The 108,774-nt window shown below is 51.4% G+C and overlaps 6 protein-coding genes and 2 long non-coding RNA genes across 20 annotated transcripts; 5 read left to right on the plus strand and 3 right to left on the minus strand.

The window, feature by feature from the left end:
* Positions 1-3: 3 nt before the first annotated feature.
* Positions 4-2,392, plus strand: SLC25A34 (solute carrier family 25 member 34; the record flags this gene model as incomplete). Its single annotated transcript, XM_062634660.1, has 5 exons — positions 4-402; positions 946-1,011; positions 1,695-1,847; positions 1,942-2,076; positions 2,159-2,392. Coding segments are annotated over 5 exons (936 nt in total), but the record flags the coding sequence as incomplete, so codon positions are not given.
* Positions 2,393-2,642: 250 nt separating this feature from the next.
* On the plus strand, positions 2,643-5,907 carry TMEM82 (transmembrane protein 82). Of its 2 annotated transcripts, XM_062634663.1 has the most exons (6): positions 2,670-3,192; positions 3,275-3,347; positions 3,594-3,768; positions 4,643-5,051; positions 5,184-5,371; positions 5,472-5,907. In XM_062634663.1, exons 1-6 carry the CDS (start codon positions 3,123-3,125, stop codon positions 5,532-5,534), a joined length of 978 nt encoding a protein of 325 aa, XP_062490647.1. In that variant the 5' UTR covers positions 2,670-3,122; the 3' UTR covers positions 5,535-5,907. The 2 variants fall into 2 exon arrangements, with proteins under 2 accessions (XP_062490648.1, XP_062490647.1); XM_062634664.1 differs by lacking the exon at positions 3,594-3,768 and having other exon boundaries at positions 2,643-3,192.
* Positions 5,908-6,186: 279 nt separating this feature from the next.
* Positions 6,187-11,135, plus strand: FBLIM1 (filamin binding LIM protein 1). 2 transcript variants are annotated; one of them, XM_062634661.1, is made up of 9 exons: positions 6,188-6,639; positions 7,734-7,887; positions 8,666-8,874; positions 9,232-9,365; positions 9,451-9,562; positions 9,654-9,823; positions 9,939-10,117; positions 10,209-10,326; positions 10,618-11,135. In XM_062634661.1, exons 1-9 carry the CDS (start codon positions 6,555-6,557, stop codon positions 10,729-10,731), a joined length of 1,275 nt encoding a protein of 424 aa, XP_062490645.1. In that variant the 5' UTR covers positions 6,188-6,554; the 3' UTR covers positions 10,732-11,135. The 2 variants fall into 2 exon arrangements, with proteins under 2 accessions (XP_062490646.1, XP_062490645.1); XM_062634662.1 differs by lacking the exons at positions 9,232-9,365; positions 9,451-9,562 and having other exon boundaries at positions 6,187-6,639.
* A 5,364-nt stretch (positions 11,136-16,499) lies between these two features.
* On the plus strand, positions 16,500-21,880 carry LOC134171987 (uncharacterized). Its single transcript, XM_062634659.1, has 5 exons — positions 16,500-16,526; positions 17,060-17,685; positions 18,904-18,944; positions 20,854-20,961; positions 21,738-21,880. The coding sequence occupies exons 1-5, from the start codon at positions 16,500-16,502 to the stop codon at positions 21,764-21,766; spliced, it is 831 nt and encodes a 276-aa protein (XP_062490643.1). The 3' UTR covers positions 21,767-21,880.
* A 4,390-nt stretch (positions 21,881-26,270) lies between these two features.
* Positions 26,271-92,699, plus strand: SPEN (spen family transcriptional repressor). Of its 6 annotated transcripts, none has more exons than XM_062634667.1 (15): positions 26,271-26,460; positions 45,309-45,629; positions 48,981-49,457; positions 70,188-70,348; positions 71,522-71,722; positions 72,514-72,665; positions 74,951-75,076; positions 75,651-75,764; positions 76,947-77,060; positions 78,757-78,857; positions 81,323-89,246; positions 89,822-90,235; positions 90,965-91,159; positions 91,653-91,811; positions 92,475-92,699. In XM_062634667.1, the coding sequence occupies exons 1-15, from the start codon at positions 26,378-26,380 to the stop codon at positions 92,604-92,606; spliced, it is 10,674 nt and encodes a 3,557-aa protein (XP_062490651.1). In that variant the 5' UTR covers positions 26,271-26,377; the 3' UTR covers positions 92,607-92,699. The 6 variants fall into 6 exon arrangements, with proteins under 6 accessions (XP_062490651.1, XP_062490652.1, XP_062490653.1 ...); XM_062634668.1 differs by having other exon boundaries at positions 81,326-89,246; XM_062634665.1 differs by lacking the exons at positions 26,271-26,460; positions 45,309-45,629 and adding an exon at positions 45,652-46,960.
* On the minus strand, positions 53,801-54,435 carry LOC134171993 (uncharacterized). The gene is made up of 2 exons (XR_009967799.1): positions 54,101-54,435; positions 53,801-54,015 (listed from the first exon to the last, which is right to left on the minus strand). It is a non-coding gene; the product is annotated as an uncharacterized LOC134171993 (long non-coding RNA).
* Positions 92,700-96,423: 3,724 nt separating the features above from the next.
* Positions 96,424-107,907, minus strand: ZBTB17 (zinc finger and BTB domain containing 17). Of its 6 annotated transcripts, none has more exons than XM_062634673.1 (16): positions 107,772-107,883; positions 107,189-107,306; positions 103,868-104,074; positions 103,541-103,717; positions 102,525-102,665; positions 102,269-102,397; positions 101,712-101,950; positions 101,492-101,634; positions 99,876-100,176; positions 99,693-99,780; positions 99,125-99,241; positions 98,905-99,025; positions 98,680-98,810; positions 97,717-97,932; positions 96,888-96,977; positions 96,424-96,810 (listed from the first exon to the last, which is right to left on the minus strand). In XM_062634673.1, the coding sequence occupies exons 1-16, from the start codon at positions 107,775-107,777 to the stop codon at positions 96,530-96,532; spliced, it is 2,505 nt and encodes an 834-aa protein (XP_062490657.1). In that variant the 5' UTR covers positions 107,778-107,883; the 3' UTR covers positions 96,424-96,529. The 6 variants fall into 6 exon arrangements, with proteins under 6 accessions (XP_062490657.1, XP_062490656.1, XP_062490661.1 ...); XM_062634672.1 differs by having other exon boundaries at positions 102,525-102,668; XM_062634677.1 differs by having other exon boundaries at positions 101,712-101,942; positions 102,267-102,397; positions 102,525-102,668.
* LOC134171995 (uncharacterized) lies at positions 100,171-101,071 on the minus strand. The gene is made up of 3 exons (XR_009967800.1): positions 101,044-101,071; positions 100,737-100,771; positions 100,171-100,295 (listed from the first exon to the last, which is right to left on the minus strand). It is a non-coding gene; the product is annotated as an uncharacterized LOC134171995 (long non-coding RNA).
* Positions 107,908-108,774: the final 867 nt, after the last annotated feature.

Consider the following 108,774-nt stretch of genomic DNA (forward strand, 5'->3'; position numbering starts at 1 on the left):
CCCCGCGTCTCAGGGGGTTCCCCAGCCGGGGGGGTGCCCCCAGCCACCGACCTGGTGCTGGGCGCCGCGGCCGGGTGCTTGGCCTGCGTGCTCACCAACCCGCTGGAGGTGGTCAAGACGCGGCTGCAGCTCCAGGGCGAGCTGCAGCCCCCCGGTACCTACCCGCGGCCGTACCGGGGCGTGCTGCGGGCGCTGGGCGCCGTGTGCCGCGCCGATGGGCTGCGGGGGCTGCAGAAGGGCCTGGCCGCCAGCCTGCTCTACCAGGGGCTGATGAACGGCGTCCGCTTCTATTGCTACTCGCACGCCGAGGACGCCGGCTGGACGCGGTACCCCGGGGGTACCGTGGCCGCCGGAGCCATCGCCGGGGCGGTGGGAGCCTTCGTGGGCAGCCCCGCGTACCTGGTGAGTGCCTCTGCCCCGCTGCGGGAGGAACTGGGGGGTTTGGGGGGTTCTATAAAATAGAACGTATTTGGCTACCCTGGAGCTGGCTCCAGCCTCCGAACAGCGCTCGGCGCATCCCTTCTGCCCTGCGCTGCTTCACCCCCCGAAGTGAGGGTCTGATTTCTGCATGCTTTTCCCTTCTCCCTTATGGGAACTCCCCCTTCCCCCCCCCCCCAGATCCCTCCCCTCCTGGAAATCTGAGCAGAGAACTCCCTCATAAGGGAATTGGGGTGTTTCTCCCCCCACACCGGTTTTTAGGGTTGCAGAGCTCAGAGAGGGCTGCAATGAGCGCTCACAGGATCCTTTTGCTGCAGGCTGGGAGGGTGAATACAGGGGGTTCAAAGTCTGGAGGTGCTGCTTGGCACCACATCTGGGCACCCCACATCTGCCAAGGGGCTCAGAACACCCCAAGAGCTGCTGAGAAGAGATGAGGAGGGAGAACCCACGGTTTGTCCCGGTGGGGATTGGGGGGGGCTTGTGACACACATCTGTGTCCCCCCCCAGGTCAAGACCCACCTCCAAGCCCAGACACTGTCCTCAGTGGCCGTGGGCCACCAGCACAATCATGAGGTGAGGAGTGGGGTCTTGGGGGGCGTGGGTACCCATGGTTTGGTGGCACCGTGGCCACGCACGCAGCAGGACCCGGTGGGGACGGTGCTATTTTGGGTGTTGAAAGCTGCTGTTTGGCCCGTAGAGATGCTATAAATAACAGTGAACAAGGAGGGAGTGACAGGAACATGGAGCTGGGACACTGGATCTGGGCACCCCACGGGACCGCTGGCACCCATACAGAGCCACGGTGGCTTCGTGCCACCAAGGGGGTTTTGCACAGCAGGGTGGGAAATTGTGCCAGGGTGGGATAGAATCATGGAACCATGGAATGGTTTGGGTGGGAAAGGATCTTAAAGCTCCTCCAGTTCCAACCCCTGCCACGGGCAGGGACCCCTTCCACTAGAGCAGCTTGCTCCAAGCCCCTGTGTCCAACCTGGCCTTGAACACTGCCAGGGATGGGGCAGCCACAGCTTCTCTGGGCACCCTGTGCCAGCGCCTCAGCACCCTCACAGTAAAGAACTGCCTTATCTCCAACCTGAACTTCCCCTGTTTCAGTCTGAACCCATCACCCCTTGTCCTACCGCTCCAGTCCCTGATGAAGAGCCCCTCTCCAGCATCCCTGTAGTCCCCTTCAGGCACTGCAGGCTGCTATTGGAAGGGATGCGCTGTTCCCATTTTTCCCCAATTTCCTCACTTCCCAGAGCATCTCCGGAGCGTTCGAGAGCATCTACAGGCAGCACGGGGTGGCAGGGCTGTGGCGGGGGGTGACGGGCGCCGTGCCCCGCGTGGCGGTGGGCTCAGCTGCGCAGCTCGCCACCTTCGCCTCCGCCAAGGACTGGGTCTGCGAGCACCAGGTGAGGGCAACGCGGGATCCGGAAGCCATTGATCCAATGATCCCCCCATTCCCTGTTTTTGGTGGGAGGAGCTGATGCCCACCGCTTCCCGCAGTGGTTCGGGGAGGGCAGCTGGGCCGCGGTGCTGGCGGGGGGCATGGTGAGCGGCGTGGCCGTGGCGGTGACGATGACGCCTTTCGACGTGATCAGCACCCGGCTCTACAACCAGCCCGTGGATGCCGACGGCACGGTAAGGCCATGTGGGGAAGGGGATGGTGGGGAACACGGCTTTTCCCAGGATCCATGCGCCACAGGGGCTCCTCTCTCCCCAGGGCAAGCTCTACCGGGGGTTTTTGGATTGTATCCTGCAAATCTCCAGCAAAGAGGGGCTGCTGGGCTTGTACAAGGGCATCGGCGCCGTCTACCTCCGCCTCGGCCCGCACACCGTCCTCAGCCTCTTCTTTTGGGATGAGCTCAGGAAGATGGTGCAGCACCAGCAGCCCCCGGGGCTGTAGGATGGGTCCTGGCCCTGCTGCGCCCGTCAATAAAGGGGTTTTTCTAGTTTTTGGCGTCATTTCAGGGTCTCTGGGGTGGTGCAAATCATAGAATCACAGAATGGTTTGGGTTGGAAGGGACCTTAAAGCTCATCCAGCTCCAACCCCTGCCACGGGCAGGGACCCCTTCCACTAGAGCAGCTTGCTCCAAGCCCCTGTGTCCAACCTGGCCTTGAACACTGCCAGGGATGGGGCAGCCACAGCTTCTCTGGGCACCCTGTGCCAGCACCTCAGCACCCTCACAGGGAAGAGCTTCTGCCTTATGTGCATCTTAAATCTCCCCTGTTTCAGTTTGAACCCATCACCCCTTGTCCTATCGCTACAGTCCCTGATGAAGAGCCCCTCTCCAGCATCCTTGCAGCCCCCTTCAGACACTGGAAGCTGCTCTGAGGTCTCCAAGCAGCTTCTCTTCTCCAGGCTGAACAGCCCCAGTGTTCTCAGCCTTCAGCGAGGGCTGACCTGAAACGCTGCGCTGCGTCAGGCTGGAAAGAACAATGGTGATGCCAGGGGCCAAAATGCTCATGATCCACAGACCCCATCGTGTCCATCCCATTGCTGCTTCCCTCTGTCCACCCTAATTTTCCCCTCCATGGGGCAGCTGGAGCCCTGGCTGGAGGAGCTGAGCTCCAGCTGCCCTCACTTGCCCCAGCAATGATTTACCAGCCAGGGGGAGGCTCCCGGCCTCCACCCCTTGGACCTTGGAGCCGGGCCCTGGCTCTGCTGTGGCTCCTCTCCATCCGGAATGTTTTCCCTGGGGTCGTGGCTGCCGGGGCTGACATGGGGCTGGGCGCTGCTGGATGCGCTGCTACAAGGTGAGAGCCCCCGGGGGTCCATGGGGACAGCTTGGGTATGGCTCAGGGACACCGGTGACCTGCTGCTGCCTTTTCCCTGCAGGGCTGGTGGGTGCCTGCGCCGTCTCGGTGCTCTGCAGCCTCCTGAAGGTTTATCTTTACATCCAGTGCCTGAAGTAAGCACCAGCCCCTCTTTCCCGGTTCCACAAGGGGGTTTTGGGATGGATCTGCCTTTGGGATCCACTACTGGGGAGGGCAGCTCGCAGCACCCATGCGTGCTGGCAGTGGCAGGGCAAGGGCTGTGCCCTCTTCTCCCTGCTGCAAAGCACGGGGGACCTCTCGAGGCTGTCACCCTGCTTTTGGGGCGGCAGAGGAGGGAGGGGACATCCCGCCCGGCTCAGCGTCCCCCTCGCTGTCCCCAGTGACCCAGAGGGGCAGGCGGAGAAGGAGGCGATGCGGGCGCAGCGGCGGGTGCTGGAGCCACTGCATGTGCTGGTGCTGACGGGGCTGCTGGCGCTGGTGGGCTCCCGCGTGGCCGCGCTGGTGGTGCTGGAGTTCTCCCTGCGCGCCGTGTCCACCCTGCTCTCCCTCGGCAAGGTGAGACGGGACACGGGGGAAACCGAGGCACGGGGGGCTGCGGAACCGAGCCTCGCTTGTGGGTTTGCCTGGGGAGGATGGGGAGGGGGCATGGACTGTGTGTGGGTTTGCAGCACCTGCAGAGAGGATGAGGGCTGTGGCGTGCCCGAAATAAATCCCCTCCTGCTGCTTGCAGCACCCATGAGGCATATGGGATCTGCAGCATCGAGGATGCTGTGCATCTTCCCGCTGCTTTGCAACCTTTGCAGGGAGGATGAGGATGGCTGGCATGGAGAAAACCATGTATTGTTTTGCATGCATGCATGTCTGCAGCCATGTATCCCCTTGCTGCATGCAACGCCTGAAGCGTTATAGGGGGCTGCGGCATGGAGAAAACCACTCAGTGCTTTGCAACTGTGCATCCCTGCTGCATGGAGCATCTACAGGGAGGATGAGGATGGCTGGCATGGAGAAAACCATGCATTGCTTTGCATGCATGCATCTCCGCAGCTATGCATCCCCTTGCTGCCTGCAACATCTGCAGGGCTACAGGGGGCTGCAGCATGGAGAAAACCACTTGCTGCTTTGCAGCCATGCATCCCCTCACAGCTCTGCAGCACCTGCAGGGAGGATGAGGATGGGTGGCATGGAGAAATCCATGTATCACTTTGAATGCCTGTGTGTCTGCAGCCATGCATCCTGCTTTGCACTGCAGCCAAGCACTGCTTTGCAACACCTGTGGGGAGGATGAAGATGCATGTCTTTGCAACTGCATCCCCTTGCTGCCACCAGCGCTTGGGGGGTCACAGGGATGCTGCAGCATGGAGGAAGCCCTGCATCCCCTCGCATCCGTGCATCCCTCCCTGCTCTGCTGACAGCGTGTCCCGTCCTGCAGGGCTCCCACAGCACCCAGCTCTACCTGCTGTGCCAGTACTCGCTGGGCTGCGGCGTGTCCTGCGGCCTCAGCTTCCTGCTGGAAGGGGCTCCCCACAGCACCTGCAACCTGGCGCTGGCGGCGGGGCTGGCGGGGCTGCTGGCCTGCGGCGCGCGGCGCCTGGCGCGGCACGTCTGCACCCTGTACGAGCTGCACAGCCCCGCGCAGTACTGCGGCGTCTGCATCCTCCTGCTCAGCACCGGGCACCGCATCCCGCGCCTGCTGCGCCAGGCGCTGGCCATCACCTTCACCGTGGCGGACCTGGCTGCCGTAGCCCTCATCAACCGGGATTTCCTCTCCACGGGGGAGGCCATCCGCTTCTGGACGCCGCTCACCATCTGCTACACGCTGCTGATCATCTACATGCAAGGTGAGGAGGAGACCCAGTTACGGGGGTTTGGGGGGTATGTCCCTATATGGTGCATCTGTAGCATCCCTGAAGTGTCAGTCCCTGGCTGTGGGGCAGGGACAGGGTCCCACTGTGGTGGCCGTGTCCTTGCAGAGGAGCCGCAGCAGAGCAGCGGGAGGCGGCCGGTGTTCCAGACGGTGCTGGTGCGCATGGGCGGCCTCTTCATCCTCCTCCTCACCGTTGGGCACTGGGTTGACATCTTCCACGTCCTCATCTCGCTGTTGGGAGAACTGTGGTGCCTGATCCATGCCCGTGTCATGCTGGAGGCGTGCTGGAGGCAGGTGAGGTGGTGACACCGCCACGACGCTGCAGTGAGGGACTGTGGCAGCCTTGAGACCACGGTGAGGGGCTTCTCTGCTTCTCTCCTTCCATCTCCCATAGGATTTCACGCAGCATTCTCGGTTGGATAGGCGGCCAAGATCGGGATCAGAGGCGGCATCCTGATGGACACAGGGTGTAACTGGGCATCAGAGACTCAAAGTGGTTTTGCCTGGCTCCCCAAAACACTTCCACCCACCCCACCCCCCAAATCCTCCCCATCACAGATCCCCCATGGGGATGAAGGAAAAAGGGCTCCTGGAAGGTGCTAGACCCCATCCCACAGGGTGGGGGAGCTCAGAGGGAGACTCTTGTATCCCCTGTTTTTGGGGGGATCCCATGAGGTTGTGGCACTGCTGGGGACTGGCTCCCTGGTCCCACTGTGGGTCTGGGATGCTGATGGACGCCCTGGCCCTGGTGGCTGCAGGGCCACACTGTGGCAGTTCAGGGGCCTCCAAGGGCTTGTAAACCTCGGGAAATAAAGGTTTTTCCAGCAAAATCCAGGGGCAGAGTGAGCTGAGGTCCCACCATGCCAGAGCGGGGTGCACAGAGGTGGTGTGGGGTGTTCTGGGAGTGTACTGGGCATCCTGGGGGCAAAAGGGGGCACAGCGGAACATGTGGAGCTGTACAGGGAACTATGGGGTTATCCTGGGGATAGAGGGGGCACATGGGGCATCCTAGGGGTATATGGGGTGGTTCACAGGGCACCCTAGGGGTGTTGGGAGCATCCAGCACTGTATGGGGCAACCTGAGAGGGCCTGGGGTAACTGGGGGGGGGGATATCCATAGGACAACCAGGAGTGGGGATGGGAGCATGGGTCATCCCAGGGCACACAGGGGCACCCAAGGGGCTATGGGTCACCTCGGGATGCAGGGGGCAGTCAGAAGGCACCCTTGGGTCCATGAGGCACCCTGAGGTCCCATGGAGCACCCTGGGGTGCATGGGGCAGTCGGGGGGGCCTATGGGGCACCCCATGTCCTATAGGGCACCCTAAGTTCCTATGGGGCACCCCAGGGTGCCCCGTACAGCTCCGGATCCCCCGAACACCCCTAGGGTGCACTGGGCGCCCCACTCGCCATGGGGCAGGCGGGGGGAGGAGGAAGGAAGGAAGGAGGAGAAGGAGGAGGAGGGAGGAAGGGGCGGTGATGCCGGGCGGCTCTGCCCCCCCGCTGCCCCCGCCGCACCGGGCGCGTCCGCGGAGCGCACGGAGGGACCCGCACCGGATCCCAGGTAGGGGACAGGGACAGGACCCCCCCCACAAGGAGCTGTGGGGCCACCTCAGGGCAAGCGACACCCCCCCCCCCCTTAAGGACCCCCACAGGTAGGGGACAGTCCAGGTATGGGGTTGGGGACCCCCCAGGTAGGGGACAGGGACCCCCGCCAGGTAATGGGCAAAGGGCTGCAGAGCCGTCCTGGGATGGGACAGGGGAACCCGGAGCCACCCCCAGGAAGGGGACTGGGGGGTCTCAGGTTGGGGGGGGCATGGTGGGGCCACCGCCATACATGGGATATGGGGCTATGGGGGGGGGGGGCGGTGGGAGATGGGGTTGTGGGGGACTGCAAGGCCACCCCAGGGTAAGGGACATGGGGACAGTGGGGCCACTCGTGAAAGGGACCAGGGGACACCCTGCGCTGTGTCCCCCCGCTCTGCCCCTTCTCCTTTGGGTGTCCTCGAAGTGCTCTCCAAGAGGTCCCCAGGGCAGGGCACAGAGTTGGGGGTCACTTGTAGGATTCCCGTGTCCCCTCCTAATTCTGGGTGGATTTCGGGGTGCCCCATAAGTGGCCCCACCTGGGCTCCCCCCCCCAGGAGATTTTGGGACGATGCTCGCAGGAAACCGGGAAGGCCCTTCCCAACATGGCCCATCCCAAACCAGGACAGGGCTACGTGCAAGGAGCAAGGGAACGAACCCCATATAAAATGGGGGGGGGGGGGCACCCCATTACTGCACCCCTCAAGCCTCGACCACCCTGACGGCCCCTGGCTGGGGGGGAACCGGGGGTGCCGCGATGGGGCCGCCGGGATCCATCAGCCCGGCACAAAGAGGAATGCGCTGAGCACATGGTTCCCATTAGCCCCGGCGATCAGTTTTTTTACTTTTGGGGGATTTTTCACCATTATTACCGGTTCCCCCCCCTTTTTCCCCTGCAGCGCTGCTGGGCAGGAGGAGGAGCAGCGCCGGCTCCCGCGGGCAGGGTTTGAGCGGCTGGGCCAAGGCCGGCGGTGCTGGAGCCCGGCTGGGGTTGTGCCGGCGGGGAGGGCGGGAGCGAAGCCGCTTGGGCTGGGTTCGAGTTCCCTTTCTAATCCCTTCCCCTGCTTGAGTCAGAGGCTGAAGTCACCGGTGTGAGCATCCCGAAGCCCTGCACCCACCGCAGGGGGACTGTCCCCCCCCAAAAGGATGCACTGGAACCAGTGAGAGGGAGTTTGGGGGCACGGAGCCGCCCTGCACAGGGAATGAGACCGGGCAGCTCGTCACACAGGTACTGCTCAGGCTGACAATCCACCAAGGGGATGAATCTTCACTGCTGCAGCTCCCGGCTAAAGCCTCAGGGCTCCCTGCCCCCCCTAAACCATCCAGTTTGGGAAGGGGAAGCTTCGCCCCAGCTGCTTTTCCCGTTGGGAAGCTGAATAAACAGAGCTTTTCCTGCCCAAATGGGGTTTATCGGGATCAGGCGCATCCTGCCTGTGCTGCTGGGCGATGCTCAGGGGCCTTTTTGGTGATGGGGGGATGTGGTAATGTGCAGCATTGTGCCTCAGTTTCCCCATCTGTAATGCTAAAGCGGGGGATGCCCTGAGCTGGAAGTCATTAGCAGGGAAATGGGGGTAAGCAGGGAGGGAATGGGAAGCCAGGGGACATGGGAACACTCCCAAAAAGGGTTTGCAAAAGGAGATCCTATCGCAACCCTGTTTTTAAGAGGAAAAGTGAGATTTTTCTGCTGCCCACCGGGAGCTTAATCCCAAATGGGGGCAAAAAGAGGGAATAAAGGGGATTAAAAGGCCTGCAAACAGGCAGGGCTTGGCCACAAGGGCCTGAAAATGGGAGATTTTGGCTGCTGCCTCACCGGGACCCTTTACCCTGTGTCCTCCCAGGCACGAGGCTGTTTATTGCCATGACGTGGGATGGGGACACTCGCTCCTTCTCCCTTTCCGGGAAGGCGAGGAGGGAGGCGGGCTGAGGCTGAAGGGCAGCAGGGCCTCGGGAGCTCCCAGTGTGCCCACAGGTTTTGCTCTCTCATTTTGCCCTAAAACCAAACCCAGGTCCGGCCCGTCCGTGCTTTTGGCGATGCTGCCGGGGAAAGCGGAGAAGAGGATGGTTTCATCGGTCTTCATCACCCTGGTGCCACCGCGGAGGGAGGTGGCCACCAAGGAGAAAACCCAAAGGGAGCTGCGGCCAGATGGGAACAAGGTCCCAGGCACCCATCACCCCTGGACCCCGCTGCCCCGGCCCCCTGCGTTGCCCAATGGAGGTGAGTGGTGGCTGTGGGGTGCTGCAAACGGTGCTGGGAGGATGGTGGTGCGGAGATGCTTTGTGTCTCCTTTGCATTAAGGGATGTGTGTGCAGGCAGGAAGGGATGTGGGGGGTTTGAGGGGGTTATTCCTCAAATCCCTGCACCCATCCCTGAATGGATCTGGCTGCTGGGAACAGCCTGTGTTTGCTCTTCATCACTGGGTGCTTATCGGCCTTGTTTGTCCCCTCGGCTGCGGTGGCGTTTGCTTTTGGGGCAGGTCGGTGCAGTGAGTGTTGCTGCAAAGTCGTCAGGGAGCTATTGCAATGGGGCATTCTTGGAGCCCCCTAAATCCACCACATCTGGCTTTTGCCACAGAAACCTGCCCAGCAGCCCCTGTGCCTTCATCCCCAACCGTCCTTGTCCTCTCCGAAGCTCCCCAGCCCTTGTCTGCAGAGACACTGGTTCCAGCGCTGCAGCAAGTGGACCTTGCAGCACCCACCACCCTCCAGGTTAGGACGCATCCCACCACTGCCTCAGTTTCCCCACATGCAAGGGCATAAGTGTGACATGCCATTGTCTTCCTGCACCCGCCAGGCCCCTTCTGCCCTCCCTGCCGAATTGAGGCCACCCAAATTCTGCCAGGAGCAAGCCGGCAAGCCGCAGCGGCGGGATGCGGAAGGGTACCCAGAGAGGGACAGCTCCAGAGGTAAGGCGGGGATGGAGCTGCACTGTGAGCTCTTCCTCAGTTGGGGAAACTGAGGCACGCAGCACCAAACCCCTCTCCCTTCTTCCCGAAGACATCTGCGCCTTCTGCCACAAGGCACTGGGGCCGCGGGAGCCGACAGTGGAGGCCATGGGGAAGCAGTACCACGCCGAGTGCTTCACCTGCAGGATGTGCCCCCGGCTCCTGGCCGGGCAGCGCTACTACCAAAAGGATGGGCGTCCCATGTGCGACGCCTGCTACCAGGTACCCATACTCCCATGGGGACAACCAGCACCCTCGGGGAAGGGGGGGGGAGGGCAGGAGATGCGGTCCCTGAGGATGGGAGCAGGGATCTCATGGTGTCCCCCCCACACCCCAGGCCACACTGGAGAAATGCGCCAAGTGCCAGGGGCTGATCACGGAGCGCATCGTCCGTGCCCTGGGCAAAGGCTTCCATCCTGACTGCTTCTCCTGTGCTGCCTGCGGCCGGGCCATCGGCACTGAGAGCTTCGCTGTGGACGAGCAGGATGAGGTGTACTGCGTGGCCGACTTCTACAGGTTGGGGAGCATGAGCATGGCAGTGCTGGTGACATGCAGCTTGTCCCCATCACCCCACAGCGCTCATGCTGCTCCCGTTTGCTCCCATCAGGAAATACGCTGCGGTCTGCAGCGCTTGTGAGCGCCCCATCATCCCCCACGAGGACAAGGACACCTACAAGATTGAGTGCCTGGGACGCAGCTTCCACGAGAGCTGCTACTGCTGTGAGGTACGGCCCCGATGGTGCCCCCCAAAAGCACAAGGGATTGGCTCTGAGCCTTTGTAAAGCACAGCCAAGGGGTCTGCAGCACCCCGGGTGCCATCAGTTTACCTTGCAAGTGGTGGTGATGGGGAGATAAACAGATCTGGTGAAAAGGACAATGTGCTTAGCCAGGAGAAGTTCAGCTTTTCCTGCTTTTTATGGAGTCTGCTGCTTTGTCCAAGCGCTGGTGGGTTTGATAGGATGCAACATGGCACGGGGCCCCTAACATGTGTCCTCCCTTTTCCCTCTCACCCCCAGAGCTGCCGGACACCCCTGTCACCAGAGCTGACAGAGGATGGGTGCTACCCCCTGGACAACCACCTCCTCTGCAAGTCCTGCCACATCCGCTGGCGAAGCGAGTCGTCCTGCTAAAACCCCGTGGTTCAACCTCCATCTTCCAGCACCAGACACCAAACGGGGTGCATCCACTAGTGTCCACTTCACCCCCAAATAGCTGCAGGACTGGGGTTTTCATCACCAAAACGAAGCTTGGACCCTGACTCGCTGGGCTGGCCCGGGGAACCACAGATGCAGTGTCCCTGTGCTCATTATGGACATAAAAAGCCCTGGCAAAGCCTCAGGGACTGAGGAGCCAAGGGTTTATTCACTCATTTCTTTTTTTAAACTCCTTTTCCGAGGCCAGTTTGGTTTCTTGGGTGTTTTTTCTTCTTTCTTCTTGAGCCTCCTTGGGGTTTCAGTTAAATGTTTCTCTCTGCGGTGACGCAGAGCGGGCACTGATTTAGTTACTTGCAGTTAAATAAAACCCCGAGTTTAAAGCCCCTCGTTTCTCTCCTCCACCCTGCATTCCAAACCCATAACATGCACGTTTAGAAAGACGGAAAAAAGGACATTTTAGAGTTTTTAGAGGCGTGGCAAGAGTTGGATCTCTCGGAGTGAGAACACGGCTGGGTTTGGGGTGCAGCGATGCTGCTATCGCCCTGGAGAGAGCAGAGGGTCGTTTTCTGGGGTAAGATTCAGGGGTTTATGGTGTGGGTGGTGCAGAGGAAAGGGGGTTTGGTGGCTGTGGTTGGTTTGGGGTTTTTCTCGCTGACAGCCCGCGCTGTCTGGGCTTCACCTCAACTGGGTCGGCAGAGGGCAGCCGGAGCACAAATTCCTCCATCAGGCAGAAAAACTCCAGCTAACCGTTCTGTGCTGCAGCCGACAGCGCTGCGATTCTGGGAAAGACCACCAATTCCCGTTTCTGCACGTTACCCGAGATAGGATCGCTCTGCCATCAGGCGGGTTTTGCTCTTCTCTCAGTCCAAGCTCCGAACCAGCAGAAATTAAACTATTTGTAAGCATGCCCAGCATCTGTGCGACCGATGTCAGCAGGGTTTTGTTTGTGAGGGTGTTGCAAACCAGCTGGAAAAAGAGTTTTCCTTTTAACTGGAAGTGCTTAAAAAGGTTGGAACTGAATCTTTAAGGTCCCTTCCAACCCAAACCATTCTATGGAATCAAGAGGAGAAAACAAAGAACATCTGAGGTGATGGTTAACACGTTCCCTGATTGAAAAAAAGGGCTAAAACCAAGCAAAGCAGCAGCCATACGTTTCTAGGTCACATAGGATGTCTCTGCAGCATGCTCTGTATTTACAAATGAAAGGGTTAATGTATCATTAATGTAAGCACCGGTTGATTAACCACATTAACCCACAACTATTTCCTGCTGACTGTTCCCCATCTACAAAGCCAATTACTCAGTGTTTGCTAATGTGAGTCTACAGCCCATCAATCAGGTCATAACTCGCTATAAAGTTATTATTATAAATAGGATGTTAATGCACAGCTGCGGTCTGTCCCGGTCACGTAAGTAGGTGGCTTTGACTCTGGCGTGTCCCATGCTCCAAGGCAGCTCTCACTTTCCAAAGCCTCTTGCCCTGTGGGGAAAACCAGGCACCAAATGATGCTAAAACAGTAAAAAGAAATGGGCAGACTCAGCGGGGGGTAAAGAGTGTGGGGAAGAGGAGCCCCAGAGAGCAAAGGGCTCCTCCTTTCTTTGCAATGTGGGTGATTTTCCAATCAATGTTGGGGGAAGATGGAAACGCTGATGCTGAGAGGTGTTTTGGATGAGTTATTACATTGCACGCTGGCTTAACCCCTCTGCGCAGCACCCTTGGGTGCCCAGCAATCTATGCTACCCCTCTGCAGGGCTAATGGTGGGAAGGGTTGGGTGTTTCTCCTGCAGAGCAAGCCAGGACAGGCTGTTAGGACCATGACTGTGGCAGTTTCTGGTCAGAGGTAGGCAGGGAATGTTTTTTATTGACATGAAGCATTACAGAAGTTGCTGGAGGGCAGGAGAAGGGCAACTTCTGCAAGGCTTCACACTGGAGAGTTTGGCAGCGTGGCAAAGGGACAGAGAACTGGTGAGATTTGGCATATTCTCCAGGAAAAGAGGATGAGGAGGGACAGGAATGGATGGACATGGAGGCAAGAGGAAAATAGACTGACTTAAGCCATTTTCTCCTATGGTAAGGGGAGAAGCACTGCGAGTCGAGGCACAGGGAGCGTCGCTATGCCTGAAAAGCACAGCCCCGTGTTTTCTCCTGGGAGCACCTCGAGGAATTTCCAATGCTGGCCGAGCCACATGGAGGAGATTTTGCAGGGTGAGGCTGCGGGAGACGGGTCCCATCCTGCTGCTGAGCAAGCCCAGGTCTGCTGCGACAGCTCCGCCTGTCCTCGGGCTCTGTGCCCTGTTGCAAGCGCTTTTACAAGCGCCCAGGTTTGCTTGGCAAAGACTAAACCAAACACAAATCATGCATGGAGCAAGACAAAGCTCTTGCTCTGCCTTAGGAACATCCCAAAGCCTTGCAGAGCCCCCCAGGGACCACCATAGGCATAAAACCCGCCCAAGGTCTTGTCCTGCTCCAGTGGCAGTGCAAAAGGGCAAAGAGGATCCTACACCCTTGGAGTCGCACGGGCCGGCCCTGCCCTTCCCTCGGCTGCTGCAATAAGCCTGCCTTGTCTTGCAATCCCTCTTGGCAGGCCCAGGGGAGCGGGGCGGGACGTGGCTGCCCTCCAACGAGAAGCAAATGCAAGCATTTCTTCACTCCAGGCTGGGTGCGGTCCGGGGATAAGATTTCCCTGGGCTTTCCCAGCAAAGGCATCTAACGCCATACCCTGCTGTGAGCTGGGAAGCGCAGGAGCAACCGGCTTGGAAAAGACCTTTAGGATCATCCAGTCCAACTGTTCCCATCACTGCCAAGGCCACCACTAACCCATGGCACTGAGGTCTCGTCTCCACGGTGTGTGAACACTTGCAGGGACGGTGACTGCAGCCCTGCCCTGGGCAGCCTGTTCCAATGCCTGAGCACCCTCCGGGGCAGGAATTGTTCCTCAGCTCCATCTAAACCTGCCCTGGTGCAGCTTGAGGCCATTTCCTCTTGTTCCTCGGGAGCAGAGCCCAGCCTCCTCCTGGCTCCATCCTCCTGTCAGGCAGTTGTAGGGAGCCATCAGGTACCCCCTGAGCCGTCTCTTCTCCAGACTGAACCCAATTCGTAGCCCATAAAACTCCAAAGGTTGTCTCTCTCACAAACAACTGATCTTTGAACAGCTTTTAAAGTTTTTAAAGAATGAGCTGTCAGGCTCACCTGTAGTGGTTTTACATCAGTGGTGGAAGCTGTGCTTTGTTACAAATGAGGCCTTTTCACAGGTTTTGTTTGTAAGCCAAAGGTTTTGGTGTAGTGCAGGGAAAGCAAAGCCTGTAAAGGGAAACAGGCTCGCAAGTGCCTTTTCCCTCAGCATCCCCCATGGTCGGCCGTGAGAAATGCAAGCGCAGAGCCGGAGAGATGAGCCAGATTCCTCTCGTGCCTTCACTCTGCCATCACCGCCTCCAAGGGGCCGGGAAGGAGCTGGAGGGGAACGCTGCAGGAGGGGAAACCAAGGCTGAAGCAGCTGCCAGGGCTCTGCTGGGAGGAGGGATGGATGGAGGCAGGGAGGGAGGCATGGAGGGACTGATGGATGGGTGGTGGATGGATGAAGGGAGGGAGACAAGGATGGAGGGAATGGACGGATAGATGGAGGAAGGGACAGATGAAGGGATGGAAGGAGGGAGGGAATGGAGGGAGAGATGGATGAATGGGGGATGAAGGGAAGGAGGGAGGGATGGAGGGAAGGAGAGATGGATGGTGGGTGGATGGATGGACAGATGGAGGGAGGGAGAGAGAGATGGCTGGAGGGATGGGTGAATGGGGGATGAAGGGAGAGAGGGACAGATGAAGGGAGGGAGGGAGGGAAGGAGGGAGGGATAGATGGAGGGAGGGCTGGATGGATGGGGAATTAATGCTGCTGATTTGTTTGTTTTTCAGAGATGAAGGAAAAATGGGTTTTTTCTTCTGGTCTGACCAGAGGAAACCATCTCCCATCATCCTGCTGCAGTGCTGTCCTTCCCCACTGTGTTTGGAGCCATTTTCTGTGCTGTCACATCGCAACACGACATAAACCCCTACCACTCCTTCAACGAGAAGTGGTCTGATCCTGCTGACTAAGGAGAGGGGGAAAAACCAGCAGGGATTCCTCTGGGAGCAGCCCAAGTCTTGGATTTCTTCAGCTTCATCACGCAGCATGGATATCTATATATATTAAAAACCTCAATATTCCCCTTTCCCCCCCATTTTCCTGCACACCTGACCCACCAGCAGCACGGGCTGTATTTAAAGCCCTCTGGGTGTTCAATAACACTAAGTTAAACCAATGCAGCCGTTTACGCACGCGCGTTACCAGGCTCTGGTTATTTCAAACCAAACCAACCCAACCCCAACCCTCTTTCTGAAAACAGATGCACGGATTTGACCTTTTAGATCCCATCTTTCCCTCATATCCGAGGCGACCACAGCATCCCGCAAGCCCTGTTTCCCCAAAATGAACTTTTTTTTTTTGCCCAGACCGGTTTGTATCATCTCTTTGCTTTGCTGCAGCGTCCATTAGAGCCTGTAGATGAGGCGTTTTATTTAACCAAAGAGATATTTCTCTGTTTATCCCCTTTGTCAAGGTCGCTTATTGAGCTGGGAGATTTATCGCTGGGACAAAATGCTGGAGGGGAGGAGGAGGTGAGAATGGCTCCTAAAAAAGAATTTATCCCTTCACTCCCCGTGCGGCCACACTTTCCCTCACAGCCGCGCGAATACTTTGATCTCCTTTACCGGATTGCTTCGTCTGAGGCTGAAGCTTGCTTTGGCGACCGGCGCTTTAAGGGCACGGCGTTTTGTGAGGAAAAAGAGAAATAAAACACTAAAAAGAAGCGTTCTTGAGGGCGAACACGGGCAGGAGGAGGGCGAGGGTCGAGGCTCCCCCCCCGGCTCCACAGCGCCGCCTCACCCGCGCCTCGGCGGGAACCGCTTCACAAAATGGCCGCCCGGCGGGGCCGCTGCGAGCGGCGCTGAGGCGACAAAATGGCGCCGGGCGGGCAGCGCGGGGAAGGACGGGACGAGGCGCGGCTGAGCGGGGCCGGGGCGGCGAGCGGGAGCCGCGGCCGTGCCAAGAGCTCGGCGGAGGGGCTCCTCCTCGTGTGCGCATCCCCTCCGGGCGGGCGGTGGAAGCGCTGCGGGGGAAACCCGACCTCCCCCCCCGCCTTTTTCCTCACCGCCTTGACAAAAGGAAGCTGAAATCCGCCAGGAATGCTGCTTCAGCCACCCCCCCGCGCAGATGGCCGGCACCGACCCTTAAAATCTCTTATTTTACCTCATAGCCTGAAGGTTTTTGGCCCCGAACTGCCCGTTCCCTGCGCTCCCCCCATCCCCACCACACGCACGCCGGGGCGGGCAGGTCCATGCCTCCATTCCCTTCCACCGCTTTTCTCCTTCGAGCCGCCACCTCCCGCTCTCCTCTCGGCGTGGAAAATACCCAAACGTGCTTTAAAAAGAGCAAGAATCAACCCCAGAACACCCGAGGATGGACGTGCCTGCCGAGCCGGAGGCGTGTGGGGAACAAGAAGCCGTCGCCGCTCGTCTTGCTCCCGACGACAACCTGCCCGCCATAACGTTAATTAAAAGCATATCCTTCGTGTGGTCAGACGTGGTAATACTCTAAATATAAATGTTATCTGTATCTATCTATATATCTATATATATACACCCCGTAACATCCAAACGTTCGTTGTTGGAGGCTGCAGCCAAGGTACCACGTATGCTTTTAATACTGCTTTTAATGTTGCCTTCCCTTTTTCCTACCCCAGTGTTGTTACAGGGTGCATTTTAACATTGTCCCTTCTTTGTTCCAAACCACAGCCCTAAACCACTGCTGGTTTTTAACCTGGAATGAACAGATTTAGGCCCATGCTTATGCTATTTCTACACACACGGAAGTATTTCTAACGTATTTCTATATACATCGGAATCCCCTTTTTTTTCTATGGACTGATTACAGAATATCAACCCCCACACCTAAACCACTGTGATTTTATTCTATATAACCACTTATTTTGGCCCGTATATACGTTTGATTTTATATATATATATTACCTTTGTTTTCCTCCATTGGCTTTCTACTACAATACATCCTAAAAGCAGGAGAAAAAGGAAAAAAAGCCATCAAAAAAAGAAAGAGAAGAAAAACCAAGAAGGAACTCAGCTCTTTTCTACAGTCCGTGGTGGAAGTGTGCCTGAATGTTTTACTTGTTCCACAGAGATGGAGATTTTGGGAGGATTTTTTTTGCCTTTTTAATTAAAACAATTTAAAAACAGCAAAAAAAAAAAGTTTAAAAAAAGAAAAAACAAAAACAACTGCACAGAAACCCCGAACATGAAGCTGCAAATCAGAGAGTCCGGATCAGACAACTCATTGCGACAGAACGAGAGGACAAACGAGCCCAAGCGCAATGGCAGATCCGGGAGGAGGGATCAGCTCCTTTATCCCATCCTCTACCGCTCCACACACCACCATATTCCCTCTTTTTTGTGTGTGCTCTGTGTTGGGGTGTTTGGTTTAAAAGCCGAGCCGGCTGCAAAGCCGCTTCTGGGCTACATTTATATCTATCTATATATATCTATGTATATGTATATATATATCTTTACCCCCCTGCACACAACCCCATCCTTGTGCAATCCTCTCCCGTTTATTACGCGCTCCGCCGCTCGCTCTCTTCCCCCCCTCTCTGCGGGTATAAAGGTTTCTCTCCTCTTTCCAGCTCGGCTCCTTATTCCAGAAGCTTCTACGGGGGAGGGGAGCACCCACTGCGGAGCCTTTGCCGCAGCGCCCGGCAGGCGTGGTCCCTGCCGGAGGAGGAGGAGGATGAAGATGATGATGAGAAGGATGCACCACTTCTCCCTGGCATTTCTTCCCCCTCGCTAGATTTCCCCATCCATGACAAGGGTGCAGGGAGGTGTTTGCGAGGGTTTGTTTCTTTTTTCTTTTCTTTTTTTTTTCTTTTTCTTTCACATAAATTTGGTTTCTAGTTTGTTTTTTCCCTTCCCCCTTTGCTAAATGAATTAAAAGCAGGGCTGTCTCCTGATGGAGATGGATGGGGCTGGCTCACCGCAATGGGGTTGCTGCTCGCTTCATCGGGCGCAGCGAGGGCATCGATGGCAGAAGTGACCTTTCCCAGGCGGTGGGAGGGCGGCAAACACCCCCCCGCCCCGCCATGATCCTGCTTGGAATTCATTTCAGATAGCAGGGTCGTTATTTTTCGGTTTCTCCTCCTTTCCCCTTAAAGAACAGCTGTTTCACTGATGATTGTTTTTTTTTCCTTGAAGCTTCCTCATGATCGTGGGGGTTTTTTTTTTGTGTGTTTTCAATTGCGTTTTTAAATTGCCCAGCTGGAGACAAGTCTTGATTAGAGTTGGAACAACAGCTCCATTTTATTAATAATGGGGAGGATTTACAATCCTACAGCACCTTCCTTGGAAGGCTTTCAAAACCATTTGCAAACACTCCCGAATTGTAAGATTCCACAGCCCTTGGCTGTGAGGTGGGTAAGTATTTAACGGTACCACCACCAGGAATCACTCTGGTGGCAAATCTCTGCTTCTGAGTGCTTAAAAAGAGGACAGATTCGGTGGGGTTTAGGGCTGCAGAGCCGAAGGGGGATGGTGGGGGTGAGTGGGGCTGGCTAAAAGCTGTAACCCAAATCTGTTCAGTGTTCTCTCTAGATGCGGATTGTTTTGCTGGGAACTGGGCTGGGATTTCTCCGCCTGCTCCGTGCAGGCAGCTCTGCAGCTTGCCAGGGCGAAGCTGTGGACCTGCCTGCTCGTCAGTAAACATCTGCTTACAGATTGTTCCCTCCCCTCCCCCGTTTTATATTGTTTTAGTTCATTACCTTTTTGCAGTCCCCAGGTGACCTCCTTCGGTGCTGGCTCTGCTGTGGTTTGACCACAGCTCTGCATTAAAGCTGGCTGCTAGTGCTAATGCGCCCTGAGAGCCAGCGCAACCTTGCATGGGGGACTGGCCCCCACCGAGCTAATGCAGATGCTCTGTTTCCATGACAGAACCCTGCACACCACTTTTTCTCCTACACATCCCTTCTCTGACCCAGGTAGCGCAGGGGGACGTGGCAACGTTATGGGTGGAAGCTTGTCTTATGCCTTATTTTTTCCCCTTTTTTCTTCCTTTCCAGGGGAACATGGGATTGTTTGTGTAACCCCTCTCCACACCTTCGTAAGTATTACAACCACGCAGTGATCTCAGAGCCTCCTGGGCAGTAGGAGCTGGCCTTGCGGAGGAGCAAAAAGCATGGTGCTCTGGTTGTGTAAGTGTGTGTTGTACACGGGCCACAGAAACCCACAATGTTTCTGTGGTTACTTCTGTCTGGATAGCACGAGTAGGTCCCAGGGCTTCCCCTTCCCACTGCTTACTAATTCACAAAAGCAAAGGCTTTGTGGAAAAAAAGCTCTGCCCTGTGGCCTTCACCAAAAATAAATAAATAAAGTGCTGTGGATTAGTCATCCTCATTGTTAGAGGAAGCTGTGTTTGTCAGTCCTGTGCGTAACGTGGGGGGGGGGCATGAACCAGCAGCTTCATTCGTGGCGGCTGGTAATGTGCTCTGGTTGCTGCTCTGTGGAGTGGTGCCACTGAGGCTCCATCGAGCTGCTCCTGGCAGGTGGAAAAGGGACAATCCAGCTTTCCATACCCTTCCCTCCTCCATTTTCCTTCCTCAGAGCTGGTATCTCTGCCTTGTCAGGTGTGGAAACATGGAGATTAACAGCAGTGAGGACTGATGAGCTGTATTCTGGGGTCACTTCCAGTGCCAGAGAAGAAACCCTGGTGATTTATGTATACTGTTTTTTCCTGCCTGTGGTAGCTTTTACTCTAAGCTCCACTTGTATCACGGAGAAGACCCTTTTGGATGCTCAAAGCTGTTTTTAAACCTCAGTGTCCTTTCCCCTTCCCCATGGTCACATAGAAGAGCTGGGCGTGCAATTCAGTCGATACAGCGAAGACAGCTCCCTCCCCCTTTCCCCTTTTAAAAACCCCCTTCCCAAGCTGTGTGCTCCTGAACTGCTGCATAGGCAGAAAACATACAATGCACTTGTCAGCATTGTGCTGCTGTGTGGCACGTTAAAAAAAATACACACAAAAGGGGTGGGGAGAACAGTTGCCTCCAGGGAGTAAAACTGTGGGGCCCCTTTCCCTACAACGAACAGACCTACATGCACTAGCATATTACTCCTAATTTTGCTAGAGCAAATGGCAGAAGGAACATTGCAATGGCCTAAATTGTGTTGGTGGAGATCAGTGTCCCCTTGAATTACATTTTTTCCTCCCCCAGGAACTTATGCCTATAAGATGCTGCTGGTTTATTACTTGATTCCTCAAAGCCACGCTGGCTCACAAGAAGATCTGTCAGGTTAGATAGAAGCTCTTCCCTGTGAGGGTGCTGAGGCGCTGGCACAGCGTGCCCAGAGAAGCTGTGGCTGCCCCATCCCTGGCAGTGTTCAAGGCCAGGTTGGACACAGGGGCTTGGAGCAAGCTGCTCCAGTGGAAGGGGTCCCTGTCCGTGGCAGGGGTTGGAACTGGAGGAGCTTTAAGGTCCCTTCCAACCCAAACCATCCCGTGATGTTATGAAGAATGCCGATGATTCCTTACTGGGTACAGTTCTTTTTGTGGTGTCGTAAAAAGCACCCAGTGCTGGTCTTCCCGAGGTCACAAGTGACTTCACGGCACAGAGTCATTAGTGCACAGGGCGTGTTGGGTATCGGCACCTTCTTGTTAGCCTCCTGTAATGAGAATATTGGCATCGGTGTCGCGTGGCTGCCTCTGGCTGACCACAGAGAGGCCCTGCCCAGCTAAGCTGGAGCAGCACCATGTGGGAAATGCAGGATTCCCTGCCAGTGTCCCCCTGCTTGCTGCAGGTTTGTAGCACAGCTCTGACTTCATGCTTTTTTTTGGCACAAAAAATGAGTGGAGAGCAATTACGAGGTGTCCAGGCCAGCTTTCATACGGTGCTCCTGGGAAACCTGGTGTGTGGTGTCCTGTGAAGACTGCCAATAGCTCCTGCGCCTGAAGCCTCGGCTGTGCTTGAAGTAAACCACCATGGACAGGGATATGACTTGTATTCTCTCATCAGGGATGTGTTGGTTTGGAGATCCGCCTTGTGCTCCTCAGAGGCCTCTACTGGCATGGAGGGACCCTGGACTGAGATGCTGGCTGCTTGGGATGTTCCCACATTTTCCAGGTTGGCACATCATGTGGGACTTGGGATTACTTTTCTTTGGCAGTTTAGGACAAATGAGGGAGAATTGCCTTGTGAGGGCTGGACCTTCACCACCTCTGCTTTGGACTGAAGAGTTGCTACTGCTACATCCATGGCATTTCCAAGCTAAACACATTTCTGGTGCCAAAAAGCAGGTGAGCAATAGAAATCTCTGCTCCATAGCGGGGAAAACTGTGGTCTTTCAAGCTTTCCTGTTATCCCAAAGGTTAAAAGCTGCACCATGAGATCTGCAGAGGTGAAATTAAAGCAAAGGCCACTCACGGAACCCTTCTCCTGTGCTGTATTGCTGTTATTTTTCTTCAGTGCTGTTCTCTGAAGGGGGAGAGCCATAACCACACCAACGTGCATTCCGTCTGCCTCATCTACATCACCAAGTTGCTTCAGTATCAAAATGGTGTTTGATGGAACAAAAGCTCTGGTAGTGGCTGGCTCAGTGTTTATTTTGTGCTGATCAGTCTGATGGGGAATGTGGGGAAGAGCAGCCTTAAGCTGACAGGTTCGGACTTTGTATTAAAACCTTGCTCTGCAACAGCTCCAGTGTAATATCTGAGATTTTTTCTAGGGCACATGGGGCTTTTATGTAGAAATAATGCAACAGTAGTACAGGATACAGTGATCTATCCCATCCTAAGGGATTTATATCCATTGGAGTGGTCCTGTTTGGGTACCAGTTCAGACAGGGCTGGCGTTACTTGGTTTTCTTCTTTGTTTTTCCCCTAAAATGTATTCTTTTGCAGCCTGGAAGACTGAAGTCCTCTCTGTTTAGCTGATACCATGCCCTGTCTTTGGGAAACCCCTTTGTGAGCAGGTTCAGCTCTATGGTATGTGGTCACACAGAAGCTGGGGGGCAGGGGGAGCAGCACTGTGATAGTCCTCTTTCTTTCCCCAACAACAGGCAAAAATATGGGTTGTTATATATAAATATATATATTATATATAAATAAAAATAAATTCTAATATATGTACTAAGAATAAGCTCTTCTGCAGTCTTGTGCTGGCACACAGTGTTTCGGTTGTGTGGCTCGGCCATCACACTGGACTCTGCTGCTGGAGAAAACTGGAATGAGAAAAATAGAAAATAAAATTATTTAGCAAATAAATTACTAAATACAGGGTTTGGAAAATGTGGAGGGAGCATTCTGGGTTGAGTCTTCTCCTCATGAACAACTGGAACACTAACACTCAAAGGGGAACAAGCCAAAATGACTAGCTTTATTAATACAAATCCTATATTTTGTGTTGCTTAGGATCCAGAACCAGACTTCGTATCCAGAGCATTATCTGTGTGTAAGCTGATATCCTCTGTCTTGGCAACAAATGAGCCCAAATACCAAACAGCACCAATGCCTTCTTGGAGAAAATTATCCATCGCATAAAACGTTAATGGGTAAGCAATAAAATTAGGTCTGTAATTCAGGCTTGGCTTAAAACTGAGCTAAAAGCCTCACTGGCATTTGGGTATTCAGCTGCCATAGCATCGTTTTAATAAATAGAGTCAATGAGCAGGAAAGGGCTGTAAATAAATACAGTTTATAGTGACAAGATGGTGGCTGGGGCTGGGTGGCTCAAAGAAAGAAATGCTCTGCATGTTCCTCGTGATGTCTGAGGGCTCCCATATGGGTAACCTATGGTTTTCCAGTAAAAAACAAAGCAAGTGGGATGTGCACTGGATGCTGTTGGGGATGGTTGCTGTGTGTCACTAATGTGACTGCTCTAATCCATGCTGGATGTCACTGTCCATGTCCCCAGCTATGGAGAGAGGTGTAAATGCCTTCCTTCTTGACTCCAGCTGTGCTCCACAGAGTAATTGCTACGCTAGGACCCAGTGTAAGGAGTTACACTCTTGGCACATGGAGCTCCCATTGCTGTCCTTGTTGGTATCTAATCTTTGCTTTTGAAGTGTTGGGCAAGCCGTCCTGGTGACATGTGGCAATGAGCTGTGCTGCACGGGTAAGATGCTGCTCGTTCAGAACATAGATACTTGCCTTTTCTCTGGTGTTTGGTGTTCTGTCCTCGAAGGGAGGCTGTCTCTACTATAGTCTGCGGACCCCAAGGATGTTTTCTGATTCTCCTGCCCCTTTTTCTCTCCTCCAAACTGGTTGCCGCTAACTTTACTAGTTCTTTATAAGGCAGCCCCATTTTTTCATGCCTTTAATGGTTCTCTTTTGATCTGCCCTGTTCTTGCTTTGATTTTCTTGCCGTGAACACGGCGTTCAAGCTGAGATGGGTTTATAACCTCATTAATATATAGCCTGGTGCTTTAATCCTCTCCAACTGCCGATAAGAAACGTCCCAATGTTTTCACTACGGGGTTGACTGAGATGTCCGGAGATAGCTGGGTTCTCGGCTACACCCACAGGAGTAATTCATGTTGCTCCTCAAGGTGTGCCAGGCTCTTGTGTGTACCGAAGGCTGTTGGGCATTGGAGAGCTGCTGGAGTCCCCTTGTCCTAAACTCTCTGCCCCCCTAGGATGGGTGGCACATGGGGATGAGTGTCCGTGCCTTGCCCCTGGATGCTCATTGTGGTGTTGCTTGTGGCAGTGTTGGCAGCTGCCATGTAGGAGCAGTCCTTCATCAGGGAGGTGCCTTTTGCTGGGTGGATGGTTCTGCCCATGCTGGTCTCCAGCCTGGGTCTGTGTTCTTTAAAGTCTTCCAATGAGTTGTTACAGCAACATCCCAGTGTTGTAACTGGAACTGTTTCCCCTTCAAAGCATTTCAGAAGTACTGAGATGTTCCAGAGCTTTATCTGTGTCACCAGCTAGGCTTTGTGCTCCTCTTCCAATTGGCTCTAGCATAGGCAGAGCCCAGGAAGAGCTAATTTCAACTGCGTCCCTCCTGTCAGCAGAGCTGACAGCTTTGCTTGCGACAGCTTCCAGTCCATGGGCATCCCTCTCGGACCTTGCCTGAGGTTCCTTGAGAGACCTGGGAGCTGACGCAGTTTCCTCATGTCCCTTAGAGGTGCCACCCTGGCAGGGAGGGAAAAAATCAGCATAGAAAAGCCATTTGGTGTGTGGTTTAGGTTTCTTCCCCTCCCAGATGGGTGCCTGTAGAGCCTGTTGAAGATCTGGACATGTAGCAACCGCTACACGTGTGTACGTGGCTCCATCACAAGTTTTAAATAATAGATGGTTTGTGTGCAAAGATTCATTGGTTTTAGGTTAGGCTCATCAGTAGATCGTGCTTTGGTGGAGCAGCTAACACCCATCATCGCTGGGGAAACTGAGGCACGGGGCTGGTTTGGGATGGGCTCGTGGTTGAGGGGTTGGGGATAGCGCTCATGTTGACGTGCGTCAGAGGCCTGATTAAATCAGGAGAGCAGTGTTTGTTAAAGCACTGATATTGCAATGACTTTGACCACTTGTCAAGGTGGACTTGTTGCCAGGAGGTTACAGTGGTCCTTGGGAGGGGTCTGGCCAGACTGGAGGGGACCCTGACAAGAAAACATGGTTTGAATTGATAGAAAAGTGCTGTTGGGAGGTTTTGGCCAAGGAAAATGGGGGAATATTGGTATTCTGAGCTGAAAACTGCTAATGGGCTTCAAAAAAAATACTGTTGTGGCCATGGGTGTGTTTTATCCTGACCTCAAGCTGTGTGGTGTCACATGGTGGCAACTGGTTGGGTATGTTCAATTTAGGGTGTAGAAATGGGTGGTTTTATCTGTACAGCGGCACATAGAAGCACAGAGTAGTTTGGGTTGGAAGGGACCTTAAAGCTCACCCAGCTCCAACCCCTGCGACAGGCAGGGATCCCTTCCACTAGAGCAGCTTGCTCCAAGCCCCTGTGTCCAACCTGGCCTTGAACACTGCCAGGGATGGGGCAGCCACAGCTTCTCTGGGCACCCTGTGCCAGCGCCTCAGCACCCTCACAGGGAAGAGCTTCTGCCGGATATGCTAGAAAACAAGACCCTTTGGGCTGAAAACTCTTCTGCCCCATTGCAGAGTCTCCCATTGAGCAGCGCCATATTCACAAGCGTTTCCTTCACCCCATCTTTAATCACAGAGCCATGGTGGGTGGAGAAGGGGTTCAAGGACGTGCAGCTGAATCCTCCCAATAAGAATTCCCACGGCCTTCCCATTCTGGAGTCTATCTGCATATCAGGGCAGGCTTTTTGCAGTGCACCCCTTTATTTTTGGCAATGTACCCCCTTCATTTTTGGCAGTGTCTCCCACTATTTTTTGCAATGCACTTCTTTGTTTTGCACAGCACTCCCTTTATTACACAGCACCCTACTTTTTGCAATAGCCCCTTTTATTTTTGCAGTGCCCCCCCTTGCAATACAACCCCCTTTATTTTCTGTGTACCACCCCTTTTTTTTTGCAGTGTCCCCCTTATTTTGCAATGTACCCCCTTTACTTCTTGCACAGCACCCCATTTTTTGCAATACATCTAGTTTTGCACTGCACCCCCTTTATATTTTGCTATGCACCCCATTTACTGTTTGCAATTCACCCCTTTATGTTTTGCAGTGCAGCCCCCCTTTATTTCTTGCATAACACCCTTCTTTTTGCATTGCACCCCCTTTATTTTCTGCAGTGCCCCCCTTTTCAACCCACCCCTTTACACTTGCAGCACAGCCCCCTTCATTCTCTGTATACCACCCCGTTTCTCGCAGTGCCCCCTTTATTTCTCCCAATTCACCCCGTTTTTTGCAGTTCACCCTTCGTTTTCGCACCGCACCCTTAACTTTTCGCCCCCCCTTTGCAAGCCCCCCCTTTACCCCGTTTTTTACAGCACAACCCCTTGATTTTGCCAATCCACCCCGTTTTCTCATTGCCCCCCCCCCCCACGTTTCCCATCGCAACCTCCTTCCCCCGTCCCTCACCCGCTCGCGCCGCCGCGCACGCGCACTCCCCCCGCTCTCGAGGGCGGGACGTTGCGCGCCCGCGCTCAACCCCCGCCGGCAGTCCCGAGGCGCGCGCCCGTGGGGGGGGGGGGGGCAGTGCGCGTGCGCGGGGCAAGGAGCGGGGGGGGGGGGGAGGAGAAGGGGGGGGGGGCTGGGGTTGGAGCCGCGCTGCCGCTGACGGAGGAGGAGGAGGAGGAGGAGGAAGCGGGAGCGAGCGAGCGAGGGCCGCGGCGGGGGGAGGCAGCGAGGAAGAAAACCCTCGGCGGAGGGGGAGCCCGCGGCCCGGCAGCCAGGGGGCCCCCCCGCAGGGGATGGTGTCGTCCGCCGCGGGGGGAGGCAGCCGGCGGCGCTGAGGGCGGCAGGGCCCCGCGGCGGAAGAGGCGGAGGGCGGCGGGGAGGAGGAGGAGGAGGAGGCGGCGGAGGAGGAGGAGGTGGCGGCGGCGGCGGGCAGCGAGCGGCGGCCGGCAGCGCTGCGCGGGGAGAGGCGGCAGCGAGCCGGGGCAGGGGCGGCGGGCTCGCCCCGCGCCGCGCAGCATGGTGCGGGAAACCAGGCACCTCTGGGTGGGCAACCTGCCGGAGAACGTGCGTGAGGAGAAGATCATCGAGCACTTCAAGCGGTGAGTGCGGAGAGCGGGGGGGGGGAGAAAGGAGGCTCCGGAGGGGCCTTCCCGCGCCTTCGGGTCGGTGTCCGCGGCTGCCCCGGCCCTCGCTGTGAGGAAAATGAGGGTGAAAGCGGCCGTCAGAGATGGAAATAGCGGGGAGGGAGCGGGGAACGGGGCTGCCGCGGCCTGCGGGGAGCAGCAGGGAAACGAAATCGCTGTAAATAACCCCGCGCCATGGCGAGGAGCGTCCGCAGAGGGACGGCGGCGTGCACGGGCCCGGGAGCATCGTCGCCGTGTGATAACACCGGTCATAACAGCACCGACGGCGGAGCGCAAGGCGCAGGAGAAGGAGCCGCGTGTGGGAGCTGCGCCCGGAGTGGATCTCGTAGCGAGGGGTGCGCGGTGCCGGAGGCAGCCCCAGCTTGGCCATCTTGCTTTTCTAACCGTCGTTTTCCACCCTGAGCCAACGTTTGGAGTTTTGTCTCGTCGTTTCCCCGCCTTTTTGCCGTGTTTTTCCTCCGCCTTGGAGCCATGAGGATGCTGCGTGTGTGTGTGTGTGTGTCCCGTAGCGAGTGCTGGGAACCGAAGCGGCTGCAGCAGCGAAAACGTGACTTAAATCCCCCCCCCAAATCACACCGATCCCCATGAGGAAAACACGGGATTCCTGCCCGCGGGAAGCGCTCCGGACTCCTGACGATATCGTGGCTTTTTTCGGGTTTCTTTTTCCCATTTTTTGTTGTTGTTGTCGCCGAGGTTAATCCTGCTCATAAGGAAGTAGTAGCTGTTTGCATGGTTGTGTTTTTTTTCCTCCTCCCCGTGTCTTTTCATGCAAGGAGGAGGAGGAAGAAGAGGAGGAGGCAGCAGCTTCTCCCCCGCTGCCTCAGCAACACCTTTTTCTTCGGGAAATGCACAAAGTTGATGGAATCTTTTTATTTTTCATCATCATTTTAGGGGAAAAAGAAGGTCAAGAGCCCCGGGGTGGTTGCTCAGCTCATGGTGCTCCAGCAGGGCTGTTACACACGCATATACACACACCCCACTAAAGGAAAAGGATTTTAAAGCTTCCTTTAATCTTTCTGCGTTGGAAAAATGACGGCGCGTCCTTAATAATGAGTCACCATGGGAAAAATAGATGCGGTGACACTGAGGGGGAAGGAAGGTCCCGGCTCCTGCTCGTCCCCCATCCTCACAGCGCCCAAAATGGTGATGGGGACCCGGTTGAGGTGATGGGTGCATGGAGGCACCCCCGGGGTCTCCTTCACCCTCCTGGGCTGCATCTGCAGCAGCAGAGCTCCATCCCGGCATCACCAGCACTCGGGATTGCCCTGGTTTAACGGAGCTTGTCCTTTTATTCTCCCCCTAAACCCACACCACGGGGCCGTGGTTCAGTGCTCGGCGCGGTTTGTTTTGTCCATCAGGGCAGGTGACGTGACCCAGCGTTATACAAAGACAAGGGTTTTGGGGGTGAAAAACCCGCTCTGGGGTTGTTGGGTTGATTCCAGGCACGGCTGACTGAAGGAATAGGCATTGGAAAGTGGGAATGTGACATTCCTGGGTCTTGGTTTTGTCCAGGTCTTCTCCTTTTGTAAGATGTATCGAAGCAGGGGAAAAAAGTTGCTATGGTACTGTTGCTTGGAGATGGATGGGAAAAAATGGCAGGCGCTGAATTGTGAATTCCCTTTTTTTTTTTCTTTATGGTTGTTTTTACCTTCCCGAGTTTCAGTCGGAGGCTTGGGAAGGGGATTTGCAGCCAGGCAACCCCCCTGTTCCTGCCGTTTCTCACTGCCTGTCCCATACTGCTTTTGAACGGGGATTAGTGTGTTCGGAGGAGGCTGATCTCGTGCAAGTAAACACGGATAAAATAACGCTTCCCGTGGCTCGGCTGTGGGTGCAGGGGGGGGAATGACACCTCGGCTGTGTAGCGCTTTTGGGGGTGCCGACACCTCGACGTTTGTGGGTGTAGAAGGGGCTTGGGGTGAAGGTTGAGTGTGGTTGCGGGCTCAGTGCGTAGGTGCTGTAGGTGGACAATGGAGCAAGGCTTCCTTTGTATGCTGGTCCTCGCTGGGGGGAAGGGACACGTTACACAAGGATTGCGTGGCGGGGGGGGGGTATATCCATAGGGAAGGCGGCTGCCTCTGAGCGCCGGGGTGGGATGCGGGAGGCTCCCTCCTTGGAAAGGATGGTTTAGTTTGGAGAGAAAGTCATTTCGGATGGAGCTGGGCTTGGCAAATCCCAGTTCCCACCCATCCCCCAGCCTGGGAGTAGGGTGAGGAGCGAGCGGGAGGAAGGGTTTGGGGAATTGCAGCCGGGAATTCTGTGCTACCCCCAAAGCCTCTGTCCAACCCACGGCAGTGTTTGCTTTTCCCCTTTCCTTGGGAAACACCGTCACGTCCATATTAAACCCTCTCGGCAAGCGGTCCTGCTGCTGCACAGCCTCTGCTAGGGGTACGTTGGAGAAACACAACCATTTTGTGTGTAAAGCAGCAAAAAAGACTCCAAAACCTCAAACCCCAACAGGCATATCCAGTGCGAGGGGGTCGCTGCTTCTCCCCCCACCTCAGTGAACCGGTTACTGTGGGAACTGGTGAGTTCCCAGTGGTTCCCAGTCTCACTGTTCTCTTAAGGGATGAATTAAGATGGAAGAGGTGTTCTCAAAGTGTATTTTGGGTTTTGCAGAGCGCTCCTGATTGGTTTTGTTGAGTGTGAATTGAAATAACACCTTTTGCCTATGAATCCTAACTAGAGAATATTGAAGCTGGTCTCAAGAAGCACCAGCTTATGTGAACAATGTTGTTGTTTTTTTTTTTTCTTAAAACCCCCTTTTTCCAGTCTCCATAGTAAAGGGAATTGCAAAGAAAACCCCCAACAAAACCCTGACTTTTTGTGCATTTTAACAAGTTGAGATTGTTCCAGCCTTTCAGTTCTGTACCCAGATACTCCCTCTTAAAACCTTCCTCCTAATGCAGTCTGTTCACTTTCAGCTGAGTTCCTAAGGCATTCCCAAATAGGAAAGCTGGGACTGGAAATCTGCTGCTCAGATGGAATAAGCAGCAAATCTGTGTGAGGATGTGGGGAAGGGGCCTGGGTGCTCAGGGGAGCGGTGGGTTCACCCCATCAATGCTGTCTTGACTAGCAGGGGAAAGAGTCATCACCATCATTGAACCAGATGCTCAGCAGCTTTGCAGAGCAAGGGGACTAAATATAGTAACAGTTGTCCCCAGCACACTGTGGCCTTCCATGGCTTGTTTTTCCCTCTATGTTTTCTTCCAGTTATCTGAAAGAACGTGGCTTTATCCCTTTATTGGTGTTTTAAAGGGCAAAGAGGAGTAAAAGCCTCTTAATTATGAAGCATGTGACTTTGGAATGCCAGCTCCTGTTCTGTGGGAGAATTGAGACATTCACAGTGGCAGCCGAGTCCAGGAGAAGCTCTGGATTCCAGGAAACAAATGTGCTCCTTTGAAATCATGAGAAATAAATTGTGGATCAGCTCCATCTTGGAGAAGACAACTGCACAGGAGGTTTTTGGGCTGTGTGGTTTCACCTTGTTCTGATTCCTGTGTTCGAGGAGAGGCATAGGAGAGATGAGGAGATGCCTTCTGTGGGTTGCATTTCCCATGCAGGAGTTGCTCTGCAGACAGCTGAGTGTGTGTTTGTTTTCGCTAACTTCCAGAGCACTCTTGGTCAGTTTACATGGAAATGCCTTGTCTGATGCCTGGGAGTGTAAATTCAGCCTGGGAGAGTGAAACCTCTGCGCTTTCTGCTCCCTACATCATCCCTAAGGACTAAGGTGGAGTAGAGGGGCTGTGATCAGCTCCTCCATGGGTTGTGTGCGGGAAGAGTGAGGATTGCGGCTGTGTGCTGGCTTAGAGCACCCAGAAGGAAAACCCTCTGTGCTGCTCTAGGATGGTGGCTGTTCCTGCTGGTGCCTTTCCCCACGTTGGACACCAGCAGGTCCTGCAGTGCCTGTCCATGAGAACAGGCTGCGGTCAGCGGGAGCAGTGCTCTTGTTCTTCTCTGATCCATTCTGAGGCTTTTATTGCTTATAGAGGAGTGAAATAGTTCTTGGATATCACTTGGGATGCAAGCACATGAATGGTTGCACTACATCAGCTTTGCATATAGAGATCTCTGTGCAGGTTGTTATTGTTATTTTAGGAAGATACAGAAGTCAGGTGACAGAATGAACTATTCCTGTGCCTGTCTTGGTTTGTATCATTTTGATGTGGTTGCGTTTTCACAGATTAAGTTCCAGCCTTTGAAGGGAGGGGGAAGGGAACATTTACGCTGGTGCTTTGCAGATGTGATGTCTAGAAGGGGGCAGCGTCAGGATTTATTTGTGCTGTGTTTCACAAATCTCTCAAGTAATGTAATCTTAGCTCTGCAGAGCATGAACCCCAAGAAGATCATGGGAGGACATTTGGTTGGGGGATTAGGGCTTTAATAAAGGGATTTAATCCATTGCCCTGAACTGGAAGGGAAAGAAAGGTGTGGAAGACACGAGGCGAGTCCTCCTGTCTCAGGTCTTGGTTGGTTCCTGGTGGAGGTCAGCCTGGCGCTGGTGGTAGGTTCATCAGTTGGGTGGCTGCTTGAGGAGATGGTGGTGCTGGTTCTGGTAGTGGCTCTCGTCTTTGTTTTCCACTACATCTCCCATAATAACTCTATTTCTAATATTGAGTCACGGTAAAGCAGCAGCATCACCCCCGTGGTGTTCTGGGGGTGTCGCTGAGCTGTGTTTGTCTGCAGCCACCTACTTCTTCCCCCATGACTGATTCATGTTGAAGGTTCATGAATCCTCTGGCTGCTCTGGCTCTGCTCTCGCAGGCACCTGAGGTGGCAGCTTGCTGACGCCACGCTGGCCCAGGAGATGCCTATATAATTCTTTCAAAGAAACTTAATGAAAAGCCACAAAGAGCCTAGATTTGGACTAAGCTTCTATGGAGCATTTTTATACGCTGAGCTGCGTTACAAAGATAAGCTGATGTCACTCAGTTACAAAACTCTGTCATCTGCTGAGCCTTCCTGGCATGGTTTCTTCTCTGAAGTCTCTTCAAAGGTCCTGGCTGTGCGTGTTTGTGATTTGATGAGAACAGCTTCTGTTGTCACTGAGCTGCTCTAAAGTGATGTTGGCTTTTGGTGTTTCTTCCCCTTCCTCTAAATTCCTCTGGCACAACCGGGATTTAATCCTAGTGCTGAAGGCAGACTCGTGTGTTGAGGACTTACCAGCCCTTGCGAGGCCTATGGAGGTGCTAAATCCAGTCAGCAAGTTAGGACAGGGAGTGAGAAAAGGCTTGAATTTGCTTTGTGGTAGCCTTGTTGGCTGTTTTTTCCCCTCCTTGCTCCTCAGAGGACAGCAAATGATGCCAAGTTCTCCAGCACATGACCTTACTGCTGTCTGAGGTATGTCCAAAATTAGGTCCTCGTCTTCACTGAGGGCAAAGAGGCGCTCGGTGGCTTTCCATAGAAAAGGAAGTAAATATCCAAATGGGGAGAGGGCAGGCTGCAGGTTTTGGATCTGTCAGTGAGTCAGGAGGAGCCCGGCGCTCCTCAGGAGTTCTGTTTCCCTGAGCTGATGTGTCACAACCACAGGCTGTCCTGCTGTTGGGTGGTTTCACACTGCTGTCAGCTTGTGAAGAAGAGGAAGAGACGCATGTGTGCATGAACATGCACCTGAGAAACAACAGGCATCAAAACAGGCTCCAGAAGGTGTTTGGGAAGGGATGGGGCTGAGGGTCCCCCCCTCTTGGCTGGTTTGGGAGTGCTGAAGGTCTCCGGGTTGGTGCTGGCAGCCGAGGTGCGAGCTGTTGAGCTGGGGCTGGGGTGGGTGCGTTCTGGGTTGGGTAGCTCCCAAAAATAAGCACTTGTGAGATATTTTGCATGTGTTCTTGATGAAGTTCAGTGAACTTGCGGAGGTCTGAGAACGCCCTGGAACCAAAGGCTGCCAAGGCCAACATTCCTAAACAATGAACTGGGGAATAAACTAGAAAATATGATTACTCTCCATAATAAGATTCGGAGCTGAGCTGCATCCTCGACATGCCAATTTAGCAGTCTCGTGGGAGGAATATGAGCCTGAAGATGGAAATTCACAGTGCACAGCCAGCCTTGCTGCTTGCCCTTGCATCAGTCTGTCGTGTCCTGAAGACTGCTCAAAGAGTTAATGAAAATCACACAAAAGCTGCCTTTTTCTTGTTGCCCAAGCCGATAAATCAGTGTTTTCCCACCTCGTGATGGTACACCCTGCGGTAGCAGCCTCAGCTGGAGGTTTTCCTTGCTGTCTGCCTGGTGAATGATGGCATCTCTGGTCTCCTTGAGCCTGAAAAGCCATCTCCAAGGCTTTTCTGCAGTAATATATGAAGACATGCTGATGGCTTCTGCACGGTGACTGCAGCACAGCCACTGCTTTCTGCATTTCCATAGTTATTGTTTAACCTGTGAACACCCCGTAATGGTCCCGTGTGATCTGTAAAATCTGCCCTGTGAAGATAACATCTTTTGGTAAAAGAATAAACATTGTCACAGGCTGTCATAAATACACCAGGATGTGTTCCAGGGCCTGCTGCAGCCGATCTGGTGCAGGATGGAGTGGGTATGGAGGCAGCCTCTCTGAACTGGGTTAAAACAACAACGGAGCATTTACAAAGGTCCTTCTCGGGCTGGAGTCTTCAGAAGCGTGCCCTGCAGTGCTGCATGCGGCTGGCTCCGGGCTGCAGTTTGTATATTCACACCTTGTGCCAGGTCCAGGCATTTTGTGATGATTTGGGTGAAAATGCAGCAGAATCGGATGTGGAAGAAACATCAATTTTCCACTCAGACACACTCATCATGGGAGAGCAGCAGCAGTCTGTCTTAATGACTCCTTCTGTATATACTCAGGTGCCTTTTAAGAACAAAAGGGACCTTTTTTGCCTCCTTTCTCTTCCCCTTTTTAATGGAGCTTGAGCAGCTTAAAATTGAAAGCACTTCTGCTTTTTTTTTTTTAAACACACTTGGATCTGAAGTGGGAGCTTCCAAATCTGGTTCAGAATGTCCTGAATGTGCTGTCATCTCAACACTGAAAAGCCAGCTCAGTCCAAACATCTCTAGAAGGAGCTGGAATAGATGGTGTGCATTGCTGTCTGTTGGATACCAACAGCTCTCTCCATAGCCTTGGGTGTGTGTTCCTCCTGGATATCGCTCTATCCAAATGGAAGAGCTTGTCTGTCTTTGGTTATCCCCTGATGGAAATGGGAGCTGGCTTCCAACCAAGTTCTTGTCACGGAGGTGGTCAGGTGCCTGGTCAAAGCTGCATCTGAAATGATCTTTTAGCTCAGTGAAAAGCCTGCTGCAGGCTGGTGAATCAGTAGTTTTGTCTCTTAGCAAATGGTGAATCACCTTCAGCTTCTCCCCAAGCACAGACTGAACTGGCTCTGTTTTCTGTCCGTAGGATTCATTGAGGATAACTCAGTGTCCTTGTCACAGTGCTCCCCAACTGTGGTGTACGTGCCTGTGGTGAGATGCTTGCTGCTTCCGTGCAGCACAAAGCCCCGAGCTGTGGTCCCTCTGCCTCCATCCCCATTACCAGCAATGCCTGCCAGGAAGCACACAGAGGCTTATTGAAACGTTCCCTCCACAGGCTCCCTGTGGCAGCTGTGGGTGACCTGTAACAGTTAATAGGGCAAAGTAAGAAAAATAAATTGCCACGTTGTTTGGTTAAAGGAGTAGTTTGTGGAGGAAAACGGTCTTCCGGCCTCATTAGCATCCTGACTGTGAGGAGAATAAAAGCTCAGGATGGACAAGTATCTCCCTTGTCTGTGTACTCAACATCTGATTTAACTTCAGGGGCTGTGTGTGAGATGATGCTCTTGGAAAGGCAGCTCAGTGTGCATCGAGGCAGCGAATGCTCCACGCAGGAACCAGTGCTCCACACAGGAACCATGTTGTAATCAATATCTAAATAACCCTTTGGTCTTTCTGTAACTCTGAGGCAACTCGTTGGAAGCAGAGATGTTTTAAAAATAAGCCCAGCTTCAGCACTGGTGCTGTAGATCATAGAATCGTAGAGCAGAGGCTGCACTGGTTGTGAGTATGGTGAGATCTGCCAGGCTTTGGCAGTAGTTGAGCTCAGGAAGCAGCTCTTCCTCTAGCTCCAGTCAGGGATTCCAGTCCCATGGTTGTGCTGGCAGTTCATGCTCTTGCCTAGCTCAGGCCAGAGTGATGTTTGAAACCAAGCATTTAAAGGTGAAGCTGATCACCTTTAATGAGGGAGCAGCTTTCCTGGCGGTTATGGTGACGTTCCCGGTTGTGCTGTGGATGGTGCAGTGTATGTGGCTGTGTCCTGCAAGGAGCCCCGTTGGTCTGCTGGTACCTCAAGAGAAGGAGCTGCTGAATTCTTCACTGTTGTGAGGCCTCCTTTAGGTCAGTTCCTAAAAACAAAGTGAGAAACATCACCCCTCACTGCAGTGACGTTCAAGGAACCTGTTTGCAGCTCGGCTTTGGCAAACCTGGAGTTGCATCACAAGGAAAGCCATTAAAGTCCGGCTGTGTAAGGAAGGTTTCATGCTCTTCCCGATGGAGAAAGCGCCCAGAGCACAGGTAGTCCCTGCAGACAGAGCACCCGCGTGGTGCCCGTCAGCAGGAGTAGTGGCTTCCTTGGGCTGACACACGGCTCGCGCCGGGCCTTGCACTGCCAGCTGGGTTAGTCACAGCAACAAGCACTTTCTCCAGGGCGATGGGAGCGGTGAGTCACGGAGCAGCAAAATAACATTTGCACATCTGGAGCTGGGAGCCTGTGGCAGGGCAGGAGCAGTGCCAGCAGGAGCACAGGGATGAAGCCATGGAGGGGGCTGGACCGGATGGGAACTGGCTTTGTTTGCAGGAGTCTTCATCAGGGGCTGTAGGGACAGGCCAAGGGGAATGGCTTGAACCTGCCAGAGGGGAGACTGAGATGAGCTCTTAGGCAGAAGCTCTTCCCTGGGAGGGTGCTGAGGCGCTGGCACAGGGTGCCCAGAGAAGCTGTGGCTGCCCCATCCCTGGCAGTGTTCAAGGCCAGGTTGGACACAGGGGCTTGGAGCAAGCTGCTCCAGTGGAAGGTGTCCCTGCCTGTGGCAGGGGTTGGAGCTGGAGGAACGTTAAGGTCCCTTCCAACCCAAACCATTCTACGGTGATGGGACTTTTTTTGTCCTCCCTGGTTTCAAGATTGTAACCTTTCAGGAGCAGGTGAGCTTTTGGGGTTGCTGATTTGACTGCAAGTCCTTGAATCCGTGACTGCTTTCCGTTAGAAATGGATTTCAAGCTGTCCAGCCTGAATTGAAGCTGGTTGCTTGTGCAAACCGAGCTGTGGTTCAGGGGAGAAGGAGCAATCCCACCACTTGGGATGATCTAAGAGACTTCAGGCAGTCTCTTTATTTCCACTGGGGTGCTGTTTTCTGGAGAATGTGCAAAACCTTGGAGAGGAGATTGTAAAGTTTGTGTTTCTTTGGAACCAGGGAGCAGCAAGACTCACAAAGCCTGGAGATGATAACGTATTGAGAGCGCTCTGCAGCATGGCAGGGAGACCATAATGTTCTGACTCTGCATTTTCTTCCATCTGCTGCCGAATACATGCAAAGCAGGGCTTGGAGCAGCAAAGCTGAGATGGGGAATTACCCTTTTATGTAAGAATGAAAAACTTGATTAATCGAGAGATTCCCCTGCAGTTGTGATGCTGCACGTTCTTAAACCGAATCCAAACAAATCCTAAAATCAGGCGTGTAAAGGAACAGGCTGGAGCAATTCCTCTGCAGAAAGCACTTCATGGAGCCTATTGCCACCGGTATTTTTGAAGTAAATCTGCGGATTATGCTTTGAGCTGGAAGAAAAACCCGCCCTGGAGATGGAATTCATGGGCTCTGTGTGTAGCATGTAGCAACCTGGTAGCGTGCATCTGCGTAGGTTGGTGGATAAAGCATTGCAGCACGTTGTACTTGGTACAACACAGCCCAACATGTAGAGTTTCTACAGATTTCCAACCTTTTCAGCCTTCAAACGTGGTTGTATTTATTCTGATCTGCTTGGGAGAGCAAAATCAGTGTGATCCTGCCTTGCCTATCCATCTTCCCGAACCAATTTTGAACCTGTGAGCCAGTTTGAGCTCAACTTGAGGGTGCAGGGGATGCTCATGGTCTCGGAGATGAGACGTTCCTTTGAGTTGTGTGAAAACAAGCAGTTTTAATAGAGGAGGGAGGCTTGATTAGTGGCCCCGTGGAGAGAGAAGCTGCAGTGAGACTGCAGCCCTTATTAGACATTAAAGAATCCACATGGGAGAGAGGTGTTCCTGACCGTGGGAAAAGCTGCAGTGGGAACTGGCAGTTATTGGATGCCGGAGAATTCGACCTCAAGACATGCATCCATAAGAAATAAGTCTTCATTATTTCTGCTCCCAAAGCCACTTTGATTTCTATATTTTTAACAGCACGTATAGCAATGGGCCCTGCTGCTGGTGTTCCGTGAGTGTCCTTCATTGTACAGAAGTGACAGGTGGGAAAAGTGACTTAATACCCCAGGGTCTGCCTCTTTCCTGGCATTGGGAACAAGCGGTTCGTATGGCTCAGCTGCGCTCGGGCAGCTTCACCTCGGGAATTTTGGGTTCAGCCCTTCATTACAGCTCGGTCAGGATCTGCCTCCTGACAAAGAAGCCTTGAGGCCCGTGGCTGGTCTGATGCAATGCTGGGCTTGCCTGACGTTGCAGGGAGCTGCTGGCTTGGGCGAGGATGTGCAATGCGGCCCAGCGAGGTGCTGTGTGGAGTGCTGAGGTCAAGCTGAGGCTCTTCCATTATTCATACAGCCTGATGTAATCCCAGTGTCCCAAGCGTGGATTTGTCTCCCCTCTGTCATCTTCACCCTGAAATGTTGCTAGGGCTCCCTTTGGGTGTTGCGAGGGTGTTGGTGTGTACCTCGAGGAGGGGGTGTACCAATAGTCAGGTTACACCTGATGTGTACACACCAGAAGAGCTTATCTGTGGCAAAACTCTTGTCACGGGGATTGCAGAAGCATTACCTCATGTGTTGGCTATGGGAAGGTTGCTGCCCACAGCAGCAGCCGTGGATAAACTGCTTTGAATACGCTGTCTGTTCCCTCTCTGCTGGGACATAATCATTTCATTTGTGCATTAATCCCTCAGCAGTACCCAAAGGGTGACTTTGCAATAAAGGCAAAAATAAAACGTCTTAATTAGGAATAGCTCTTACTCTGTGTCTTAAAATGGAGCGTTCAGCTGAGCTGTAAGGCAAGAAGCGAGCGCTTATTTCAGCCCGGAGTTATCTCCAGGACTATCTGATCGGCCGAGCGTGTTGTGCTTAAATACCAGGGGGAGCAGCAGCAGCAGTGAATGTGCCTGTGCTCGCTTTTTGATTTCCTACTTTGTCATCTCTCTGGGAGGGATTACGGGCGCAGACAAAGCCCCGGCTGTTTGCGGTGCGTGGCAGAGACATGTGCTGTCTCTGTTAACAAAACCCCTGGTTGTAGCTGGGAGTGGAGGGGTCCTGTGTGCTGCTGGGGGCTAAAGGGACCTGCGCAGCCTAACAGTGGAGTCATCTGGGGAGAGGTGTGAGCATCGTGCTGAGGCTGTGCTCTGTAACCCAGTTCGTCGTTCCTGCCCCTGGATGTTGAGGTTTCCCTGAAGGTCTCCTATTGCTAGGAGGAGAGCTGTGAAGAATGCCCTGAAGAGCACTGTTTTTCTCCCCCCAAAGGTCGCGGAGCCAGTAAAGATCACTCTAAACAGGTTTTAAAGCATCTCAGATTGCAATCTAGAAAATGATGGGAGCTGGGTAATTAGGGCATGTTTCTGAATCACTGCTGTCACAAGGGCTGCTCTTGGTATGGCTGGAAACCAGCGCTCCTTGTGATACGAGGAGCTCTCATTCTGCCTGCCTTTGGGAAAGTGAAGATTTTCAAAGCCTTGCATTGTGGGGATTTATCATTTACTGAGGAGTTCTCCTGCTTGTGATCATGCAGAGCTCCATCCTGGCCGCTCATGGTGGCTTCTTGCTACAGAAGCAGCAATTTATCTACACCAATGCCTGCAGCACTGGCAGAAACGAGGAGGAGCTGGAAGCTGTTGGGCAGCAGGATGGCAAGTCATCCCATCATCATGGAAGCGTGATGGGATGACTTGCACAACTGGAGAGCTGCAGTGCATGTCTACAAATTGGTTGGAAGGGATAAGCAAATGGGGCAGAGGTGGTGGGGTAGCCCTGTGAGTTCAGTAGTGTTTTAATGGTCTAGGGCTTGATGATGGTGATGACGGGGTCGAGTGTCTATGGGTACAATTGGGGTACCTGATTGTAATGGGTATAACAAGGTAGAGATCATGGTGGGAATCCGTTCTAGACCACCCAACCAGGAGGAAAAAGCAGACAAAATACCCTGTAAGAGCGTACACAATCACTGGCCCTTCTTCTCATGGGAGACATCAACTTACCATGTATCTGCTGGAAAGGAAATGGCCATGGAGGTTCTTACACTGTGAAAGAGAGCTTCCTGACCCAGCTGGTGAGGGAGCCAGCCAGGGATTGTGCCTGCTGGACCTGTTTGTGAACAGAGGACTGCAGGGTCCTCTGATGAAGTTTTCAGTTCTTGGAGAAGCCAAAAGCAGGGTCAGCAGAACCAAAGCTTTGCCTTGGGCTGCCTGAGGGCAAACGTTGGCCTCTTTAGGATCTTGGTTGACAGCATCCCTTGGGAGGCAGTCCTGAAGGGCAAAGCAGTTCGGGAAGGCTGGACATCCTCCAGGGAGGAGCTCCTCAAGGCACAGGAGCAGCCTGTCCCCATATGCTGGCAGTGATGACAACCAGCCTGGCTGAGCAGAGGGCTTTGGGACTCTTGGAAAAATAGGAGAGTTGATGACCTTTGGATGAAGGGAGATAAGGAAAGCCAATACCGTATATTGATTCTCCTCTGGAGGCTGCTGGAAGTGGTCCATGCATTGCTGCAGCCTTTGTGCTAGTACCCCCGTCCTCGTGGGTTTGGTCACTAAAACCTGTTTGGAGGAGGGTTACAAAACGGTGCTGTCAGGTTCTTGAGCAGGGCAGGTCTGTCTGTGTGTGTTGGGTAAATACCCACAGGATCTCCACCACAATCCTGAGTAGGCAGTTTCCAAATCTCAGTATATATAACTGATGTGTCCGCACTGATTTCTGCTGTCCTGAGTGTGCTGGTGTGCTGGTTCCATGTGCTCCGGTGCCCTTAGGAATGAAGGCTCCAGCCTGCAGCCGACCCTGGATCAGGCCCTTGGTTGTAAGTCGTGTTGACTTGTTCATGGATCATGGGGCTCTTGGTCTCCCCCCAACAGTGTCCCTGTGTGTGTTGATGTATTTGTCCTGGCGCATTGGAAATACCCTTTGACAAACTCCCTGGGGTTGTCCTACGGAGATGAGTGTTATGCTTCATCGCCTCACAGGTCCCTACATTTGCTAAAGGTGACTTCAAGCATAGTTTTCCAGGATGCTGGAATGCTGCTTCTTGTTTCTGTCCAGATACATTGCAGTTAACTGGCATTGTTTCCATCCCAGCCCTGTGCTGGTGATGCTCTGCGTTTGGTTTTGGTGTCTGCTACAGACCAGCTGCTTTGTTTATGGCAGGACCCAGGGCCAGTAATGTGATCTGTGCATTTTGGGGTGTTTTTTTGCTTAAATTGCTTTATTCTTCTGTATCTACGAGCTCTTAAGTCTTCCTTTCATGCTGGGCATGTGAGGGTACAGTCAGAGTTAGAACTGAATGCTCTGCATTACTTGAAGCAGACTAATTCCCTGGGCTGCTCAGGTGGTAAAATACTGTCTGGTATCACTGTTGATGTGAAATTCCCTTTCTAAAAGAAATTTAGATGTATGTAAGCATTCTTCATGGCAAATAAATGATGGGGCTGTATTTTATTTCTCAGTGCCCTCATTGTGATCACAGTGCCTCCTTCTTTCATAATGCCAGTGTAAAGACACAGGTTCCTCGGTGTTGCTGGCTGAGGCTTTTAATATTAAACCCAGTGACTATTAAACCCTGGTGATGTGAATGCCTGTGGTAGCAGAAGACCTGGTGGTCTTGAGCTGATGGTCATGGAGTTGAACAGACTTCAGCAGCCTGGTGGCAAACCCCAGTGGTGCTGGTGATGGCAACTGCTTCACGGCAGGTTCAGTGTTTGCCCATCTTGTGCTTCCCTGTGTCTGGAGCAGAACCATGCGGGGAAACGCAGGACTAGAGGAGCCCCGAGCGTGGGGTGTTTGGACTGAATCAGGGTTAGGAAGGAGGAGCAAGGCGCAGACATCTGGAGAAGTATTATTTCAGGTCACATTATGTAGTTACGAAATCACAACAAAGGGAGAGGAATGGGATTGGCCCAGAGCAGCTTCAAGCTGTGCGAGCGCTGCACTGAGTAGCGCAGGCCAGGGCTTGCCTGGCTCGTATCACACCGCAGGAGGAAGGAGCTGGAGCGTGGCACGGAGAAGCCATCCTGCTGCTCGCATGGCTAAAGGTGTCCAACTGAACCCAATGTATTCCAGTGTCGGGCTGTATGAGGACATCTTGTCTGATCATGCTCTTAATCAGTACTGCAGGAAGAAGCACAAACCCCTCCTGTGTTGTTTTTGATCTTGCAGTGTCTCTGAAGCAGTTGTGCTGGCTTCTCAGTGGAAATACAGCGAAGTCTTTTGCACTGGGCTGCAGCTGACCTGCAGAATTCTGTGGGGTGAAAATGGTTGGGTAAAAAGGTCATCAGAGGTGCTGAGAGGAGTTCAGTCTGAGAAACAGGGAGGTAACATGAGTTAGACTGGGATTTGGTTTGAGTAAATACCAAAATCCCCCCTGGTTTCAGCCTACCTTTTCCTGTCATACAGGTACCAACTCATAAAGATCCTTCTCCTTATACTGCAGTTGAATTTCGTTTGAAAGCTGTCGGCTTTCTCGCAGTCCATCCTTTGTTTAGAATATGCTTTCCCTTGGGAATAGCAGAAGCTGTGTAGAAGAGTCAGTGTTTGGAGCAGGGACCTGGGATGAAATGGCTGGTTAGAAATAGGAAGGCCAGGAGGGCGCTGAGGGTTCAGGGTGTAGGGTGAGGGGTCTTTGGCTGTGTCTGGGCCGCACATTGCCCCTGGGGAGGAGGAACCAGCCTGGCCTGGTGTTGACAAGAGGTTGTGCTTCCCAATGGGAGGAAGAGCTGGGGAGGAGGAAGAAGGGCTGGAGAGGGAGAGAAACATGCCAAGAAGCCATGCCAAGAGTGCAGAGACGTTTCAGCTGCTTGAATACAGAGGTGCTTTGATCTGCAGTGAATAAACCGATAATACTTAAGTTCTGAATTCCTTCCCTTTGTCTGAAAGCAGGATTAGCGTGGCTTTGTCGGAGCAGTGATTATCCAGCAACTTTCCTGCCCTGAAAGGGCCGCTGGCTCTGTGTTTACAGCTGGGTGCTGGTGGAAGGGCTCGGTGACACCAATGGCTCCCGCACATCCTCGTCTCCTCTGCTTCGGTTGGACTGTAAAACCCCGCTGAAAATCCTTATGGAAAGGAGTAAATGATTAACCAGCGTGAGGGAAGAGGCACTGAAAGCCTGGTTTTCCTTAGGGCTGTGGGTTTGGAGCCGAGCAAAGGCGCCTCTTTGTTGTCTGCCAGCGATTGCAAAACGCAGCCTTCTTGGAAAGGGCTGACGCACAGGTATCGAGATAGGAGGTGAGGGGCAGAGGAGCTGCCCTGCGTGCGTTACCAAAGGTCGCAATGATGCCTGCCCTGGTCTTTTGTCCCCTCTTCCCAGCCCTCGGCATCTGGACAAAGGTTGCTCCTCGGAGCTCGTTCGCCTCCATCTTAACTTGGATCCATGGAGCGGATTCCAGACAGAATGATGGGCTGTGTTTTTTTACCTCTTGTAATGTATTATTCTGCTGCAGTAAACCCGTGTGGTGATGCAGCACTGCAGATCCCCCCTCCTCTCCCCTCGATGCAGTCAGTCCTCCTCCCGGCAGCATCTGCCAAGACGGGAGCAGCTCGGAGAGACGCCAATGGGTGGGGACGGGCCGGATCACCAGACGGATTAATGCTCGCGGTGGGGGACCGCGGATGTGTGTAATCACAGGACCATGCTGGGGCAAGGATGCAACCCTTCCTCTGCAGCAGCTGTCCTTGAGCGCGCAGGGCGACCTGCTGCTGCCCCGGGTTTCTTCATCCCCCCCCCCTCTCCTGCTCCCTTTCTCCTCCCCCCGGCTGCTCCCTCGCTTTCAGCAAAGGGATTGTCACAGATTAGCCTCGGGGCTCATCAAGGGTGCGCTGCAGGACACCAAACAGGGCAGTGTCTGCGTGGATGAGTAACGGGTGGGTTACAATCAGTGGGGGCACTTAGGAGTGCAGTGGGATACAGGAGGAGCCTCCCCCACCAATTCCTTATTCAGGGAAAAAACAATAAAATAATACTTTATTAAAATAAATTTTTACATTAACGGCAACCAAAATGTACTTTTCCCAATTTAAAAATTAAGCCTCATCCAAAAGAACTGGGTGTGTGTTGCGTGAATTTGTTGGTCCGTGAGGAGCACATTACAGGGATGTTCTGCGTCTTCTGTGCTCTCTTAGCAGCATTTGCTCAAATATTTGAACATTTGAATGCATTCTGGATCTTGTGCAGCAAAAGGAAGGATAATTGAGGTCTGTCTGTGTAGGTGTTACAACAACACGTACGTGATAGGGTTTCAGAACAGGGAAGTGAAAACACTGCTGGTACAGTGAGCGGGAAGGGAACGCGTTCTGAGCCCACGTGTGATGGAGCTGGCAGGCAGCACTGCATATGGAGTCAACAGGAGGAAGGTCATTTGGGATTTTGGGTTTTTGGAGTGATGCAAAAATGCTCGTTCCTCCCCTGCCCTACACCAGGTATGGGCTGGTGTTGCCAGAAACAGAACATGTAAACAAGGAGCGGGAGGAAGGTATGTGTTGTAACCAGTCGCTCTGTACCTGCACTGCTTGGGAGGAAAGTTAGTGGATGTCAAGAGTTGGAGCACTCTGTGCTCTGATGTCCCCCCTTTGCTGTATGTGGAGGATTAGTGCGGAAACACCCATTAGAGGGTGATGCTAACAAAGATACTTGATTATTTTCATATTCCTCATCATCTGTAAGTGCTTCTTTTCAAATAGGCACTTTTCTGGTTTCCTTCCCCTTCTCTCTTTACATTTGCCACATCCTTTTTCCCCTCACACAGATTTTAATGACAATATCCTCTACTTTTCTGGTCTTTCTAATCTTGCCTTCAAGGCAAAATATAACTATATCCAGCTTCAGAAGAGTGTAGACTGAGAAGTATCTTCCTTGCAGTCCCATTTGCTATTACTTGCTCACTGCAGCTTTTAATTAGAGTGAAAACTAACCAGTGCATCGGTTTGGTATCACAGGTTAGGAGACTCCTGGGAGTCTCATCACTGTGCTCTACCCATGAGAACAAAGGCAGCAAGCTTTGCTCTGGACAGCTTTAGGGCAACCTTGCCTTTTTGTGCCTGCTGTGGCACTTTTGACGTGAAAGATGTTCTTGTTTGTGCATGTATTCCTTAACAGATAGTGCGCTGTGTCTGGTGGAGTACAACCCGGAGAAAGATGAGGTGTAAATCCAAAGCAGATTAGATACAGAGTCTAGTAGGTCAGGTTGGAAGGGGAAGGCAGCAGTCAGGCAGGCAGGCTCTCAAATCCTATTCAAGGATTTAGTCATCCCACAACAATGGGGAGATGGGAAGGTGTGTGGAAAGCCATGTGTGCTCCAGAGACAGGCAGCTGAGGGAGCTTCTCCCTCCACATACAGCTCAAATCACCTTTTCTTGTCTAAGATCTGCTTACGGCTGTTCAGCATTGTGCTGCCTCTGTGAACAGGAAGGTATGAGGAATTCTTCACAGTGTTCACAAGTATTCCTTGATGAGTTCTATATTTGTGTGTCAGCTTGTCAGTGCGCTCAAAAAACGCTTTTGGCCTCTTTTTCTCATGGGTTTATTAATTAAAGGCATTTAACCTGCTTTGCTCAAAATCTAGGTGAAATGAGCAACCAAAACGTGACCTGCAGCTCTTGGCTGTGCTGTGTTCATACTTCCCGTTTTATCCTTTGGGCTGTGAGTTGACATGAGTTGTGTAACGACATCTTTACGTCAGGTTTTCTTGTGTGGACAGGCGAGTTTGGGTTTATTGTTTGTTTTACGTAGACATTTACTCATCTGTTTGTGCCCGAGTTGCAGTAACTTCACATACATTCAACAGGGTGGTGTCACATTCCCATCAGCATTCTTCAGTGTCCCTGTTGTGCTTCCTGGTCCATGGTGGGGGGGTCTGAGCTTCAACCCCAAGAGCAGCCTGGCCCAGGGGTGCTTTGTAGCTAAATGGGGTTGAAATCAGAAACAAGGAGTAGAATGAAGACTCTTGTTTCAGTGCTGAAAGGATTAAATATAGATGGGAGTAGTGGAATTGCTGTGTCAAGGTCGTTTTCTGAAGAAAATCATCAGGATGTCGTTATATTTGTAACTGATGGTGACACAGTTTTGTTTTAATTGTGTCTTGCTCATCAGATCAGAAGTGAGAAGGGCTGCTCTAATTGCAGACACTTTCTGTTCCTCCAGCTCTGTTGTTATAAAAAAGGGTGATCTTGCGGTAAGAAACCAAAAGGGGAGGAGGTTGAAATGCAGTAATGGAAAGTTACAATGGCTTTTTCCCCTCCACAAATGGCTTTTTCCCTTTCTGAAAACACCTCTGCCAATCTCCGCTGCACTTCGCGATTGATTTTCCTGCCGCGTGGGAAGGGCAAGCGGTTGGAAATGGATGTTGATTTTGCAGGAGGCAGTGTTATTAATCGCGGGCTGTTTCCACCAGCACTAATATTTCTGCTCTGCTTTGCTTTTCTTCCAGATATGGACGTGTCGAAAGTGTCAAAATCCTCCCTAAGAGGGGGTCGGAAGGTGGAGTGGCAGCGTTTGTGGATTTTGTGGACATCAAAAGTGCGCAGAAGGCACACAACTCTGTCAACAAAATGGGAGATAGAGACCTCCGGACGGATTATAATGAACCAGGAACCATTCCCAGTGCTGCTCGGGGATTGGATGATACAGTTTCCATAGCATCTCGTAGTAGAGAGGTTTCTGGGTTCAGAGGAGGTGGCGGGGGGCCCACTTACGGCCCCCCCCCATCGCTTCATGCACGGGAAGGACGTTATGAGCGGAGACTTGATGGGTAAGTTCCAAGGTTTCTCTAGGCAAGTATTTTGTATTTGATATGGTGAGAAACACAAACTCGTATCTAGGGCCCCCAGATGGATTTAAAATTTTGGGAATTATCTATGTTTCCTATTTTGGGTTGGAAACGGAAGTGATTTCTATCCCAGTGGCTGGTACCTTGTGGATCCATAGAGGATGTTTTCCGCAGCTGGTTGGATATCTACACTTGAAATAAGGTGGTTTTAAGATGGAAGATTTGCTTTGGCCAGCATCGATATTGGAGTTACTCTTTTCTAGAAGTAATGATTCCATTTCTTGGATAATATTAAGGCCTTGCTCGGATGTATCCCTGCTGCCAGATGGAGCTATCTTACTCTACAACATGTGGTGAAGTTCTCTGTGGAGTATCTTCGGAATACTAGAACCTAAAATTCTGTGAAAGCTCGATGCCTAGTTCTCAGCTCTCACTATACGCAGTGGGTATGTTAATTGGATTGTCACCACAAAATTCCTAGTAGACTCTAATGATACAGCCCCTTGGATTCTACAGACAACACTTAGCCATGGAGATAACGCCTGGATGGAGAAGACCGAAGGCAGCTTGTGATGGTTCCATTTTGGATCTACATCATTTCCAAGTTATTGGGATTATTCTTTCTGATGGTATTGGCAAAAAGAGATGATGGACATTACTAAATTTTGGAAATTATAGCCTTTTTTTTTTTTAATGCTGGGATAAGAACTACTGCCTTGAATTTATTGGATGGTATACAGTCAAGACGCCAGTAGCCATGGGGAGTGGATTACTATCTAGTCTCTTAAAAAGTTCTTTGCTGCTCCACATTAAACATACTTTAGTTTTAAGGACGTGGTGCTAATACCAGTTTGTGGATACACCAGTGCAAAATGACTGGGCTGGATGGTTACAAAGGTTACAGAGGATGCCTGCTGGCCAGCAGCGATGAGAGCCCTGCAGCATTGGGTGATCTTCTACCAGCTGCTTGATTCAGACGTAGGGCTGGAAATTAAAGTAATGGATCTATTTAAGTGCCTACTGTCTCAAGAAAGAAGTCTGGGGGTTTCAGAGTTACGGTTTCAGTCTGGGACTGCTTCCTTCCAGTGGAATTTTCCTTTTTTTTTCTTTTTTTCTTTTTTTTTTTTTGTCTTGTCACTAAGATTTTTTAAGATTTTTTTCTTGTTGGTTCATCTAAAATATCATTTGACACCCTTGCCCATTAAGAAGGTGGATTACCCCTGTAAGAGGGGCCAAAATTGGGGAAGTTATGTTCACAATTCTCTCCCTAGATTTAATTGGGAATATAGGTCGTGTTTCCACACTTGGAAAAGGTTGGTATGTCCTGCCCTGTGTATCTTAGCCCCTCTCCTAACCCAAGTCAAACCCTCTCTTTCCACTAACTCCAGTAGTACTTAGTACTAATAGATAAATCCAGAAGCGCTGTAGCTCTTAGATTTCCAGCTCTGCTAGCTCCTCTGTCTGTCTTCTGTGTCCTTCTCATTTATAAGGACTTTGTTCTTTTATGTAAGCTGTATAGCAGTAACCCTCTAGAAAATACTGCCTTTTCTCTTACCTCATTAAAGCAGCTTTCACTGATTAACACTCTCTAGGATGCTAAATGCAATGGTTGATATAAAATTGTTGATCTTGGTCCTTCAAAAGGGGAGGGGGGGGGGAAGAGACATATTTCTGTGCCAGATCCTGAAATCCAAAATGCCATTGTTGCGAGCAAGAGATAATGCAAATAGAAAGGCAACAATGAATTTTGAGTGGATGTGTAAAAGAATAATGTTGTATTGCACTGGTTGGGTAGCTGCTTATATATAATTTGAGAGGAAAAATGCAGTCAAAATATGAACTAGCTCTGTAGAAAGCTTAAAAAAGCTTATAATTTAACAACAGAGGGTGAGTGTATTTAGAGCATTAAGGATCTAGTGATTCATTGGAGGAGGAATGGAGGGAACTTCCTGAGATGCTAATGGAAAAAGATTCAAATCCCATTTTCGGTTCATGAAAGCTCCCTGCACTGTTGCTGCCATTTTAAATAGAAGACAGAGCTGTGATGCAGGAGAGGAGGAGGAAGCACGAGGCAGAAGTGGGTTATTAGGATTCAGGGGATTGAAGTGACTAATAATTGATTCTGAAGGAAGAATCAGAGAAGGCTGAATAAAAAAAAAGGTTGAAATGTCCTTCATGCAATGGATAATTAAATTCTTAAATTAACTTTGCCCACACTGACATACTTGGAATTTTACAAGTATTTTTTAAACCCTGAATGTGATCGTTCTCGATTCTTTCATTCTGTGGTTGTAACTCAGACATACCATCCTGGTGCTTGTCTGAATTAGATGACTAAACTATTTGTGATGCTCTTTTAACTGTTACCTGTCAGTTGTACTGTCTCTTTATTGGAGAGATCACAAGAACTTTCTCAGAACATGGAGCCTTTCTCGATTGATGTACAAAATGTTTGAAATACCAAAACAAAATGGACTGTAGCTCCTTGAGAGCAGCTTGAGAGGGTGTAAATTGTGTGATGGCAGTAACAACAGCAGACGCAACAAACAAAAGTACCTGCTGAGAAATGTAATTCCCACTCTTTAAGTAGGATTTTAGTATCTTCTGGGGGCCTGCATCCTAGCATTGAGGTATCCTGACGTTAGATAAGATGTTCTTCTAGCTGACGAGAATGGAGTGTAGCAGCCTGATAACAGCAAAATTCCCTCTGAGGGGATGAACTGCTTTAGAACAGCAACAAGAAACCCCCTAATTTTCTGGGTCTTCTCTCTGGGTTGTGCTACCCCTTTTGAAAGCAGCTTCTTACCTTTGGGTCATGCTTTGCACGGAGGCTTTCATGGCTACTGCCCACCTTGCCATGCCATTTTTGCGAAGGATAATAAGAAGAGCTCCAGTAATGAGCAAATTCCAGAAAATTTTTTGAAGCTCTTAAGCAAAAATGGAGGGAAAAGAATAAAAAAGTTAATTTTGATGTCCACAGACATGAAGTTTTTCCTTTTTATTGACTTGAAAAGAAAAAAACCTGTAATTTAAATGAGGATTCTGCACTGGAACAAGTGATATTTTTTCCCTGTGCAGGCAAGATGCTGGTCATGAAAGCCCGATACTGTGATTAAAACAAGATGATTGCTCAGCTTGATTGTATATGAATATAACTTTGGAGCCAAGTAAGATGTTTTTAAGTTTGTCAGCATTTGCTTGATAGGTTATTGCTGTTTAGTGGAGAAGCAGTCGCAAAAATAAGTCCATGCTGACATGAATGTTTGCATGATTTGCTTGGAGTTGTGCTTACCCCTTTCTGATGGAGTATTTTTCCCCCCTTCCTAAATGCAGGGCTTCAGATAACAGGGAGCGTGCTTATGAACATAGTGCCTATGGACACCATGAGCGGGGGACGGGAGGATTTGATCGGACGAGACATTACGATCAGGATTACTATAGAGATCCTCGAGAGCGGACTTTACAACACGGGCTCTATTATACTTCTCGGAGTCGAAGTCCAAACCGTTTTGATGCTCACGACCCCCGTTACGAACCTAGGGCCCGGGAGCAGTTTACATTGCCCAGTGTGGTACACAGGGATATCTACAGGGATGATATTACACGGGAGGTACGAGGCAGAAGGCCAGAGAGGAATTACCAGCACAGCAGGAGCCGGTCGCCGCACTCATCGCAGTCCAGGACACAGTCCCCACAGCGCCTGGCCAGCCAGGCAGCCAGACCCACCCGCTCCCCCAGCGGCAGCGGCTCCCGGAGCAGGTCTTCCAGCAGCGACTCCATCAGCAGCAGCAGCAGTACCAGCAGCGACAGGTAGGTCCCGACCCAAAGCGACCGTTCCCTGGGCGTTGCGGGCTGTTTCCGAGGCACGGTGTGGAGTTGTGAGCCAGGGCTGTGGAAATAGAAGGTGTTTGGTGGCAGAGCGTTACTGGTGTAGAAGTAAAGCGGTGTGAAAGGCAGAAGGGCTGAGTTGGCACGAAACGGATCCGAGGAGAATGGCGTTGCTGTGGTTAATTATTTTCCATGGTGGATCTGTGCAGCATCCGTCAGGCACTGGCTGGACAGCACGGGCTGCATGGATGCTGCCTGTCTGTGTGAGGAGTGGGGAGCTCTTTCGTTTGCCAAGTGAAGGAATGAGCAAGTTTTAAGGTCAACTGCATTTTACAGGACGTGCTGTAAAATACTTTGGGAAATGATGGATGGTGCTGTTCAGTTTCCTCTCGTTCCTGTCGCCGCCAACATTTCCAAGGTTGATCTCTTCCATTTTTCCCCTGTTGCCTTGCAGCAAAAACTGTAGACTTGGAAGAATTAGAAAGAAATCATAAATCCAAGTGTTCATTTCCTAGTGATACACCCACGGCTTTGGTTCTGCTTTGCTGTGGCTTTATAAACTAGTCCAGGGGAAGAAAAAAGTGCTGGAGCTAATAATTGGAATTCTGGTACTAATTTGAAAGGACATGTTGGAATGCCTCATGGATATTTAGCTCTTTAAGAATAAATTCACCCTAAAAGTGGAAAGCAAGAAGGTGCCATTGCACCCGGTAAATGTTGGGTGAAGAGCTTTGAGGGGTTTGCAGAGTTGGAAACGTGTCCTTTGTGTGCCAGTTGTTTTCCAAAGCTGAAAGCACTGATTCAGTGATTATCAGTGTAATTAATAGTTGGGGTTTGATTATCGCTGTGAATGGAATTCTGCCACTGGTAACTCTCTAATTTGTTTTATAAACTCCTAACGTGCTCGATGCTGGAGTGTTGGGAAGGGTCGGATGGGCTGATGCTGGGGAGGGCATACGGAAGGATGAGGAAGTTGAGAACCGTGTGAAGATTTATTTACTCCTTTTAATTCCTGTTTTCTCCTCCTGGATTTAGAAATCCAGGTCCTGGCTTGGCTGGAGAGCAGGTGAGGAGAGAGGCTTCTCTGGAATGAGAGGACTTTGAGCTGCTCTGCTTATTTCTGACACCTGTCTCTGAATGAGGTCTCAGCACTTGGAGGAGGACAACCCCTTGTCAAAGATCTTTCACACCTATTACAGCTTAAAAAAAGCTGGTGAGACTTCCATTGGTCTCCAATAAAACAACCCCAGAGAAGATGAATCAAAAGGAGGTCTGGTTACATTTAAGGTTAAAAAAAATCCCAAGCAGGGAGAAATAAAACCTCTCTCCTCTGGTGCTCCTTTGTGCATTACAGAATGGGTAGAAAGGAGTCCAAGAAAGTCGTCATATTTATGAAATGTCATTGTTGGGAGGTCGAGATGGGATGAAATAGTGGTTTGAATTTGAGAGGACTGAACGCGATCCCACTGGAACAAGGTTTTAGGATTAATCAGAAGAAAAGCAGCGTCTGCTGTGCGCTTCAGCATTCCGTTTTGGCAATTCCTGGTTGTAGTAATGGAAAACTAGATGATGCTCTGGGAGGAAAGGGAAATAAACATACTTTTTTCCTTATTAATGCAGAAATTCAGTAGAGCAAGTGGTGGATTCTGGTGTACTGAATTCTGAAGGCTCAGAAAGCAGTTTTACATGTTTCTAAGCAATGAGTTAGAGACGAATAAATATTTATAACTTTATTTTGTAAAGCAAAACCCCAGCTGGCCTTAAGGCACAAGTGGACTTTTCTGTTTAATTTTTAGCACGCTTTGAATTCAGCCTCAGACCCCAGGGGAGCAAAAGCTACCTTGTCCCCTTCTCCCTGTGCAAGATACTTAGGGATCATGTACCCAGAGCAGGCAGAAACTGAGTCCCATTTCTATAGCCTGGGTAGTAAATTCTGGCTGTGTCATCCCTGGATTGCTTTACCAAATCCCCTTATTTTTCATTTCTGGAGTGGGATTTACCTGGAATAACTGAGGGTGGTTTGTTGTTGTCTGAGGAAGAATTACTTCTTGCAAATCACATAGTATTTCTCGGGGATTTTAGCAAACTGGAGATCCTCTTATGGCTTTATTCTAAGTGGAAATGGATGATTTTGTGATGCTGTGAAATTATTGAGGTCTTTATATTTGTCACTCAGGCCTTGTCCTGGCCCTCCACCGGCAGGCTGTAAGAGGCAAAACACATTCTGCTCACTTAGAGGTGGGTCCCTGTTTGGGGACAATGGGGAACTCCGTGTTAAAACACTTGGGAGTGTTTTTGTGTGTGGCACCATCCTTCAGGCACTGTGAAAAACAGCAGAAAGGTGGCAAAGGAGAAGCTGGGGCTTTATTCCATGTGCTTTTCAGAGAGCTGCATGATGTAAATATGATTTATGTTAAATGGAGGTGATTTTCCTGGACAATATTGTGAGGAAAGGTGCTCTGCAGGTTGTTTAAAGAAAAAAAAAGGTGAAAAAGCCTTTATTTCTTAAAGGTTTGTTGTGTTGGGCTAAGCTTTAAATGTGTATTTGGAGGCCTTTGCAGGGGTGTGTAATGAGAGCTGCACAGAAGATAAGACCAAAAAGATCATGGTAAAAATAACCCCTGTTCTCTGCAGCAGGGCTCTGTTCAGTGTCCTGAGGCCTCAGCAGTTGCTGGGACACTGGTGGCTGTGGATGCTTGAGCTGGAGCCGCTTCCGCACCCGTAACAGTTTGTGATTTGGAGTTGTCTTGACACAAGATTCCTCGTTTTCCACATTCGTTGTGGAAGAGGGTCATTGGGGTTTTAGTCATCTTGGAAGCTTAAAAACCTCCAAAATGGTGTTGGAATCTTCTGCCACCACCAGCCTCCATTTCTCCACTTCCCCAGTGCGAACACGCATCAGAAATGATCCATTAGCAAACATGTTTTCTGTGTTGTGTCATGGAAGAGGCAGAGTACGGATGGGAGCTGAGGGATCCTGTTGGAAGCAAAACACATTTTGTGTCCTGCCACACCTCCTGAGAAGAATCTCCCCTTTTTCTATGTTTTGGGGTAGAAAACGATCTTTTCTAGGCTGCTGCTTGAGGTGTTCCAATGTGCTAAAAATAATTTCCATGCTTTTTTTAGTGCGTTCTGTAAAGTCAGGCGGTTCAACACGTTTCGTGCTGCTCCACGTGGTACTGATTATTTCTAGCCCTTTGCTGCTGTGCCGCCTCCCGGCACTGAGCAGCAGGACGTGTTGCTCCTAAACACCGGGTGAGGTACCTTGTCCAGACAGGATCTAAACTGATGCACAGGATCCTTGGGTTTCCTAGAGGTGATGGTTCAGAATGTGAAAGTATGAGCACCGTGTGCATGTGTGTGTGTAAAGTCACAGATCGGTGACCTGAGGTTTCCTTTTGAACCTTCTCTGATGTATTTCTATACTCTTCATCAGGGACTGGAGCAATAGGACAAGGGGTGATGGGTTCAAACTGAAACAGGGGAGGTTCAGGTTGGAGATAAGGCAGAAGCTCTTCCCTGTGAGGGTGCTGAGGCGCTGGCACAGGGTGCCCAGAGAAGCTGTGGCTGCCCCATCCCTGGCAGTGTTCAAGGCCAGGTTGGACACAGGGGCTTGGGGCAAGCTGCTCCAGTGGAAGGTGTCCCTGCCTGTGGCAGGGGTTGGAGCTGGATGAGCTTTAAGGTCCCTTCCAACCCAAACCATCTGTGATTCTGTGATTTATTTAGAGTGGTTATTTGGTTGATGTCAATGCTGGATTGTTACTGCAGAGGTGAATAATTTCCTATAGCTTGTAAAAAAAGATTTGCTCTGGGATTAAAAGGACAACTTCAGCTTCCATGCAAAGTGACTTTATGTGTATTCCCCAGGATCTAGGAGAGCACAGTGCTGAAACAAAGCAGGAAGTTGTGCATAGAGATGTTTGGAAATGGATTTTAAAGTTCTATTGAGGAGTGGGCAAGTAATTAGAGTTTATCTTCTAAGTTTTTGATTGTGATGAAATTCTTTCTGGAGCAGTGAGTTACAGTTGGAAAGGAACACGTATGTGTTATTTTATGTGTCTTAATATTGAAATAAACTGATGAAAAACACTGCCAAGAGAATTTTAATCATGGGAAAAACAGGCTCCCTGCAGCCTCAATGGAGTCTCCGATGCATTCTGTTTTGTCAGGGACTTTCTTAGCCCGTTCAAACAACTCAAAGCGAAAGTAGCAGAAAGTGAATTCAGTTTCATTGCATCATGCAAACCTTTCCCTACCATTGTCTTCATCGCCTCTTTCCCGCATAGTTTGTCTGCCAGCAAGTGATGAATCACTGACTTAGGCTTGGAGTCAGGGCTCTTCAGTGTGTTCAGAGATGCCTCTGCTGGGGACAGCTGAAAAATCGGGAAGAATGGAGTTAAACGGGGCTGTTGAGGCTTTATGTCAGGATGTGTGCGATGGCCTTTGCTGATGTGAACTGATTCCATCTCAGTTTTGCACTGCAGAGATAACGTCAGTGGTTTTCATCTCTTCTGGCAGGCTGAGAGGGTTGAGCACGTTCCTGTTTGTGTGGGGAAGAGAATTAGGCAAAGACTGAAGGAATAATAAATAAATTACGTGGAGTAGGAAGCTTCCTTTTCACTTACCACAAAGGCAACAGTAACTCCTGTAATAGTCAGGTGCAGCAACACCTCATCCTCACCTCCTGTTCCCATGCAGCCCTGTGCCGCTTTGATGTTCGCTCTGCGCAGGGAAACGTGAATTAAGGGAAGGAAAATTAAAAGCTCAGGGGTTTGTTACCGACTGTCGAGCGTTTTCACTTTGTTCTTTCGTGTGTCTCTATTCGTGTCAGCCCGCGCTGCTTCTCATCTAAATATAACCCCCTCCATCCTCCTCAGCATCTTCCCTTACCCTTGGGAGCGTATCGAGTGTTTTGAGATGGAGCAGAGGCAGATTTCAAATACCTTTCAAGAAAGAGATGGGTTTTTTGTGCTCAATACAACAAAGCAAACCTTTATATTCTCCTTTAAAAACACCACCTCTGCACGCACACGTGTACACATAAATACACGGTCCTGTGGACTGAAAGAGGTGATAAACCGCCCGGGATCGCAGCTGCCCTGGCCCTCCGTCCCCTCCTCACCTCAGCCCGAGGGAGCCAGGCCGTGCCCGCGGTGCTGGGGCTGGCGCCGACTCGCGTTACCTCAGCGTCCGCCATGAGCATGAGGAGGGTTTAACCTCGCTCCGAGACACCCCCCCTCGCTTTAGGTCGCCTCGGAGCCCGGCTGTGATGGAAGCGGGGACACCGAGAGGGAAGCTCGGTGTGTTTGGGAGCCAGGGGCGGCTGGTTCCCTGCCCGCGGGCACCCGCGGCCGCCTCAGCGAGCGCGGAGGGCGGGTTGTTTGTGCCGCGGAACCGGTTTGAACCGGCGGGAGCCGGCCGGGCGCGCCGCCCCTCAGCCGCGGCGGCGAAAAACACCTCAGGAAACACAAATAAACCGCGTTAGAAACGGTCAAAATGGTTAAAACAGAGCCCCAGCCTCTCGCTGCGGCGGGTTTAGCTCCTGGGGGAAGGAAGGGTTTTACCCGCACAGAGGAACGGCAGCGCCTGTGTGGAAGCGAGGTAACCTCGAGCGTTCGAGCTCGCTTTTTTGTCCTTAAAACCTCCCTTCAGCGCCCGACGGAGAAATGAGCCCCCCAAAACCAGATCCGAAGATAAATGTCATCGGATACGGAGCAGGTAGGACGCAGTTGTGACATAAACCCGAGGTTTCTCACCATTGCGAAGCCCCTCCGGGAGAGCCCACCCCCCATTTTCATGTGAATACACAATAAAATCCTTTCAGATGGTATCTTTGGTTTTTTTTTACACAGTTTTCAGTGCGTGAGTAGCCCCAGGAAAGAGTGGAGATTTTGCTTCAGTGTCTAACACCCCCCCTCCGCAGTACTCACAGTAATAGGTGGTAATTGCTGGCTCTGAATGGCAAAGCAATTAAGCCTCTTCCTAAATGTGCAGCAGTAGGTGTTGATCGGGATCTGGTCTGTCAGCCTTTGTTTCTGTAGCGGGGCCCAGGAGCTGAACGGCTGCTGTTTCAAAGGGCATTTGCCTTCACAGGCGAAGAAATCCGTCTTTTTCCCTAAATAAATCTCGGGAAGGGACTCTTTAAAAGTGCATCGTGTTGGGGGTGGCTGTGAAGGAGAAAGGGTCCTTTATCATGATGAGAGCTGTTTTGATCGTCTCATGACTTTATTGTATTGCATTCTCTTAGAGCAGTTGGTTTTGTTTGATGCTGTAAAAGCTTCTTGCAGTTATATCCGAGTCTTTGTTAGCAAATACAGAGGTTTCTGGCCTTATCTGCGGAGGGAGGAGAGCCTGCCGTGTCTTACAAACATCTCCAGGTCACAGCTTCAGGTCTGCAGATCTGGTGTGAGGTTTGGCAATTCCCCGTCTTCCCAACCTCCTCCTTCAGGCGCAGTGGGAAAACCAGGAGCCGCATGGAAGGCATTGCTCCCACCGGCGTTGGGGGACACGTTGGCCTCCTGAGCTTTGCGTTGGGCTGTCTGTTAGCCCCGTGGGAGCTGCTAAGCATTGATTATCATTAATAATAACCCTCCTGCACAGAGGAAGGAGTGGTGCTGCTGGTGGATGGGATTTGACTTTGGGGTTGTGCGTGCGCGCGTTAACAAAATGGTCACTTCTAATTGCGTTTTTAAGGCTTTGATTTCCTTCCAAGTATTTTGCTTAATCATCTTGAGTAGGCTGAGGGAAGGAAAGAATTAGCTGAGGTCAGGGAAGTTGAAGCTGCCTGTGTTTCATCTCAGGAGCAGGGCTTCGACTGAGGGATCCTGAAGTCAGGAAGGAATCTGCCTCCTGTTCTCTTCCTGCAGCACACCCAAAGGGTAAGGGGGAATCAAACCCCCCAAAAAACCAGATCCAGGGAACAGTGTAGTGCTGGGGGCCTTCCACTGTGGGAATGGTCCTGATTCCTCTTTCTTTGTGAGAAATACAACTGGGATGTGAATCATCACTAAAATAGATTAGAGGGATCATAGCCTAGAAGTGCCTGCTTGTCTGCGCGGCTGATGGAGTCTAGACAGCTCAGATGGAGACACATACATTACAGGCACCAAAAGGTGGGGGAGAGGATTCCCACCGTAAAGACCTTTGGAATAATGGGCTGTTTAATAATTTCTAATGAATATTCACGCAGAGGGATGAATAGCAAAAGAGGAAGGTTGTACTGAATGCTTCCGGAAAAAACACTGGTCATTAGGATGATCAAAGGAAGAACCCAGCCGCCGCCTGTGTTCAGTCATACGTGTTGCCATTAAAGCATGCACAGAGCGTCCCTTCACATCTCAATGGTTGGACTTGTAAAAACAGTGATTTGGGGTTTTTCTCCCCAAAGAGGATGTTTCTGGCTCTGCCAGAGGTGTGGATGCATGCGCTGTTGTACCTTCAGGTGGCAAACCTTCCCTTTGAATCTCTTTTTGAGGTATTTCTGGTCATTAACCTTAAAAACAACTTTAGGTGCAACATGGTGTGCTTCAGCTGAGGTCACAGGGATGTGAATAAATGGTAAATAACCCTAATTGGGGAAAACCAGAAGAATATCATCCCTCAGCCTTTGCCAGCTGAACTAACCATGTAACTGATGCAGTTAGGTTTGCCCTTAACATCCAAGCATCAAGCATAGTCCATCCATGACATCGCAAGTGCCAAAACCACTAATGATGGCATCGAGGTTTTAAGCATGAAAGCTTCTTAGCGGGTGATTAGATATCCCTCTGCAAATCACCGCTGTCAGCTGGTAATGCCGTGTGGAGGGGAGGACGCGGCACATTTCCCAGTGGAAAATCACAGACTTGAGTGAAGTGACGGCTTTGTTGTATAGAGGAAACACAATTCACGTATGTTAGGCTGGTTTCGAAGATCTTTAAGGGAAGCAGAAGCTGAGTTTCCAAAAGGAGGAGGGACATGTGCTGTGTAGGTGCTGTATGAATAAACCCCATGAAAACCTCACTTTATTAGGTGCCTAATACTGTTTTTTTTTTGGTGCATGGCCTTAAGAAGCAAAACTTGAATCCCTCCTTCCTCCTTCCAAGAATCCCATAGCAAGGGTAGGGGACCTGATCTTTAGTTTCCTGGTGCTTGCTGGGTTTTGGGAGCAAACGTCCCATCTCCTTCCAGCCGTCGAGACCTCTCTCCTATTTGCAGAAGTGAAATGTGGAACCTTTTGAATACTTCTCTTTGTGAAACATCTGGGCTTATGTGTACAGTTGCTTTATGTAGCTCAAAGTGATGATTTCAGCTGAAAGACACTTAAAAATCTAGGATGGCAGCAAAGGGACCCGTTGGAGAATCGTTTTTATGGGAGGGCAGTGGTTTTCAGGGCCCTCTCCTCATTTCTTCTACAGTTGCCTTATATTTTCCATAGATGCCCCTGAATTGTCGTCGTTTTTATATCTGGGCAAAAACATGATGAGGAGATGTATGTGTATTTAAATATATAAAATAAGACCTCATCAAGCCCTTTAGAAAGGAGGAGAGCGATTAAGATGCATTTCCAGCAGAGCCTGGCAGTGAGTGCCCTCACGTATTTTGTTATCTTTCATCTATTTGAGAGTAGAAAGCTTTTCCAGTGCGATAAGGGGTGAAAGGAAGGCAGTGTTCTCCTCCTGACCGAGAATTCCCAAGAATGAGCTGCACTGGGTCCCTGTGGGCAGACGGAGCTGGTTGAGAGATGCAAAGCCGCCCTACTTACTGTGGCTGCTACAGGTTTGACCTCCTTGTATCAGCTTGTTTGGTAAGAGGTTGCTGCAAGATCTCAAACCCTCAAATTATGTAAGATTTACACAGTGGCTTTGAAGTTAGTCCCTCCCTTCGGTGTTTGTTTACTGCCTGGTATGTCCTGCTGTCTGGATTGGGAAGGATGAATAGTCACAGAAAGGGAGCTATCGGGTTAGTACCACTTTTGTATCCCTCTTTGCCTTCTAAATGCGCGTGGAGCTGGGCTTATCCCTGATCCGGAGGCCGGGAATACACCACAGACAGACATCCTGTCCTGCGCCGGTCGGGGCTTTGCTGGGTAAATGCTGGCTTGGGAGTTTTCTGTTTGTTTGTTTTGAGGTGGAGGGAGGTGAGGAATGGCTTATTGGGTTGTTAGAGGAGAAGCAAATAGATGCTATCTAGCAGTTATTCCAGAAGGAGTTTATGCTGGGTTTGCTTTTTAACAGGCAGTTTCCCTGTAGCTTCTAGAAACCCCATGTGAGAAAAGGAAGATGCTTCATTAATGCTCTATGTGTGGCTTGCAGACCATGCCTGCCGTGGGTTGGAGGTTGTAAAGCACTGAATCCCAAAAGGAGACACACAGGTGGTGCACATGGGTTTTGCCTGTGGGAATTCCTTGGAGGACTTTTCTCTTGTCCTGGATCCCAGTGTGCGAACTGAATTGCCTCCTCCTTTCTCAGCCCTGGTAACAATACGCTGCCATGTGGTTTGGAGGCCAAGGCTGTAAAGGCAGTCGATCCAGGGAGTTGGGAGGCTGTTAAGGCAGGTTTTATTTGCATGTTTCCCTCTTTTTGCATTTTTCCCACAGCTCTGAAGTCCTCACCCTGGTGTTACAATCCCTGGTCAGTGAGATGGAGCCATCCCAGGCTTTTGGGAAGGGGCATCCTTGGACCATGTGGAGGTTCAGTCGCTAAACCGTTGCCAAACTAAATTGCAGTAGGGTGCTTTATTAGAAATTACTCTTAAGAGACCATCACAAGGACCGCTCTGATACTGGTTTTATGGGATTTTTAAATACCTAAGGCTGAAGTACTCTGTGTAGTTGCTTGACAAATGTAAAGACACATTTTCCCCTCCAATACGATACACATTCACTCTGCTGTGATGCTTCACCTGTTTAACAGAGATTGTCTTTCTCATCTTATTTTCATGACTGAAGTATTTTCTTCCCATGTGGAATCTCACAGAAAGTTCCACTTTTAGTCATATTTTTATTTGCATGTGGGCAGGAAAATGAAGTAATTCCCAAATATAGTCCTAGCCAAGAGATCCATCTGTTCTCTGCATTTTTAAATGGCAAATTAATCCTTAGCATACAACTCATCAAATGTCTTCTCTTTCATAATGTATGCCTGAGATCACAGAAATGACATTTTTTTTTTCCCAGGCCTTCCATTTTAAGTAGGTCTTTACACAAGAATACCAGCTCCTGTTCTGCTTGTACAGAGCGCTCCTGTGCATCATCTTCCAGTTGCTGTTGCTGGTCTAGAAAAGGATATTAAAAAAACCCTCCAAAATTATTCTTCCCTTCATCTCTTTGGTGTTCTTTTAAAAGTCTCTAAAAGGTAGGAGATGTAAAGTGAGAGAAATGCTGTTTGAAACATAGCCTTAATGAATGTCCCTGTTCGTGATGGAGAGCTGTGGTCATTCTGTCTGTTTTCTCCTAGACTGAGCCCTTGGGGCAATGGTGACCATTTTTAGAAGTACTAAACTTCCACAGCATTATCTGCCATAAATGGAATTTCTATATTAAGCTTCGTGTGTTCCCAGTTTCACTTCACATTGTTTATCAGCTCTGGATCTTGGCGTGCCCTTCAGTGCAACTCCCAGCGCAAGAGCAATTCCATTTGTTTATAGCAGAAGATGCCCTGTTTCAAAACTGCTCCAAATTGGGAATTTCAAGGGCTGGCATTCTGTGTTATGCTAAAATCCAGCTCCTTGAAGAGGGAGGTGGTTGATGCTGCTCATCTTTGGCAGGGCAGAGCATGGGGCCAGGGCTTGCTGCCTGGGTAAGCAGGGAGAGCAGCCCTGGGGAGCAGGAGATGAGGGAGCAGCCTGATGAGAGCTGTCAGGGATGGGGGCTGTACAAATAGCACCAGCTTTGGGGATTTTGAAGCCAAGATGTGATGCTTTTCTAAAACACAAAGAACTGATTCCGTGGCTCTGTTTGCTATGATCTACCAGCAGCTCTATGTTAGAAAGCACTTATACCTCTGCAAGACTGAAATAACCCAGGAGTGAATCAGAGCTGGTGCTTTTTTGGGTTTAGCATTGTATAAATCAGGCTTTTCTTCTGATAAATGGCTGGTGCTCACGTCAGGATCATTAAGGCCAAATGGTTTCAAAATTGTGTTATTCCCAGGAAATAATTTGACGGTGCTTTTAAGGTGAAAGGAGTTGCTTTTTACCCCTCAAGTAAACACGTAGTAGCATAGTTGGACGCAGGCAGGGTTACATTTTAACTGGCATTTCATGCTCCCGGCTTGTGGGCAGTACTTGGAACAGAGCTTTGTGGGGTGTTTTCCTAAGATACACAGTAGATCCCTTCAGGAAAGCAGGGCAGTTGTTGAGGAAACTGCCTTGAAATGTTGCTTTCTTGGTATTTTGAACAGGTTTGGCCTCCAGGAGCCAGGAGATCAAGTTCTTCAGCCTGCTCGCTCTGTGATTCATTGAATGACCTTTGCCAAAGCCCTTGGCCTCCTCTTACCTTACGTTTCCATCTGCAATGCAGGGATGTTCACATGTACCTACCTCCCTGAGTCTGGAGCTAAAATGGTTATTTAAAAGCAGCTTTCATATGCTCTGAGGTTGCAAACTACCAGCTCAGATCACAGCAGAGAGCTGGCAGAAGCTGTTTTCTTCAACAGCGTTACACTAATTTTGGCCAAAGGGGTGAAAGCCATTTTTCCTCTAGCCCGAACAAGCCATTCCTGTGCTGCAGCAGTGAACTCTGCCTCATCATTCTCTTCCCTACACCATTGCCATTGCAGGGCTATGGGTGCCAGCAGCCCTGAGCAGCAGCAATCCTGCAGGCAGGTCCTGTCATTGCTTGATGTGGTCAGAGTAGGTGGGAATTTGGGGTGGCTGCAGCGGGACTTCCCACAAGGGCTGGTTCTTGACCCAGAGTTGCCTGAATGAAGGTGATGTTAAGAAACAGATGCTCTTTGGGCTCACACATTCTCACACCCACCCTCTTTCTTCTCTTTGCATCGGTGGAAGTCTAATTGTGGGAAAGCTCCGCCAAAGAGCTGGCTTTGTACTTCACCCTTTAATCTTTCCCAGCACCGAGCTCTGTCACCGTGGCTGTTTGCTGAGAAGGCATTTCCTCCAGCTTCCTGGAGTTTCAGTTCTGAGCAGTCCCACCATTCCCCGGGAGCATCCATGTGGTGGCAACTCCGGCTGCTCCCAGGTTCAGCACCAGCCCCATCTGTGCAGCCAGCGTGGGGATCAGAGGGCTGAAGTAGCACCTTCCCAGCAGTAGGAGGTTGTGGTGGCTGCTTAGTTGGCTCTTTGCTATGCACATGGGCTGATGTGTTTGTAACCATGACTTTCTTTTTTCCCAGGTTAGTGTTTTTTATTCAAAGCCTGAGGACACAGGGATGTAGGTCAAGGTGGGAACACTGACAGTGGCTTGGGCACAGTCTCCATCAGCCAGACAGGGATTGACATAAACATCTTTTTAGTGATCCTAATGGATTATTTAGTTGGAGGGATGAACTAAAAGGGTGTCTTGAAACTCACAGAGCACGTGGCTCCAGGGAAAGTGGTTCTGGGGGTGGGAGTACCCCTTTCCCCATCCTTCTGAGGAACATCTTCAGCTTTTCCATGGTTCATTTCTCTGTTCTCATCAGAGATCAGGTGTCAGACATCACAATAAAATGACTGAAGTAAATACATTAATACGGGCTGTAACGGAAAACAGAAATTAAAATGGGCTGTTAATAAGCCAGGCACTTGACTTGGGTTAAATAAATGGTATATTATTATTTTATACATATAAAACAATGACATACCATAAAATATAACATATATCTTTTTTATATATATATAAAAAATATATTATCTGGAGACTGTATCTTAAAAACTTCCTTGTCAGAGACTGAAAGTGATGCTGCAGCAGCCCGGGTCACTGAAGGACACAGAGTTGTTGTGGCTCCGTTGCTTTCCCATGGCCTTTAAACATAGTTTAACTTCATTTCATTCCATTTAGGATCCCAGCCCAGCAGGAGGTTTCTTAAGTCTCTTTTCTGGGTATGGAAGACAGAAAAAGAGAAGGGGAAGAGGATGTCCTGGTTTCATTTGTCTGCAATGTTTAATGGTCTTTCTTCAGAGCAGTAAATGCTCTTTTTTATTTGTCGGGTGTTTTTTGTGACTGTTTGCCCTTTCACGCAGTAAGTGTTTTCATTTTCCTTCTCCGTAGCTTATCATAGCTGTGTGTTGTTAAATACTTCAGGGTGTGTGATGTACAAACCAGAGTTCCTTGGGTGGCGAGTTCTCAGCGCCTTGAAAGGGTGCCAGGGACATCACGCAATCGCATCCCGTCGTGCGTTCCACCACAGGCAACAAAGGTGCTGGAGGCTGGGGTGATGGGCACAGGGTAATTACACCATACAGCAAAAGAATATTAGGTGTAGCTCTCTGCTCCCCAGCTTGCTTCCTCCACCCTTTCCCACCAAGCAGCTTATATACTGCTTACATATATATATATACATATACATATATACTGATGTGGAATGTAGAGCTTTGGTACGAAGTGGAGGAACAGGGTTCAAGCTCTTTGTGCTGGGGGCTGAGCCCCTTCAGCTGTAGCCTGTGAAATACCATAACAACATGTTACCTCTTGATCTCACACAAACAAACTTCAGATGTTGGACTGGGTTTTCTGAGATCTTCAGGTTCAACAACTCTTTAAACTGGGGGGGGGGGAACCCTGTATTTATTTCTACAGATGTTTCTTTCCCCTTACAAAACACTAGTGCGGACTGGAATTATGTAGAACACATCATGTGTACAGCACTTGAATATTTAGGTCAGCATTGCAATCAGCTCTAACAACACAATGTCTGCCCAGAACTCCTGAGTTTTCATCCTAGTTATTCCTCCTTGAACATGCTGAATACCCATTTGGATTTCTGGAGCAGCCTGGCAGTGTCTCATGTATTTGGGAATGGGTTTATTATGGTATATGTGATTTGACGTGTGGTTTTTGATCTGAACATGTACAGAGAATGGGGAAAATTCTGGTTAAATACCTGAAGTGTTTAGTAGTAGGACAGAAATAGCACCTGTAGTAGACCTGTTCATATCTGATTTCAGTATATCATTTTTCATCCAGAAGTCAAGGTGTTTTGTGGGAAAAGATCTTTAATCTGTAGCTACACTGGAGTGCGATGGTTTTTTAAAGGTTTTCTTTTTTTAAGCAGTTAGTGTCATACTTTCTGCTGGCTGCTGCCTGGCCATAATCGAGTCTTTTTAATTACAACACATGAGTGCATTCAGGATACTTTGACCCATTTTCTGGTGCTGTTTTCCCAGGGCCAAAAAATCAAACTGTTTCCAGAGCCTGATCCTGATATAATAAATTATCACAAGGATTTGTGTTTTCTAGTGAGAGCTGGTCATAGAATCCCAAACTGGTTTGGGTTGAAGGGACCTTAAAGCTCTCCCAGTCCCAACCCCTGCCATGGGCAGGGACCCCTTCCACTAGAGCAGCTTGCTCCAAGCCCTGTGTCCAACCTGGCCTTGAACACTGCCAGGGATGGGGCAGCCACAGCTTCTCTGGGCACCCTGTGCCAGCGCCTCAGCACCCTCACAGGGAAGAGCTTCTACCTAAGAGCTCATCTCAGTCTCCCCTCTGGCAGGTTAAAGCCATTCCCCTTGGCCTGTCCCTGCATTCCCCATCCCAAGCAGTGCTGTTCATGTGCACTGTCACAAGCTGCCTTTGGCACGAGCTGGTGGTTTTTGTGTAGGGATTGTCTGTGGTGACACAACTCAGATCTGGAAAGGGAGGGATGAGGAATAAAGGGTTCCTGTTGGTGTTCAGAGCTGACTGTACATTAACTTTGGATTTCCTGACTCGGGAATCTGCTGCTGACATCAGCCGTGAGAACAACCTGCTGTCAGCTGGGGCTGGAGCTTGTCCCGGGTAGATCTTTCTAGGAGATAATCTTGACTTGGAGATCATTTTGACAGGGTATTGAATCATAGCTGATGTAGGCAGAGTTCCTGATCTCAGTTAATTTTGGCAGGAAAAGGAGTAATCACTCTGCATATTTCTCTAAGAGGAAGCCTGGATCATTTACCAGTTCAACATATTTTGAAGGCAGCTATTAAAACAAGAGTCATTTGTAATTTTGTGCCCTGCTGAAATTTGGCATTGAAAACTGCAGAGGGTTTCAGCCGGTGTTCGGTGGCCTGGATTTCACCTTGCTCCAGCACTCAGAGGTCCGTTCTGCTTTGCTGGTGTTCTCAAACCCGACGTTTGGCAGCACATCACCCGCGGTGCGCATTAACGCTTCTGCCTGCTTGATTTTCCACGAAGGCTGCGGCGTTTCCTGCCTCCCAGAGCAGTCCCCAGCCTCGCAGCTGACTCACCGTTCCCAAATCAATTCCTAGGAATGACAATTGTCCCACATTCTAAATTGCAGCCGGGGAGAGCAGGTTGTGAGATGCCTTGATTCAGCTCGGCTGCCTTTGACGCGAAGCAGCGGGTAGCCTGTTCCAGCCAGGGTTTGGAGTCTCCCTTTTATCTCCTTACTGCTGCGGAACAAAGAGAACTGCTCACTTTGTGTCCTTGGCTCCGGCGCTCTCTGTTTCTCACACATAAATGCAGTGTAAGTTCCTAGTTAGTTACTAGAACTGCAAAAGGCAATTACTTAAAGCTGAGAGTTTTCTATGGGCACGAGGACTGGTTATGCAGGATGCTTGCACCAGGATTTGAAATGTCGTCTTTGCACTTAAAAGTGGGAAAAGGAAAACTGTGCTAAATGAGCTGTACCCTATTGAAACCTGATGTGTTTGGTAGATTTAAGTTAGGTAGATGGTGGATTTTGGTAGATTTAGATAGAGGGGATGCTTAGATGAGATCTTAGGCAGTTCTTCCCTGTGAGGGTGCTGAGGCGCTGGCACAGGGTGCCCAGAGAAGCTGTGGCTGCCCATCCCTGGCAGTGTTCAAGGCCAGGTTGGACACAGGGGCTTGGAGCAAGCTGCTCTAGTGGAAGGTGTCCCTGCCTGTGGCAGGGGTTGGAGCTGGAGGAGCTTTAAGGTCCCTTCCAACCCAAACCAGTCTGGGATTCCATGATTCCACAATTCCATATGTGAGCCTCATTTTTGTGATCTGAACAATATTGCTGGGTTGTTACATATGAAGTCTTTGGGATTCAGCCCAGAAAAGTTAAAGATTACAAATAGATTATATCTTGATTAATAGAGAATAGATACGTAGATAAATGCTGTGAGTAATAACACTCACATCTTGTAGGCAATTATGGAAGGCAGGTTAATATTTTAAAAGGGCTTGTAAGCTACACTTGTAGTAAAGTGCATGTGTAAGCAAGGGATTTCATGTGTACCTCCTTATTAAAGTAGGAGCAATCTCCTCTATGGCTCAGGGTTTCCATCAGGTTTTGCTGACAATACAGTCAAAAACCTCTATTTTGCATCTCTGTGCTGCCATGATAAAAGCTGGAGTGAAACCGGTTTTAGAAGCTCTCTGGGCTGCACCAGAATGCTTCTGAAACCCCTCCTGGTTAAATGCTGCTGTTCCTCCTAAGCAAGCACATGTCACCAGGACCGAGGAGGCAGCTCCAGGAGCCTGACGTGTTCGGAGGCAGATTCCCAGCCCGGCTCCTTCCCTGCGCAGTGCCGTGTTGTGACAGCTCCGGAGATGAGCTTCCCGCATGCTGGCATTGTGCTGCACTGAGTTTACAGCGATGTTGAAGAGCAGGTTCCCCTGAGTTGGGAAAAGGCTGGGTGCCAGAGCGTGCTCTGCTGCTGGAACACATCACCCCAGGTTGAGTGCTGCTAGGAGTGCAAAATGAAGTTGGAGGCTTTTTCTTTTGGCCTGCCCCAAGCCCTATTGATCACTTGCATTACTCTCAAGAAGTACATTATCAGAGCTGCTGTTTTACCCCATCTGTTGCATTCCCACCTTCACATTTCCCAGCTTGTTTTTCCCAAAAGCCTTAGGAACTGACTTTTGCTAGAGGAATTTTTAATGACTTGTTTTCTGTGAGTTGGCAGCGGGCAGTTGCTTTCACAATTACTCCCAAGGAAAAGCAAAGCCATATTCTCATTTTAATATTCTGGGAACATATCCTCATGCAGCTTCCATGCTTCAGTCTTGTGTATTTTTAAAGCTGGGGTAGTTGAAAGAGAGTTCTGTTTTTCTGCTTGAGACTACACAGAATTCCCTGTCAGATGCTTTGCTTTGCCTCTGCTGTGTGCTCTAACTGCATGACACAGCAGCTATAATTAACTCTTCCATCATTCCCCTATTCACACAGCATAAAACCTTCGACTGACTTTTGAGTTATTATATCCACATTTCTTCAATCGGAAAAGCGATGAGGCCTTTCCTAAAGAAAGGCGAATTGTTCTTGCTAATGTATTTTTTCCCTTTCTAAAAACAGAGGCAGGAAATAAGGATTCTTTCTTTCCTTCTGGAATGTCACAGAAAGTCTGGGTTTGCTTAGGGACATGTATCCCCAAAACTCCCTGGGCAAGTGGAATTCTCAGCATGATCACTGTTTCCCAGCGCTGTGTGGAATTCAAATTCTTGTAGAATTTATCACTGTGTTATCCTGCTGTTTCATCACTTCGATGTCTGAGGGTGGTACCTGGAGAGTATCTTTATTTCCCACTGGAACGCTGGGATTTTAACAGCATGTTCCATATTTTAAACATCCTCATTAAATAAAAAGTCAACACAAAGCCAAAACAACTAAAAATAGCCTGTTCCTTTTTAAAGCACTGCTTAAAGAGAAATTCAGCACTGCCTCTTAATCTTTGCTAAGATCCAATCTTAGCAAAGTAGAACATTTAAAATGCTTTAGGAAGGACGTGGTTGGTCATGGTCCTGAGCATCAAGATGTGTGAAGAGAAAGTAAATTACACATGGGGCAAGAGGCTTGCTGCCTCCCTAAATTCTCGCTTCAGCCTTCCCCAGGGCAGTGTGAACCATGTGGCACCCTTGGAATTGTTTTCAGATTCTCCACACACATTCTCTGACTGTATTTGTGTATTCAAAGAAGTTTTTCTGTTCTTTGCCAATCTGTTTCACAGCCCCAGGCGATAGCTGATGTTGCCCCTTGAGACTGCTGAGGAGCTGTTCCTGTGGGGCTGGGTTTGTCCTTTCCCAAAATGCTGTAGACAAGAGCACTTGAGGGGATCCAGCAGTGCCAGAGATGGCAGAAAGGTGGGAGGCAGAAGGAATGGGATAAATCATAAATTAATTAAGTGGCTTGTGAAGGGACCTTAAAGCTTCTCCAATGCCAACGCCTGCCACGGGCAGGGACCCCTTCCACTAGAGCAGCTTGCTCCAAGCCCGTGTCCAACCTGGCCTTGAACACTGCCAGGGATGGGGCAGCCACAGCTTCTCTGGGCACCCTGTGCCAGCGCCTCAGCACCCTCACAGGGAAGAGCTTCTGCCTAAGAGCTCATCTCAGTCTCCCCTCTGGCAGGTTAAAGCCATTCCCCTTGGCTTGTCCCTACAGGCCCTTGTCCAAAGCCCCTCTCCAGCTTTCCTACAGCCCCTTTAGGCACTGGAGGTGCTCTAAGGTCTCCCCTTCAGGAGCCTTCTCTTCTCCAGCCCAGCTCTCTCAGCCTGGCTCCAGAGCAGAGCTGCTCCAGCCCTTGCAACATCTCTGTGGCCAAAGATGAAGAGTGAATTGCAGCATCCTTCACTTTTAGCAATTTAATTAACAAAGAGGGCATGGAAGCAGGTTGCACAAATGCAGGTGAGGCAGAAATAGAGTTTACAAATTTCGAAGGAAAATGTGTCTGGGATTGAGCATCCTGGTAGGAAATTTGGAGCTGAGGAACAAAGTGAACTATGGATTGATTTGGTAAATATGATTCCACGTGAAATAACAGGCTGGGTGGTGTGGGGCGGCCACCCCTTGGTGAGCACAGAACAGGGCCCACTCGGAAGAGGAGAGCAGGAGGAATGGCTCTGTTTTTCACTCCTCCCCTGGCTCAGCTTTATTTTCTCTCCTCTCCCCCAGTGATGCTGAACTTCCTCCTCTGGGGATGGAGGAGTAGGAGGAGAGTGTGTGGGAAGGGAACCAACGTGTGAAGCAGCTCAGTGTCAACTGGATGGGAGGGTTGTAATGAGAGGTTGAGATGGGAGGAGAGGTTCTCATGTTTATTATTACTTCTGTGTTTTTTTGACCTGTTTTGTTTTGGTCTGGTGTGGTTTTAGATCCTCCTTCAATTGTTTGTAAGTATTTTGGGACAGAGATTCCCTTCTATCTGTGCCTCCAGATATAATTGGAACAGAGCCCAGGGGCTTTTAACAGTGCGCCACAGTACTCATTGCACCAAGATGTTCAGGAAAAAAACACAGTTTTCTGGATTGTTGGAAGGAAAAGGATTCTGTGGCTGCTGCCTGAAACTGTACCCCCATGAAAAGGGGGTGTAGCAGAAGAGAGGTCACAAAATCAAGTCAGGAAAATTATTAGAAGCCTGAAATGGTTTCCTGAGAAAAGAATAGGAACAGTGAAGTGGTTTAATGTAAAGAGAGTAAGAAAAACCCATGAAATAATTGTAGTAAGATAGAGATAAACCTGTGTTTCCTTTTCCTGCTACGGTACGGAGAGGAACACAGAAATCCAGTGGCCAGCAGCAATGTACAAGCGCAGGGGTTATTTTTGTACGTGGCAGCTCTCCCCCTGCCAGGCTCTGAGTTCAAATTCCAGCAGCATGTTTTAGAAGGCTGCTCTTGTGATGGAGGAGGAGAGTCTCCAGGGTTATGTCAGACACAATTATTTTTAGCCATGTTATGAGCCCTCGTGCCTAAGGGAAGGAATGAGCCACTGAAGGAGGATGACGTGTCCCCACTGGGCAAGCTTTAATAACATCATTCTCTGTATTTCTTTGCTCTCCTGTGAAGCGTCTAATGATCTGCAGCATCAAGAGTCGGTGGAATAGGTTGATTCCTGTATGATCTAACATGCAAATCCTCTTCTGTTATAATTATTGTTTATAAATCATGTTCTTGGGTCTGAATTCTTCATACCCCAGAGTTGAACGCTGAGGCGGAGCCTTCAGATAGCATTGGCTGGTTCATATTCAGCTGCCCAGGTTATCCTAGGGCAGGGGGTTGAAACTGGATGATGTTAAGGCCCTTTCCAACTCAAACCATTCTGTGATTCTGGAGCAGTTGACCCAAAAACTTGCCATGGTTTTCTCACACGAGGTTTTTGTATTGGAAGTACAGATCTTTCCTTAAAGATTTCTTTAAAGGAGGCGACGAGGAGAGCTCTGGGGTCGACTCTTGGATTGACAGCGGCACCTGACAGCACGATAATGTTTCTTCCTTCACACATGAGAGCACTGGGAGGGATTTTTGGGCTTCATCAGACCTGTGTGTGTCCTCTTTGTATCTCTGCAGCCTTCCCACACAGCTCCTAAGCTGATACAACATTGTGTTACACTTAATTAAATCTCCACCACTGTCACGGCGCGTAACAGGATCTGTCTGACATTTTACCCATACTCTGCTTCCCTGCGCCTCCTCTGAGGGCTCAGTAGGAGAATATTTGTGGAATGACTCTGAATTCCTCTGTATAACCGGGCTGTGTTATGGAAATGGGATTCTCTCCAGCAGGCAAAGGAGGGAGGAAGGTCTGTGGGCAAGCAAAAGCTCTTTAAGCAGAGGCGCCGTGTCCTGCGGGCGCTTTGCGCCTCCGCGCACTCACGCCGCTCCCTTCGTGCCCTCCACAGCAGCGACTCCAGCAGCAGCTCCAGCGACGAGTCCCCGGCACGGTCGGTGCAGTCGACAGCAGTCCCAGCACCTGCAGCCCAGCTGCTTCCGTCGCTGGAGAAAGATGAACCCCGGAAAAGCTTTGGGATCAAGGTTCAAAATCTTCCAGTGCGCTCAACAGGTAAAGGCATGTGGGAAGTGAAATGGAGGGGGGGGGAAAGGAGTAGGGAGTGGGATAGGAATGGGTTAAATAACCTTGATCGTGTGTCTTTGACTGTTGGGATTCTCTCTCTGCTTGTGTGACAGTGGAAAACTGCTTAATTAGTGACCATCTGTGGGAAGGAATCCTGCAGGTCCCCAGCTCTCCAGTCCCCGGGCTTGAGCCCTTCCAGCTGCTGGAACTGGTGCTTTGGAGTTCCCAAGGGAAAAACCTGAATCACTCAAATTTTTCACTTAAAACTCAGACCATTTATCCTCCCCCTGCTTCAGTTTCTATTTTAATTGTTATTTATGAACATTTATTCTTCCTTCAGTTATACTTTTAAAAACTTGGGGGCTTTCTGTCAGTGTTGAGTGCCCTGAAGTCCCAGGATTATACTCGTAATGGCACTGAATGGTGAATAATGGAATAAACCACTCGCTGAGGAGTGCACGTGATCACTCTGTGTTCCCTGTGCTGGACGTAGGAGAGATTCCATGGAAATAACCAGCATGAGATCACTTGTAAAGCACTTGCCATGTGAAGGCCACTGCCTGAATTAAAATCATGCGTATGAATTCTGTGAGCAGCAAACCCCACAGTGTTAATATTCTTTCTATAGACTTCATTTCTATCTTACTCCTTCAAGTGGCATGCCGCCGAGGTCAGTACCCTGCACTTCCCAGGCAGGTTCTGTGGCTGTGAATCAGACTTTGCAAAACCTGAGCAATCTGCTTGGTTACCTTCCTGAACTGGCTGAGCTGAATGCTGTGTCCAGATCCCTCATCCCAGCATTGGGAAACTGCTCTGCGCAGTATCCGTGTGGGATTATTAATGAAGTAATGTTGTTTAGCTCTTCTTCGTCTTGAATTGGGTGTCTCTTAGAAGTAATAACCTTACACTGCAAGCTTCAGAGATGTAAAACCTTGTGTCTGTGGTTTCTTAGATTTAAAAATCAAGGCACAGAGAAAGATCAGCCAGAAGCTTTTGACGCTGGCAGAATGAGTATCTAAAATTACAGAGGCACTTCTGTGAACACTGAGGTTCAGGTTAAACCGGGGGAAGTCCCGCTTCAGAAGGAAGATCAGATTTCTTCATGTCTTCCATGGTGCTGCTAAGTTGGTAAAAACTATGTTTGTTTATTTGTTGGTTTAGATACAAGCCTTAAAGATGGACTTTTCCATGAATTCAAGAAGTATGGAAAGGTGACATCGGTGCAGATTCACGGGGCTTCTGAGGAGCGGTATGGACTGGTGTTCTTCCGGCAGCAGGAGGACCAGGAAAAAGCACTAAATGCCTCAAAAGGAAAACTTTTCTTTGGCATGCAGATTGAAGTCACAGCCTGGATAGGACCAGGTAATGTTCATGCCCTGCTTGCTCTGGGCTCATTCATGGGCTGTCGTAAAGAGGCAGCAGAAACGTATTTTAAAGAAACTGGGAAGTACACCAAAACCAGAGCAAGAGGAGTGGCTGCTCTTGGGTCAAACAGGGAGAGTCCCAGTCTTAAACCTCAGAGAAAGGAACCTGCCATCCTCTCAAATAGTGGGATCTGCCTGAAGAAACAACCTCATCTTCCATGTGTCAGTGGAGCAGAAGCACAGCACTGAGTCCTCACAGGCTTGTTTCCTTCTGCTTTTAATTAAACCAGCTAATGATGGCTGCAGTTTTAAGGCCAAGGCAGCGTAGCCCAAAAAACCAAGCAGTGAACACTCCAGCACTGAGCATGTGGTGAAGTTTTCAGTCTGTCCTTCAGCTGCTTGTTTAAAAGTTGATCTGCGAAAACAAACTTCTTCCATGTGCTGTTCCCCAGCTACAGTGAGGCCTCACTTGAATTCATGCATTCCAGCACTAATACTTGTTAAAAGGGTGAATTTCTGGGGAAGCAGTTGGAGAATGCAGCCATCTTTCACCCCAGGGTGCTCAGATTCCTTAGCACTCCCCAGTGGTGTGATGCAGAGATTTCACATTGCACATAAATAACAATTCACAAGGTAGTTACTGCGTAGTTCTGTCAGACATGGGGTACTCTGGTTCAGATCATGTCTGCTCGTCAGGAAGTAGACTTGAACAAGCAAATCAGCATGAAGCAAGCCCACATGAAAAACCCCTCCCTGTATTACAAACGTCTTGCTCTCTTTTGCTTCTAGAAACGGAAAGCGAGAATGAATTTCGTCCTTTGGATGAGAGGATAGATGAGTTCCACCCGAAAGCAACGAGAACCCTCTTTATCGGCAACCTGGAGAAAACAACCACCTACCACGACCTCCGCAACATCTTCCAGCGCTTTGGTGGGATAGTGGTACGTGAGGCCTCTGTGCTCTGCAGGGCATTGCCTGCCCTTCCCGTACACACCTGTAAAATGCTCCAGACTGGGGTAAATCTGAGCATCAGCGACGGAGAAGTCAGTTTTTATATGGTGATCTGAGTCATTCCTCTTGCTGGAATACACCTGGAAGCTTTTCTTTGCATTTAGGATGAAATCTCAGTACACTTGTGTTGAGGGGATAACTTAATCCTGGGAGCATTCACAAAACACTTGTATTCTGCTAGCTCAGTGTTTGTAGGAAAGCCCAATGAGGTAGTTGGGCTGAAAATACACCTGGTGTCATGTCATTTTCACGTTGAATCAGTTCAACTCAATGAAGTCTTAAGTTTCCTGTTGGTCTCTGAAACAGAGGGTTTAGGTGCTGTATATGGAAGCAGCTATGAGTTGTCACAGTCTGTGTCCCAACAGCGGGGCAGAAGAGGCACAGGGTGGATGGATTAGTGGTGACACTTGTGGGATTTGGAGTTTCTTTATGAGCAAGCCTATCTGAATGAGAGAGAGCAGCAGTCATCCCTTCCTTCTCCTCCTTCTCTTTCTCCTCCTTCTCCTTCTCACTTTCTATCAAGTCAGACCAATGTTGCATTGAAGAGGAATTTTCCAGAGACATGCAGCAGCTACCCACAGTCAGTTTAATTGAATCCAGGCCTCAGCACCAATAGTTGATGTGCTCACTGGTAGCTGTGGCTGCTTATGAACATGCTGTGCCTTACTCTGCTCTGAAATACTTCTGTAACCACTGAGTCACACATACATACTTCCCCTCACAAAAGGGGTGTGTGCTTCCTCATACGATGTGGACAAACACAGGATTTAGTATTTTCTAGTGTCTGGCAGCTCTTGTGCATCCTCGACACCAGCACTGATCTATGAATCTACATAGTGTTTGCGGCTTAAACCCTTACTAATGTTAAAGCAGAAACTCTGTCCTAGTAAAAATGCTTATCAGTGGTAGTGCACTGTCTTGTAAATTGGCTTTTCTGAGAAACACTGTGTCCTGTCAGCATTATTGATGCTCAGAACTGGGCAGCAGTGCTGCTTTGAGCAGTTTCCATCAGAACTTGCAAGCTCAGGTGCAGAAGGCACCAGCTTTACAACCCTTCCAATGGCTGAGGAGCAAAGTAATGACATTTTATGTGCCTGTCAGAAGGACTTGGCTTGCCCAGGGTGAGTGGTCAGGTATAATTTGCCATGGTTGTGATTGTGCTGCTTCAGACACTTGGAAATTTAGTGCTCTATTGGAATTCCACTTAAATCATTAGGCTGGGGCTATAGAAGTCTGAGTAGTTGTGTAAATCTTCCTGTTTACTTCTGTTCTCCCAGATAAAGTGCTCTTGGGTGAGACCCTATCAAACTGCTGCCTTGTCCCTAAGTTTATTAACCATGAAATTAGCCTGTCCTGGATGTTGGGAACCTTTGTGCTTCGAGCCATGTGCTGGCCTTGGCATGGAGCTCACAAAGGAAGCTTGTGCTCTATAAACAAATAAAATGAAACACACCACCTTCTATTTTCAGCTCAGAATGAATCATAATATCATGAGTTTGTTCCGAGGCTTTCAGCACATTTGCCAGTACTAGTGCTGAGCTTGAATGTTAACCAAATGTCAGCTCCAAGCTTGCTGGCATTTTAAATCGATTCAGATGAGCCTTTATTAGGCTTTGGTAGCTCCCTCGTGACTGCACTTCCTTCTGGATGCGCCTGTGGTGGCTGGGGATCAAATACCAGCACTGATGGAAGCTGAGGATCTTTTCTCCTTTGCTATGTCAGTGCCACAGCCACATTGGCTCAGGAGAGGAGCCCAGCACCACTTTCTGTTTCTAGGAACAGGATGGATCATGTTTATTTGGCAAAGGAGCCCCACTCGCATCTTGGCTCAGGAATGAGGATCAGAGCAGGTTGTTTAGAGCCTTTACAAGTGAAGATTAATCTGTATTTCTTTGATTCTGAGTTGTCTCTTGTTGACATAATATTAACAATCTAAAGCTGCTGTTTGTTGATCAGGTCAGGCTTAACTTCTGCAGGGTTGGATTTAAATCTGTATTACGAAGAGCTTTCCTTGCCTCAGTAAGGATTTGGGTTTGACATTGAATGAGATGCAGCAGAACAGTGTCTACTATTGCTGAAATCCTCTCTCTGAAGAAAATATTAATTAAAGACTGCTTGCTGTGCCATGTGTCTCTAGAAAAAGTCCACGTAGATCTGACACCATGGAATGTCCTTTTGCTGACTGTCACTTGTTCTGTTGTGTTTTTTTCCCCAGGATATTGACATTAAGAAGGTGAATGGTGTTCCTCAGTATGCATTCCTGCAGTACTGTGATATTGCAAGTGTGTGTAAAGCCATTAAGAAGATGGATGGGGAATATCTTGGCAATAATCGGCTCAAGGTAAAGAAATCCTCCCATGGGCTGCATCCTTCTTGTTCCTTTCCTTTACAGCATCACAGGATACTTAGTTTGCCTATGCAGCATAGTTTAGGGAAGTAAGATGGTTTTTAATGAGTAGGTCAGATCAGAGCGTGATGCTTTCAACCACCACCATAATTGGGATTAGTCAGCATTTTTGTTGGCTGCCTCAGCAAGGAGCCCAGGATTGAGTAGACTTTGGAGACTGACATTCCCTGGCCTTGAAGGTCCATGTTTGGCAAAGCTGTACTGGGAAGCTGCTCCAGTACTGATGATGAACAGAGGCTGTCAGTCCCCAGAGCTGCCAACCTGTCACTTTGCAGATACGTTCAAATTGTAGGAGAGCAGAATGTTGTCAAACACTGTATTTGTTTAAGCATGCACAGTTATTTTCATTAATTGCTATTTGATTTTTGTCTTGCACCTGCACGAGATGCTAATTTTAGAAAACCCATACAAATGTCTTTAGTTTTCTGCACATAATTAGGTATGTTCTGTTCAGTCACTTTAACTCTTGTGAATTGTACTGATGGAAGTTTTGCCCTTTTGTGTTCAGCTGGGGTTTGGGAAGAGCATGCCTACAAACTGCGTGTGGTTAGATGGGCTTTCTACCAACGTCACAGATCAGTATTTAACCCGACATTTCTGCCGATACGGGCCTGTGGTGAAGGTAGGTGGGAGGCTTTGGCGTGTGGTTTGAAGTTGTTACTGTCTTCCTTTCTTCCCATCCTGTCCTTTCAACCCCGACTGTCCAGGGCTTTATAGCTCAGGTAGAGCAATTCTCTCTGGGGCGTAATCTGGCTCTTGGGGCTCTGCAGCTTTGCATCGGGTTGATCCAACACATGGAGCAGCTGCTTCTGGTGTTTGGAAAATAACAACCAAAACGATTTTGAATGAGCCGAGATAACAAGTATTGGAAACCATTTCTTGCTCTTGTGCAGTACAGTCTCTCCCCAACAAAATTGCTTCAGAAGGAGGAACAGTTGAATTCCATAGTTATACTCATGCTAACGATATAATTAGACATAAATACCATTTTTTTTCTTCCCTCATCAGGCCAGAAAATGACTTTTTGTAAGCAGTTGGGATAGTCCCACTGACAAGAGTACATGCAAGAAGAGAAAGCTAAGGATGGTGCAGCCTGCCCATATCATGAAGTGGGAGTGTGTTACCTGCCCCACTGTGGGTTGGTGCCACTGATTTACACATGTGCTTAAACTTCAGCACTTGACTTGTCCCATGCATATCTGTTGGACATGAATGTGCTTAAAGCCAAGCAACGTGCATAAATCTGCACAGGATCAGGGTCTTGCCTCCTGCAAGGATTTTTGTGGGTTTCTGTTGCAGTTTTGACATTCTTGATTGTAGCTGTTGTTGCTTGAATAACAAGTTAATGTCGTAAAGGAAGCTAACATTTGGCAATTGGGCAACTGACGAGTGGTACTGCAGACTGATAACAAAAACTGTTTCCATTTTGGGATTAAATGTTCCTTTTACCTTTTTTCCCCCCTAAAACACATTGGAATTTTTTTTAGAAACCTAAAAATAATTAAAGTTAAACTACGAAACGCAGTCACCAAAGGACAAAAGTTACAAGTAAAATACAGAAAAACAAAATAAAGGCATAATATACCTCAAGCCACAATATCCACAATTCAAAGCAGTCCCGTGTCCTTTTATTGTCTCTTCATTACAATATGCCTCATCAGAAAAGCCTGGAAAAATTTACCTTGCTAAAAAAAATTATCTCCTTACTGGTATCCTCATGACTTAGGATTTTGTTGGGACTGACACTAAGTCCTGTGGATGAGGCTCTTATTTGGTTTTTGTTTTGTTTTTTTGTTTTTTACAGGTGGTGTTTGACCGCTTAAAAGGCATGGCCCTGGTTCTCTACAATGAGATTGAATATGCACAAGCAGCTGTAAAAGAGACCAAGGGGAGGAAAATCGGTGGGAATAAAATTAAGGTGTGCAGAATGACCTCCAAAACAAACCCAAACCAAACAAAAAAGAGAGAAACAAATTGTGTTTAGGCCTTCCCCCTTAAGCGCTGGCATTTGCAGACTGCCAGACAACAGGAATACTTAGTGGGACACATGTCCCAGGCATCAAAGGCTTAAATTATTTTTTATACTCGGCTTATCAAGATGTCAGGGATCTTGAACTGTTGCTCAGATAAAGCCTTCTCCAGTATTCTGCCGTTTGTTTCACTGAACTTGTCTCTCTGAGCTCCTGAGTGTTGGTGTCCGTGTTAGTACCGCATTTACCCCAATCCAAGGCAAACTTTTGTCCGTTTTCAAGTTAGAAAAGTGGAGTTGGAGGGGGTGAGTTGCTCCAGTTTCAACTGCTCCATGCTGATGTCCAGGCACTTGACCTGGCCAAGGTGACCCATGGTGGCTTACATGCCCATCATAGAGTACAGCAACCCAAGCATGCAGTCTGCTCTTGTAATGCAGCACCTTCCTTGTAACAGATTAAAAATAGTAATAATTAAAAACACTATTTTAAAAAATAGGTAGAAAGCACTATTTCCTGGAGCAGCACTTCATATTTACAGGGATGTCTTGGATTTGGGTGACTGTGGTAATACCTGTTATGACTGTCCCATGAGTTCCACTAATTGGGGACATGAGGTGTTGGCCAACCCTCTGAATTATCTTCCTCCTCCTCCTTTCTTCTCTCCTAAAGAGTGATTTCAAGCATGATCTCTCATCTGGTGTATTAACAGCCTCACAACCTCATCTGGTGTATTAGCAACCTCACACCCCTTGGGGTTAGGAGTTGGAGAAACTGCAGCTTCTAAGCGTGGTGGTTGAATATGAGAAGCCTTTATATGCAATAAAACGTGTGGTCATTCAGAAGTTTCATGTCCTGTGTTTGTGGGTCTTGCTACTTAGTGACTTTGGAATAAGCAACACCCTTACTGCACATATGCCTGTGCTCTACTGCTGTGGTTGCATGGAGTCTAGGCTGATTAAAAACAAAGGAGCTAGAATGTTAAAAATACTGCATGATGTGGCATACACATTGCTAAATTCAGTTTAATCCTGAGTCTTTTGCATCAGCTATGCTGTTAGCTTCTTAATGTTCTCACCCTTGGCTAGAAAACATCAACTCTTAGTAGTTAGAACAGAGAGCTGCAGTTCAGGAGGTCTGGTTCCTTTCCCATCCCTGCTCTTGCCTTGCTTTGTAACCCTGGGCAAATAGCACGGAGCCTGAAATAGGTCGGTGCTGACCTGCTGTCAGATAAAAGGGACTTTGGACCTGTAATTTGAAGCGTAGTATTAAAAACGTCAATACCACAATAACAAGGACTTTGGAACTGTAATTGGAGTCATAGTATTGGAAACGTCAATACCACGATAATAATGTGTGTTTTCCTGCTGGTTTACTGCACAGAAGCTTCTGGTGTGGCAGCTACAACAGCATACCCTAGTAAGGAGGTAGTTACAAAGCTCCACACAGCCTCACTGAGTTAAGAGAGGAAGGTCTTTACTCCTGGGGATGGGCAGGGCCACTCCTGAGGAGCATTTGATATGGGTTTTGTTAAATATTACCCCACTTCCCAGTTCTGCTCCCATCTTCAGGCTGCAGCAGGCAGTGAAATGTTGCCAAAAATGGGATGTTTCTGTCACTGAACATGATTTACCCTTTATTTTTCAGGTGGACTTTGCAAACCGAGAAAGTCAGTTGGCATTTTATCATTCCATGGAGAAAACGGGTCAAGATATCAGAGACTTTTATGAAATGCTGGCAGAAAGAAGGCATGTGTCAACATCTTCATTGCAGTCTTTTCCTTTCCACCCTTGTCTTTAACTGCAAACAGACTTTCTTTAAAGTTTTAGCATATTTTTGATGTCTTTTACCTTTTCAATACTTCTATTTTAAACAAATCTAGGTGGTCAGTCTGGAAGGGTGCAGATAGAGGCAGGCAGCTGCGGTGTAGTGGGTACTGAAATTCATACTGGGGTGGAGGGTTTGGCTCTGTCTGTGATCTCTATATTTAGCATCCAGTTACTGTGATGGGTCACCAGGACACAGTTGTGAGCCATTCATCACTTCTCAGGAATGTGAAGAACAGTTGATCTTCTCCTCAAGAGAAACATGTATGTTAACAATGTATATAGAGTCTGATAAACTACTGCTGCTCATCTGTTGAGCAGAGAGTGAAATTTGGTCTTCCACCTACCCCTTTTCAACAGGTTAATTGGTTAACTTGATAAAGTGATAGCATACAGGTGAGGCTGCAGCAATATTTCTATTTATTTTTTATGCTGTTTGACATGACAGACGTGTTCTGTGCTGGTGCCCTTCTGCAGCATCTGCCATGGTGGTGTCTGGCAGTTTTGCACATGCTGAAGGGTTCTGTCCCCTGCAAGGCCACTTATTTCTGCAGTCCCTGGCTGGGAGCAGCCTGACACAGCAGCAGTCCCCATTTTGTGCTTCAGTTTTCTCCAGTGGGTGAATAAAACATCTGTGTTTTATTAACTTCAGAGGCTGGCTTAGTTCTTAGGGTTCTGCTTTACATAAGCCCAGCAAGATGTAAGGGTAGATATAGATTAGTCATTAGGTAGACGTTCTTCCCTGGTGAGGCACTGGGACAGGGTGCCCAGAGAAGCTGTGGCTGCCCCATCCCTGGCAGTGTTCAGGCCAGGTTGGACACAGGGGCTTGGAGCAAGCTGCTCTAGTGGAAAGTGTCCCTGCCTGTGGCAGGGGTTGGAGCTGGAGGAGCTTTAAGGTCCCTTCCAACCATAACCATTCCATGATTCTAGGACATTGTTCATACCTGTGAGTTAGATCAATTCAGTGGGTTTTTTGCAGCAAAATAGATTGATCTAACTTACATGCAAAATTGCTGGATTTAAAAGTGAAAAGGGTTTGGAAATTGGCAATCAGGATTTGCATAATGCAAATAAATGTGTGCGTTCCCCAGTCCTTGCCAGATGTTGGAACACACCAGCAAGCAGTCAGTAATGATTTCCTGTGAGCTACACCAGATTCAGGAAAGAGAAGTGCATTATCAGATGTCTTTTAATATGCAGGAGTCAGCTGGGCTTGTCTCTGCTGTGAAGTAATTCTGAGTAGAATGCTGATCTCTGGAACAAAGTCGTACTTGGGTAGATGTTAGTCTTGTTTTTCCTTTTCCAACGTTATGCTCACATAGTAATTACAAGACACTTAGGGATAATGAATCCCGGGGTGATGGAGTGAGCTCTGCAGTTGATCTTGTCATTCCACATCTCCTGGTCCTCCTGTGACCTCCTGGCACATCGCGCTTCCTTGCATGACACTATGATCTGCGCTCACCAGGTTCTCTCAGGCTGTGTTTGTAGCCAGTCTCAGTGGGACCCAAAGAGAAAAAAAAACACAAAAACCTAAACAAACCCCATGATTAATCCTTTTAACTTCACAGCTGCCTTTCACAACATCCCACTTGGCTTGCAGAATGAGCTTGTAGTCTTCCGTGTTTTGTTTCTTAGCATTCTTTTTCAAGTTTGTCCCTTTCTTAACACCTGAGAGCTGTCAGCTTTTAATGTAATCAGAAACTGTGAAGCCAAGTAAACGTGTAAAACAGTGTGCAAAACCCTCTGTAATGGTGGAGAAGGGGAGCACCAGCTCGCTGCCAGCCCTCCACCAGAGAGGCACGTTCAGGGTTAGAAATGGCTTATTTTTGCTGTTGGAGGTATTGAGGTAATAACATCAATTGCTTGAGTTATTTTGCTGAGTGCTTCCTGTGAATTCACCTGAGCTCATTTTTGTTGACTTGGTCATATTGTAAATAGGCAACGTCAGCATTGCACATGCAGGGAAAGAGATGGTTCTGGAATTAAAGGCTCACTTACAGGGTTTAGGATTTTTAAAAAGACCTTATTACCACTTTACTGCTTAGTAATGGAGAGGTTCCAACCTTGAGTTCTGATTTGACTCAACTTTTCAGAGGTAGGCTTCAGGTACTTGAGAGGGGATGGTTTTCACCGTGCTGGGCTATACACGGGGGCATAGGTTTTACCTTAATTTAACAATATATTTGAATTTGGTAGAAATGCAGCAGTGAGTTGATAAGCACACAAAGCGTTTAATCCACTGCACACTGATTTGTTGTTGTTAAATCTCTGTGTGCAGCTCTGTACAGTTGCCTCTATACAAAGAAACTGCCATAAAATGATTCTCCTACATAGCAAAAAACACAGTTGAGGTGGAGAACTAACTTGTTTATTCTCCTATATAGCAGAGATGAGCGAAGAGGATCTTACGAGTACGCCCCTGATCGTACTTACTACGAGACTGTTCGGACTCCAGGGACGTATCCTGAAGATCCTCGTCGAGAATACCCAGCTCGAGGCCGAGAATTTTACGCGGAGTGGGATCCCTACCAAGGAGACTACTATGACCCACGCTACTACGACGACCCACGCGAGTACAGGGATTACAGGGGCGATCCTTACGAGCAGGACATAAGGGAGTACAGTTACAGGCAACGGGAGAGAGAGCGGGAGAGGGAACGGTTTGAATCCGATCGGGACAGAGACCACGAACGGAGACCCATTGAGCGGAGCCAGAGCCCGACGCACTCCCGGCGCCCGCAGAGCCCCGGCACGTCCCCGTCGCAGTCGGAGCGGCTGCAGAGCGATTCCGAGAGGAGGATTTACAGCAGGTCATCGGATCGCAGCGGCAGCTGCAGCTCTCTGTCCCCTCCGCGATACGACAAACTCGACAAAGCCCGCATGGAACGCTACACAAAAAACGAGAAGGCGGAGAAGGAGCGAGTGTTCGACCAGGAGAGGGTGGACAAGGAGAAACGCCTGGTGAGGAAGGAAAAGCCAGAAAAACTGGAAAAGGAAAAGACTGATAAGCAAAAACGGAAAGCAAAAATCCATTCGCCCAGCTCTCAGTCTTCCGAAACGGATCAGGAGAATGAGAGAGAGCCCAGCCCTGAAAAACTGAAGGGTAACAGTAAACAGAGTAAAGAGAGAGGTGACAAAGAAGGGACAGCTAAAAACCGCCTGGAACTAATGCCCTGCGTCGTGTTGACCCGAGTAAAAGAAAAGGAAGGGAAGGTTATTGATCAGCCTGCTCTGGAGAAACTGAGAGCAAAGCTTGACAACGACACTATGAAATCCCCCCTTCTTGAGCAGAAAACACAGACATCTCAAGCTGAACAAACCAAGTCTGATCAGTCTAAACTGGAACCTGCCAGAACCAAGGTACAAAAAGAGAAAGCCCTTGCCAGTCACGTAGAAGTTGTGGATAAGGAGGGAAAACTGAAACCCAAAAAGCACTTGAAGGCAGAGCAAACTTCTGAGGGGGCCAATGCGGTGGATTTAGACAAGTTGGAAGCTCGTAAAAGGCGTTTTGCCGATGCGAATCCGAAACCTGACAGGCAAAAGCTGGAAGCAAAAAGAAGCAGCCAAGATGAGGAAGATGCACGCATGGTTTTGAAGAAACAGCTTGACGCAACGGCTTCATCTAGAGAAGCGACCATGTTAAGGGAAGGAGAATTGGAGAGAAAACCCCTGAGGAAGGAGATGCTTAAAAGGGAATCTAAAAAACTCAAGCTGGAAAGACTTATTCCTGTTACCAGCCCCAAAGAAATACAGGAGACCCTTAATGTTGGTGGGATCGGCATGCGTCCCACCCTGGATCTGCAGGCGAGGCTCATGGAGGCAGCCGATGAACCAGCAGAGGTTCAGGAACTCTCTGCTAAAAAACTGAACCCAGTAAAACCACAGCATAAGCAGGTACAGCTCCTAGATGATCAAGGAACAGAGAGAGAGGACACAAGGAAAAATTACTCCAGTCTTCCTGAAGACACACCTGAACATAAACTTGGCCAAGAGAAACCTCAGTCAACTGATACGGAGGAGAAAATCGGCATTGACATCGACCACACGCAAAGCTACAGGAAACAAATGGAGCAGAGTCGCAGGTTGAAACAGCAGCTGGAAATGGAGATCGCCAAGTCCGAGAAGTTCGGCAGTCCAAAGAAAGATGTGGATGAATATGAAAGACGGAGCTTGGTCCATGAGGTGGGAAAACCACCGCAAGACGTCACTGATGACTCTCCGCCAAGTAAAAGGAAAAAGACTGACCAGTTTGACTTTGAAATCAGCACTAAAAGAGAGAGGAACTACAGAAGTTCTCGTCAGGTGAGTGAGGACTCTGAGAGAACATCCTGTTCTCCTAGCATCAGACACTTCCCTTTCCATGAAGATGACGACACACTCGATTCTCCGAGGCTAATGCCATTGAAGGAAACCAAAGAGTCACCCAAAATAGAAGAAAAGGGTCTTTCATACTCCAACATGACTGTGAGGGAGGACTCGCTGAAATTCAATCCTTATGATTCCAGCAGAAGGGAGCAGATGGCAGAAATGGCTAAAATAAAACTCTCTGTACTGAGTTCTGAAGAGGACTCGAGTAGGTGGGAAACACAAGTGAAGCAGGAGCCTGGGAGAGTCGATATCAGCTTTCCAAGCAGCATCGTCAAGAGAGATAGCATACGCAAGCGCTCCGTCCGAGACCTGGAGCCTGGGGAGGTGCCTTCAGATTCAGATGATGACAGTGAAAACAAGTCCCATTCCCCAAAAGCCTCGTCCTTGTTAGAGAGTTCCAGGTTGTCTTTTTTATTAAGGGACAGAGAAGAGAAGTTACGTGAAAGAGAGGAAAGACTGTCAAGTTCTTTAGAAAGAAACAAATTTTACTCTTTTGCATTGGACAAGACAATCACACCAGACACCAAGGCCTTGCTTGAAAGAGCTAAATCGCTGTCTTCCTCCAGAGAAGAAAACTGGTCCTTTCTAGATTGGGATTCAAGATTTGCTAGTTTTAGAAACAATAAAGACAAAGAGAAGGTTGACTCAGCTCCCAGACCTATTCCATCTTGGTATATGAAAAAGAAAAAAATCAGGACTGATTCAGAAGGTGGAAAACTGGACGATAAGAAGGAAGATCATAAAGAGGAGGAGCAAGAGAGACAGGAACTGTTTGCTTCTCGGTTTTTGCATAGTTCAATCTTTGAACAGGACTCCAAACGCCTGCAGCACCTAGAGAGAAAAGATGATGATCTCGACTTCATCTCTGGTAGATTGTATGGGAGACAGTCCTCCTCCGATGGGACCAACAGCACGGCTGACCTGGTGCAAGAGCCGGTGGTTCTCTTCCACAGTAGATTTATTGAACTGACACGAATGCAGCAGAAAGAAAAAGAGAAAGATCAGAAACCAAAAGAAGTGGAAAAACAGGAAGATAAAGAAAACCGGCCGAAAACACCAGACACTGTTCCGGATAGTAAAGAACCAGAACATAAAACTCCCTCAGTGCTCAGTCCCTCTTCGGTCACTGTCCTGCCACAGGAACCAGCACCAGTTGCTTCTGAGAAGGTAGTGAATGAAAAGGTAGTGGTGGAAACAGCTTCTGTGAAAGAAGAAAAAGCTTCTGAACCTGCTTCTGCAGCAGAGGAGCAAAAACCTTTCCCTGAACTTGCTGCTCCTGTCAAAATAGAACCACTCGAGCAAACGGAGCCCCTGCCAGTTGTAGAAGCCAGTAAAGAAGTTGTTGCTACAGCCCTGGCACCAGAGGAAGACACTGTGGCAACAGAGCACCCTTCATACTTGGATACCAAGCCTCCTACACCTGGATCTTCGTATTCCCAAGCAGACAGTGTAGATCCAGAACCTGAAACTGCCCAGTTGATTCCACCTCCACCCAAGCTGGTTCCAAAGTCCGAGGAAGCTGCTGAATCTAAAGAAGAAAATCCTCCACCTTCTGCCAACGCTGATGCTGTTGCGAGTCAGAAGGTGGAGGTGGCTGCCGAGGTCCTGCCACCTGTTTCTGACAACGATATGGAAGTCGAAACTCCGGTTGTGGTAAAAGATAAGAAGTCCTACAAGAGTAAACGCTCCAAGACTCCTGTGCAGTCGGCTGCAGCTAACGTCCTGGAGAAGCCTGTCACGAGGAAGAGCGAAAGGATTGACCGTGAGAAGCTCAAGAGGTCGAGCTCTCCTCGTGGGGAGACGCAGAAGCTTTCTGAATTGAAAGTGGAGGCCGAGAAGGTTTCGAGGAACGCTGCTAAATCCCCAAGTTCTGCTGCAGAGCCAGAAAACGTGGAGCCAAGCTTGCCTATAGGCCGGACCAGGCGCAGAAACGTGAGGTCAGTCTATGCTACCACAGGGGATAATGAAGGCCCTTCTCCGGTGAAGGACTCTGTGGAGGTCACTCGATCCACCAGGAAAAGAGGGGAAAAGGAACCACAGGAAGCAGCGACAACGGTTCCTACAACCCCCAGGAGGGGAAGACCTCCAAAAACCCGCCGTAAGCCAGAGGAGGACATCTCCCCAATAAAGACAGAACCGGTTCAGCAGGAGGTGGAGGAGGCTGATGCTAAAGATGCTGTGGAAGCTCCTAAGCCCACTGAAGGTTGGAGGTCTCCTAGATCCCAGAAGCTAACACACAGTCACTCCTCAGCTGCAGCCAGCCAGCAGGGGAAGAAGGGGAAGAATGAACCGAAAGCTGATGCATCAGCTGAATCTGAAGATGCTGCTGAAAGAAGCGGTCAGGAATCCAGTGTTGGTGACAATGGCAGTAAAGCAAAAGTGACTGAGAAAGAGCTGGCAGCGAGTGAGCAGAAACGTGACAGGAAAGAACTGGATGTGGAGAAGACCCAGCTGGAAATCCCCACGGTTGAGATCATTGAGAAGAAGTCGGCACCAGAAAAGGTCACGAAATCCAAAAGGGGAAGGTACAAAAATACCAAAACCGTTGTAGACAAAGCATCCGTGTGTCTCAAAAACGTGGAAATACGCCTCAACGTGGATGAAGTCAAGGGCGCCTTGCGGCCGACTGAGGACGAGGCAGAGCCGGTGGCAGTGTCACCGGCCAAAATGAAGAGCCCCCCAAAAGAGGACATCTTGGCACCTCATTTTGCTAAGAACGAGGTAGACGATTCATTCCCAGAAACGGAAAAGGAGGTGATCCGAGAACCCAAGCAGTCCCCCGAAGCCGCCCAGTTGGCAAAACAGATTGAACTGGAGCAGGCTGTGGAGAACATTGCAAAGCTCACCGAAACTCCGCCGTCCATTGCTGCCTACAAAGAGCCACCAGCAGATGTGCCTGAAGTTCGTCAGGAGGAGGAGGGAGATAAACCCGCGCATCAGGCCAGTGAAACGGAGCTGGCAGCGGCCATCGGCTCCATCATTAATGATATCTCTGGGGAGACAGAAAGTTTTCCTGCACCCCCGACGTACCCTGCTGAATCGGAAGCTGAAATCGCCACCGAGCCCTTGGCAATGCCATCCCCTCAGGAGGAGATGGAGCCCGAGACGGATCAGGCAGTGAATAATATCCTAGAAACTGAGGCCGTCATGGAGCCTGCGGTGCAGCCGCTTCCCAGCTCTGCCCCATCCGTGGTAGAAGCAGAGAGCAAGGAGACTGAAGTCAGCTTCAGCGAATCCTCCAACTCTGCGCAGGAGACGGAGACCTTGCAGGAGGCTGAAGTTGCTCGGAAGGAAAAGGGCCGTCAGAAAACCACGCGGCAGCGACGCAAAAAGAGCACGGGCAGAAAGGGGGATGCTGCTGAAGTCAACGCCTTTGAGCCGGAGAGGCTGCAGAGCAAGTCACCCCCTGCCAGCGAAGTCAAGGCAAAGCCTGAAGAAGTCTTGAAGGAGGAAAAGCAAACAAAAGCTGTGGCTCAGGTGCCCGTGGAGCCAAGTGCTTCTGACACAGGCAAGGCTGCAGCTGCTGACATTGTGGCTGCACACGAAGCTGTTGCTGAGAGCAGCATGTCTCCAAAAGCACCAGCTCCAGCTCCTCTGGACCTGGCCTCCCCACCGGTCCCCCTCGAGGAGAGCAGCCAGAGCGGGTTTAAGATACGGTCGCCTATGGAGAACGTGCCCATCACACCACCGAGTGCCCCAAACACCGCCCTTGCTGCCGTCCCCTCGGCCGTGGCAGCAGCCAAGCTGCCCACCCCAGTGCCCGCCACCATCGTGCCCCTTCACTCCGGTGCTGCCAAGGTCCCAGAGTGGATGGTGAGGCACGAGGAGCCCCGTGCCCGTTCCACGCCCCCGCCTGCTCTCCCGCCCGACACGAAGGCGTCTGATATCGACACAAACTCCAGCACTTTGAGGAAGATCCTCATGGAGCCCAAGTATGTCTCAGCCACGAGCATAACCTCCACACATGTGACGACGACGCACGCCGAGCCGGTGAGCGCGCCTTGCCTGGAGGAGGCACCTCTCCACCCCGCCATTGAGGCCATAAAGCCGGTTTCGGAGGAGAAGCCAGCAGTTCCCATCACCAACACCTTGGACCCACCGGTGGCCGAGGCACCCGTGTTTGGTGAGAAGGAGAAGATGAGCACTGTGATTGCTCCCAAAGCCACTTCTGTTATAAGCAGGATGCCCCACAGCGTGGATCTGGAGGAGGCTCCCAGGATCACCTTGGTGAAGCAGGCTCCCCAAACCCAGACGTGTCTGGTCAACGCTCCCTCACCGAAATTCAAGCAGAGGCCAAGCACAAATGATAACAGCAGGTTTCACCCGGGGTCCATGTCTATTATTGAGGAGAGGCCTGTAGAGACTGGCTCCAGTCCGGGGCTGCGGGTGAACACCTCGGAAGGTGTAGTGCTTCTGAGTTACTCGGGGCAGAAGACAGAAGGCCCTCAGCGGATTAGTGCCAAGATCAGCCAGATCCCCCCAGCCAGCGCGGTGGATATCGAGTTTCAGCAGTCTGTGTCCAAGTCTCAGATTAAACAGGAACCCATCACACCATCTCAGCCAACGCCGAAAGGCTCCCAGGCCTCGGCAGGCTACGGGACTGTTTCCACCCATTCTTCTTTGGTACTAGGAACGCAACCTTATAACACGTCACCCGTCATCTCCTCCATTAAACAGGAGAAGTCCGACTCGTCCCACCTTTCTGTCCAGACTCCAGCGTCTCAGCCTGGGAAGGTCCTCACACAGACTGTGAACACTCCACCCGTACTCGTCCATAACCAGATGGTTGTGAACAAAAAACTCTCTGACCCAGCCGCTCTGAAAGTGGAGACCAAGACTCTGCAGCCCTCCAACTTGAGTCCTGGGGTTAGCCCTCACCACCCTTCCCTCTCTGGGAAGATGCATTCGGAAGCGAACCACGTCAGCTCGGGACCCAGCACCCCGACTGACCGGGCCATCTCCCACCTGGGGGTCACCAAACAGGAGCCACATTCACCGCGTACGAGCGGTCACTCGCCGTCACCGTTCCCCCGCGCTTGTCACCCTGGCAGTACCTCGTCCCCGGCGTTATCCAGCAGCACCCCGGTCATGCTGGCACCCGGAATTCCCGTTCCCCAGTACATATCCAGCATGCATCCCGAGCAATCTGTTATCATGCCCCCTCACAGCGTAACGCAGACTGTGTCCCTGGGCCATCTGTCCCAAGGCGAGGTGAGGATGAACACCCCTCCTCTCTCTGGCATCCCTTATGGCATCCGCCCGGAAGCGCTCCACTCCCCCCGAGCTGCTCTGCAACCCCAGATAGAGATCAAAACGCAGCGATCCAGCACGCCCCAGCCAGCTCCGATACGAGACATCGTCATGCCTCCTCTGTCCTCCCAGCATCCCCCCGAGGAGGAGATGCACTACCACCACACCACGGTGTGCCGAGGGCCGGCCCCCGTCCAGTCTGACGTGCTCGTGATGCAGCCAGATTACCGCATGCACCCCACGAGCATCAGGCTCGACCAGTACAACGTGCCCCGGGACGTGCGGATGATCATGCACCCACACATGGCTGCGGTGGGCGAGCACCACTCGGAGACGAGACAATCCCGAACGCCCGAAGGGGCTGTGAAGACTCCTCCTGTCAGTAAAACACCCCAGCCTGGCAAGGAGACACCCAAATCCTCGGAAGGGAAGATGGCTCATTCTCCGCACAGCGAACCCCGGCTCCTCAGCGTCCCCTCCAGCAGCCAGCTGCCTGGACTGCCCCTATCGCAGCCGGTGGTGGTACCCCACGGGGTACAGATCATGCACCCCGCAGGGAGCTCCTTCCACGACTACCGGTCCGTGTACGGCGACATGAGGAACTACCACACCGCGGCACAGCTCGGGCACCCGCAGTTCCCCGGCGCCTCGCCCATCGGGCTGCCTTCCCGGAGCATGACCCCGTCTCAGGTGAGAGATGCAAACCTACCTCCTCCTCCTGCCTGAAACCTGCAGTGCTTTGAGCTATTAACAGCCCTGGCATGGCCCTGCGTGGCCTCAGGAGCTGGGTTCAGCTCTCTGTGGTTAGTCTCCAAGCCCTGCTCCAGTTCATAGCACAAGAGGAGCCACTTCTGTTTGGAATTGGGATTTGAAAGCTGCTCAGCATTAGAGGAAGCTAAAATAACCTGGTTTCTGGACCACTCTAGGACTCAAACTGGGAGGTGTGAAGCTGCCTACTGGTTTCTAGACATAGAGGTGTTAGGGGAAGAATTGTCAGCATTGAGGTAGTGCATAGGTCAGACATCCTTGGGTGGATGCTGTGGCTAAGAATAGGCTCAGGGCAGGATTCAGAGGCTGTGGTTTCAGCTCTAAGGGGTAAGAGTCTGCTGGGGTGGCCTTGGAATGGGGTTGACGCTGTGTTGTGGAGACCCAGATTTCTCCACCAGCGATCTGATGGTGTCCTGGCAGCTTTGTAATTGAATTAACAAGTTCTGATATGCCCATTGCCTGAAACCTTGCTTTTCTCCCCACTGCCTGCTTCACAGGGTCTGTCGGAGGGCGAACACTCGCACCCCAGCCAGCCAGTTCGCAGCAAGACCCCTCAGATCCCTCAGGATCCCAAGGGCCCAGCGGCAGCAGGGCCAGAGCAGAGTCACCACCCCACTGTAAATAGGCATGCAGCGCAGATAGACCCTCACGTCCACCTTCAGAGGGCACAAGGGGACACGGGCCAGACCTCCTACCCTTCGCCTGTGGCCATTTCAATCAAGCAGGAGCTTCCGTCACCACACCAACCCCAGGCTGTTCCCAAGCAATCCATGTTTATCCCCACGACATCAGGTGCTGGGGCGCCGCCGGGGCTGCCCCTCAATCGCCCCGAGCCCCAGTCTGCTCTCAAACAGGAGCCATCTCCTCACCCTGTGTCGCAGAGACCTGTGGATATGGTTCAGCTTCTGACGGTGAGTATCGCTCCGTCCTCTTCTCCTGGCCAGGGAGCCTTGTGCTCCTTGTCCAGGGAGAAGTAATCGGCTTCTGTGTAGCTTGGCCTCTAGTACCAAAACTGACCCCTCGTGTTGTAGAGAAGGAGATGGATATCTGTCAGCTTTCTGGGCTGTTTCTCTCCCCGGTGAATTTTAGCCACATTTATGAGAGCTTCACAATAAGGCACCGTTAATTGCAGAATCCCAGCCGGGTTTGGGTTGAAGGGACCTTAAAGTTCACCCAGCTCCAACCCCTGCCACGGGCAGGGACCCCTTCCACTAGAGCAGCTTGCTCCAAGCCCCTGTGTCCAACCTGGCCTTGAACACTGCCAGGGATGGGGCAGCCACAGCTTCTCTGGGCACCCTGTGCCAGCGCCTCAGCACCCTCACAGGGAAGAGCTTCTGCCTAAGAGCTCATCTCAGTCTCCCCTCTGGCAGGTTAAAGCCATTCCCCTTGGCCTGTCCCTACATCCCTTGTCCCAAGCCCCTCTCCAGGTTTCCTGCAGCCCCTTCAGGCACTGGAGCTGCTCTCAGGTCTCCCCTTGAGGAGCCTTCTCTTCTCCAGGCTGCCCCAGCCCAGCTCTCTCAGCCTGGCTCCAGAGCAGAGCTGCTCCAGCCCTCGCAGCATCTCCATGGCCTCCTCTGGCCTCTCTCCAAGAGCTCCATGTCCTTTGTTTGTGTTTAATATTCCCTCTCCTCTCTTCCCAGAAATACCCCATTGTCTGGCAGGGCCTCTTGGCTCTGAAGAACGACACGGCTGCCGTTCAGCTCCACTTTGTCTCCGGTAACAACGTCCTGGCTCACCGGTCACTGCCGGCGCCCGAGGGGGGACCCCCACTGCGCATCGCCCAGCGCATGCGGCTCGAGGCCTCGCAGCTGGAGGGAGTAGCCCGCAGGATGATGGTGAGGGGCTGGGATGGGTGTCTGGGGACTGCTAAAACCTGTGTGACCAAAACAGGGCTGGTCTTAACCAGCTGGGTAACAAAAGTGACAGCAACTTGGGTGTTCGTTGCTTTTGTCACGTTATTTTGGGGGTCTGGTAGGAGGTGTGTGTGATTCCTGCATCCCAGAGAGTGTGTGATACAGATTGCAATAGGCATTGGTACAAAAGGGAGTAGTGGAGGTGGGAAGCCTTTGAAGTCACCCATCCCTCAGCCCTGGAACAAATTCCTGCTGCCTCCAGCAGTCTGAGTAAGGTGGGAAGTGGAATTCAGGGCTGTGGAAACAGGGTTTCAAGTCCTTTTCACCATGGCCTGGGCCAGCTGAGCTGTCAGCACGTCTGCTGTAACTTGGTAGGAGTTCAGAGAGAGGATTTTCCACTGCGGATAATGGGTGTGTGTCAGGAAGAGGCCCATTCCCAGCAAACATCTGCCTTCATGAGTGTGTCTTCTTCCAGGTGGAGAGTGATTACTGCCTGCTGCTGGCCTTGCCTTGCGGCCGAGACCAGGAGGACGTGGTGAATCAGACGGAGTCGCTCAAGGCTGCGTTCATCAGCTACCTGCAGGCCAAGCAGGCTGCAGGAATCATCAACGTGCCCAACCCCGGCTCTAACCAGGTATGGGCAGGGAAGGCCCTGGAATGCTGTAGATAAACTACAGCGATAGGTGATGGGATGTATCCGGCCTGCCCGTCTTTGCTGAAGGGTGTAGTTGAGCTGCCTGGTTTGGTGTTAAATCCCCCACATCTACTGTGCTGGCTTCTTACATCACCAGTCAAACCCACACCAATATAATGAATGTAGTTACTGAAGATGATCCCCCAAAGCCCCCAGATGTCTGTTCCCTGCTGCTCCAGCCCAAACCAAACCAAGCCCATTTTCCAGCTCTTCTGAAGTAGAGTCCTTGTTGTTGTATCCTGATTTTTCCAGGATACCTAGCGATTTCTTGCTCTTGGCCACCTAAAGACAAGATGTTGGGTGATGTGGAACATTTACTCCAGGTGTGTTGCTGCAATGAATCAGATTGAATGTGTTCCCTGGGTGTGAACAGCCCAGAATGAGCCATCAGTGCTGGAGTGATTAATGGGAATTTTTCTGCCTTTCCTGATAAAACCAGCCAGGTCTGACATCCCTGGCGTGGAAAAACTCCCTTCCTTGGGAACCACACCGAACAGCATCCCCTTTTGTGCACAGTTGTGCCGCTTGAGCCCTTAAACACCCAAACCCCACCCGTTTTACCCCCCCTCACCCGCCCTGATCCGTGTTTTTCCCTCCTTGCAGCCTGCCTACGTTCTGCAGATCTTCCCACCCTGTGAGTTTTCGGAAAGCCACCTCTCCCGCCTGGCCCCGGACCTGCTCGCCAGCATCTCCAACATCTCCCCTCACCTGATGATCGTCATCGCCTCCGTGTGAGCCCTCCGCCGCGCACTGACTCGAGTCGGGTTTGAGTTTTTGAGTCCTTTCTGTTTTCTTCCTTCCAAGGCCCTGCAGCAAAAAAAAACAAAACCCAAACCCCACAAACCAACCCCGAATGAGCCCCCCAAAACCACCCAGAAAAAAGAGAATTCCGGTCAAAACACAGAGAAAAAAGCAAGAGAGAAAGGAATGAACCAAGAAAATGCTGCCAGATACCAGCCTCCTGCCCTGATCAAACTGTCGCTGGGGAGCTGCTCCCCTGGATGTTTACATATTGCTTTAGCTTATGGACAACGGCTGCGCTCAGCAGGCGCCTGGTTTGGGGTTCCCGTGCCTCCTTTTGGGGAAAAAAAAAAGAAAAAAAGACAAAGGATGGCTTATTTTTTTTAACAAAAAAAGGAAAAAAAAAAAAAATAAAAAAGAACCTGAACTGCCTTTGCACTAAATGAGTGACTCGGACCTTTGCACAGTTGGAGACACGCTGTGACGCTCTGGATGTTCCTGACACACATCGAAACGCGCCGTGGACTTGGAAACGCAGGACCTGGGGCCTTCCGCCGAGATCCGTGGGTCAAGGAGCATTTCACACATCACCCCCTCCGCTTGAGTTGGTTTCAGTTGACTTTATCGCTTGGTTTTCTTTATCCCTTCTTTTCCTCCTCCCCATCCCTGGTTTTCGTTCCGCTCTGGATGTGATTCCTCTCCTGCGCTCGCCTCCCGCTGCAGCGTCTTCTCCTCATCTGGGATGTACAGTTTACACTGCGAAACCCAAGGAAAACCCAACAAAAATGAGAAAATAGACAGAAAACCCCTCAAACACAACGCGAAAGGGAGAGATTTTTTTTGTTTCCTTCCCGGTGGGATATGCAGAACTCAGTGGGTGTGTGTATATATAAATATATATATAATATATATAAATATATATAATACTGACTTTAAAAAAAAGACAGGAAAAAAACAACAAAAAAAGGAAAAAAAAAAGAAAAGGAAAAAAAAGAAAATTCAGATTCCCCACGACATACATTTTTTTTTTAATCTGTGCCAAAAAAAGAAAAAAAAGAGAAAACGACAAAAAAAAAAACAAAACAAAAACAAAAAAAGGCAAAAACAAAACAAAAAAAAAACGTGTTTTCAGAGGAAAAAAAAATCTTATTTTCATACTCAGACTTTGTATCGTCACCCATTTGTAAGTGCTTCATTTAACCACCCCCGCCTCATCCACTGTGGAAGTGTTTTACACTTGTACAAAGACTTCCCCCCTCCCCCCTCCCCTGATAACACTTTATTAATTTATGGAACTGGTTTCTTTTTTCCCGGTTTTGTTTTATTTTTTTTTGTTTGTTTCTGTTGTTTTTTTTTGTTGGGTTTTTTGTTTGTTTTTTTTTCCCCTCCAGTTTTGTTTTGTGTGTCCATTGGATTACAAACTTTATTAAAAAATACAAAACACTCGGTGCCCCTTTGTGCTCCCTCGGCCGCGGCGGGGTTGGGTTTGAAACCAATTGGAAGCAGCATCACCCAAATCTCTTGATTTTTCCCCAGAAATGGGGCTTGGAAACCAAAAGTTGCCATTTTTTTCCCCTCCCGCTTTTAATATCACAATGACTCAAAATGCCAGTTTCCTGCTTTAAAGCACCAGCGTTAAACCCAAGCAGGAGTCACCTTTTTCACTGGTTTTACGCCCAAAACCAGCGCTGGGCTCTGGTTTGGGAATGATGCGACGCTGGGAGCCACTGAACCCCTCAGTTCATTGGTGTTGTGGGTGCAAATGGGTTAAAATAGGGCAGATTTAGTAAAAAATGAGATGGAGGAGAAGACGTGGATGCCCTGGGAGCAGCCTGGGGTGGTTAAATGGGGGGGGACCCTCATCCCAGTCCTGTGTTGGTGTTTGGGGGGGGCCATGCTGGCTCCAGCCCCAGCTTGTGCCTTTTGTCCCCCTCAGGGCTGGGAATGGGGCTGCTGGCACAGGGGGGGACACAGGGATGGATGGGGGGGATCCAGGGCTCCAGAGCCATTTCCAGGCTCATCCTGGGGGCACAGACACCCCAAGGTGGGGGTCCTGGGGCCCCTGGAGGCAGGATCAGGCCTGAGGCTCCCCCGCAGCACCACGGCGTGGTCATGGACATGTACAGTTGGATGTTGAGCCACGCGTATGGCTCTGCCATGAAGCCACAAGTGGGCAGGATCAGACCCTTCCCCAGCACCCCCATGGTCTGTGTGTTTGTGCCCATCCATGTGTCTGGAGCTGGGATCGGGCCTGAGCACCCTCCCAGAGCCCCGGGGTGGGGATGGACACACAGACTGGGGTCATGGACAGACGGATGGTTCTGTGGTTGGGTGGGTGGACAAACAGACCACTGCCCATCCCGCCCTGCAACAGTCCGTGTGTCTGGAGCCAGGGATTGGGAATGGGGCAGAAAAAGTCCAGGTTTTGGGGTGGAAGAGGGAATTTATGCCAATGGGTTGAGGAGGTGACTGCATGTACGTGGGTCTGTCCGTCTGGCTGGCTGCACATACAGGTATCCATGTATCCAGCTGGACGTGCAATTGTCCGTCTGTCTGCCTGGTCCAGCCAGTGAGCAACCACCCCTGTGTCCAGGTGAACACGCTCCTGTCCGTCTGTCCACCTGGATCCAACCATCCATATGGGTGTCTGTCTGTCTGCCTGGTCCAGCCAGTGAGCAACCACCCCTGTGTCCAGGTGAACACGCTCCTGTCCGTCTGTCCACCTGGATCCAACCATCCATATGGGTGTCTGTCTGTCTGTCGGGCCCTGCAGCCACCCGTGGTTCTAGTTGACTGTGGCACAGACCTCTGTGTCTGTCCATCCACTCATCCACGCATCCAGGACAGGCAACTGTCCGTGTGTCCAGCTGGCTGTGGCTCTGTCTGCACATCCTTCTGGCCTTGGAACAGTCCCTGTGTCCATCCACGTGCATGCACCTGCCTGGATGGGCACTTGTCCATGTGTGGCTGTGACTGTCCGTGTGTCCAGGAGCAAGACCCTGCCCTGGTGTCCCTCTGTCCATGTGGCCCTATTGCCATGGGGGGGGAGCAGGGGATGGGCTGTGCTGCGGCCACATGGACGGATGGACACAGGGACACTGGTGTGGGTGGATGCAGGGATGGTTGGAGGTGCAGAGGGACACAAGGACAGGGCACAGACAGACACACGGACACCTCCTTCCTCCCAGCATAAGCCCCCCAGACACCAGGTCCTGCCCCAAAGGCCCCACTCGAACCCCAGCAGTTTCCATACCCCTGTGTCCATCTGTCCATGCCCTGTCTGTGTGTCCATCAGGCTCTGCAGCCATCCCTGTTTCCAGTTGTCCGTGTGTCCAGCCCAGTCTCCATCTCCACCCCTGGAGGCCTTGAAGGTGGTTGAGGGGGACTCAGGCCTGATCCCAGCTCCAGACACAGACATGGACACAGGGAATGTGGAGGGTCTGACAGTGCCCACAGCAGCCATATGGGTGTCTGTGTGTCCATCCTGCATCCTGGGGGGGGAACTTGGGCCTGATCCTGACTCCAGGGTCCCCAGGACCCCTGGCATGCGGTCTGTGCCCCTGGATATGGGGCCACCCCTCAACCTCCCCCCCCCATCCTGATGCAAACCCTGAATGACCCTTTTCCACCTTCATTGTCCCCATTTCAACAGATCCCACCCCTGGCAATGATTCAATGAGGATTTGAGGAGCCCCCATTAGGCTCCAGCTCCGTGCCCCCACCTCTTCCCCCCCCCCCCCCCCCAAGCATCACCCGGGGGGGGGGGGGGGGGCAACTTTCCAGCACCATCCCCTGCTCCAAGCACCACCCCTTAGAAAATATTGCCATTTATTCCATCTCCTTCCCCAAATCCACTTTTTACACCCATTCCCAGCACTGTCTCTTAAATAAAGGCCAAGGGGGGGGGTGGTGAGGGGTCACTCGTTAGGGGGGGGCTGCCCCTCTCCAGCCGCCGGTTGTGGGGCCGGGGGGGGGTCGGAGGCAGCATCCCGGGTGCGGAAGAGCAGCTCTCCGGCGGGAATGACCTGCTCCGTGTGCCAGGCGCCGGCGGGGCCGTACTGCTGGTAAAAGTCCGTGTCCGCCTGGAACATGACGAGCGCCTGGGCCGTGTGGATGCGGACGTGCTGCGCCAGGCTGCTGGCGTCCAGGAACTTCTCCCCGCAGGAATCGCAGGCGTAAAGGATCTGGGTGTTGGGATCTGCAAGGGAAAAGGGGTTGGGATGGATGGGATGGGATGAGCCCCCCCCATGTCCCCATGTCCCCATTGCTGCTCACCCGCCTCCTGCACTTGCTTCACTGCTTTGGTGATCTCGGCTTTAAGTGCTTCGGTCTCATCCGCGGTCACGGCGGCCGCCACCGGCACCACTGCGGGACAGGGGGAAAAGGGATCAGGGGGATCCTGGCCGGAGCGGGGTGCAGGATGTGCCCATTGAGGGGTTCAGGGGGGTCCAGCCTCAAGGGCACAGCAATGGGTGCTGCACCCCATGGATGAGCCTCCAATATCCTTTAGGATGGCTCCAGGACCCTCAGGCTGCACATCATGGATACACCTCGCTTTTGGAATGGAAAAGCCCCAGGCTGCAGCCTATGGATAAGTTTCCCTTCCAGATGGTTCCAAGACTCTCAGACTGCACCCTGTAGCTAATTTTCCCTTCTGGAACCCCCACACTGGACCCTGTGGATAAACCTAACTTTTGGAATGGCTCCTGGATCCCCAGACTGCACCCTATGGATAAGTTTCCTTTCCAGAATGGCTCTTGGGATGCCCAAACTACACCCTATGGATAAATCTTGCTCTTGGGATGGCTCCAGGACCCCCAAGCTGTACTCTACGGATACATTCCCCTTCTGGAATGGGTCCAAGACCCCCAAACTGCACCCTATGAATAAGCTTCCCTTCCAGAATGGCTCTTGCCGTGGATAAACCTTGCTTCTGGGACAGCTCCTACGTCCACAGACTGCACCCTATGGATGTTTCCCTTTCAGAATGGCTCCTGGGACCACTGAGCTGCACCCTATGGATAAACCTCACTTCTGGGATGGCTCCAGGACCCCCAAGCTGCACCCTATGGAAGTTTCCCTTCCAGGAAGGCCCCAGGCTCACCCGTGAGCTGGGTGACGGCGGTGGCAGCCAGTGCCTCAGTGGCCAATGTCACCATGTCATCGGAGGCCACCGTGACGATGTTGACCTCGTCGCCTTCCTCCGGCTCCAGGATTTTGATCCCAGCCTTGCCCTGGTGCACGGTCTTCACATGGGAGCGCAGGTTGTCCACACGGTTGAAACCCCGACCACATTTATCACACAGGAACGGCTTCTCCCCTGGGAGGGGGGAAGAGGAGGGGTTCAGGGGGGTGGTTACAATCATAGAACCATGGAATGGTTTGGGCTGAAGGGACCTCAGAGCTCCTCCAGCTCCAACCCCTGCCACGGGCAGGGACCCCTTCCACTAGAGCAGCTTGCTCCAAGCCCCTGTGTCCAACCTGGCCTTGAACACTGCCAGGGATGGGGCAGCCACAGCTTCTCTGGGCACCCTGTGCCAGCGCCTCAGCACCCTCACAGGGAAGAGCTTCTGCCTAAGAGCTCATCTCAGTCTCCCCTCTGGCAGGTTAAAGCCATTCCCCTTGGCCTGTCCCTACAGGCCCTTGTCCCAAGCCCCTCTCCAGCTTTCCTGCAGCCCCTTCAGGCACTGGAGCTGCTCTCAGGTCTCCCCTTCAGGAGCCTTCTCTTCTCCAGGCTGCCCCAGCCCAGCTCTCTCAGCCTGGCTCCAGAGCAGAGCTGCTCCAGCCCTCGCAGCATCTCCATGGCCTCCTCTGGCCTCGCTCCAGCAGCTCCACGTCCCTCTTGTGCTGCTGCCCCAGAGCTGGATCAGGGCTGCAGGGGGGGTCTCCCCAGAGCAGAGCAGAGGGGCAGGATCCCCTCCCTGAGCGGCTGCTCACGCTCTGGGGGTGCAGCCCAGCACAGGGGGGGCTCTGGGCTCAAGCACACAATGAAGCCAGGCTGTGTTCAGTTAAAGATGGGGGGGGGGTGGGGGTTAAGGACAGAGAGGTTGGAGCCTCGTGCACGCACCAGTGTGGATAATGATGTGCTTGGAGAGGTCGCCCACGTTGACAAAGGCTTTGTTGCAGACAGTGCACTTGTGGGGCCGGATGTTGTCATGGTGGCGGATGTGGTTGGCCAGTTGGCTGGACTGCACGAACCTGGGGGGGGGGGAACACTGCTGTCACCACAGTCCCTGTCCCCAGGGGTGCCACACTGGCACCTCCACCCCGTATTCCCATCGTGGAGCCTCACCTCTTCCCGCAGCGCTCGCACACGTAGGGCTTCTCCCCCGTGTGCTGCCGCACGTGGGCGATGAGGGAGCTGGCCTGGGTGAAGGCTTTCCCGCAGATCAAGCACTGGCACGGCTTCTCCCCTGTGGAATACCATAGGAAAGGTGCGAGGGGGGGGGTCAACGACTCCGAGATTCACCCTCCCCAGATCCAGTGGGGAAGCACAGAGCTGGCTCCCTTACCCGTGTGGATGCGGACGTGCCGCTGCAGCGCCCCGGGGTCGGCGAACTGGCGCTGGCAATGGACGCAGACATAGGGCTTCTCCCCGCTGTGGATCCGCAGGTGCCGCTTGAGGTTCCCTGTGGGAGCAGACACGGCTCAGCTGTGGGGCACGGGGACACCAGCACCCCCCAATCCCTCCTTCCCAGCACGCTGGAAGCTCCCTTGGGAATGCCTGTGGCTGTTTACAGAGGGATCGAGGGGCACCTCGCACACAGCCAAGGGTGGGGGTAACGTGGTGGTGGGGATAGGCAGAACAAGGGTTGGGTTTGGAGGGGACAGAGAGATGCTGTTGGGCTCATTCAGACCCCTCCAGCTCCGCAGTGGTTTGGGAAGATGGGAGGAGACTTCCCCATCCCCAAAAGCTGGATCAAAGGCTCCTTCTAGGAGCATTCCTGGGGTGCAATCCCACGGGAGATGCCCGGTAGAGGGAGAAATATGAATGCACTACAGTAAGAGGCTTAAACTCAGGCTGAAATCCTCCCTCCGGACCCAACCCAACCCAACCTCCGTCACTCAGCCCCACGCTACCTGACGTGGTGAACTGCTTGCCGCACTCCCGGCACTTGAGGGGCCCATCCGCAATGTGAATCTTCAAGTGAGCCTTCAAATTCCCTACCTGGGGACAACACAGAGCGATGCAGGGACACCCCCCCCCCCCCCAAACATCATCCCATCCTCTTCCAGAGGGATCCAGACGGGAGCCCAGCTCACCTGGTTGAACTTCTTGTCGCAGTGGGGACACTTGTGCTCCTTGTTGGTGTCGTGGGTCTCGAGGTGCCGCATCTTGGAGGTGGGGTCGGAGAAGGAGCGCCCGCAGTAGTCGCACTGGTAGGGCTTCTCCCCGCTGTGCACCAGCTGGTGCCGCTTCAGGTTGCCCGAGGTGGTGAAGAGCTTGCCGCAGTCGTCGCAGCGGTACTTGGCCTCCCCCGTGTGCCGCTTCTTGTGCAGGTTGAGGAGGCTGATGAGCCGGTAGCTCTTCCCGCACTCCTCGCAGCCGTACGGCTTCAGCGGGCTGGGGGGGGCACGGCGAGGGGGAAGAACTGGGGTGCGGAGCTCCAGAGCCCCCAGTCCGAGCTCACCCACTCCAACCGGAGCTCCAGTGCTCCCCAGGCGAGTCCCAGCATCCCCAACCTGAGCTCCACCGCCTCCAACCTCAGCTCCACCACCTCCAACCTGAGCTCCACCGCCTCCAACCTGAGCTCCACCGCCTCCAACCTGAGCTCCACCGCCTCCAACCTGAGCTCCACCGCCTCCAACCTGAGCTCCACCGCCTCCAACCTGAGCTCCACCGCCTCCAACCTCAGCTCCACCGCCTCCAACCTGAGCTCCACCGCCTCCAACCTGAGCTCCACCACCTCCAACCTGAGCTCCACCGCCTCCAATCTCAGCTCCACCGCCTCCAACCTGAGCTCCACCGCCTCCAACCTGAGCTCCACCGCCTCCAACCTGAGCTCCACCGCCTCCAACCTGAGCTCCACCGCCTCCAATCTCAGCTCCACCGCCTCCAACCTGAGCTCCACCGCCTCCAACCTGAGCTCCACCGCCTCCAACCTGAGCTCCACCGCCTCCAACCTGAGCTCCACCACCTCCAATCTCAGCTCCACCACCTCCAACCTGAGCTCCACCGCCTCCAACCTGAGCTCCACCGCCTCCAACCTGAGCTCCACCACCTCCAATCTCAGCTCCACCACCTCCAATCTCAGCTCCACCGCCTCCAACCTGAGCTCCACCACCTCCAACCTGAGCTCCACCACCTCCAATCTCAGCTCCACCACCTCCAATCTCAGCTCCACCACCTCCAACCTGAGCTCCACCGCCTCCAACCTGAGCTCCACCACCTCCAATCTCAGCTCCACCACCTCCAACCTGAGCTCACTACTCCAAGCTCCATCACCCCCATCAAAGCTCCATCACCCTGATCTGCGCTCCAGTGCTCCCCCATCCAAGTTCCATGGCTCTCCCCATCTGAGCTCCAGCATCCCTCAACCAAGTTCCACCCCTCTCCATCTGAGCTCCCTCACCCTGAGCCAGACCCCTCCAGACCCCACAGCATGTCCCAAAGCAACCCACCAAGGGAGGGCAGCACAGACAGATATTTCCTCCTGGCCACCCCAATAGATTTCATTGGGATTTGACCTTCTGGGGCAAACCCCCACTTTCCAGCCCTTCCCATGGCCGGTCCCATCCCAATGAGCAACTCAGAGCCTCCATCCCTGCAGCGCTGAGCCCTCGGTGGCGGCTGGACCAACACCAACCTCTTCCTCCCGCCCTCACCCAACCACCACAGCCTCTCCAAGCTCTTCCCATCCCGGTGGTAGCGCTGGTACCTGTGAGTCTTCTCGTGGGCTTTGCACGCAGCTGGGTCGGAGAAGGCTTTGTTACACTCCCTGCAGGAGAAGGGCTTCTCGCCCGTGTGGATGCGGATGTGCCGCTTGAAATTCCCAGTGTGGGTGAACTCCTTCCCGCAGTCCTGGGGACACACAGGGACAGTGGCACCCGGTGTTCCCGAGGGACCAGAGCCGCCGTCGGCGCTGGGACCAGCCTCACCTCACACTTGTGCGTCACCGAGCCGTAGGCTTTGGACTCGGTCCTGTCGCTGTAAGTGCCTGAACGCAGCAGTCGGGATTCTCCCGAGTTTTCCTGCCCGGAATCAGTGCTCCCAGATTCATTATCCTCAGCGTTGTCCCCGTTTTCCAACCGGGGCTGCTCTTCCTCAGGAATTTTGGCCTCCTCTTCCTCCTCTGCTGTCGTTTCCCCCTCTTCCTCCTTCCCTTCCACCTCCACCTCTATGAAGAGTTAGAAGATGGGGATGGTAAAGACTGAGAGCAGCAGAACCCAAGGGCCTGGTGCTGAGAGCCCTGCCTGGAGCCAGTTTGGGTTTGCAGGTTATCAGCCCTGCACAGGCACAGGAGCATTCCCCAACCCTTCCCAGCCCTGCCCCACAAAAACTGCTCCCAGAGGCTCCTGTGACACCCAGGAGGCAGCGCTGGCCCAGCACACCTCACCCAACAGCATCACTGCACAGCAAACAGGGTCCAAGCCCTGCCCAGGCTCGTTGCAGCTCTGCAGCAAAGTCCCCACTACCCCCTCGCTCCTCAACACACCTCCTGCTCCAGTGCCCTGAGAGATGCTGCCCTGCGCTGCGGGGCTGCTGCTGCTGCTGCTGCTGACCCCGCTCTGCGGGCAGCCAGGACCTGCAGTACTGGGACCCTCTGGTGCGGCAGCATCTGCCCCTGTAAGCAAGAGAGCCCCTCAGGCACCACCAGGAGCACGCTGGCTCCATGCAGCGGAGCCTGGCAGCAGGACAGGGTGTGCTGGGGGGGTGATGCAGGATTTGGGGTGCCAGCCCTTGGTGCTCACCTTCCTGGGCACCAAGCTGCTCCGCCTGTGCCTTGGGAGTCTCTTCCTTCCCCTCCAGGTCAGGAGGAGCCAGCTTGGGTTTGTCAGGGTCACCCCCTGCTTCTGCTGCTGGTGGCTTGTCCTCGATGGTCACTTTGTCAGCTGCTGTGAGGGAAGAGGCAAAGAGATCCAGCGTCTGCTGCCCAAGCAGGGACACCCCACCGGCTAGAAGGATTGAGGATCCCATGAGGATTGAAGGAATTGTTTCAACTGCTGGTGCTGCACGAGGAGACCTGGATGTCCCTGTGCACCAGATGGACCCAGGATGTGGGTTTGGAAGGTGGCCAGAGAGTGTGGCTGTGTTCTGGGACCATTCCTGGGCTGTGCTCACAGCCCAGAACCCCCCCGCCCACCGTGTGCTGGGCTGCACCCCCAGAGCATGAGCAGCAGCTCAGAGAGGGGAACCTGCCCCTTGACTCTGACCACATAAGACCCCACTTGCAGCACTGTGTGCAGTGCTGGTGTCCTCAGCATAAGGACACAGAGCTGATGGAGCAAGTCCTGAGGAGGCCACGAGGATGCTCAGGGGCTGGAGCACCTCCTGTATGGAGACAAGCTGAGAACACTGGGGCTGTTGAGCCTGGAGAAGAGAAGCTGCGTGGAGACCTCAGAGCAGCTTCCATGTCTGAAGGGGGCTGCAAGGATGCTGGAGAGGGACTCTTCATCAGGGACTGTAGTGACAGGACAAGGGGTGATGGGTTCAAACTGGAACAGGGGAGGTTCAGGTTGGAGATAAGGCAGAAGCTCTTCTTTCCTGTGAGGTGCTGAGGCGCTGGCACAGGGTGCACAGCGAAGCTGTGGCTGCCCCATCCCTGGCAGTGTTCAAGGCCAGGTTGGACGCAGGGGCTTGGAGCAAGCTGCTCTAGTGGAAGGGGTCCCTGCCCGTGGCAGGGGTTGGAGCTGGGTGAGCTTTAAGGTCCCTTCCAACGCCAAACCTTTCTATGGTTCAGACTCTTGGGAAGCAGGAGGGTACGTACTGAGCTCGGCAGGGGGCTGTGGGCTCTCTGCTGGCACAGCAAGGGACTTGAGAGCATTGCACGCGCTGACAATCTCCTGCATCTGGAGGAAACCCGCCACAGCCAACACATCTTCCACGTTGTCAGGGCTCAGGCTCAGCTTAGCTGTGTACATGAACTCCAAAACCTGGCCCAGGCCTGCAAGGGAGGCGACGCAACCAGAAAACACCCTCTGAGCACGCAGCCCCGCAGGGCTGAAAAGCCCAAAGCGTGTGAAGCAGCAGGCCCTGGGCACCAAACCACTGTGCTCCAGCAGCTCGGAGGGATGTGGGATAACCCCCCCCCTACCTGCTGCGTTGCTGATGTCCAGGTGCACCACGTCCTTCTGGTCGACGAAGAGCATCCTGAAGTACTCACTGCAGGCCGCCAGCACGGCTTTGTGGGCCTTGAAGTTGATGCCGTCCACCACGAAGGTGCAGTCGCAGAGCAAGCCCAGCTGCCGCTGCTGGTTCAGCTGCTCCAGGACTTGGCTGCTGTGCTGGGGGAAATCCATGGCTGTGGGGAGGAAAAAGAACCCGTAAGTGCCAGGAAAAGGGGGTGAAGGCGGGTTCTGAAACGCTGATACCACATCAGAAAGGGCCATGAAGCAAAAGGAGCCTGAAGGTCGGTGAAGGACCAGATCTCAAAGCCACAGATCAACCACAACCTGACCTCACTGCTAGCTGAAAAACAGAGCTTCTTGCTACAGCCACCTGCTTCCAGCACCAAACACAACCCAAAACCTCTCCTGGAACAGCCACAACACCAGCACAACACCCTGGCTGGAGAGAGACGCCATTCAACAGTCAATGCATTTTTTGCCTTCAAACAGCATTTAAACCACATTGATTACACCTCAAGAGGTCCATGCTATGAGCAGGAACCCTGTTGCCTCCCTGTTGCTATCATCCCTTTGGTGAGCAGAGGGTGCCACTGCTCCCTCCGAGGGCACAGCATGGAAAGAGTTATCCAAAGCTTTAAGTTCCGGCTCATTTTAGGTGCTTCTGTCGTGATACTGAGGGATTTTCACCTTGCACTGCGTGTTTAAAGGGAGCTCTCCCTGCTTGAAGCACGGCTTTGCCTCAGCAATGCTGCAAACTCCCAGGAAAACCACAAAAGGCCATTTTTCAAGCAGGTCCTTGTTGGCAAAGCTTGAGGGGCACCATGAGCTTGATGCACTGCCACGTGTTGGGTTTTCTCCTGAGGGCAGAGAATGAAGAGCTTTCGCCTGGCTTTGTTTCCCCAGAACTGGTTCATGCGCGGGCTGAAGGGATCATTTCATCACTTGCTGAGCAAGCAATGAGCAAGGAGGGAGGAGAAAGCAAATGGGGACTTGTTACTGCTCAACTTGCCAGGGCAGGAAGTCGCCAGAGCTCTGGATGCTGGAAGAAACAAGGCTGTGGTCAGAGAAACGTGCCTGGATTCGATGCTAAGTCCATGCTCGGTGTCTCTCAGAAGGTTTCCAGCACACAGCAGTTGCTGTTCCACTTTACCAGCTCCTTAAAGCAGCTCAGGGAGTCTCGGGTCAGGGAAAGGCAACAGGTTTGGATCCATAAAACCAGGTTAATTCCCAGCAGCAGCGAGCACGGCCCTTCTGGATCCATGTGAGTGCGCACAAGTGCACAGCGGGCGAGCACCGCGGGCAGAGGGAGCCTCCTCCTGTCTGCTGGGAGTGTTAGCAACACACTTGGTGAAAGAACTTCTGGCCAAGGATCAGTCAGCTTCCAACATCATTCCCAGCAGGAGTGAGGAGCCCAGACACCTCCAATGTCATCAGATCACGCAGAGAGATTCACTCCCTAAAGGTGCTGGTTGTCTTTGTAATTCATCACAGAATCCCAGACTGGTTTGGGTTGAAGGGACCTTAAAGCTCCCCTAGCTCCAACCCCTGCCACAGGCAGGGACCCCTTCCACCAGAGCAGCTTGCTCCAAGCCCCGTGTCCAACCTGGCCTTGAACACTGCCAGGGATGGGGCAGCCACAGCTTCTCTGGGCACCCTGTGCCAGCGCCTCAGCACCCTCACAGGGAAGAGCTTGCGCCTAAGAGCTCATCTCAGTCTCCCCTCTGGCAGGTTAAAGCCATTCCCCTTGGCCTGTCCCTACATCCCTTGTCCCAAGCCCCTCTCCAGCTTTCCTGCAGCCCCTTTAGGCACTGGAGCTGCTCTCAGGTCTCCCCTTCAGGAGCCTTCTCTTCTCCAGGCTGCCCCAGCCCAGCTCTCTCAGCCTGGCTCCAGAGCAGAGCTGCTCCAGCCCTCGCAGCATCTCCATGGCCTCCTCTGGCCTCGCTCCAGCAGCTCCACGTCCCTCTTGTGCTGCTGCCCCAGAGCTGGATCAGAGCTGCAGGGGGGGTCTCCCCAGAGCACAGCAGAGGGGCAGGATCCCCTCCCTGAGCTGCTGCTCACGCTCTGGGGGTGCAGCCCAGCACAGGGGGGGGGTTCTGGGCTCAAGCACTCACTGAAGCCAGGTCATGGGGAGCTTCTCACTGACCAACACCCCCAGGTCCCTCAGGGTTGCTCCATCCAATCTCCCCAAACCTGCAGCTGTGCCTGGGATTGCCCTGACCCATGTGCAGGACCTTGCACTTGGCCTTGTTGAACCTCAGGAGGCTGACATGGTCCCACCTCCACAGCCTGCCCAGGTCACTCTGGATCCCATCCCTTCCCTCCAGCGTGTCGACTGCACCACCCAGCTCAGTGTCATCAGCACCTGAGGGTCCCTTTGATCCCACTGTCCATGTCATCAGCAAAGACATTCAACAGTGCTGGTTCCAACTCTGATCCATGAGGAATACCACTCGCTGACTCACCACTGCTACTCTCCCCCAGCCCTCCAAAACACGGCTGTACTTTTTAAGCAAACACCCACAGCCTGTCCCAAAATACATCCCTTGAGAGCCAGAAAAATCAGCCTTTGGATCAAAATCTCTCTAAACCCCCACACAGGTACAACCCTGTCAGGTTTGCAAAGGAAGCTGGGGGAAACAGGGGGGGATTTTCCCAGCAGGATAAACAATGCTGCACTCTGTGCTGGGAAAGCTCTGTGCAATGGGACCTGAGAAACCAGGATGGTTCAATGCCCTGAAAGGTTATTTCTGGTAATTTGTAGGAGGCACTCTCCACGTGAATGATGATCTGGATTGCCCCCTGCTTGGACTCGCCTCAGCCCCACACCCGACCTTTGCAAAGGAAGCAAAATCCCAAGAACATCAATGCCTCTGGAAAAACTCCATCTTTTCTGTGCTTCCCTCTGTAAACACCACGTTAGGGCTTCCTTGGAGCACAAGAACACAAGCGCAGCGCCCCACGGCCCCCAGCAGCTGAGATCACCTTTGTACACTGAGTCCAAGCCTTAGAAATCCCAAATATCCGGATCAAAACCCCTAAAGCACACCCAAAACACCACCCTGGTTCCCTGTCACTACTCAGGCAAGGTCAGTTCCCATTTCCAGTGTTGAGATCCATCTCCTTCCCCAGCCAAACAGGATGTGCCAAAACAGGAATGGATCCAGGGAGGGCAATTCCCAAACCAGGCCTTGCTGGTCCGCCACATTATTGGCTATTTAAGGCAGTGGCACTGTCCTAGGACACACGTCACAGAACCCCAATAAGCCAGCACTGGTGCCTCAACTCACCCCTGCGCTGCAAGGAGTGGAGATATCCAGAGGACCCAGGCTGTGGGCGAGATGGCTGTGGCTCTCCTTCAGAGTAATCCCCTTCCCCAGTGCTCAGGTCAGTCTCTATGCAGCCATCCTGGGAGAAACAGGATGAAAAGCTCTGTTTTAAACCCCAAACTCACGTGTTCAATGCGCCGTGGTCCGATGTCACCGACCCACCCAAACACCCCCAATTTCACCTTGTCAGAGGTACCCAGGCGCTGTTTCCCCTCCCAACCCCACTGCTGAGCCCCTCATTACCCAATTGATCATGGAGAAGCTTGGTTATGAGAACACTCACATCTGCTGCATGTGTTCACAGAGAGAAATACAGTGACTGTGCTCCCAGGGAGCTTCAACACAAGCTCCATTAAGCTCTCTTGCTTATAATGACATTAAGCTCACCAGGTACCCGCCACCCAAGCATCTCTCTATCAAACAAACCCAAAACCTCAATAAATCGGGAAAAAAACAGTGGTTTAAATACAGCCTTTTGATGCTGTCACCATTCAGCCCTCCAAGCTCATGCTATGAACATAAAAAGGGGTTACTTTCTGCCTACCGTCATCTCCCTCCCTGCGTGTCAGCTGGGGGAACAGAGCAGCCCCACTCCTTTCAGTCTCTGCGAAGGGGAGTCTGTCCTCATTTCCAGTCACTGGTCCTGCAAGGATTTCAGTTAACATAAAGGTTAAGGGCTGATTAGGACTGGATGCATCAATAAGTTCTGAACTAGAGAAGGGCTCTGTCTGTGGTCAGCAGCAAAACCAGCAGGTGACAGAAACGGTCACAGGTGATGACAGGCAGCTAAACCCCACAGTGAGAAGGAACTGAGAGGGGACGTGAGGGAAGAGATGAGCAGGGACACTGCGGGCACCCCCCACTGAACACACAGCCCTCGGTTACCCAACGCTCAGGCCCACGGATGCGCTGGTGCAGCTCCTGCCGCTGTGCCTGCAGGTAACCGGAGCCCTGTGCTGCAGCAGGCAGGGAGCCAGGGCTGCTGCTGCTGAGGAAACCGCCCGTCTCTGCAGCACGGGGTGGTTTTAGGGCTAAATCCTTGTTTTCTCATGGAAAACCTGCCTCAGGAGGGCTGCCCCAGCTCGGGGAACCCAGCACAAGCTTCCAATGCAGAAATGGGGTTAAGGGAAGGTGTTTTGCCCGTGGAACACATCACCTGTGCCCGAGCGATGCCTGCAGAGGGCAGGTGCAGCCAGCACGGCTGCCATCGGGCCAGGAACGATGCTGGGAGCCGAGAAACCCTCTTCCCCTTGAGCTGCTGCGGGAAGCTTCCAAGGCTCCTGCGCTCTTCTGCTGCTGACATCCCCCATGAGGGCTCAGGGCTCTGGTGCTGTCAGCGCTACCCGTGCCCCGGAGGGGACAGCGCCTGCCCCACACGTGTGGGGCGCAGGCTTTGCTGCTCACCTCGCCCCACGGCTCGCTGGGGGCACAAGTGTCCCCCACAGAGGGTGAGCCCCAGCCGCCTCCTGCCCCCTATGATGGCCTGGGGGGGGGGGATAGGGGGTGCAGCCCGGGGGAGGACGAGCTGCCACAGCCCCCGTTAAGTG

The sequence above is a fragment of the Pezoporus occidentalis genome, unplaced genomic scaffold (genome assembly GCF_034315485.1).
Source record: "Pezoporus occidentalis ecotype Australia unplaced genomic scaffold, CSIRO_AGI_Poc_V1 ctg435, whole genome shotgun sequence".
In the NCBI taxonomy this organism is placed as follows: Eukaryota; Metazoa; Chordata; class Aves; order Psittaciformes; family Psittacidae; genus Pezoporus; species Pezoporus occidentalis.

Excerpts from the sequence above, each read along its gene's own strand:
- LOC134171987 (XM_062634659.1), top strand. The coding sequence starts at position 16,500 with ATGTTGCCTTCCCTTTTTCCTACCCCA. Across the intron at positions 17,686-18,903 it reads GCAGGGAGGTGTTTGCGAGG|GGGAACATGGGATTGTTTGT; the intron begins GTTTGTTTCTTT and ends CTTCCTTTCCAG. Across the intron at positions 18,945-20,853 it reads TAACCCCTCTCCACACCTTC|GGATGTGTTGGTTTGGAGAT; the intron begins GTAAGTATTACA and ends TTCTCTCATCAG.
- FBLIM1 (XM_062634661.1), top strand. The coding sequence starts at position 6,555 with ATGCCGGGCGGCTCTGCCCCCCCGCTGCCCCCGCCGCACCGGGCGCGT. Across the intron at positions 9,366-9,450 it reads CAGCACCCACCACCCTCCAG|GCCCCTTCTGCCCTCCCTGC; the intron begins GTTAGGACGCAT and ends TGCACCCGCCAG. Across the intron at positions 10,118-10,208 it reads TGCGTGGCCGACTTCTACAG|GAAATACGCTGCGGTCTGCA; the intron begins GTTGGGGAGCAT and ends TGCTCCCATCAG.
- ZBTB17 (XM_062634672.1), bottom strand. Across the intron at positions 102,669-103,540 it reads ACAGCCCCCTGCCGAGCTCA|CAGCTGACAAAGTGACCATC; the intron begins GTACGTACCCTC and ends CTTCCCTCACAG. Across the intron at positions 99,242-99,692 it reads CAAGCAGTTCACCACGTCAG|GGAACCTCAAGCGGCACCTG; the intron begins GTAGCGTGGGGC and ends CTGCTCCCACAG.
- TMEM82 (XM_062634663.1), top strand. The coding sequence starts at position 3,123 with ATGTTTTCCCTGGGGTCGTGGCTGCCGGGGCTGACATGGGGCTGGGCG. Across the intron at positions 3,193-3,274 it reads GCTGGATGCGCTGCTACAAG|GGCTGGTGGGTGCCTGCGCC; the intron begins GTGAGAGCCCCC and ends TTTTCCCTGCAG. Across the intron at positions 5,372-5,471 it reads TGGAGGCGTGCTGGAGGCAG|GATTTCACGCAGCATTCTCG; the intron begins GTGAGGTGGTGA and ends CATCTCCCATAG.
- SPEN (XM_062634665.1), top strand. The coding sequence starts at position 46,533 with ATGGTTACAAAGGTTACAGAGGATGCCTGCTGGCCAGCAGCGATGAGA. Across the intron at positions 49,458-70,187 it reads AGCAGTACCAGCAGCGACAG|CAGCGACTCCAGCAGCAGCT; the intron begins GTAGGTCCCGAC and ends TGCCCTCCACAG. Across the intron at positions 91,812-92,474 it reads CCAACCCCGGCTCTAACCAG|CCTGCCTACGTTCTGCAGAT; the intron begins GTATGGGCAGGG and ends CCCTCCTTGCAG.